The sequence below is a fragment of the Physella acuta genome, unplaced genomic scaffold (assembly GCF_028476545.2).
Source record: "Physella acuta isolate Inbredline_101_S28 unplaced genomic scaffold, ASM2847654v3 ptg000768l, whole genome shotgun sequence".
Taxonomy (NCBI): domain Eukaryota; kingdom Metazoa; phylum Mollusca; class Gastropoda; family Physidae; genus Physella; species Physella acuta.
In genome coordinates this window covers 1,022-109,469 of record NW_026732286.1, presented here as the reverse complement: position 1 = coordinate 109,469, position 108,448 = coordinate 1,022, and the positions used below count along the sequence as shown (strand labels likewise).

Here is a 108,448-nt window from a genome sequence, read left to right as displayed (position 1 = left end):
ATGTTCTTTTTAATGCATAATCATCCTTTCCTTTTCGTGCCTAAGACATACGGCAGATGAAGTAGAGACCATCTGTTCCAGAGACCTCAGCATATGAAGGGATAGTGTGGTCATCACTATGCCCAGTGGTCTTTGCTTTCCCCAATGTGAGCTAGATACCCATCAGAGCTGGGTGGACTCAGGACTTTTCTGCTGACTTGTACCCGTATTCGATTGAGGTTTTCGTGTTAGCAGTCTAATGCAGTTTTAATGCATACTTTTAGTATACTAAAAAAGTTTGATCTAAGAAGTGAGTGAAGAAGTAAGCCTAGCTCTTTCGTTTTTATTTCTTTTTAAAATTACGTTTTTAAATTGCCAGATTGAACAGCTGATGCCCCATTTTATTTTCTAAAACTAAATTTTATACTAGCAGAGGCGTAGCGAGGGGGTGCGGGGGGGGGGTGCGGACCGCACCAGGTGACACCATTTAGGGGGGTGACACCAAGGCAAAAAATAGCAAAATATATAGAGAAAAATGATAATTCCACTTAAGTGATTAATTCGAGTGTTAAATAGTGTTTTAAGAGGTTCAAATCGAAAGTTTGAGGGGTGGGGGGGGGGGGGGGGAGGTGGGTGCAAATCGAAAATTGAAAGTTTGTCCCCGGGAAGGATCGCTACGCAACTGGGGGGGGGGGGGTGACACCATTAAGTGCCGCACCGGGTGACACCCAACCTTGCTACGCCACTGTATGCTAGATCAATCTTTTTTAATTTCAACTGAACAATTGGGTCCTTACTTCAAGGATGGTCGTGGATTAGGTTTTAGTTAATTAACTTTGCTTACCTACTTATTTGCCTATGGGGTATTTTAATTTTTTTTCATAGCCTCGCGGCAATCGCGTAACGCCTTTGATACATATCTTTACATCTTCCTATGTCTTTCCCTGTTGATTTACTTAGTTAATTAAATCACGTGGTGATGTTGATTACTAAGCCAATCAGCAAAACAAAATTCATCAAAGAATAGGAAAGGGGGAGAAAAAAAGATTAGCAGATGTTGAATAATTTACATAAACACCTTAGGCGATTTGTTTAAATCACAGGTGTAAAAAATAAGAATTTTACAACACAGCTCAGTACAACGGCCTACCTGTTCAATTTAACAAAATCTGACAAAATGACAGCTACCCTACTTCCCCTCTTGTTATATAATATGTGTATGATCCCTAACCATTGCCAGTGTTCTAAATTAGAGCTTATTTAAATGGTTACCCTAACAACAGCTGTTTCTTCCAGGCATCTCTTCGGGATTTATATAGGAAATATATACTTTTATCGGTGTCCGCCCCCCCCCCTCCGAAAACATCAAGCCCCCCCCCCCACCCGGATAGAAAAGTCTGGAAGAAACACTGACCAACAGCTGTACACAACAAGTGCGTAAGCGCAGTAACCCAGCCCTTTTTTCTAGGCACAATAAAGACGACATCATGCTATTTTAACCAATTTTACCCCCCCCCCCCTTACTAAAGGTCGTCGTATGGCATCATACACAAATCCAGACCTCCTTTCACAAAACGCCACTGCCTCCACAAAAAATGTCCCACGTGACATAACGAAAGACCCCCCCCCTCCCTTCTACTAATTTCCCCAGGTCACGTCACATTAAAAAAAAACCCACCTTGACTGAAGTTGATTGTCTCACCTGTCCATAACCAGACGACCAGTGAACGAACGTGTGTGGATGATTGGTGCAGGGTTTAACGTTAGCTTAGTCAAGTGTGTGAAAAAAATGTGATTTTTTTTTTGGTTACACATAGCTACACCGCATTGCCGTTCATTTATTGGCGGGAAAACACATCTGCTAAAAATTAGTCAGTATTGCTATGCATAATTTTGTTTGTATTGTAAAAAAAAAACCCCATCAAATAATATACTAACTTATTTATATTATAATATTAATAACGAATAATTTTACATCGGTTGGTCCATAAATGATGCCACACCCCAGTGGCGTTTTTTACCCGGGGTCAAACTTTCGATTTGCACCCCCCACTCAAACTTTTGATTTGCACCCCCCTCAAACTTTTGATTTGCACCCCCCCTCAAACTTTTGATTTGCACCCCCCTCAAACTTTCGATTTGCACCCCCCTCATACTTTTTATATATATACCGAGGGGTCTATGGGGTCTATGCCTACGCCACTGCCACACCCTGAGAGGGCACGGTGTACTTTGGTTGGTATGAGTGGGGGGGGGGGGGGGGGGGGGGGAAGGAAATTTGTAGGTAACCTGTAACTTGGTGACCGAGCGGTGGAGCGCTAGACTGCTAACGCGGGCTCGAGTCTGCAGTAGGACATCCCCGAGTCGTCCCCCCCCCCCTCCAAATTACTACAGTTACCGATATTAAATTATATCTTTAAGAAATAATTATAAAAAAATTTTAATACAAAAATCGGGTTACAATTTTTCAGAATTATTTTAACTATTTCAATGCCTTGGGGGACACCGGGGTTTGTTTAGAAAAGTTGTTTACACTATGACGAGTTCATAGGGTCAAGGCCATGTCATAGAGTACTTGTCGCTTGATTCAAACACCCCCCCCCCCCCGTCCATTAGGCTTAATGCCTCTGTCGTACCATTTTGATTTTCTTGTAATCTATCGAAGCCTATTGACTATAAATTAAATTTTTGTTTAATGTTTTAGTCAAATTTTATATAAGAAAAAAAATTAACTCTTTCCGGTTCGCAGCGAAGGCTCTACCAAACGTGTAAACAAAAAAAAAAAACTGACCATCGGCAGACGAAACCAGCCACCCGAAATTAACTGAGTTAAAAGCAGCTGAGGACAAAAAAAAATTCTCTGAAACCCGCGGACAACACATTTCCCCCCTCACGGCACGCCTCGCGAGACGGCGCGAGCCAGCTGACGTTGAGTCGAACATCCCTAACACGCAGCCGAGAACCAGGACGAGGGCGAAATTTTTGAATGAGTTGTTTTGGAAGGGAGGCTACTGCTGTTGTAAAAAAGTAATAGTAAAAAGTCCGGCGCGAACAGAAACGTCGGATGTGTGATTTACTTTGCTGTGTTGGATTTTCTTATTTCATCTCGGGTTTCTTTACTTTCCAAAACTTAGGTGAGTTCGTTTTGAAATCTCATTTCTACAAGATTTAGATCTAGAATCTAGATCTAGATATTCTATAAACTATATTATATTAATAATTTATTGCCAGGAGATGTAATAAAAAAAAACAACGCCGAATATCTCAATGTTAAACTGTGTGTGTTAACTGTTAACTCAATGAACTGTTAACTAGATTCTATAACTATAGATAATAGTATGACTGTTATGATGGAAAACCCTGTTTATTTATTTTAAGATTTTAGACAAAATTTAGATATAGATCTTTAGGTCTAGATAAATCTAGTCTAGATAGATCTAAATGTAGGGTAATCTATCGTTTTGGGTACGTAAAATCGCCCGCGACTAGTAATGTGAAAAACAGGTGACTCCTTAAATTTTAATAATTATTTCACATTTTGAGGAGGATTTATGTTTTTTAAAATACAAAAATGTTTCCTTGTTTCATTTATGTACCCGTTTTTAAACAATTGCATTAAAACTTTTCCGTAATAAATGAAGACTAACGATGTTTCCAACAGATGCAACCATGCTCATTTACTATAGCAGCCATCTTGTTTAAGTTTTATTTTTATATGCTTATAGCGCAGATTCAGGGGGAAGCCACTCTATTTTACAAATGGCTGCTGTTTATATAGCAAATCTTGCTCTCAGACACTGCTGTTTAAAGTTAATTTCTGGCCTATATCGATATATTTAGCCATTGATTTAGGTTTATTATTCATTTATCTATAATATTTGACACAAATATATGACAATCAACTTCTATTAAAGCCTTGACAATGAGGTAACGTTTTCGTACATTAATAGCCGCGGGCGATTTTACGTACCCAAAACGATAGATTACCAAATGTAGCTACTACACTAGCTAGAACTGTTAAAGTCTAGATTCTAGATTTAGTTAGTTTTGTGGTCCTAAATCTCTATTATTATTGTCAATGGAACAGCAGGTGGGGGACTCCCCACTCCCCCCCCCCCATTCGGATCGGTATGTGATTTCTGCCCTGTAAATGCTGGTGTACTGAATAAAATAAATATGATGGATAGTGTAGGTAAACATCTTAGTATATCATCTTCTTCTTATGACGCAGCCACTTAATAACTTTACTAAAGATGAAGGGCGTGTGGGACGTTAGCATAATTTACGAGTCATTGACTTAATTATTATATAATTAACATACACACAAGGTTAAAGACTGTAACCAGTACACAAAGTACTAGACTCTAGTCAGTTCATGTCGATCAGTGTAGACTGGGTGTATAGGGTATACCATACCCCCCCCCCTTGGTTGGTTTTTCATTCAATGATATAGGCCTAGGGCTTTTTTCAAGTTGTTGGCCATTTCAAATAAGACTCCATTATACAGGTAATTAACTCTCACTAATTAATAACTCAAGGGAAGACCGGTGATCACAACTGGACAGAACATAACCCTGGCTGTGGGCTATTGGTCAGGGCTATCACTTGAGGAACTTTACTTTTTCTTCGGGGGGGACGGACACTGTTAAAAGTATAAATTTTCTATATAAATTATATAAATTTCATTTCGTTCGGGGGGGGGGGGGTGGGGGGGGCGCGAAGAGATGCCTGGAAGAAACTCTGAAGATTACCCCCGTCAAAAGGTTACCCCCGCCACCAAAACCCTACCCAACCCTAACTTTTTTGCATGGGGGGGGGGGGGGGGGGCTTATCAGGACAAGATCCTTGAAAGTTTTAACCATTTTTTAAAAACTGTTTTACGTACGCAATTTGATAGATTCTGCTTTGTTTCTGTATAACAATTGAATACATGTGTGATATGTTGAACTGTATAGCCTACATAAAATGCTTAATACATAATACAATACACACACACATACACAGAACACACATCCCATATCCCATACGCCTATTGGTAGTTATGCTTTCACAGAAGCCACAAAACTTTCAACTTCTGATAGAAGCTGTTTCAAGTGAACACAGTTCACTTGTTTATTAATGCAACTAAACAGAATCCAAACCACAATGGTGCGCATATCCGTGTGACTAAAAATAGCACTAAATGGAACGACACACCGTGTGTCATTGTTTAGTAGTAGACCCACAAAAACGGGAGAGCATTCACAGATCTGTAGAAATATTGTCAACAAACCTCTTAGCGAGCCTTGTTCAAATAATCGAGGGGGACAAACCAAGATAAATGTTTAGAGTGTGCTGGTGAGTTGAGGAATTCTCTTCGGTGACCGGTTAACGGTGAGGTTAACTGGTCGGATTATCACTGGTTAAGTTTATTAGTTTAACGTTTGGGGTCACTATTTATATCAATAACGCTTAACTATTATAATGTCACGATGCTGAATTCAAATCTAACCCTTGCCTTAAACTTGACTAGTCTTCCTACCAGCGAGAAGCATAATGGATCTAGATCTAGTACACATATTTTAATAACAATTTATTGTTCTTTTTCGTTACTGTACCTTAGTAAAAATGTTGTAACGTCTCAGGCTGGTAAGTAATCCGTACATGTCGGTCAATACGGAAACCGGACAGGCTGGTCAGCAGAGTTTCCTCCAGGCATCTCTTCGGGGAGGGGGGGGGGGGGAGAGGGGGCAGAGCCCCCTCCGAAGAAAATCTACCCCCCCCCCCCGAACGAGATGGATTTTATATAGTAAACATACACTTTTACTAGTGTCCGCCCCCCCCCCCCCGTAAAATGTTGACCCCCCCCCCCGAAAATTTCAAGTGCTCCCCCCCCCCCGGAGAAAAAAAGTCTGGAAGAAACACTGCTGGTCAGTACGGAAACCGGTCAGGCTGGTCAGTACGGTAATTTGCACAGGTCGGTTAGTACCAAAGCAGAGTTGCTAGTCGTTAGCAGGGCGTACCGTCCCCCTCCCGAGCAGAATCCCAGCGAGTCAAAACAAAGCCTGTTACACTGCTAGCATTACTAACACTTTAGACCTAGCTCTCGTTTCATTCAGCCTTTTCTATCTCCTTATTGTGTTGTTTAAATTTAATTAGCTAAATGAATATTACCTGATGATTACAACGGCTGTAACAAAACATTTATTCAAACAACAATACCTTTGGCCTAGTGATCTACCTCGTACACACATTTTTTTAAGAATCTCGTGAACTCACTAATAAAATCTCCTCCCCCTCCCACCCTAAGTCAAAACTTACCTGAGCGTATCCCACCCCTCGCCTCAGCCTCGAGAGGTGATCTACCTCTCGCGGTACGAGCCTGGTACAGATGCGAGATTAGCCGTACCTTGACGGTTAACGATTCCAGTCAGAAGCCAGACGACTGGTGCCGACATTTTGTCTGCTTGTTTTTCTTGGTTACACGAGTTTGAGAGAGTTATTCGGACTTTAAATTGTGCTGGATTTACTGTCTACTATTTTAGCACAGCGATCCTAAAGCTTATTTGTGGGTTTAAGGACAATAATGTAGATGTGAGATGGGAGTGGTTTCATCTCTAGAGGTAGGTGCTAACTCATTTCTTACAGCGCAGTAGTTATTTTAGTAAACATTGTACTTTTTTCCCCACCACGGTGATTACTTTCTATTCATGTGAACTATTTTGGTGGCCCGAATGAGTAGATGTAGAATTCAGATATATTTTATGGGGGAACAGTGTGAGAACCCTTGGTCCATATTATGGGCCACTCTACCGTCTAAATGTACATAAAGGCGTTAAAAAAGTTCTTTAGACAGACCCTATTTTCTTTAATGACAATCGTTTGTTATTCCATTCCAAGACTTAATGACCGTCTTTGTTTTAGTAATCAACGTATTCAAATTCTCGCTCTGTCATTTAAGATAAAATTTTGTGGACAGCTGCGAAATTTTAGAACATTTTCCAGTATCTGCATATAAATGTTACATGAATGTCCGACTGTTTTGTGGAGTTCTTTGTATTTTAACCCGAGGACACACACGTAGACACCTGTCGTGTCTCCTAGAGGGTAAGTTCTGTTTGTTTACATGCTGCAGCTGCGAAAATTTAGACCATTTTCTAGTGGCAGCATATACATCTTATAATGTGCTTCTATGCTCTTCGAGAGGGTAGTATCGAAATTAGATTCTCCCCCCCCCCCCGATAACACAACTCTAACCTTACCCCTAACTTTACCCATATATGGTGCGGCGTGGCCTAGCGGTAGAGCGCCACAACCGCTAACCCGAAAGTTTCAAGTTCGAATCCGGGTTCTGATGGGTACCTAACTGTAACCTAACTCAAGTCATGGAAAGTAAAGGCTGCTGGGCATAGTGCTGACTACCTTCACATGCCGAGGTCCCAGAAACAGTTGAACTTGCCCCACGGACCGTCAGGTTCGAAAAGGGAGTATATACTTTATACACATATATGTGACTAGACGTGCTATAAACAAAAAAAAAAAACTCGATTTTTTACGGTTCTGTCTTAATGTCTTAAGTGAGCACACATTTGTAGCTTTTAAGCTGTGAGTAAATAACAAATCCCTTGGTTCGCCGTAAGTTTACGTGCAGCTCATGATTTTAGAGCAGGGGTCTCCAAACTTTTCAGACCGAGGGCCGCATTAACTATGAAATTTCAGTTCGGGGGCCAGTTTATTCCAGGCATGTCCTTGATTTTTCTGGGCAAAGTTCCTCAGCCAGCACCAACAAACGATTTTTCCTTGGACAAAAAGATCTCAGCGGGCCGGATGAGAGGGCTTCGCGGGCCGCATCGGGCCCGCGGGCCGTAGTTTGGAGACCCCTGCTTTAGAGTTATGCCTCTTCGCCGATGACAATTTACATCCCCCCTTCCCCTCATAGAAGCGCACAGATACACTGACATAGAAAGTGCCGACTTCCGTACACCAACAGCAGACGCCATCACGTGACGTCATCATTTTTTGTCATACTCGTGATTGTCCATTTTAATAGTTTTACGTCGCGGTTTTGTTTTAGGGTATTCCCCAAAGGTTTTTTTCAATGGCTCAACATTAAAAAAAATCTCAACATTTCTAAAGGGATCATATGTATACAACGTCACGCATTTTAAACAATCTTTACCCCCCCCCCATCCCCCCCCTCCACATCATCACACCTCTAAAAATTGCAGTTTTTATTTTTTAAAACATCGTTTTCTTTCTCAAAAATATTTACTGAGCTCGGCCAACAATGGGTATATAAATCAATTTCTATTACAATTTCAATTTAAAAAAAAAACTTTTCTATTAAAAACGCGAAATAACGGTTAAAACTCTGTTCAGAACATTACTTGTTTAAAATGCTAAAGTGTGTCTGACCCACGTCCCCTTCGTCACACATCGTACAAAATTCCGACCCCCTCACCTCCCCTTAGGAGTGTGACCTCGTTTATGGACGACCCCCTAACCATAAAAGGCTGGCAACTGTTTTGTAAATAAATAAAAAAAAAAACCATTTTATTAATCGCTTCAACTAAACAGTTCTAGCGATATGTTCTAAGAATTAACACATTAAAATTTATTTTCTTATTTTGAATGACTTGTCTCACTTTAAGCTTCGCCAGACATCGACACAAAAATCCAATTCCCTTGCGTGAGACATAATTTATAACTGACCCCCCCACTCCCCTACCCCCACTTCAGAAGAGGACGTCTGGTCCCCCATATCGAAAAATTACTTACACATTAAAGTACACCTCCAGTAAACAGCTAATAGTAAATTAACTAACACAATTTTTAAAACTCTCATCTTTATTGTAAGAGGATATTGACACGTAGTCCCAATCAAGTTCAGAAATAATTTATGAATGAATTTTCAAGCCTGTGTTTGTACGTGCGTATGTGTGCGTTATTTATGTTTAAGTGTGGTTTTGTGTGTGTGTGTGTGTGTTTGATTGGCGTTTTAATGTGACCACCCTCCGGCGCTATACGTGTGTGTGTGTGTGTTTGTGATGGCGAAACAAAATGGTACGTGAATGATGTCTGGTAATTTATCCGAAATGTCACCCACAGTCGGCTGCCCCGTGCAGTTTTGGCGGTTTATTTATAAAAATGAGCATGCGCGCTGGGTATTAGCCTAGGCGAATATTTTCAAATCCAGTCCCGCATCCGTATCTCACGTCTGATATTCTAACCAGGGTGCCAGATTTTTGCATCTGGTGCTTCAATTAAATTTTTATTTTCAATTCGTTTTTGATGATTTGAATTCTATAAATATCTTATTTATAAAATAAAAGACGAAAAAAAAAGTCGAAGAATGTCATGGAAATTTTGATACATCTTTTCACACCCAAGGGAAACAGAACTTGGGAGGGATGAAAAAAAAAACGTATGTAAACTGTCAACATTTTTTTAACGGCTTTCGTGACGTGTGTGAAAGGGGGGAGGGTGATTTAGTTAGATGAACACAGGTAAGGATTGCACCGGATGACCAACATTTTTAGGTCCATCAAAAGAAGTTTGAGCGGGATTTGAACTGTGATTAAAAAAATATAAACACTTAAAATAAAAAAAAAAAACGACGAACAAGCAAGGCAGTCGTGCTAGCAGTAATAAAATTTTGATGGAGTGAACAGATTTGAGCTTTCTATTTCTTAGCCCATAAATACATTCCGAGTTTTGTTGGCAAGTTTATAAATATTTTGTTTGTTGATATATCTGTCGACTTCAAAAGCGGAGATAGGAACTATTAACACACCCATTTAAAACAACTTTAAAAGAATTATTTTAGTACAAAGGCGCGAGTTACAATTTCCAACAGACATTCTATTTAAAAAAAAAACAGTTTATTATTCTACTTTTTTTTGGTTTATTTGAAAGTTTTCATTTTCGCCGGATAAAGATGTTTATAGAAATGTACGTAAACATCCGCAAAGATTATTTTTGTAAATATTTGAATTGATATTTTTATGTGGTTTAAAAAACAAACTTATTTCCTATCAGTCGTGAAACAAAAAGTTATTGAAAACATCTGGCGTAGAAGTGTTTTTGTGTTTAAACTTTCAGCCTTTGTACAGGGTGGATATTAGACTCATTAACATCTTTTTGAGATCTTAGACACATTGACATATTGAGATCCTAGACACATTAACATCTCTTAATCTGAGACACATTAACATCTTTAGATCCTAGACACATTAACATCTTTTTGAGATCTTAGACACATTAACCTCTCTTAATCTGAGACACATTGAAAACTTCAGATCTTAAGACACATTAACATCTCGAGAACTTAGACACATCTTGTTGGGCTATACACATTTTGTGTGTGTAGCGTAGCTTCTGTCAGCAAGAAAAACCACCTATCCGTAATGCCATTCAATGACATTCCAATATCCAAAGCCTCAGGGATTTTGTGTCATTAACTAACCTCTGTAACATGAATGTACGGCTGTTTTGTGGAGTTCTCGTTGTTACATGAATGTACGGCTGTTTTGTGGAGTTCTCGTTGTTACATGAATGTACGGCTGTTTTGTGGAGTTCTCGTTGTTACATGAATGTACGGCTGTTTTGTGGAGTTCTCGTTGTTACATGAATGTACGGCTGTTTTGTGGAGTTCTCGTTGTTACATGAATATACGGCTGTTTTGTGGAGTTCTCGTTGTTACATGAATGTACGGCTGTTTTGTGGAGTTCTCGTTGTTACATGAATGTACGGCTGTTTTGTGGAGTTCTCGTTGTTACATGAATGTACGGCTGTTTTGTGGAGTTCTCGTTGTTACATATATGTACGGCTGTTTTGTGGAGTTCTCGTTGTTACATGAATGCCCGGCTGTTTTGTGGAGTTCTCGTTGTTACATGAATGTACGGCTGTTTTGTGGAGTTCTCGTTGTTACATGAATGTACGGCTGTTTTGTGGAGTTCTCGTTGTTACATGAATGTACGGCTGTTTTGTGGAGTTCTTCTTGTTTGAACCTGAAGATACACACACGTATACACCTGTCCTATCTCATCGATAGTGAGTTCTGTTTGATTACATGCTGCAACTGGTGGTAAGTTCATAGAAACATGTTTTTTTTTAGAGTTAGCTATCGTGTGTCGGTGTTGTGTAGTTTCCAAAATGTCTCTCCTTGTATTGTTAGTATGAGTTAATGTACGTGTGTATGTGTATTGTGTGCTTTGTCTATGTATATATAGGTACATTCGTATGTTGCGTGTATATAGTATATGTTTAAAATACTTGTATCTCGCCTGTGATTTTTTTCTATCACCCCCTCCCCTCATCGAACTACCGATTCCGTGATTCGGTAATTTACACCTGAACCCTAGTCATGAACCCACAAACAGACCCACCATATAGCTCCGCCCCTGGTAATCTTTCGCCCAGAAAACAAGCCATAAAATCCCCGTTCATCATCTGCTTTAAAACGTTATTTAGAAAAATAATTTTTTTAAGAGTATTGATATTTCATCATTCTAGCCTGTGGAGTGGACGTGATGTTCTATATTTTGACCTTTGAGCTAAAAGCTGTTTAATTAATTTAATATCTCGGCTTTTCAAAACTGATGGATGCCGCTTCAGTTCCATTATTCGTCTTGGTTAATGCAATTAATTGCAAGTGCTATTGGCAATATATCATCCATTCATATTGCCATCGAAATTTATCTCTTTTTGCTTTTTGTTTTTATCGTTAAAAATATTAGAACGCAACCACGTATAACATGTTCAGGATTTATTTGACGCAAAGATTGCGAAGGTTATTTGCATCAGCGGTTCTTAAACCGGTTGACACGACACCGGCTCTCTAAAATAGCGTGATGATGGCAAAAGTAGAACAAAATTAGATCTGTAACCATAAGCTCACGTTGTCGTACACTAACAATACTAAATTTTCAACTTTTGTATTAGGATTTTAAATTAGGGACTTTCTCTTGGTATTTTACATTGCGGACATTTCTGTTGTAATTTTACATTGGGGACTTTTCTGTTGGGATTTTATATTGGGGACATTTCTGTTTGTATTTTACACTGAGGACCATTCTGTTGGGATTTTTATTGGGGACATTTCTGTTAGGATTGTACATTGTGACATATTAAAATAACGGGATCCCAAGGTTAACATCTGAGAACCGCTGGACTACAATTAAAAATAATTTAAACCGACACGTCGCGCTCCGATTTTTTAAAATATTCCAATCACACCGGCAGTTGAATGAGATCGATATCGACTATTGATCTAGCCCCGCACGTTCTGAATTGGTGTATTGTAAACAGATATGTAAATACCGGGGGTGGGGGGGGGGGGTATTTAAAGACAACCCAGAGACAGGGAAAGGTCGGGGGAAGAGACGATCCGCCCCGGCATTACGTAGTGTTATTTTACTTAAAGATCCATTGGTATGCGGCCATGGTGGTGCTGACATGTTCAAGTCAAGGCTATAGAACCACAAGAGTTGTCCGATGTAGCATATTTAGAAAAAAAAAGTAAAAAATAGTAAAAAAACAACCAAAGTGAGATGCCATTTCCAACCTGACAGATAAATACATAAATGAGCGGTAAAGTAGAGTTCATCTGTTTTCAGTGACCTCGGCAAATGAAGGGATTGTGTGGTCATCATTATATGCAGACGATTTTACTTTCCCTACCGCGAGTCAGGTACCCAACAGAGCTGGGTGGACTCGTGTAAAGTCCGGGATCTGATCTCGCGACTTTCGGGCAAGCAGGCGTCCGCTCTATCATCTGACCACGCTGTCCCTTTATTTTGCGAATTTTAGCGCAGATAAAAGTTTGAGAAAAAAATCCAACGTGATTATTTTAGAATTAGTATGGGAACTCGTGTTTACATACTATACCGCTGAAAAGCGAATAAAACAGAGTTACTTTTATTTGAAGTAGCAATATAAAAATGCCGTAAAGGAATCGAATGGGTCGTGAATGTAGCAGTATACCTATGATATTGAACTGTGAAGCAATATAAGTTGTAGAATTGAAGTGTATTGAGATCGTACCAAAGTGGATTCAAATTTTAGAGCTGTTTTTTTTTTCAAATTGCTGTAATACACAGTTAGGACTGAACTGGCCCACAGGTCTATCGGGAAAAATCCTGGTGGGCCTAAAGGAAAAAAATCTCTGTGAGCCCCCACCCCCCACCCCCCAGGAAAAAAAAATCACGGTGGGCCCCCATGAACAGTGCTGTAGTAGTCCTATTAGAGTTTTGAGTTTTAAAAATTACATTGTTAGTATTTTACCATTCCTTCATAACAAGGCGTAGAATTCAGGCTTTGATAGAGAAAAATAACGCAATGAAAATTTCAGTCTGGGGTTGGGGGCCCCTTGTAACATTTTCTGGGCCACTTTCGAACAGCCAGTCCACTAATTAACACAGTGCATCTTTAGCAGCTACCAAACACCGTGAGGTCTGCTCACACTAATGATGAAATAAAAACGTCTTCATTACTTTCGTTTAATACCTGTCCGTTGAGATATAATATTAGACAGATGTATTCAATCAAATTAAATCTTTTATTAATAACACGTGCAGTTAATGAATGCGTTGTAGATCATTGCCCAAAGCCAAGCCACGCCCCGTTATCAAAGAAATGAAATTCTTTCTCGATGCCGTGCTATTGAGTCGTACATTTAGAGTCCAGGAGTTAATGATAGCCTACGTTTAGCGCTACGGAATAGAGGGTTACATTTAGAAATAGTGACCAATGTTATGAGACTTGAAATGGAGTCTTACGGATAGAGGTATGAAATAGTGACCTACATTTAGAGTTGAGAGGTTTCAAATGGCTGCCTACGTTTAAAGGCTTGCAATGTCTGCCTACGTTTAGATATTTAAAAAGGCATGAGCACAATGAAAAAGTTAGTTACACGTGCAACTCATACAGCCCGCTAGATGAAGTCCAGGCATTGCTAATTAGGGCATTCAAAATGGCACGCTCAGAAGAGCAGCTTAGTCAGATTCTGTGGCAGATTTGCCTTTGCCGTAGTATATATATATATATATATATATATATATATATATATATATATATATAAAGTAGGCCTACATATGTACAGACATTTAGCTATACGTATGCAAGATATATGCGTAGTGCTTATATATGTGTAAAATTTCAATACAGCTATAAGTAATTATATCACTATAAAGATTTAAAATAATATCTTTGGGAAAAACACACACACACACACCATGTATATATAGGCCTACACATGTACAGACATTTAGCTATATATATATATATATATATATATATATATATATATATATATATATATATATATATATATATACAAGATATGTGCGTAAAACTTCAATATAACAATAACTGGTCAAGATTTAAATCAAGATTTAAAATTATGGCTGTGTTGAAAAGCTACAAAAAAAAATCCTGTTATTTTGGCGGAACCTGGAAGTGCTGGGGTTTTTGACCTGACACGCCAGCAGGCCAGGTAAACAGTTCACACGTGTAGACTCGTGAGTTCCTGCCTGCCCTCACCACCAGCTCGTCACGTGAGATAATACAATTTAACTAAAAATAAACAAAACAATACAAGTCTTATATTTGAACTAATGTTATCTTTCGGAGTTTCTGTCAAGAATCTCTCGGGAACTCGTCTGGACGAAATAGAATTAAAAAAAATGTTACCTTTGTTATGTAAGCTACAATGGGATGTTACCTTTGTTACGTGGGCAGAGATTTTTCTCATCCTCCTCACAATACCCCCGAGAACTCATTACTTACCTTCCCCCACCCCCACACTTGAACCGTGTTTACTTCCGGTTTGTGGTTTCAAAAAAAATCAAATCGAAACTGCTGTTTAATAATTAAGTAAAAACTGGCACGGGAATAAGAAAGAGACAGCCCCCCCCCACCCTACCCTTTCACCGAAGTTTTAAAAAGCTGGAGTAATTTACTCTTAGTTGTCTATCCTAAATGGAAAATTTTAAACCTGACGGGCAAGGAAAGTAGCGTTCACCTGTTTCAGTGACCTCTGCATATGAAAGGATAGTGTGGTCAGCACTATGCCCAGCTGTCCTTACTTTCCCTAACCGATGTATATCGACGGAGAAATTGCCACGTTACTACAAGATATCTGTATTAGCAAGATCTTGCATGTACTTGAAAATCATCGTCGCTTTCGAATTGGTTTTTTTTTTTACTTCCCCGTTATGTCATACACGACAAGTGATGCCATTGTTGTTGATTAAATTACACCGTCCTACCGCATACTTTCCTCCCCCGTCACACTATACCACGCTCTCTCCATCTACACACATCATTTAAATCTACCCCTCCCCTACTCACTAACCTTATTCCCTCATCCCTCTCATACCCCACTCCCCCTACCCCCATATACCACAACTTCATCGGATAATTAAAACCATCGGTGTGATTATTTCCCCTTCCACCAAACTCTCTCACACAAATTACCTCCCCATTTTTTTTGTGTACCCGGTTAGACTGAAATCTATTTGTAACAGTGCAAGGCTCAACGCTATCTATCTACTGGTTAAAGATCGTCTAACGGCTAAATGACTAATTTTCCCTTTTCCCCACAAGATAACTAACTCGACAGTACCATGTTATTCCCATGCCCCCCTCCACCCCTCACTTTTTTCGTTTCTTTACTTTTCCCCTTATCACTTCAGCGCCAAGAAAACTGATGGTTTAAATATGGATACTTGTATATTACAATCGTAAGGTGAAGACGAGTATGCTAATGCTTTATCTGCTGCCTATCGTCTGCTGTTAGGTAGATCTATCTTTGCTTTCTGTACAAGCTTCATTTCGTTCTTCTGCCTTGGTTGTAGATGTTCGTTATAGTGGTAGCCGTATTCATGGCCTTGCGGTAAAGTGCTAGGCTGCTTGCTCGAAAGTCTCGAGTTTGAATCCGGGTTCAAGGCAGTAGAACGTGCCTGAGTCCACCCAGCTCTACCTGAATAGAATAGACCCATATAAAACAACATTGGGCCCACCAAAAGACCACTATAAATCACACGGTAGTCTAAGAACGTGATACTATACTATGTAGGGTACCGTATACTTTCCCTTAATACAGAATCCCATTAGCTCTCGTTTGATTTAACTATGTAGAGTATCGTATACTTTTTTCCTATACAGAACCCCGTTAGCTTTCGTTTGACTTATTTGTGTAGAGTAGTTTATACTTTTTTCCTATGTAGAACCCCATTAGCTTTCGTTTGATTGCTGTTGTAGAAAGCGTCTATCTAATGATGTTTACCAAACAAAACCTCCATTTGTCTATTAGCACCCACACCGTACGATACATACAAGTCGTAATGAGATAAACGTAGATGAGGTGTGAATATCAACACATTTTAGCCCTCTCGAAAGATTTATGTTGTTTTATTCGAACAATTAGTGATATAATTTATTATGTCTATTTTGTTCAGTATGCGTACTTTAAAAAAAATAACAAGTGACCTAATTTTATAAAATTACAGTTGGCCTACTTGTTATTACCGTGACTTACTTATTTAAAAAAACCGTACAAAATGTTTTGTTCATTTTTAAAGTAATTCTATCAACACCATGCAACAGAACAAAGTTTATTTTTAAAACTGTAGTACTAACCTAACTCTAACCCTAGCTTTGCCGGACACAAAACTTCTACTTTTCTCTGTATGTGAACCAGCATACCTACCATGTTCATAGATTTGATGGTAGTATGGGTGGTTCACATGCTCATACAGGGCTGTAAATTACTTTGAAATAACAGATGAGGCTCATTAGCTGGGGACAGCCACTTTTCTAGGAGAGACAACTCCAAAATCAAACAGCTGCTGCCTTGTAGTTTGTTCTTGGTTGGACAAAGGCTATGGAAGCAAATCCAAAAAGAAAAGCAGGCTGAAATCGGAGTCAATTGTGCATAACCAGTTGACACGTGTACTTAATTGTGTTGGAGGGGATCCCTTCCAACACTAATGTACGAAGAAGTCTTGGGTTGGCTTAGTATGGCGGTCAATGTAGAGTTACTACTAGCAGGGTAGGTACTGTGGGACGGCGTGGTCGGGTGGTGGAGCTCTTGACTTTTAACCTGAAAGTTTCGAGTTCGGATCTCGAAATCAATGAGTCCACTCAGCTCTGATGAGTACTTGACTAACGTTAGGGAAAATATAAGCGGCTGGGCATAGTGCTGACCACACAATCTCTTCATATGCTGTGGTCACAGAAACAAATGAACTCTTTATTTCATCTGCCCTTTAGATTACTGTAAGGGTATGTTTGTTTTTATCTAAATGTAGGTAATTATTTTTTTGGCTGTTTTATTTAGTGTTACTAACGTGTTTGTGTGCCGTGTTATATTTAAACATAATTTAGCGATATAAACCACCTGACACAACACTAATGAGGTAAGACTAATTACAAACCACCACAGTTCGCGGCGCGGGCGATCGTGCCACTGGTGAGAACCTGGGACTTTTCACTGGCATGGGTGCTTTTCGGTGCAAACTTAGGTGCGCAAATCACGGTCTGTTCTTCAGATTGTCACGTTCATTAGTGGTGCGCAATGTTCATTCATTAGTACGCGGGTTGGGTACTAATGAGTGTAGTAGATTATTTTTCCACCCCTTCGTATTAAAACACCAGCTTGAGCTAATTTGAAGTGTTTTAGATTATTTTTTTAAACATTTTAAATTTTTGGGGTTAAATTTAAAAAAAAACCCTGTTGTATTGATACTCATTCAACGTAAATTTACGGAAATGTTTCAATCTCTAACAGTTTAAAACCATACACGCTTCGTCAAAGTGGTATTCGTCAGATTAAAAAAAAGGAGGCCCTACGTTAATTATCTTCGAACATTTTTAATGTGTTTTATCTCATTGTTTGGTTACCACTTACATTATTTGTATTGTAATTTTATATTAGGTCAAATTTTCGGTCGTATTCGGGCTCAAACTACTAAGTTGTTAATGGACCCTTTTTGTGTGTGTTGTTGTCTTAAGGCAAGCCGTAATTGTTAAAAAGTCTGGTTAAAAAATGACGTCACGCAGTTTGAGGTGATGTTCTATCGTAAAAAAACACATGCCAAAATCCAAATGATGTCAAACATAGTAACATCGTGCTATTTAAATAAAACCAAAGGACGTCAAACCTCTGGAACTTCTAGCGACGTCACAACTATGAGAATATCTCATGGCGTAATAGTCATGTTAAGGACGAACCCTAAGCAAAAACCCATATTTTTATAGCAGCTTCTTAGGGCCAAAACAGCAATTGTTTACTGTTACTTAGATTAAGTAAATCCTTTATATCATTTCGCGTGTTATTACAAATAAAAATATTTTAAAAATATGTATATGCTAGTTATTACACTGTTTTAGATGAAGAAAAATTCTTTTTACGTTTTTCTTTTCCCGTCCCTCCATCACACGCCCTACAGTAGAATGTATCAGTGTATATTTTGACAATACCGCTCCGGCATTCTTTAGGAGCTGTTGGGGTCTGCTGAGGCGTCGGTATGTCTGTTCGTTATCACCGTTACAGTAGCACTGGAATAGTAGCAACGGTAGATAAACATCTGTACAGTAGCACCGACAGAGTATCACCGTTACAGTAGCACATTTTCAGTATTACAATTACAGTAACAACCGTACAGCTAGCACTTGAACAGTAGCACCGACACCATAACAACCGAACAGTGGCACATAAAAGTAGCACCGTTAGAATAGCACCGTACAGTAGCACCGACACAGTAGCAGCGGAAGTGAAATATCGATACAGTAATACTGTTACAGTAGCACGGACACTGTAGCACTTTGTTACTTTAACACCGTTTCATTAGCATCGTTACAGTAGCACCGTTACATTAGCACCGTAACAGCAACACCGTTTCATTAGCATCGTTACAGTAGCATCGTTACAGTAGCACCGTTACATTAGCACCGTTACATTAGCACCGTTACATTAGCACCGTAACAGCAACACCGTTACATTAGCACCGTTACATTAGCACCGTTACATTAGCACCGTAACAGCAACACCGTTACATTAGCACCGTTACATTAGCACCGTAACAGCAACACCGTTACAGTAGCACCGTTACATTAGCACCGTAACAGCAACACCGTTACAGTAGCACCGTTACATTAGCACCGTAACAGCAACACCGTTACATTAGCACCGTTACATTAGCACCGTAACAGCAACACCGTTACATTAGCACCGTTACATTAGCACCGTTACATTAGCACCGTTACATTAGCACCGTAACAGCAACACCGTTACATTAGCACCGTTACATTAGCACCGTTACATTAGCACCGTAACAGCAACACCGTTACATTAGCACCGTTACATTAGCACCGTAACAGCAACACCGTTACATTAGCACCGTTACATTAGCACCGTAACAGCAACACCGTTACATTAGCACCGTTACATTAGCACCGTAACAGCAACACCGTTACATTAGCACCGTTACATTAGCACCGTAACAGCAACACCGTTACAGTAGCACCGTTACAGTAGCACCAACTCAGTAGGACTTGTAAAGCGACATCTGTGCACTAACATTGGTACACCTTGCGTCTTGCCCCTGTATTGTTTTTATAGCCACCAAAAAGATAACAATCCTAAACGCGAGGTAACTCTGGCATCTGGGCGCCATCTTTATTTAAAAAAAAAGAAACCTCTGTCTTTCTTTTTACCTTTTCTTGTGTGTGATGAGGGAAACGTCGTGATTGGTTACTGGTGGTGTCGTGTTTCGGGATCCGGTTACCTGACAATTACCTGCTCGCGTACCTGTACGGTGGGGGGAGACTGCTCGCACGGTCGTTAAAAGTCTAGGTCACGTGGTCGTTTACAGAACAAAGACAGGGGTTGTCTTCAAGTCAAGACTTTTTATAGGTCTATGGTCTAATACACCCCATGACTTTTATAGGTCTAGTCTAGTACACCCCATGACTTTTATAGGTCTACAGTATAATACACCCCATGACTTTTATAGGTCTAGTCTAGTACACCCCATGACTTTTATAGGTCTACAGTATAATTAACGCATGACTTTTATAGGTCTACAGTATAATTAACCTCATGACTTTTATAGGTCTACAGTATAATACACCCCATGACTTTTATAGGTCTACAGTATAATACATCCCACGACTTTTATAGGTCTACAGTATAATTCACCCCACGACTTTTATAGGTCTAGTCTAATACACCCCATGACTTTTATAAATCTACAAATATACTACATGACTTTTGTAGGTCTATAGTCTAATACACCCCATGACTTTAGTACGGGGATCTAGCATATGACTTTGCATCCGGATGATGACCGCAACTGTCACCAAATCTACCGTGTGGTCAATGAGTTAATGCTCACCTCACATACTACTGGCCTCTGTTCGAACCTCTGCTGGAACAAACAGCAAACATTTGAAATTCTCCTTAGAAAAAAAAAACATCATCTAACTTAGTGTAACCATCCCAAACAAATGTAATACAAAGTCAAATAACAAATCCGTTAAACCATTTCACTGCTGAACGTTTACCCCTAAACTGCGAAATTTGATTTTTTTTGTTGTAACTATTATTTTTTTTGCCCGCGAGAGTCGTAAAGTAATCTTCCACCGAGGCGTTACCGAGAGGTGAAAATGACGCGGTAAGTGATGACGCGAAGAGTCATGGTGCTTACAGTACAGGTGATAGAGTTATCAGAACTTTCTCTCACCTGGCTTTCCCCGCTCTAATCCCCAGCTTTGGTGGAACTTGTTCAATGTTACATCGTCAGAACTTGTTGGTGGAACTTGTTCAATGTTCTGAAGTTAGAACATGTATAACAATGATCTGTTGGTGGAATTTGTTCAATGTTCTGAGGTTAGCAGATGTATAACAAAGTTCTGTTGGTAGAACTTGTTCAATGTTCTGAGGTTAGAACATGTAAAACAAAGTTCTGTTGGTGGAGCTTCTTTAATGTTCTGAGGTTAGAAGATGTATAACAAAGTTCTGTTGGTTAAACTTGTACTATACAGTTGTATAGATGGAACATATATGAAAGCTGTACATTACAGTTCTATAATTGGAACTTGTACAATACAGTTCTATAGTTGGAACTTGTACAATACAGTTCTATAGTTCGAACTTGTACACTACAGTTCTATAGTTGGAACTTGTACAATACAGTTCTATAGTTCTAACTTGTACACTACAGTTCTATAGTTGGAACTTGTACAATACAGTTCTATAGTTGGAACTTGTACAATACAGTTCCATAGTTGGAACTTGTACCATACAGTTCTATAGTTGGAACTTGTACAATACAGTTCTATAGTTGGAACTTGTACAATACAGTTCTATAGTTGGAACTTGTACCATACAGTTCTATAGTTGGAACTTGTACCATACAGTTCTATAGTTGGAACTTGTACAATACAGTTCTATAGTTGGAACATGTACAATACAGTTCTATAGTTGGCACTTGTACAATAAAGTTCTTTATTTACAGTTCCATAGTTGTACAACGCAGTTGTTCACATAACACTACTATACAATATACGATAAAAAGATCTGTTTGTATTAAAACACAAGAGAAAGAAATAACAAAGAATGTTTCGACCACATGAATTCATCAGTGACAAGAAAAACAAACGCAAACGGAAATAACCTTAAAATAATTTCTACCGTCTTATGTAACATTTATTTAATTATACGGGCGTTTTTATGTGTGTAGGAATTTCTAACAGATAAAAAGTTCAATGTGAACCTTCACTCACAAGAAAAATATAATGGATTTAGCCGACAGTAGATTGTATTAGGGTGATGGATAGCTCGTAGGAGTCTTCCAAGTTGTTTACTTCTTAATGGGACGTGACGTAGGGCGTAGAGATTATAGGAGGCTGGTGGAACGTGGGGGGAAATCCTGAGGGATAAAAATAGATACCAAACTCTATTGTTTAAGGCGTGAATCTCGCGAGATGTTGTGTGTGTGCGGGAAGAATGAGAAAGTGACTATTTGATCCCGCAGGCAAAGCATGAGGTTATTTTATCATACATCATCGTAGTGGTGAAATACGTTGTAAATGTGGAACAGTTGAGAATATACTTCCAATATTTTTCTCTGGTGTGTGTGTGGGGGAGGGGGGTGGGGGGAAGCTTTTAAATTTCCGAGGGAGAAGCGGACACTGGTTACAGAATATATTTTCCTATTTAAATTATATTTTTTTCGGGGTGGGTGTGTGGAGGGGGGGGGGGGGGGAGGGGGGGGGGGCAGTGCCCCTCGAAGAGATGCTTGAAAGAAAACTGACCTACAAAGAAGATCAATTTTTTTTAATCCCATTTATTCTTTCAAATCTTTCAAACTTTACTCATGTAAGCGACACAATTTGAAGTCTATTGTGGTAGCCGACTGTGAGAATATCACAACCCCCAATTATTTCTGATCGATACAAAACAAAACTCAACATACAGTATATGATTGGTTAATTTATTTAAAAAAATAAGTAGATATCTGTAAAAGATTTAGCCCCTCACCTGGCACCAGTTCGACTCCCGCCCTAGGGAAGCATCCCTCACTTTTTGTAAACTGCTGTGCTAAATATTTAGCAACAAAATTTGAAGACTACTGTGTACTTAGCCCTACCAAGCAATGATTGGAGAGATCTTCCAAGCAATGATTGTAGATCTCAGAGCCATACCAAGCAATGATTGGAGAGATCTTCCAAGCAATGATTGTAGATCTCAGAGCCATACCAAGCAATGATTGGAGAGATCTTCCAAGCAATGATTGTAGATCTCAGAGCCATACCAAGCAATGATTGGAGAGATCTTCCAAGCAATGATTGTAGATCTCAGAGCCATACCAAGCAATGATTGGAGAGATCTTCCAAGCAATGATTGTAGATCTCAGAGCCATACCAAGCAATGATTGGAGAGATCTTCCAAGCAATGATTGTAGATCTCAGAGCCATACCAAGCAATGATTGGAGAGATCTTCCAAGCAATGATTGTAGATCTCAGAGCCATACCAAGCAATGATTGGAGAGATCTTCCAAGCAATGATTGTAGATCTCAGAGCCATACCAAGCAATGATTGGAGAGATCTTCCAAGCAATGATTGTGGATAGCAAAACCTACCAAGCAATGATTGTAGATCTCAGAGCCATACCAAGCAACGATTGGAGAGATCTTCCAAGCAATGATTGTAGATCTCAGAGCCATACCAAGCAATGATTGGAGAGATCTTCCAAGCAATGATTGTAGATCTCAGAGCCATACCAAGCAATGATTGGAGAGATCTTCCAAGCAATGATTGTAGATCTCAGAGCCATACCAAGCAATGATTGGAGAGATCTTCCAAGCAATGATTGTAGATCTCAGAGCCATACCAAGCAATGATTGGAGAGATCTTCCAAGCAATGATTGTAGATCTCAGAGCCATACCAAGCAATGATTGGAGAGATCTTCCAAGCAATGATTGTAGATCTCAGAGCCATACCAAGCAATGATTGGAGAGATCTTCCAAGCAATGATTGTAGATCTCAGAGCCATACCAAGCAATGATTGGAGAGATCTTCCAAGCAATGATTGTAGATCTCAGAGCCATACCAAGCAATGATTGGAGAGATCTTCCAAGCAATGATTGTAGATCTCAGAGCCATACCAAGCAATGATTGGAGAGATCTTCCAAGCAATGATTGTAGATCTCAGAGCCATACCAAGCAATGATTGGAGAGATCTTCCAAGCAATGATTGTAGATCTCAGAGCCATACCAAGCAATGATTGGAGAGATCTTCCAAGCAATGATTGTAGATCTCAGAGCCATACCAAGCAATGATTGGAGAGATCTTCCAAGCAATGATTGTAGATCTCAGAGCCATACCAAGCAATGATTGGAGAGATCTTCCAAGCAATGATTGTAGATCTCAGAGCCATACCAAGCAATGATTGGAGAGATCTTCCAAGCAATGATTGTAGATCTCAGAGCCATACCAAGCAATGATTGGAGAGATCTTCCAAGCAATGATTGTGGATAGCAAAACCTACCAAGCAATGATTGTAGATCTCAGAGCCATACCAAGCAATGATTGGAGAGATCTTCCAAGCAATGATTGTGGATAGCAAAACCTACCAAGCAATGATTGTAGATCTCAGAGCCATACCAAGCAATGATTGGAGAGATCTTCCAAGCAATGATTGTGGATAGCAAAACCTACCAAGCAATGATTGTAGATATCAGAGCCCCATCATGCAGTGACTGCAGTTATAGCCCCAGCAAAATTTGATCGCAGATAGAATTTTAGGACAATTAAAAAATCACAGTAAAAATCAGGTATTGATCGAAAGATGGAATTTTAGGACAGTTAAAAATCACAGCTTTGATATAGTTGCAGTACGGTAACATGAATGCAGCTATATTTTCCGCTTAACTACACTCAAAAGGCAGGCTGAATAATTTGGTCGGTCAAGCGAGCTCAATTAATTTTCATGGTATTTTTTTTCCTCTTTGTATGCATCTCTCGGTTTGAAGATTTTGTGATCGATGTATTTAAGTGGGGGTTTTTCGTTTAAGGGGAGGCTACACATGTTGTTTGGTTATTTATATCGTTGTGTATTGTGTAATTTTATCTTTATCACCAGAAGGCTGAAGTTATGCTGGTGTTTGGAGTTTTAGTAGGTGTGTTGATATGTTGGTTATATGTTTAGTTGTGATGTCTTGTGATGTTGTGTAGGGGACGGCGTGGCCTAGAAGTAGAGCGCTAGACAGTTAAATGATAGTCTCGAGTTCGAATCCGAGTCAGTAGAACTTCCCTGAGTCCACCCAGCTCTGATGGGGAAAGTGAAGGTGGATGGGCATAGTGCTGGCCACATTATTCCTTTATAGGCACCGGTCACAGAAACAGCTGAACTTTACATCACTTGCCCCATGGACCGTCTGGTTCGAAAGGGAATTTGACTTGTTGTATGGTTGAGGTGTGGTTTTAGGATTCTCCTGATGTGTGAGTTGAGTAATGTACTCTGTGCTTGATTTAATGTATTATGATTAGGGTACTGTTTAATGTTGTGTGAGTGAATGTGTGTGTGTATTTAGTGTATATTTTGCCCTGTGTTTGTCACTATTTGCGCTACGTCACAGCATATTAATCCAACGTCACTATATCCACTTCACCACAATGTCACTGCTCCACTACACATTGATCCACTGACAATGTCACTATCGTTACTACTCCACTCCATCAAAGATCATCCCCCTTTCTCTCTTGAGATATAAATAGAATCGGTAATTCAAATTTCTAACATAGCGCTAGACGTCCTCCCCCCCCCTTCTACCCCACCAAATACCATGCACATTCAAAGCAAGGACTGTATATAATACCAGGTGTCCTTCCGATATGGACAAACAATCCCACCTGTGAATTTGGCTTTATCCCGGCGTACCTGAAGATTTCCGTCTTAACAATAGACACATTGACCGGTTGTGTTGGCTGTCTGTGAGCCGCTGTTAAAACACGCTCATATATATGCTATCGCTTTATATATTTCTATCACTGTATATATGCTATCACTGTATATATATATTACCGCTGTATATATGCTACCACTGTATATAATATATGCTACCGCTGTATATATTTCTACTACTGTATATATGCTACCGCTGTATGTATGCTACCACTCTCTCTATATATATACTACCGCTCGATATATGCTATCGCTGTATGCTATCATAGTATATATGCTACCAATGTATATATGAAACCACTGTAGATATACTACAACGGTAGATATGCTACCACTGTATATAAGCTACCGTTTATGCTACCACTGTAGATATGCTACCACTGTATATATGCTATCACTGTATATAAGCTACCAATGTAGAGATGCTACCACTGTATATAAGCTACTACTGTAGATATGCAACCACCGTAGCTATGCTACCAGTGTATATAAGCTACCACTGTATGCTACCACTGTATATATGCAACCACTGTATATATGCAACCACTGTATATATGCAACCACTGTATATATGCAATCACTGTAGATATGCAACCACCATAGATATGCTACCACTGTATATATGCAACCACTGTAGATATGCTACCACTGTAGATATGCTACCACCGTAGATATGCTACCACTGTAGATATGCTACCACCATAGATATGCTACCACTGTATATATGCTACCACTGTATATATGCTACCACTGTAGATATGCTACCACCATAGATATGCTACCACTGTATATATGCTACCACTGTATATATGCTACCACTGTAGATATGCTACCACTGTAGATATGCTACCACTGTATATATGCTACCACTGTATATATGCTACCACTGTATATATGCTACCACTGTACTCGTTTTAGCCATTAACATACACACATATACACATACAAACATGCACATACACAAGCGCACACACACAGCCACGCACACACACGCGCACTCACATAAAGACACTCATATTTTAATGTACAAGTGCATGCCCACGCCATGTATGTGCAGAATATAGATGTCGATGATAGAAGCCCCTAGAGCCTCCTGTCGTTTTAAACATCTCTAGTATAAGCCACAGATATAAATAGAATCGAGTTGAAATAGCCAGCTAAAACTAGGCTTTTATTACCCTACTGTGTTTTTTGTTTGCTTTGTATTTGTTTGTTTTGTTTTGCTAATTTAATTCCTCTTTCGTTGACCTGTCGCGATCTCATTAAGTTAATTATAGGACAACTTGGCTCATCTCTCATTGAATCTCTAGAACACACGATATCGCAATTAATGGGGGTGGGGGTGGAGTGGTGGAGGTTCGTCAGCAAATGACGTCACGCAAAAAAGGTTGCTACATTACTATTCTTACGCTCCCTCCCTTATTTTCTCTTCTTTTAAAAATAAAACACATCTCACCAAAATTCAGAACCCTAATCTCAACCGAAAAAAAAAAAAAAATACAAGCCGTATTGTATTGACCACACACAAACTAGTGTTAAGGACACTTTAGAGCCTACCAATTGACATTTCTAACCCCCCCCCCCCACACACACACACCGTCCCAGTAAAAGGTAAACTGAACATCTTCTTTCAAAAAATGGGGGTGATACATATAACAAAAAAAAATATAATGTGAGATCCGCTGTTATCTGTTGATATCTACTGGATGCAGACGTCGTGACGTCATGCGGTGTGCTGTGAGTGAGCACGCCTGCAGGTATCGTCTGCTAGTGTGTAGCTACACCGAAGCGCACGGTGACCTTTACGGTTTATTTTTTTTTACTGTCTAAAGCGGCGGAGTTAATTTTTTTTTACCTATCCGGAAATGACGTAGCATAACATTTTTGTACTTTAATAGATGTCACAACATATGCTGGCTTTCATATGTTCATTGTATGAAGCACTGGTATTTTTCTCATGGTATTTTTGGTTTCTTTAAGCCCTGGTTTCTCTAGCTCACAAAGCCCTAGTTACTTTAGCTCACAACTCTGGTTTTCTTTAGTTCACAGATCTGGTATCTTTAACTCACATCTCCGGTATCTTTAGCTCACAGATCTGGTATCTTAAGCTCACAGCCTTTGAGACTTGAGCTCACAGCCTTTTTACTTAAGCTCACAGCTCCGGTATCTTTAGCTCTCACACCCCTGGTTTCTTTAACTCACAGCCCTGGTATCTTAAGCTCACAGCTCTGGTATTTTTAGCTCACAGCTCTGGTTACTTTAGCTCACAGCTCTGGTTACTTTAGCTCACAGCTCTGGTTACTTTAGCTCACAGCTCTGGTATCTTTAGCTCACTGTTCTGGTATCTTTAGCTCACTGTTCTGGTATCTTTAGCTCACAGCTGTGGTATCTTTAGCTCACAGCTGTGGTATCTTTAACTCATACTATAAAGGTCTGGTTTTCCTGCGCTACATTTGACTCTCTCATTTAGTAAAACCACTTCAAATGCCCCTCCTCCCTCCACCCCAAATGTAACCCCCCCCCCCCCAATAAAAACAAAGTAAATATTATTTTGTCTACACACACAATCATATCCCCATCATCAGTGTTCTCCCCTTACCTGAGTTGTCTCCATTTACATTCACCAAATGATTTAACACGTTAAACCCGATGCGAGTTGATTGATTTGAAAATAAAACATTTTAAGGAAATTAGTCTCGTCAATTTTTAATCCAATTTTGTTAAGCCTCTTTATCGTTTCGTGGTGCAGTTCATTCTGAAAGGTTTATGTATGTGTAAATTGGCTTTCTTCGACGTGTAGAATAAAAGCATTTAAAATGTTTATAACTGAAAAATTCTGTGCACATAATTGTTTCGGTGGTAATTTAATTTGGACTGGAAATTATAATTGGCCAGATTTCTAAGCGCTTTTTATTATCTTTGTATTAGTTATAAACTGTCGTCTCATTATGACTTGGTCGAGTCGGTAAAGCTTATGGTTACTATACCGAAAAGTCTCTAGTTCGAACCCTCAGGCAGATGAGGCTCGTTAGCTGAGGACAGCCACTTTTCTAGGAGAGACAACTCCAAAATCAAACCACTGCTGCCTTGTAGTTTTTTCTTGGTTGGACAAAGGCTATGGAAGCAAATCCAAAAAAAAAAAAAATGGCGCATAACCAGTTTACAGTCGTATACTTAATTGCGTTGGAGGGGATCCCTTCCAACACTAAAATAAAGAACGAAGAATAAGTCCCATTATGATTTAGGCCGCCGACAAAACTCATTGAGGCAACTCGATATTGGGCTAGTTTCTCCAACTGTCCCCTAGTGGTAACCCATCTTTCTTGTGGTAAGAAATCCCTTCCTAACACATACCAACATATCCTAACAAATCACAACTTAACTAATACCCAACCTATCCTAACAAATCACAACTTAACAAATACCAACCTATCCTAACAAATCACAACTTGACAAATACCAACCTATCCTAATAAATAGCAACCTATCCTAACAACTCCCTACCTAACCTAACAAATCCCTACATAACTTAGGAAATCCTAACTTAACAAAACCAAATCCAACCTAACAAATACCAATCTAACCCAACAAATAACTATCCATTTACTCGAGTGAGTCTACTAAAAGCCCGCCCCTAACCACATCCCGTCCCTGACTGCCACACTAACGAGGACTCGCTACAGCACACGACAAACCTCGGTTGACTTAGTTTTTATTGCATGCGCGTCACGAAGCGTTTCGTGCGCGGAAATGTCAACACGGCAATTTGCAGAAGTTAATCTGGATCCCTTCATTTGTTCACCCGGTCTCCTATTGAAATAAAAATATACTTTAAGGAGGGGGGAATGATTGTGGTTGCGCAAGGGATTAAGGTTTTCGATTATGCACCAAAGGATAGAGATTGCGCGCACTGGATGTCTTTAAAATGGGAGCAGGCAGATGAAGATGTTTGCACACCATGGCGTGAGATAGATTGTGCCCAGTCGGAGTGAATTTGTAGCACATTTATACCGCGTTTACACTTGCGACTTGTATACTTTACACGTCCAGAAAAAAGTCAGCAAGTTAGTATACATGTTCCACGGGAGATATGTTTTCCAATAACATTAATTTGCTCTTGCTGCAAGTGAAGAGTTTATTTTCAAAACGCGATAAGGGCCATTTTTGAAAAAAAAAAAGAGATAACGTAACCATATTGTAAAGCTACTCAATTACTATTAGGAAAACATAATTTTAATCTTCACGGCGCAAAATTTTCATTTTATTTCTATTTTTGAAAAACAGTTTTAGCATATTGTACGATGGCTTTGTGTAGGAGAAAAGTGCGATTTTCTCAAAACCCAAATTTTGGATATATTGCATTTTGAAAATAAACTCTTCAAGTGTAAACGCGGTGTTAAAAATAGCACTAGTGTCTAGGTCGAATGCGTTTGCCTAAAAAACAAAGTATGGCTGTATGGAGCTCATTTTATACGCGATTTCACTTTTATTTTTACAATACTTAAATTTTTTTGACCACATGCAAGTAATAATTTGACCTCTCAATCTATAATTACTTAATCTCCAAACTGTGATCAATTTACAATTCTAATACGTCGATCTTTGTTACCTTTATTCAAACACAAACCTAGCGACGCTTAATTATATATTAAGTTATGATTAAGTTAACCTTTTTCCATGACCCCGACTTTTTTTTATATCTTTGACCCCATATTCTCTCTCTCCCCCTCCAAGTTGACCCCTTTTTCCTATCTCTCCATGACCCCACTCTCTTACCTTAACCCTAACATCTTACCTCTAACTACTGTCACAATCTAGTGCAACTCTGTCACTTCTTTAAAAACTAATTACAACAATTAACCTTGAGGTAGTGTAATCAGTACCGCCATATGACCTCGCTCAAGGTTATCAAAAAACTATTGGCAATTATCGTTTTTAATTAAAAATCCCCCCCCCCCCCCCACTGTTTTCCCTATTTCCCCCACACCGACTGACTAAATTGGAAACTAAATTTAGGTCCGTATTCCAAAACACCAGAACACTATACCGCCCCCCCCCCCACCCCAGCCCAACGGCAGGAAATAAGAAGTATCAGCTTAAAAAAAAACTGACCGCTGCTAGAATTAAAAAAAAAAGTTACTGTGTTTCTGCGTTGAGATACTTGGTCAGCAAGTCGCCATTGTCTTTGACTGTTTCCATCACAGAAGGAGGGGGGGGGGTGGTGGTGGTGATGGTGTTAGGGGGGGGGTGGGATAACGTTGAAATACATTGTATGTGTGTGAAAGAGCAAGTGTGTGGGTGTGAAAGTGTGTTCGTATGTTTGTGAAAAATGCGCAGATACAAACTAATCATACTAATACACTTTAATTTTATCATATATCGTGGAAAAGTGTTTTATTATGCTACAAACAATGTACATGTCATTCTTTGTTAATATCTATAAATGCTCAATTAAAAAACAAACAAAATGCCGTTGCGCAGTTTTTTGTGTTCGCAGTTTTTAGTTTCGTATCTTTCCGGTTACCGTTAAAGTTACATTCCATTGTATATCTTCGATCTCTGTATTCTAACTTTGTGTTGAGCTGCCATACTATCTAGGCCTATTCCATTGTTAATTATTCCATATCTCCGCTCCATAGAATCTAACCCTAACCCTTTACTTAACCTTGCAGCTAATCCTACCGTACCAAAGTAACTAAATTTAAAACACTTAACCGCCAACTGGCAGTATTTTATTTACCTGTCTTGTTCAAAACGTAATTGCCCTAATCCCGGTGGCATACCTGTGCCATTCTTTACCTGGCGTTATCGAAGCGTGTTACAGTAGGTATTATCCCCCTTATTGACTGCCCCTCGCTTCTATAGGCAAATACCGCACCGGAAGATAAGGATCCCATTGGTCGGGATAACCTACTTGTTCTGCCACAAGAAAAAAAGTCGATAGTTCTTTCCCCTTGCGAAGGACTACACAAAAAATAGGCCTTTAATCTCTAAACGTGTTTCGTTTCTTAACTTTTATCCAAATAAACTTTTTATGTGGTGATTTCATTTTAAAGTGGAAAAAAAATTCCTTTATGGATATAGTTATAGTGGAGGATTGTTTAAAATTGGGTTGTGTGTAAATAATGTGTGGTGTATAAAAATGTGTGGTGTATAAATAAAGTCACGTCATTTGTATTAGTCTGTACCTGTCGTGAATTCGATTGACAAGCCAGGTATGCAGTTACATATATAGAGGTATAGGTGGACTGTTTGTGTAATAATTGTCTAGCTGGGTTGCGTTTAAGTAGATTTTTTAAAGAACAGCTTGTTCTAATTAGTGTGAATTAATGAACGAAAACTCGTTATTGTTAACTATTCTCAATGCTGCATTAATTCTCATTGTGTGTAGGATAAATTATTCTCAATGCTGCATTATTACTCATTGTGTATAGGATAAATAAAGCTGGATTATGGATGAGGATTCCGATGTGGATAAAGACATGGATAATTCCCTCGTGGATTTACACCTCGGATTAGACTCGAGTTATGACGAGAACGGAGGCGACACTTTGAGGAATGACACACTCACCGACGAGGGTGAGTGGCTGGTGTGTCGTGTTCTGTGTGTGTTGTGTTCTGTGTGTGTCGTGTTCTGTGTGTGTCGTGTTCTGTGTGTGTCGTGTTCTGTGTGTGTCTTGTTCTGTGTGTGTCGTGTTCTGTGTGTGTCGTGTTCTGTGTGTGTCGTGTTCTGTGTGTGTCGTGTTCTGTGTGTGTCCGTGTTCTGTGTGTGTCGTGTTCTGTGTGTGTCGTGTTCTGTGTGTGTCGTGTTCTGTGTGTGTCGTGTTCTGTGTGTGTCGTGTTCTGTGTGTGTCGTGTTCTGTGTGTGTCGTGTTCTGTGTGTGTCCGTGTTCTGTGTGTGTGTCGTGTTCTGTGTGTGTCGTGTTCTGTGTGTGTCGTGTTCTGTGTGTGTCGTGTTCTGTGTGTGTCGTGTTCTGTGTGTGTCGTGTTCTGTGTGTGTCGTGTTCTGTGTGTGTCGTGTTCTGTGTGTGTCGTGTTCTGTGTGTGTCGTGTTCTGTGTGTGTCGTGTTCTGTGTGTGTCGTGTTCTGTGTGTGTCCATGTTCTGTGTGTGTCGTGTTCTGTGTGTGTCGTGTTCTGTGTGTGTCCATGTTCTGTGTGTGTCGTGTTCTGTGTGTGTCGTGTTCTGTGTGTGTCCATGTTCTGTGTGTGTCGTGTTCTGTGTGTGTCCATGTTCTGTGTGTGTCGTGTTCTGTGTGTGTCGTGTTCTGTGTGTGTCGTGTTCTGTGTGTGTCGTGTTCTGTGTGTGTCCATGTTCTGTGTGTGTCGTGTTCTGTGTGTGTCCATGTTCTGTGTGTGTCGTGTTCTGTGTGTGTCGTGTTCTGTGTGTGTCGTGTTCTGTGTGTGTCGTGTTCTGTGTGTGTCCATGCTCTGTGTGTGTCGTGTTCTGTGTGTGTCGTGTTCTGTGTGTGTCCATGTTCTGTGTGTGTCGTGTTCTGTGTGTGTCGTGTTCTGTGTGTGTCGTGTTCTGTGTGTGTCGTGTTCTGTGTGTGTTGTGTTCTGTGTGTGTCGTGTTCTGTGTGTGTCCGTGTTCTGTGTGTGTCGTGTTCTGTGTGTGTCGTGTTCTGTGTGTGTCGTGTTCTGTGTGTGTCGTGTTCTGTGTGTGTCGTGTTCTGTGTGTGTCCGTGTTCTGTGTGTGTCCGTGTTCTGTGTGTGTCGTGTTCTGTGTGTGTCGTGTTCTGTGTGTGTCGTGTTCTGTGTGTGTCCGTGTTCTGTGTGTGTCGTGTTCTGTGTGTGTCCGTGTTCTGTGTGTTTCGTGTTCTGTGTGTGTCGTGTTCTGTGTGTGTCGTGTTCTGTGTGTGTCCATGTTCTGTGTGTGTCGTGTTCTGTGTGTGTCGTGTTCTGTGTGTGTCCATGTTCTGTGTGTGTCGTGTTCTGTGTGTGTCGTGTTCTGTGTGTGTCGTGTTCTGTGTGTGTCGTGTTCTGTGTGTGTCGTGTTCTGTGTGTGTCGTGTTCTGTGTGTGTCGTGTTCTGTGTGTGTCGTGTTCTGTGTGTGTCCGTGTTCCATGTGTCATGTCCATGTTCCATGTGTCGTGTTCTGTGTGTCCGTGTTCTGTGTGTGTCGTGTTCTGTGTGTGTCCATGTTCTATGTGTGTCGTGTTCTGTGTGTGTCGTGTTCTGTGTGTGTCCGTGTTCCATGTGTCATGTCCATGTTCCATGTGTCGTGTTCTGTGTGTGTCGTGTTCTGTGTGTGTCGTGTTCCATGTGTCATGTCCATGCTCCATGTATCATGTCCATGTGTCGTGTTTAAGATCTGTGTTTCGTGTGTCCATGCTCTTTGAATTGTGTCCATGTTCTGTATCGTGTGTCCATATTCTGTGAATTGTGTCCGTGTTTTTTGTGTCGGTTGTCCATGTATTTTGTCTGTCTGTCTGTTTAATACCTTCACTTTTACCCCACCGTTTCCACAATGACCTTTCAATGGATGTCCGCGTTAAGTTCAATTGGTGACCCCGCTTTAAGTCCTACAGTCCAATTGGTGACCCCGCTTTAAGTCAGACAGGCCAATTGGTGACCCCGCTTTAAGTCCTACAGTCCAATTGGTGACCCCGCTTTAAGTCAGACAGTCCAATTGGTGACCCCGCTTTAAGTCCTACAGTCCAATTGGTGACCCCGCTTTAAGTCCTACAGTCCAATTGGTGACCCCGCTTTAAGTCAGACAGTCCAATTGGTGACCCCGCTTTAAGTCAGACAGGCCAATTGGTGACCCCGCTTTAAGTCAGACAGGCCAATTGGTGACCCCGCTTTAAGTCAGACAGTCCAATTGGTGACCCCGCTTTAAGTCCGACAGGCCAATTGGTGACCCCGCTTTAAGTCCTACAGTCCAATTGGTGACCCCGCTTTAAGTCAGACAGTCCAATTGGTGACCCCGCTTTAAGTCCTACAGTCCAATTGGTGACCCCGATTTAAGTCCTACAGTCCAATTGGTGACCCCGCTTTAAGTCAGACAGTCCAATTGGTGACCCTGCTTTAAGTCAGACAGACCAATTGGTGACCCCGCTTTAAGTCAGACAGACCAATTGGTGACCCCGCTTTAAGTCAGACAGACCAATTGGTGACCCCGCTTTAAGTCAGACAGACAAATTGGTGACCCCGCTTTAAGTCAGACAGTCCAATTGGTGACCCCGCTTTAAGTCCGACAGGCCAATTGGTGACCCCGCTTTAAGTCCTACAGTCCAATTGGTGACCCCGCTTTAAGTCAGACAGTCCAATTGGTGACCCCGCTTTAAGTCCTACAGTCCAATTGGTGACCCCGATTTAAGTCCTACAGTCCAATTGGTGACCCCGCTTTAAGTCAGACAGTCCAATTGGTGACCCTGCTTTAAGTCAGACAGACCAATTGGTGACCCCGCTTTAAGTCAGACAGACCAATTGGTGACCCCGCTTTAAGTCAGACAGACCAATTGGTGACCCCGCTTTAAGTCAGACAGACAAATTGGTGACCCCGCTTTAAGTCAGACAGACAAATTGGTGACTACCAAAAGTGTTGACAGCCTCACGACGTCAAGTCTATTAACATGATAAACGACGTTTCGAACCAAGGCCTTCATCAGCACGCCAAAATCGATCAATAATCTGTCAAGTTCGTGTCTCTATAATTCAATGGGAACATAGCTATATGGTAAACTAGGTAGTGTATCGTATAGGTGTGCTACAGGTGTATTAGATATATGTGTTAGGTAAGCTAAATGTATATTTAAGATATTCGCTGCGTATACCATACGTATATTACAGGGACACTTCATAAGTACATGTTAATCAATTAGTATACATAATTACATATTACTCCATTAGTACATAAGTACATGTTACTCCATTAGTACATAAGTTCATGTTACTCCATTAGTACATAAGTACATGTTACTCCATTAGTACATATAAGTACATGTTACTCCATTAGTACATAAGTACATGTTACTCCATTAGTACATAAGTACATATTACTCCATTAGTACATAAGTACATGTTACTCCATTAGTACATAAGTACATGTTACTCCATTAGTACATAAGTACATGTTACTCCATTAGTACACATAAGTACATGTTACTCCATTAGTACATAAGTACATGTTACTCCATTAGTACACATAAGTACAGGTTACTCCATTAGTACATAAGTACATGTTACTCCATTAGTACATATAAGTACATGTTACTCCATTAGTACATATAAGTACATGTTAATCCATTAGTACATATAAGTACATGTTAATCCATTAGTACACACACGTACATGTACACTCCATTAGTACACATCAAGCCGTAAAAGTACACCATACTAAATGCATACCTCATGTTCAGTGCACGTATACTTTAGGTATAGATCGTATCACGTGATCACACAGACAGGGAGATACTTGGTAAAACATGGTGAAAGTAGTATAGAAAGAAGGGGGGAAATGATGCAAGGATCAAAGATATAATTTTATAAGCTATTCACCTGCATCCAGTCTCCATAAAATAGTTATATATATATATATATATATATATATATATATATATATATATATATATATATATATATATATATATATATATATATATATATATGTGTGTGTGTATGATTAACGAAAGAAGACAATCTTTCCAAAACCCACCCCCAAGACACCATGTGCAGACCTATATGGATCTGTGTTGAAGCAGAGACGAGAAGATCTTCCTGTAAAACCTTGATGTTATCGTGTCGTGTATTGAACACACACTTGACCAGATGTGTCGCATAAGATATTGTACAGGGACACACTATGTCATGTGTGTTATATAGGATATTGTACAGGATACACTTGGCCATGTGTGTCGCATAGGATACTGTATACGACACACTTGGCCATATGTGTCATAGGATATTGTAGACGACGCACACTGTAATGTGTCATATAGGATATTGTATACGACACATTAGGCTATATGTCACATATTGTACACAAAACACTAGGTTATGTGTCACATAGGATATTGTAAATGACACACTAGGCCATACGTGTTATATAGGATATTGTATATAACACATTAGGTCATATGCGTCTTCTAATAATGTACACTACACGCTCTCCTATGTGTCGCATAGCACGTTGACACAACACCTTAGGTCATATGTATCGCATAAAAATTGTGTCAGACACCTTGTCACGTTACTGTACTACAACAACACTCAACACACCACAAATTTAAACACTGATACATACTAAACCAAGTGCATACTTGTCCCCATATATCTAAAATACATGCATAACCATACACTAGCAACATATATCACCAGTCTACGTATAACCATACACTTGTGCCCATATATCTCAAATACACGTATACAGTGGCGTAGCCTGGATCGTCTCAAGGGGGGGTTCCAATTTTTACCCGGGGACAAACTTTCGATTTGCACCCCCCCTCAAACTTTCGATTTGCACCCCCCTCAAACTTTCGATTTGCACCCCCCCCTCAAACTTTCGATTTGCACCACCCCCCCCCCCCTCAAACTTTTTCTATATACCGAGGGGTCTATGGGGGGGGGGGGGGTTATGACCCCCTAGCCCCCCCCCCCCCCCCGCCTACGCCACTGCACGTATAACCATACACTAGCATACATATATCACCAGTCTATGTATAGCCATACACTTGCCCCCCATATATCTCAAATATACGCATAACCATACACTAGCATCACATATCACCAGTCTATGTATAACATGCACTTACCCCCCCATATATCTTAAATTATACACGCATAACCACACATATCACAAGTCTACATGTAACTGTACACTAGCAACACATATCACCAGTCTGCGTATAACCATACACTTGCACCCCCCCATAAATGGTCAAATACATGCATAACCATACACTAGCAACACATATCACCAGTCCATGTATACCCATACACTTGTCCCGATATGTCGTTTCATTGAGCGTCCACAACAGACCTTGACCTTGGTGCCAGTGTGGGAATTCAATCGATCGCAGACGACAGACAGGGGAGAGAACCAAACATTTCCTCAGCTGAGCGCCTGCTATGTCGTGGAAGATTAGCTTCTTCTGTCTCCTGCAACTGATGAGTGGGGTTTAGTTGATATGGATAACGATATAACGAGTTGTTAAAGCGGGGTAAGTTGGGGGGGGGGGGGGGGTAGAATCGTGGACGGTTATGGTTTAGTTGATATAGATAAGGATATAACGTTGTGGTCTATGTGTTTTAGTTAGTTATAGACAGCGTATTGACTTGTGTCGGAAAGAAATAGTTTAACTGTGTGTGTTTGTGTGTGTGTTTGTGTGTGTGTTAGGGAGGGAGGGAGGGAGAGAGGTTGGGGGGGGGGTGATGGACGGGGCAGTAGAAGGACAATTAGATTTTACAGTTCAAAAGGTTATATGACAAAATATCTAAGTCCTGAGATACTCGTCTGTGAGATATTTGTCTGAGATATTTATCTGAGATATTTATCTGAGATATTTATCTGAGATATTTATCTGAGATATTTATCTGAGATATTTATCTGAGATATTTATCTGAGATATTTATCTGAGATATTTATCTGAGATATTTGTCTGAGATATTTGTCTGAGATATTTGTCTGAGATATTTGTCTGAGATATTTATCTGAGATATTTGTCTGAGATATTTATCTGAGATATTTGTCTGAGGTATTTGTCTGAGATATTTGTCTGAGATATTTGTCTGAGATATTTATCTGAGATATTTGTCTGAGATATTTGTCTGAGATATTTGTCTGAGATATTTGTCTGAGATATTTGTCTGAGATATTTGTCTGAGATATTTGTCTGAGATATTTGTCTGAGATATTTGTCTGAGATATTTGTCTGAGATATTTGTCTGAGATATTTATCTGAGATATTTGTCTGAGATATTTGTCTGAGATATTTGTCTGAGATATTTGTCTGAGATATTTGTCTGAGATATTTGTCTGAGATATTTATCTGAGATATTTGTCTGAGGTATTTTGTCTTAAGATATTTTGTCTAAGATAATTGATCTTTAGATAATTTATATGTGGTATTTTGTCTTGAGATATGTTGTGGCAACCTATCTTTCTTTTGTCTGCCTTTTTTCTTGATAAATGTTTGTATACATATGTATAGAAGAAAATGCAAACATTTATAAAACAATAACAACAAATTGTAATCAATTGTTTAACAGTGACTTCATTTATGTTCCTTCCAAGGGGGGGGGGGGGGAAGATCGTGTGCAACGCGTATTTTGTGTGCGCAGTGTTCTAAAAGTCTTATGTGTTTTATACTACTACTGCGCAGCTTAGAGAGAACATAGGACATCATACAGGAGCGCTGAATATGAGAAACTCATTTAAAATACAATCACATATGGCTTCCGGTGATACAATGTCTCTATCGGTCTGAGTTGAATGAAAAAAAAAACATATTCGTTTTAAAATATTCAAACCAAAAGATACGAAACAATTACTCCCTGGGGAAATAGGTTTTATGAATTGAACATTGAGGCTGGATGGAGAACGATTTTAAATTGAAATTGTGTTATTTTTTCCTAGATCCTTTGTTTTTATGTAAAGGGTCGTCCATGGGGCGCAGGGGGGTGGGTGGGGGGGGGGGGGTAAGATTTTTCTGACCGTATGCTACTATAATGTGTAGGGGAGGTCGGGGGGGGGGGGGGTTAAAATTGAGGGCATATTTGAAGAAAACTGATTAAAAATGTGCTACCTTTTACGTTGGGTTATTGATAACTTATATACTTATATATAACTTATATACACCCTTTTTAGGTGTCTCTCTGTATGTGTGAAGGGAGGGGGGTCTGTTATATGTGGATGATTTGTGGGCATTTAGGTGTTATTGCGACTTTCAGTAGTTATGAGATCCCAACGAAATTACAATTAATAATATCACGCTATATTTTAAGCGATTCTGTCACATCATACATTTTAAATCTTATATATCCAATCACATTCCAACCACTTATCACACCACATTTTAATTAATAACCATCCTACCACATTGTTATTAATAGCTATCGTACCGCATTTTAATTAATAAAATATCACCATATTTTAATCAATAATAATCAACCATATTTTAATCAATAATATATCACCTTATTTAAATCAATACTATCCCATTATATTTCAATCAATAACATCCTACCATGTTTTAATCAATAACATTTCATTTAAGGTAATTGTTACCAGTCAGTGTCCTCTGGCCGGTAAAAGGTGACATGTCACAACTGACCACTCACCGACCACACGTGATCGCATTATGGACACTACGTGGCTGCCTTTAAGGTACCAAACGCTCCGACATGAGAACCGCTTCAATCGATCAAGCCAGTAACTTGTCAGTCATAAAATATACACGTGAAAACAAATACCACCCCCTGACTTTTCCAATGCCACCCCACCCCCCTGACTTTTCCAATATCACCCCACCCCCCTGACTTTTCCAATACCACCCCCACCCTCTTGACTTTGAACTCATCTTGAAGGTGAATGTTTGTCCAACGTTTGTATCAGACGGTGGCCCAACTTTCTCGTGTCACGTGGTCTGGGAGGGGTTATTGTTCTTGGTGGTGACGTCACGCAACACTTGGTAAAACAGTGTAGAGTAGCTTCCCTTTGAGCTGTTTTCTCTCCCTTTTTTTTCTTGTATTAGAAAAACATTTTGTCGCTCCGTCTTTATAAATAGGACAATAGTCTTGAGGTAGTTGTAGGAAAGTGTGTTGTAATGGTGGTCGCTTCATCCACCCGTCTGAATGTGAGGGTAGGGGCTCTAGAGGGGGATGGGGCGTTTAGAGAGCCAGACGTCACACTTTTGCATTTAAAAAAAATAAAAATTTAAACTGAGTTCAAGCATTTGTGTAGCATTCAATATACTTATTTTTTTTTACCCCAGCTCAATTAGTAGTGTAGAAAAAAAATATCTGTTTTAGTAAAGAAAAATCTCCATTAGGGTTGGGGGCGGGGGGGGGGGGGTATGGATATGCTAAAGTTTGACGTTATTTTGAATGTGATATTTTGTGAAGAGGTGGGGGGGGGGGGGGGTTAAAGAAAAGTGTAACGTCGTTGATGGATCCACATGAAAAGTTTTAAAGGTGTTTTAATGTCACATGTATAAATAATGTCACCCTTACCCAGTTAAGCATTACCTGTCATTTGAACCAAGTTCATGCCATATAAACCCCACACTTTGAACCCAGTTCATGTCATATAAACCCCACTCGTTTGAACCCGGTTAATGTCATATAAACCCCACTCGTTTGAACCCGGTTAATGTCATATAAACCCCACTCGTTTGAACCCGGTTATTGTCATATAAACCCCACTAATTTGAAACCAGTTCTTGTCATATAACCCCACTCAATTGAACCTAGTTTTTATCATATACACCCTACTCATTTGAACCCAGTTCATGTCATATATACCCCACTTTTTTGAACCCAGTTCATGTCATATAAACCTCACACTTTGAACCCAGTTCATGTCATATAAACCCCACTCGTTTGAACCCGGTTAATGTCATATAAACCCCACTCGTTTGAACCCGGTTAATGTCATATAAACCCCACTCGTTTGAACCCGGTTAATGTCATATAAACCCCACTCGTTTGAACCCGGTTAATGTCATATAAACCCCACTCGTTTGAACCCAGTTCTTGTCATATAAACCCCACTCGTTTGAACCCAGTTCTTGTCTTATAAACCTCACTCGTTTGAACCCAGTTCGAAAGTTACGTGAGATACTTCAAAATCTCACCAAACCCAGCTCCCAATCTATCAGCGGTCAAATCAAATTCCAGCTCATATGTCACGAAAACCCAGCCCCTGTCATTCGTCATCCGATCCCAGATGACATACAAGGGAGACTACCCACAACTCCACTTGCTCGCGTCCTCACTTACTTCCCCTCTCACGCGCGAAGCCTCGGTTTTCCCCAACTTTTTGACCCGTGCTATCTGACCGCTGGCTACACCGGCCGTGTGTCCAGACACACATTTCACTCCCTCCACTCCCCTCGGGAGCCATCCTCCCCTGGCCAATTTCCTGCCCGTTCGAGCAAGTGGACCAAAACTTCCCGTCCCTGCGACTGGGTGTCCCATCACGCCTTTAAAATGTGTGACGTAAGGTTGAACAGTTCACTTCCGGTATATGGCGTACAGTTTACGCCGGCCTGATCTCCTCCTTTGTACAATCGATACTGGTCAGAGATGCGCCCCCCCCCCCTCACCCTCCCCACATCCTGGTGATAAAATTAACCGGTATGAGGGTCAAGGTAATATTTAACTAAATGGTGTATATGATGTTGGGGAAGTGGAGTTTGTTGACAAGTAATTAACTCCCCCTCCCCCCCCGGGATAAATTATTCATGGACTACCGTGTATATAATTAAAGAGCAAACAGCAGCAATTTTTTACTGTTGGTGTAGGGAAACACATTAAAACGGCAAATTCAGGGGTTCTAAATTTAATGTACACAAGGGGCCCTACCATGATGAAAGTTACGTAGTTAATGGGATCGGGTGGCTTTTTGATTAAAATGTGTGCCGGGGGGGGGGGGGGGGGAGGTTTGTTGTCTATTCATCACAAAACAAGATGCGCGGTCTTGCGTTAAAATAATGGACTCGTCTTTGAACACCCCTGCTGGTATATTAGTTTCTTCCAAACAGCAGATGCAAAGATAAATTTTTATTTGTCCCATGAAGGAAATTTTTTATTCTTCTCCTGACTTTGTCCCTATACCTTGATGTTTCTGTTCCATAGATGTCCCTGTTCCCTGGACGTCACTGTTCCCTTGACGTCCCTGTTCCCTGGACGTCACTGTTCTCTTGATGTCCCTGTTCCCTGGACGTCACTGCTCCCTTGATGTCACTGTTCCTTAGAGTTCCATTTTCCCCAGATGTCCCTGTTCCCTAGAATTCCCTATTCTCTAGATGTCCATGTTCCCTGTATGCCCATGTTCCCTAGATGTCCATGTTCCCTGTATGCCCATGTTCCCTAGATGTCCCTGTTCCTTAGACGTCCATGTTCCCTAGACATCCCTGTTCCCTAGACATCCCTGTTCCCTAGACATCCATGTTCCCTAGACATCCCTGTTCCCTGGACGTCCATGTTCCCTAGACATCCCTAGTACCTAGACGTCCCTGTTCCCTGGACGCCCATGTGCCCTAGACGTCCATGTTCCCTGAATGTCCATGTTCCCTAGACGTCACTGTTCCCTAGACGTCCGTGTTCCCTAGACGTCCTGTTCCCTAGACGTCCATGTTCCCTAGACATCCATGTTCCCTGAATGTCCATGTTCCCTAGACGTCACTGTTCCCTAGACGTCCATGTTCCCTAGACGTCCTGTTCCCTAGACGTCCATGTTCCCTAGACATCCATGTTCCCTGAATGTCCATGTGCCCTAGACGTCACTGTTCCCTAGACGTCCATGTTCCCTAGACGTCCTGTTCCCTAGACGTCCATGTTCCCTAGATGCCTCTATACTCACGACGACTCTTCCCTTTCCGCTCCTACACTCCGTGTCTATTCCCCCGCTTCTCCACCTTCCCCTCCCCTTACTTTTACCTTGACATTTATCAATGAACGCCTGAGTTCCATTCGCTGCTCTTGCTGTCTCTACACTCTTAATTATCTAATTCCCCTGTGGCTTCTATTCACAAGAGGCCGGCCATTTTTGACGTGTCTATTTCTCATACGTCAATATCTTCCAGACGTCCATATCTCCATCTATATCTCACTGACGTCCATATCTCCCTAACGTCCATATCACCCTAACGTCCATATCTCCCCAACGTCCATATCTCCCCAACGTCCATATCTCCCCAACGTCCATATCTCCCCAACGTCCATATCTCCCCTAACGTCCATATCTCCCCTAACGTCCATATCTCCCCTAACGTCCATATCTCCCCTAACGTCCATATCTCCCCTAACGTCCATATCTCCCCTAACGTCCATATCTCCCCTAACGTCCATATCTCCCCTAACGTCCATATCTCCCCTAACGTCCATATCTCACTGACGTCCATATCTCCCTAACGTCCATATCTCCCTCTATATCTCACTGACGTCCATATCTCCCTAACGTCCATATCTCCCTAACGTCAAGTCTCCCTGACGTCCATATCTCCCTGACGTCCATATCTCCCTGATGTCCATATCTCCCTGACGTCCATATCTCCATGACGTCCATATCTCCCTGACGTCCATATCTCCCTAACGTCCATATCTCCCTGACGCCCACATCTCCCTAACGTCCATATCTCCCTAACGTCCATATCTCCCTAACGTCCATATCTCCCTGACGTCGATATTTTTTTGACGCCAGCGTCCCTTGATTTCACAACCCCGACAACAAACCCAACACCCTGCTCACCCCTCCTCCATAGAGCACATAGATGTCCCTTTTCCTTAGACGTCCCTGTTCCCTAGACGTCCCTGTTCCCTAGATGTCCCTGTTCCCTAGACGTCCCTGTTCCCTAGATGTCCCTGTTCCCTAGATGTCCCTGTTCCATAGATGTCCATGTTCCCTAAATGTCCTTGTTCTCTAGATGTCCCTGTTCCCTAAATGTCCCTGTTCCCTAAATGTCCCTGTTCCCTAAATGTCCCTGTTCCCTAAATGTCCATGTTCCCTAAATGTCCCTGTTCCCTAAATGTCCCTGTTCCCTAGACATCCCTGTTCCCTGGACGTCCATGTTCCCTAGACATCCCTAGTACCTAGACGTCCCTGTTCCCTGGACGCCCATGTGCCCTAGACGTCCATGTTCCCTGAATGTCCATGTTCCCTAGACGTCACTGTTCCCTAGACGTCCATGTTCCCTAGACGTCCTGTTCCCTAGACGTCCATGTTCCCTAGACATCCATGTTCCCTGAATGTCCATGTTCCCTAGACGTCACTGTTCCCTAGACGTCCATGTTCCCTAGACGTCCTGTTCCCTAGACGTCCATGTTCCCTAGATGCCTCTATACTCACGACGACTCTTCCCTTTCCGCTCCTACACTCCGTGTCTATTCCCCCGCTTCTCCACCTTCCCCTCCCCTTACTTTTACCTTGACATTTATCAATGAACGTCTGAGTTCCATTCGCTGCTCTTGCTGTCTCTACACTCTTAATTATCTAATTCCCCTGTGGCTTCTATTCACAAGAGGCCGGCCATTTTTGACGTGTCTATTTCTCATACGTCAATATTTTCCAGACGTCTCTATGTCCCTAACGTCCATATCTCCCTAACGTCCATATCTCCCTGACGTCCATATCTCCCTCCATATCTCCCCAACGTCCATATCTTTCAACGTCCATATCTCCCCAACGTCCATATCTCCCCAGTCCATATCTCCCTAATGTCCATATCTCCCCAACGTCCATATCTCCCCAACGCTCATATCTCCCTAACGTCCATATCTCCCTGAAGTCCATATCTCCCCAAAATCCAAATCTCTCTGACGTCCATATATCCCTAACGTCTATATCTCCCTAACGTCCATATCTCCCTAACGTCCATATCTCCCCAAAGTCCGTATCTCCCTCCATATCTCCCCAACGTCCATATCTCCCCAACGTCCATATCTCCCTAACGTCCATATCTCCCCAACGTCCGTATCTCCCTCCATATCTCCTTAACGTCCATATCTCCCTAACGTCCATATCTCCCTGACGTCCATTTCTCCCTGACGTCCATATCTACCTAACGTCCATATCTCCCTGACGTCCATATCTCCTAACGTCCATATCTCCCTAACGTCCATATCTCCCTGATGTCTCTATTTTTGTGTCGCCCGTGTCCCTTAATTTCACAACTCCGACAACACCCTGCTCACCCCTCCTCCATAGAGCACGGTGACACATGCACGCGGAATGTCACATCAGAAGGACACTCCATATCTCCCTAACGTCTCTATAATCCTGACTTCCATATCTCCCTCTATATCTCCCTAACGTCCCTATCTCCCTGACGTCCATATATCCCTCACGTCTATATCTCCCTGACGTCCATATCTCCCTGACGTCCTTATCTCCCTAACGTCCATATCTCCCTAACGTCTATTTCTCCCTAACGTCCATATCTCCCTAACGTCCATATCTCCCTGATGTCCATATCTCCTTGACGTCCATATCTCCCTACGTCCATATCTCCCCAGCGTTCATATCTCCCCAACGTTCATATCTCCCCGACGTCTATATCTCCCTAACGTCCATATCTCCCTAACGTCCATATCTCCTAACGCCCATTTCTCCCTAATGTCCATATCCCCCCAACGTTCAAATCTCCCCAACGTCCATATCTCCCTAATGCCTCCATCTTTCTAATGCATCTATCTTTTTGACGTCCATATCTCCCTCCATATCTCCCTGACGTTCATATCTCCCTAACGTCTCTATTTTTTTGACGCCAGTGTCCCCTGCTTATACAACTCCGACAATAAACCCCATACCCTGCTCACCCCTCCTCCCATAGAGCACGGTGACACATGCACGCGGAATGTCACATCAGAAGGACACTCGCCTAATCCCGTTCCTTGTACAGCCGGCACGAGGCTCACCTCCATCTTACACGAGCTTCACGTCAGTCACGTCATCGATCTCGCCGTATTGACGAGATCTCGTAAAGCAAGCTGGAGAGACCGGCCCGCAATAACAATTTTAAGCCCCTCTTAGAAATAAGTTAGTCAATGAAATAAGAAACTGTTTTATGTTTTTGTAATGTATAATAAACATACACGGCTTTTTATTGATGTATAGATCTAATGCATACACGGGGAAAACCTTTATAGGAATAAAAGTGTGCTTTATATATTTATAGTTGGTAACTTTTACTGCAAGATTTACACACTGCTATTTACACAACTGAGGCAAGTTTAAACCAAAGGATCTGCTTTTTCCTTTGCATAGACACAGCAAGTCGCCGCTTCAAATATTTAAAAAAAAAAGTGCCCTTTATCGATCCTAACGGTCCACTGGGTAAATGAAGTAGAGTTCACCGTTTTTGTGACATGGTCATATGACTGGGAAATTGTGGTCAGCACTATGTCCAGCCGCCTTTTCTTTCCTTAACATGAGTCAGGTACTTATCAGAGCTGGGTGGACTCATGGACGTTCTACTGACTTGAACCCGGATTCAAACTCGAGACTTTCGGGTTAGCAGTCTAGCGCTCTCCTTGCATAGACACAGAAAGTCGTTGCTTCATATATTACTTATACCTTAATCAAGATAATATTGCCCCAAACTCCTAACCCAGCCTGTCCTATTTTTGAGGCAGGACCAAATACCGTCACACATGTCTTATACCGAAAATGTTTTAGAGAACGGAAATGATGCCGCTACATGCTGTAAAGCCCCCCCCCCCCCATCCCTTCTATTATTTTCTACATACAACAAGATTTAACTAACATCAAATGAAAGGAAAGAATCTCATCTATTTGTACAAAGACCGCAAAGGGCTCTAAACCAAACGCTCCAAGCCATTGAGTTAATGTGTAAATTTCTTTCCAGTGTTATGTAAACAGACGTCTAGTATTTCAGGTAGACCCCCAAAGATACCTGACCCCCAAGGAAAGGACCCTTGTCCAAATTTGTAATGGGTAGAAAGGAGCGTCGGTATGGCAGTACAATATCAACCACCCAGCGTGTATTGTTCAAATGTTATCGATGTTTGGTTTAAATTTATGATTCGGGTTAGGGTCTAGTGGAGGGTTTAGGAAAAATAACTTTTATAAGGTAGTACAGTAAGTAAAGTTCCATTTTCAAACCTGACGGTCCATGTGGCAAGTGAAGTAGAGTTCTGACCTCGGCATATGGAAGGTTAGTGTGGTCAGCAGTATGAACAGCCGCCTTTACTTTCCCTAACGTGAGTTATGTCCCATCAGGTTCCCATCAGAGCTGGATGGGCTCAGGGACGTTTACGAATTTAACCCGGATTCGAACTCGAGGCTTTCCGGGCAAGCAGTCGTATGCTCTACCATTTGACCACGCCCTCTGGGAAGGGGGTGGGGACAGGACGGGACGGGACGGACATCAGTATTGCAGATGCGGTCAGCAAATCTTACCACACAAAAAAAAAGCTACATTTCCCCCCTCAAAGCTTAAAAACCCACAATGACGCTTGTTGGAATTACGACTCAACACGATTCATATTTCAAATTAGATTTTTTTTCTTCTAATTAGCTCTAATTAGAAGAACATGTGACGAAACGCTCATTGATCAGTGTATAGTTTGATAGATGATTGTCAAAAAATATATGTTGAGCTCTATTTAAAAAGAAATAACCTTTAAAAAAAAAAGCAAAGTTAAATAACTTATAAATAACATGACCGAATTATTTTTCAACTTTTTAGCAGGACTTTTTTTGAAACCAAGTATAAGTGCACCGCAGCAAGTAAAAATAATTCCGGCGGCCAAGCAAAACAAACACCGGTGTCATGGCTAACCTATGGACTGTTGAACCATCAAACACATTGATCCTGTCTACATCTAGGTTCTAATCGCACCGTCGGTAAACCACAGGCCACACGCAGTCAGGTGTCAGGGAGGGTGGGTGGGGGAGGGGGGGCTGGGGCTGGGGGGGAGAGAGGTTGGGTAACGGGGTGGGGGTAGTCAAGGGTAGAGATGGTAACGGGGTGGGGATGGTAATATGATGGGAGTACTAAAGGGGTGGGGGTAGTAATATGATGGGGGGGGGGGGGGGGTAACGGGGTGGGGGTGGTAACGGGGTGGGGTAGTAATATGATGGGAGTGCTAAAGGGGTGGGTGGTAGTGGGGGGTAGTAATATGATGGGGGTGCTAACGGGGTGGGGTGGTAACGGTGTTTGGGAAGTAACGGGGTGGGGGTGGTAATGGGGTAGGGATTTGACACCAATCATGGAAATTTAAGAAAGATTGGTGGGGGGAGGGAATTAACAGGGATGGAAATGGAACAACCCTAGGATGGCATTTCGCTCTGTCGTCCCACGGTGCAACATGACTGGTTTAGTAGCTGAGGGGGTGGGCGTACACTAGAAGATGTACTGACAACCTTCTCCAGTACCTCGGCTCAGTGAACTACGTCAGCTTCATTCTACCTGCTGTATGCGTTGTTATTGATTGTCTTCTCGGGTCACGTGAGGGATATAAATACTTGGAACAGTGTTGGGAGCAGAAAAATGCGCGAACGGAAAACTGCGCAACTGTAAACTGCGCGAACATAAAAATGCGCAAATACAAAATATTTATATTCATACACTTTAACTGTCCCTTTTTTGTGCCCAACGAAATCCCCATCAAAATGCCCACCACGATATATCAACTATAAATTACCTTTGGGTAGTTTAAAACGTTTTTCGTTAATTTATTCACATTTTACATCACGAATTTAAACACACACAAATCATGTAATTAAATAATCATTAATGATGCAAATCAAGTCAAACTTGCAATCAATCGATGTTGTTTAACACATTATATCCTCAACACTAAATCGTTAGCCCCTCCCAAACAACAATTAAAAGAAAGAAATGTGTCCCATGTATCACTATCCGCCACACATCATAGCAGTCTAAAATTCTCCTGTTGAAATCGATACACCCTCTTGTAACCTGTTAAAAAAGACGGCAAGGTGAAGGTCGTATGTGAATGAACAGCACTGATTTGGTTTCTTTTGACGAAGAGTATGAATATTTAATAGACAGGTGTTTGAGAAAAATGAAACGTGTCATTTTTTTTTCTTCTCTTCTTTACATGGTTAAAACAGTAGCAGGTTTTATTTGTTTTGCAATAAAGGTGCTGAATGAGCTTTTATTAATGAAAGGTAGAAAAAACTTAGACAAGATGCCGAAAATAAGTTATTTTTAGTTTTACGTAGTTTTCGTATAAAGCAAGGTAGGAGTGTATAGATCGGACCTAGGAAAGGGGTGGGGGGTAAGGAGGTGGGGGGGGGGGGGAAGGGGGGCATATTTTATCTTTAAAATAAAGACTTGAACCCTAAGGGGTCTGTTAAAATATTTAGGGAGCTAACTAAAACATGCACATGTGTTCTGATTGTTTAAAGACAACCAAATAATGTTGAAGATATCCCCCCGTCGTTGTCTTGGTTACAAGGGTACACTTAATTAAAAGAAACAGCAGTTATTGATTCAGTGTGCCGCAGGTTGTCCCCCCCCTAGCAATTAAAAACAACTGACGTTTCGAACACTTTACTCCATCAGATAAAATGGACCAATCAATTTCCGGTACCGCCGTGGTTTCCTACGTTTCTACACATAAGCAGCGTACACATATCTTTCGTTTGTTGTGTCGCCGGCGACCATCTTTGGTCGTGACGTCACTTATTTTGTTAGTAGGGAGATTTTTTTTGTTCTTTCTTCTTGTAGCTATTTTTGTTTGATGGAAAAGGGGAAATTGAGTCTTGGCGGAAGAGAAGAAAACGGGGTTTCCCCAAAAAAAAAAAATTTGCCAAATGTTGGAAATGTTCGTTAAAGAAATTTTGTTAGAGTTTTTTATAATGTTTATTACATTTTAAATATAGTAGAATATAGTAGAATGTTGTTTTGCATAGTGGTATGATAAGTGAATTTATATACCTTAAGCGCTGTTGTTGAATCTGACGAAGACTTTTTTTAAACACTTTCCTTGTGAACTATAATACCTTAAAGGCTTAATATGTAGGCCTATGCATTTAGGAAACATTGGTATTAAAACTTTAAGAAACATCTGCTTTTTTATAATGTCGTATTTAGGTTGGGGATGTTGGTAGGGTTGGGGATGTTGGTAGGGTTGGGGATGTTGGTAGGGTTAGGGATGTATGTTGGTAGGGTTGGGGATGTTGGTAGGGTTGGGTGTGTTGGGGATGTTGGTAGGGTTGGGGATGTTGGTAGGGTTGGGGATGTTGGTAGGGTTGGGTGTGTTGGGGATGTTGGTAGGGTTGGGGATGTTGGTAGGGTTGGGGATGTTGGTAGGGTTGGGGATGTTGGTAGGGTTGGGGATGTTGGTAGGGTTGGGGATGTTGGTAGGGTTGGGGATGTTGGTAGGGTTGGGGATGTTGGTAGGGTTGGGGATGTTGGTAGGGTTGGGGATGTTGGTAGGGTTGGGGGTGTTGGTAGGGTTGGGGATGTTGGTAGGGTTGGGGATGTTGGTAGGGTTGGTAGGGTTGGGGATGTTGGTAGGGTTGGGGATGTTGGTATAGCTGGGGATGTTGGTAGGGTTGGGGATGTTGGTAGGGTTGGGGATGTTGGTATAGCTGGGGATGTTGGTAGGGTTGGGGATGTTGGTAGGGTTGGGGATGTTGGTAGGGTTGGTGATGTTGGTATAGCTGGGGATGTTGGTAGGGTTGGGGATGTTGGTAGGGTTGGGGGTGTTGGTAGGGTTGGGGATGTTGGTAGGGTTGGGGATGTTGGTAGGGTTGGGGATGTTGGTAGCTGGGTAGGTTGGTAGGGTTGGTAGGGTTGGGGGTGTTGGTAGGGTTGGTAGGGTTGGGGGTGTTGGTAGGGTTGGGGATGTTGGTAGGGTTGGGGATGTTGGTAGGGTTTGGGATGTTGGTAGCTGGGTAGGTTGGTAGGGTTGGTAGGGTTGGGGATGTTGGTAGGGTTGGTAGGGTTGGGGGTGTTGGTAGGGTTGGGGATGTTGGTAGGGTTGGGGATGTTGGTAGGGTTGGGGATGTTGGTAGGGTTGGTAGGGTTGGGGGTGTTGGTAGGGTTGGGGATGTTGGTAGGGTTGGGGATGTTGGTAGGGTTGGTAGGGTTGGGGGTGTTGGTAGGGTTGGGGATGTTGGTAGGGTTGGGGATGTTGGTAGGGTTGGGGATGTTGGTAGGGTTGGTAGGGTTGGGGGTGTTGGTAGGGTTGGGGATGTTGGTAGGGTTGGGGATGTTGGTAGGGTTGGGGATGTTGGTAGGGTTGGGGATGTTGGTAGGGTTGGTAGGGTTGGGGGTGTTGGTAGGGTTGGGGATGTTGGTAGGGTTGGTAGGGTTGGGGATGTTGGTAGGGTTGGGGATGTTGGTAGGGTTGGGGGATGTTGGTAGGGTTGGGGATGTTGGTAGGGTTGGTAGGGTTGGGGGTGTTGGTAGGGTTGGGGATGTTGGTAGGGTTGGTAGGGTTGTGGATGTTGGTATAGCTGGGGATGTTGGTAGGGTTGGGGATGTTGGTAGGGTTGGGGATGTTGGTAGGGTTGGGGATGTTGGTAGGGTTGGGGATGTTGGTAGGGTTGGGGATGTTGGTAGGGTTGGGGATGTTGGTAGGGTTGGTAGGGTTGGGGTGTTGGTAGGGTTGGGGATGTTGGTAGGGTTGGGGATGTTGGTAGGGTTGGGGATGTTGGTAGGGTTGGTAGGGTTGGGGGTGTTGGTAGGGTTGGGGATGTTGGTAGGGTTGGGGATGTTGGTAGGGTTGGGGGTGTTGGTAGGGTTGGGGATGTTGGTAGGGTTGGGGATGTTTGTAGGGTTGGGGATGTTGGTAGGGTTGGGGATGTTGGTAGGGTTGGTAGGGTTGGGGATGTTGGTAGGGTTGGGATGTTGGTAGGGTTGGGGATGTTGGTAGGGTTGGGGATGTTGGTAGGGTTGGGGATGTTGGTAGGGTTGGGGATGTTGGTAGGGTTGGGGGATGTTGGTAGGGTTGGGGGATGTTGGTAGGGTTGGGGGTGTTGGTAGGGTTGGGGATGTTGGTAGGGTTGGGGATGTTGGGTAGGGTTGGGGATGTTGGTAGGGTGGGGATGTTGGTAGGGTTGGGGATGTTGGTAGGGTTGGGGATGTTGGTAGGGTTGGTAGGGTTGGGGGTGTTGGTAGGGTTGGGGATGTTGGTAGGGTTGGTAGGGTTGGGGATGTTGGTAGGGTTGGGGATGTTGGTAGGGTTGGGGGATGTTGGTAGGGTTGGGGATGTTGGTAGGGTTGGGGATGTTGGTAGGGTTGGGGATGTTGGTAGGGTTGGGGGATGTTGGTAGCTGGGTAGGTTGGTAGGGTTGGGATGTTGTAGGGTTGGGGATGTGGTAGCTGGGGATGTTGGTAGGGTTGGGGATGTTGGTAGGGTTGGGATGTTGGTAGCTGGGGATGTTGGTAGGGTTGGGGATGTTGGTAGGGTTGGGGATGTTGGTAGGGTTGGTAGGGTTGGGGGTGTTGGTAGGGTTGGGGATGTTGGTAGGGTTGGTAGGGTTGGGGGATGTTGGTAGGGTTGGGGATGTTGGTAGGGTTGGGGATGTTGGTAGGGTTGGGGATGTTGGTAGGGTTGGGGATGTTGGTAGGGTTGGGGATGTTGGTAGGGTTGGGGATGTTGGTAGGTTTGGGGATGTTAGTAGGGTTGGGGATGTTGGTAGGTTTTGGGGATGTTAGTAGGGTTGGTGATGTTGGTAGGGTTGGGGATGTTGGTAGGGTTGGGATGTTGGTAGGGTTGGGGATGTTGGTAGGGTTGGGATGTTGGTAGGGTTGGTAGGGTTGGGGATGTTGGTAGGGTTGGGGATGTTGGTAGGGTTGGGGATGTTGGTAGGGTTGGGGATGTTGGTAGGGTTGGGGATGTTGGTAGGGTTGGGGGATGTTGGTAGGGTTGGTAGGGTTGGGATGTTGGTAGGGTTGGGGATGTTGGTAGGGTTGGGGATGTTGGTAGGGTTGGTAGGGTTGGGGGTGTTGGTATGGTTGGTGATGTTGGTAGGGTTGGGGATGTTGGTAGGGGTTGGGATGTTGGTAGGGTTGGGGATGTGGTAGGGTTGGGGATGTTGGTAGGGTGGGTAGGGTTGGGGATGTTGGTAGGGTTGGGGATGTTGGTAGGGTTGGGGATGTTGGTAGGGTTGGTAGGGTTGGGGGTGTTGGTATGGTTGGTGATGTTGGTAGGGTTGGGGATGTTGGTAGGGTTGGGATGTTGGTAGGGTTGGGGATGTTGGTAGGGTTGGGGATGTTGGTAGGGTTGGGTCCAGAGGTTGGGGATGTTGGTAGGGTAGGGATGTTGGTAGGGCTGGGGATGTTGGTAGGGTTGGGGATGTTGGTAGGGTTGGGGATGTTGGGTAGGTTTGGGGATGTTAGTAGGGTTGGTGATGTTGGTAGGGTTGGGGATGTTGGTAGGGTTGGGATGTTGGTAGGGTTGGGGATGTTGGTAGGGTTGGGATGTTGGTAGGGTTGGGATGTTGGTAGGGTTGGGGATGTTGGTAGGGTTGGGGATGTTGGTAGGGTTGGGGGATGTTGGTAGGGTTGGTAGGGTTGGGGATGTTGGTAGGGTTGGGGATGTTGGTAGGGTTGGGGATGTTGGTAGGGTTGGTAGGGTTGGGGGTGTTGGTATGGTTGGTGATGTTGGTAGGGTTGGGGATGTTGGTAGGGTTGGGGATGTTGGTAGGGGTTGGGGATGTTGGTAGGGTTGGGGATGTTGGTAGGGTTGGGTCCAGAGGTTGGGGATGTTGGTAGGGTTAGGGATGTTGGTAGGGCTGGGGATGTTGGTAGGGTTGGGGATGTTGGTAGGGTTGGGGATGTTGGTAGGTTTGGGGATGTTAGTAGGGTTGGTGATGTTGGTAGGGTTGGGGATGTTGGTAGGGTTGGGATGTTGGTAGGGTTGGGGATGTTGGTAGGGTTGGGATGTTGGTAGGGTTGGGGGATGTTGGTAGGGTTGGGGATGTTGGTAGGGTTGGGATGTTGGTAGGGTTGGGGATGTTGGTAGGGTTGGGGATGTTGGTAGGGTTGGTAGGGTTGGGGGTGTTGGTAGGGTTGGGGATGTTGGTAGGGTTGGGGATGTTGGTAGGGTTGGGGATGTTGGTAGGGTTGGGGATGTTGGTAGGGTTGGGGATGTTGGTAGGGTTGGGGATGTTGGTAGGGTTGGGGGATGTTGGTAGCTGGGTAGGTTGGTAGGGTTGGGGATGTTGGTAGGGTTGGGGATGTTGGTAGGGTTGGGGATGTTGGTAGGGTTGGGGATGTTGGTAGGGTTGGGGATGTTGGTAGGGTTGGGGATGTTGGTAGGGTTGGTAGGGTTGGGGATGTTGGTAGGGTTGGGGATGTTGGTAGGGTTGGGGATGTTGGTAGGGTTGGGGATGTTGGTAGGGTTGGGGATGTTGGTAGGGTTGGGGATGTTGGTAGGGTTGGGGATGTTGGTAGGGTTGGGATGTTGGTAGGGTTGGGATGTTTGGTAGGGTTGGGGATGTTGGTAGCTGGGTAGGTTGGTAGGGTTGGGGATGTTGGTAGGGTTGGGGATTGTTGGTAGGGTTGGGGGATGTTGGTAGCTGGGTAGGTTGGTAGGGTTGGGGATGTTGGTAGGGTTGGGGATGTTGGTAGGGTTGGGGATGTTGGTAGGGTTGGGGATGTTGGTAGGGTTGGGGATGTTGGTAGGGTTGGGGATGTTGGTAGGGTTGGTAGGGTTGGGGATGTTGGTAGGGTTGGGGATGTTGGTAGGGTTGGGGATGTTGGTAGGGGTTGGGGGATGTTGGTAGGGTTGGGGATGTTGGTTGGGGTAGGGTTGGGGATGTTGGTAGGGTTGGGGATGGTGGTAGGGTTGGGGATGTTGGTAGGGTTGGGGATGTTGGTAGGGTTGGGGATGTTGGTAGGGTTGGGGATGTTGGTAGGGTTGGGATGTTGGTAGGGTGGGATGTTGGTAGGGTTGGGGATGTTGGTAGGGTTGGGGATGTTGGTAGGGTTGGGGATGTTGGTAGGGTTGGGGATGTTGGTAGGGTTGGGGATGTTGGTAGGGTTGGGGATGTTGGTAGGGTTGGGATGTTGGTAGGGTTGGGGATGTTGGTAGGGTTGGGGATGTTGGTAGGGTTGGGGATGTTGGTAGGGTTGGGGATGTTGGTAGGGTTGGGGATGTTGGTAGGGTTGGGGATGTTGGTAGGGTTGGGGATGTTGGTAGGGTTGGGGATGTTGGTAGGTTGGGGATGTTGGTAGGGTTGGGGATGTTGGTAGGGTTGGGGATGTTGGTAGGGTTGGGGGATGTTGGTAGGTGGGAGGTTGGTAGGGTTGGGGATGTTGGTAGGGTTGGGGATGTTGGTAGGGTTGGGGATGTTGGTAGGGTTGGGGATGTTGGTAGGGTTGGGGGATGTTGGTAGCTGGGTAGGTTGGTAGGGTTGGGGATGTTGGTAGGGTTGGGGATGTTGGTAGGGTTGGGGATGTTGGTAGGGTTGGGGATGTTGGTAGGGTTGGGGATGTTGGTAGGGTTGGGGATGTTGGTAGGGTTGGGGATGTTGGTAGGGTTGGGGATGTTGGTTGGGGAGGTGGTAGGTTGGGGATGGTTGGTAGGGTTGGGGATGTTGGTAGGGTTGGGGATGTTGGTCGGGTTGGGGATGTTGGTAGGGTTGGGGATGTTGGTAGGGTTGGGGATGTTGGTAGGGTTGGGGAGGTTGGTAGGGTTGGGGATGTTGGGTAGGGTTGGGGATGTTGGTAGGGTTGGGGATGTTGGTAGGGTTGGGGTGTTGGTAGGGTTGGGGATGTTGGTAGGGTTGGGGATGTTGGTAGGGGTTGGGGATGTTGGTAGGGTTGGGGATGTTGGTAGCTGGGGTAGGTTGGTAGGGGTTGGGGATGTTGGTAGGGTTGGGGATGTTGGTAGGGTGGGGATGTTGGTAGGGTTGGGGATGTTGGTAGGGTTGGGGATGTTGGTAGGGTTGGGGGATGTTGGTAGCTGGGTAGGTTGGTAGGGTTGGGGATGTTGGTAGGGTTGGGGATGTTGGTAGGGTTGGGGATGTTGGTAGGGTTGGTAGGGTTGGGGGTGTTGGTAGGGTTGGGGATGTGGTAGGGTTGGGGATGTTGGTAGGGTTGGGGATGTTGGTAGGGTTGGGGATGTTGGTAGGGTTGGGGATGTTGGTAGGGTTGGTAGGGTTGGGGGTGTTGGTAGGGTTGGGGATGTTGGTAGGGTTGGGGGATGTTGGTAGGGTTGGGTGTTTGGTAGGGTTGGGGATGTTGGTAGGGTTGGGTGTGTTGGGGATGTTGGTAGGGTTGGGGATGTTGGTAGGGTTGGGGATGTTGGTAGGGTTGGGGATGTTGGTGATGTTGGTAGGGTTGGGGATGTTGGTAGGGTTGGGTGTGTTGGGGATGTTGGTAGGGTTGGTGATGTTGGTAGGGTTGGGGATGTTGGTAGGGTTGGGGATGTTGGTAGGGTTAGGGATGTTGGTAGGGCTGGGGATGTTGGTAGGGTTGGGGGTGTTGGTAGGGTTGGTATAGCTGGGGATGTTGGTAGGGTTGGGGATGTTGGTAGGGTTGGGGATGTTGGTAGGGTTGGTGATGTTGGTAGGGTTGGCGATGTTGGTAGGGTTGGGGATGTTGTTATGGTTGGTGATGGTGATAGGGTTGGGTTGATGACTGACGACCAGGGGTGTAATTCGCACCATTCCTGACCCGAAAGGCACGAGTTTGGATCTCGTCTAAAGCCCGTGGATTCCAGCCAGTTCTGGCATCAGGTCGTACCTGACTAGGATGGCGGGTAAGCAAAGGCGGCTGTAAATGGGGCTGGCCATACCATCACAGTATAACATATTTAAAAAAATAGGTTGTAAATCTTGCCTACTATAGTAACTTGACGGCGTTTGTTTCCGTCGTGTCGCCCCCTCGTTTGTCACCCCCTCATTTGTCGCCCTCGCTTGCTGACCGGACATGAGCAGATCTCTAACACTTAGCACAATATTTTGTTGCCTTAAACAGCTCGAGGTAAACATCGCGCCCCGCCGTTACGGCGCGAAGAATGCCCTCCGTCGACCGAACAACTGCCATTTTCGGGAAAAAAACTATTTCTCACCCCCTCCCCCTTTTTTCTTGGGGAGGTTTTTACGTGGGAAGTGATTGACAATTATAGGCGAAGAATGTAGCAATGTGGCTACAGGCTACATTTAAGGATGTCTTCACAAGCTATTTTAGACATGGGAAGCGTCGTGGGAGGTAAGAGTACAAAATGGTACATTTCCGTTTAGGGGTACCAATTTGCTCTGCTCAGCTTAATTATAATCACATGAAGCTTTGAGGGAGACTGAACTAAAATGGAAACAAGGTGTTCTTAGTACAATTCCGTTTGAAGGTACCAGATGGTGTCCATTAGTAGTAGCGGAGTAGACCAGTATAGATATTTTTAAGTTGAACCAGTTTGGGTTAGGATTAAATAAAAACGGCTTGACACGACTAGTAATTTTTCGTGCCCAGCAGCTTCAGAGGTGGTCAAGGGGTAGTTTAAAAATTCGTAAATCTGGTTCGAGTCGGGTCAAAATCTGAGTTTTGGGACCGGTCATTGACCGCTTGGTGTGAATCTCTTTCACTGGTTAGTCGTTATCTTCTCATAACGAGCTTTTAAAAGCGGTAGAGAGCTAGACTGCTAACCCATAAGTCTCAGGCTCGAATCTGGGTTCAAGTCAGTAGACCGTCACTGAGTCCACCCGGCTCTGATGGGTACCCAAGTGCTTACCACACTATCTCTTCATATGCCGAAGTCACAAAAAACAGGGGAATTCTACTTCACTTGCCTCATAGAATATCAGGTTTGGAAAGGGGAACTCTACTTTTTAACTTTTTACATGTTTTAAAATATTTTAAAACCACTTTAAAAAATTTGGATTTGATTACAGTGGCGAGTCCTGTTGAAGTTATTTTTGTGTGTACTGGTATTGCCACCCTAACCCTGATCCTAACTCTATACATAAACACTAACTCTGACCCTAATCGTATTCTTACGGGAAAATAAAAGTTCAATTTATATTATATTGCTCAGCCAGAGAATTGTTTGCTGTTATTAAAATATTAAACACAATCTTTTGTACACGTTTTTGAATTGTACCTAATTTTATGTTGTGTTTGAAAGGTTTTTTTTTTTGGTGTCAACCCATCTCTAATTTTGTTGGTTTTGTTTCCCAATCCAATTCTAATTTTGTTGGTTTTATTTTCCCAATCATTCTATAATTTTTGTTGGTTTCGTTTTCCCAATCCATCTCTAATTTTGTTGGTTTTGTTTTCCCAATCCATCTCTAATTTTTTTTTTCTATTTTGAAATCCAGATGCGGCTAATCTGGCAGGAGACAAAGAAACTCTGGCTGACGAACAACTAATTATGGTAGGCTAGTTTTGAACATCATAGTTATCCTGTAGTTAACGAGAATAAAAATATTCTGCTTAACCCGAAAGTCACAAGTTCGAATCCGGGTCCAAGTCAGTAAAACGTCGCTATTCCACCCAGCTCTGATGGGTACCAAACACATGTTTGTGAAAATAAATGCGCCTGGGCAAAATGCTGACCACACCTTCCCTTCATATGCCGAGGTCTTGAAACATGAACTCTACTTCATCTGCCCAATGGTCTACTATGTCTAAAAAGGAATCTTTACTATGCGTCCAGACGTTTCGCGTTTTTGACAATTTTTTCCTTCGAAAATATTTTAAATAGAAAAAATAGAACGTGGGGTGGTGTTGGCAATTGTATTCCAAATAGTAACTGCCCAATGTTTTATCCCGTGTTGACTTAATAACTTATTCTTTGTACCCGACTCGTATAGCTGATGAAACTGCAACAAGGCATCTAGTAAACATATCTATTGGGAGCGTTCGGCTGAAAATCTCGAGTTCGGATCCCGTAGCACGTCCTTGAGTCCACCCAGCTCTGATGAGTACCTAACTCACATTAGGGAAAGTAAAGGCGGCTGGGCACAGTGCTGACCTCACTATCCCTTTATATGCCGAGGTCACTAAATCAGGTGAATTCTACTTCACTTGCCCCATGGACTGTAAGGGTACTTTGCGTAAACTTACCAATTGCAGAATTTCCCAACCCATCCCTCCACCCCTATACTTAATTATCATTGCTCTCTGCTTATTGAATGCCTTAACTTTGATGAGGGTCACTCAAAGACATTAATTATGTACCGTCCACCGACAAATATTTTGCAATTAGTCGCTGATGAATATTTGAGCCACTCTCTTGGCTCCACACTTGACCTATTGTTAGTAATTCGCCATCTGTAATATTTCACAAAAAACAAACAACAAAGCGTTGAATGTCGGGTATTTAAAACTTGAATCTCCAGCCTTCAAAAAACCCTCGCTACGCCGCTCACTCTAAGATTTCATTCACTCCGGCACTCGAGGCATTTCATCCTTCACCCATTAAAAAATTACCTCACTGTTTTTCAAAGATAAACCCCCCATGGCGAAAAAAATCGATGTCCTTTCTTCTCTCCTTTCACTCTCTCTCTTTCAGGTTTTTCTCGCCCCCCCCCCCTCGCCCCCCCCCCCCCCCCCCCTCGCCCCCTCCCATTCAACGTTACGCAATGTTTTCAATAAAGCATCTCAGGATTATGAAAGGGGAACACAGCATTCCACGTGAGCTTTCGATAAATAGCTGCGCCATCTGCGGCCCGGCGCCATCTTGTGTACTGACGGGCGGACAATTTGCTTGCGAGGATACGCATAGCGAGAACTGCGCATGTCTCCTGAACAGGTGGTCATGTTGGAATACTTCAAATGTACTTTTTTGGAGGTTTTTTTTTTGGAGTTTAGAAAAAGATGTCAAGCAGAGTTTCTTCCAGGAATCTCTCTGGGATAGGGTGGGGAGGGGGGGGGGGGGTGGGTGGTGAAGAGAGTCTACCGCCCCCCCCCCCCACCCCGAACGAAAATGAAATTTATATAGAAAACATACTTTGATCAGTGTCGACTCCCCCCCCCCCCTCCCTCCCGGAAAATTTAGTCCGCCTCCCCAAAAATATTAAGTGCGCATGATGATTAGGAAACTCTTTGGGGGGGGGGGGGGGTGAAGAAAGTCTACCGCCCCCCCCCCCGCACCCCCCAAAAGAGATGGAATTTATATAGAAAAAATACTTTTACCAGTGTCCGTCCGTCCCCCCCCCCCCCCTCCGAAAAATTTAGTCCGCGTCCCCGAAAATATCAAACGCGCATGATGTTTAGAAAAAAGAAATCAGTGAATTTGAACACAACCTTAAGGCCAACTCAACACATGGATTGCAACCAAACTTAAATTGTAATGTAACACTTAGCTGTTTGCGACCTCAAATGTTCGCGCCAACGTCACAGTAAACTTGACTGTCTGCGACCGTTAATCCGAACCCAAAATACTTTCCCGAATTGTAACTGTGGGAAGTTCATAGCCTCAAAACTGTATGGTCGTTGTCAAATACAGAATAACGGTAATGCGGAAGAGATGGGGAGGGGGGGGGGGGGGGTCACAGATTAAATTCTTGTCCAGTTTAATTTCAGACACACCCATGTTTTTTTTTTTCAATTCCAATACTAAAAACCCGCTTTTGTTATTTCAACAAGAATTTTTACAATAGCGTTTTTTGTGTCCACATGTCCAATGGCGTTAGCGCTGGCATTTCTGAGAAGGGTGAGGTGAGGGCTAGACAAGTCATGAACGCCTCTTTACAGATTCGAGTTCAGTTCTATCGCTCGACCACGCTTTTAAGTCGATACCATGATACCGTCTACGCCGGCCCCTAGTTCTCTATTATATTACTTTAACCTTTACGGTGTGGTCCTAAACTATAACGTCCGGTCTGTGGTGGTCAGTTGCAGGACATGGTCCTGGAGATGAAGAAAAGCTTCCAGGCTGCCCTGCAGGAGCTGGGCAAGATCCAGGACAAGGAGGAGGGCGAGGCGAGCAACAGCAAACAGCTGCAGCAGCAACAGCAGAAACAGCTGGACGATCTGACGGCCAGTATACATTACATAAAGGTGGGTGTATGGGAGCCCGCTTGTGTCAGATTTTTGTTATTTTTTTTTTAAAAGTGGGTGTATGGTACATCGTTTGTGTCAGTTATTTTTTTAGTTTAAAAAACAAAAACAAAAAAAAACAGGTGGGTGTATGAGAGTCCGCTTGTGTCAGTTATTTTGTCATAGTCGACAATGTATGGTATATCGTTTATGTCAGATATATTCTCATTTGGGGGTAAAATATGGGTGCATGATTGGCCATTAGGGTTATAAAGTGTGTCACATACAATTGTAGCTTAGATGGACGATCAAACTGGCAGCATACATCACATAAAGGTGTGTGTATGGTAAGCCATTCAGGTCAGAAATTTATTGCATGGTAGGGCATTTTAACTTATACATGAGGCGGGGCCTACTAGATGCCAAGATGGTTTCAATGATAAAACATTTAAAAATGCATTTCTGTTTAAAATAATACTTTAAATATAACACCATTTACAAAAAAAAAAAAAAAAAAAAGAAAAAAAAAACAAAAAAAAAACAAAAACAAAAACAAAAAAACAACCAAAAATTTAAAAACGGAAAAACGGTTTCAAGAAAAAATATTAAGATCAATATAATTAAAAACAAAACAACTTAACCCTTTCAGGACCAACTGAGTTCATTAGCACAGAATGTTGAACAAATCCAAGTCCAGCAGCGCGTCATCCAGGACGAGCTTGAGGTGGTTAAATCAACGAGGGCCAGCTCACAAGACACGAAATCTCGCAGTGATTCTGAGAGGTGTGTAACCATTTTCATATATTTTTAGTGGCTCAATTTTTTTCACATCTTTTTAATGGCCCAACATTTTTATATCTTTTTAGTGGCTCAAGATTTTCACATCTTTTTAGTGGCTCAACATTTTCACATCTTTTTAGTGGCTCAGTATTTTCACATCTTTTTCAGAGTTTCTTTCATGCATCTCTTCGGTGGGGAGGGGGGGGGATTTTATATAATAAACATACACTTTTACTAGTGTCCACCCCCCCCCCCCCCCCGAAAAGTTCATGTGCCCCCCCCCCCCCCCGGAGAAAAAAGTCTGGAAAAAACACAGATTCTTTTTAGTGGCTCACATTTTCACATCTTTTAGTGGCTCAACATTTTCACATATTTTGTCCATCCTCATTTTTACAATTCTTTTTTTTTAATGACACGTTTTACACCTTTTATTAAGCGGATTTCTTTTTAGCAATTTTTGTTCGATATTTCTTGAGATGTCCTCAGTCCTCAGTTGTTCTGTGTTATTTCAGTTTCTATATCTAGAAAGCTTGTATAATAAACCGTGAGTGATCTCCCCTAAACTTTCTCCAATATTCTTATATAAAAAACAGGGGATGGGAACTCGGGCTATAGACATGATTTTTAATCCATTTTAAATACTTAAAGTTTTAAAAATAGAATAAAATCTCGTAGATAAAAGAATTTCACACCAAGTGAACGCCAAATAAAAAAAAAAGTGCATAATAGCGCGCAATATTATTAGTACTTTAAAAATTTACATTAGTTTTTTTAGAAATCGGAAGTAGCGTAAATTACTACTTCCGGTCAACGGAAATTACTCAAAATTTAACAGAATGTAGAGAATTAGATCTTATACTTACATGTGAAATTTCATTTATCTATCTAAAATAGTACTCAAGTTATAGGCTTTTGAAAAATTCAAAGTAGAAAAAATACCACTTCCGGTTATCGGAAATCGCTCAAAAGTTGATACGGATTTACGATTTTGATAAAATACTTATATATGAAATTTCATCAACCTAGCTGTAACGGTACTCAAGTTATCGTGTTTACACACACACACACAGACACACAGACAGACAGACAGACAGACAGACATACGGGCAGAATTGCAAAGCCCAGTTTTTCAGACTGGATTACGCATAAAACCTCTTAATTTTGATAAATCTGGATTGATATTTTTTACCTGATTAAAATAAGTCCTCTATACTTCGGATGTGATGAAGGACTGAGGTGTAATACGGTGAAAATTGTTAAAATTTCAAGTGATTTTTGTGCACGATTACAATACTTTCTCTATACTTCGTATTTTCTTTTTTCTTTTTTTTTTTTTTTAATACTTTTATTTGCAATTAAAAAAAGTACATCAACATCAAATTGTTTAACATAATTTTGAACACCAAATGAAAACGAAAGGTTTTGCAAATGTACATAGTGAATATTTACATGATGTCATGTATTTGATTATAAAAAAAAAAAAAAAAAAAAAAAAAAAAAAAAAATTGCAAAGGATGACAGTAAAAGGGGTGAAGGTCAAATGAAAGTGTCAGAAGTCTGGGTGGGGAGAGGAAAGGACATTTTTCAGAGAGGGTCAATGGGACAGTGAAGCATTTTCTATGTAGGGAAACAACTGAAGTTGACTAGTTGAAAGGGTGTTGTAGTGGTCGCATTGAGTTTTCAAAAGGTTGCAGTGTGAAAGATGAGGGGAAAGAGACAAGCTCTATACTTCGTATATACGAGAAAGTAATAACAGAGACAATCTATTAATTACTAAATTTTACGTATCCACCACTTCTATCAACATTAAGGACATTATTTCCATACTGTACATCATTTACAATCTTCTTATGCCAAAATCTATTTTACAATATATTTTTTTCCTGCTGATAAAAATAATCTGAACAAGAATTTCCAATGTTTGGGTTAGAATTTTACATCACTCTCTAATACCATTTATCTTCGTTCATCATTTTGTCTCCAAATTGAAGAGATTTGTTTCATTTTACATTGGTTATTTCCCTTTAATATCCTCGTTGGTATCAAAACCAAACATGGTCAAAGGGAGAAAACCCATCTTTTACTATATTTCACATATTCACTAATAACCGAAACAAATCAATTAAAATCAATTGAAATTAATTTACTATTCACCATATATTCTATTTAAACACACACTTTCGTTTATTTTTTCCCTTTTCTGTTTATAATTCTGTTTTTTTTTTGACAGACGAGAATTGCTGGAAGACCTACCTGCCCCACCAGAAGAGTGGAACAACAAACTCTCAGATTTATCTTCACCTGACGAATACAATATAACAGATGCTGTTCCCAATGGTATGAATTCAGTCTTCTAACAGATGGTATATTTGATAAATTCTAATTAAATAATCGATTTATGTAAGGAAAAGTAATAAATAGGAATGTAACCAGTGCATTGAAATTTGTTTGCAGTTGGGGAAGGGAACAAATTATGGAAGTAAAGTTTTAGTCTACTGTTAGCCATTAAATTTAAACAGATGAATAGAGTTCATGTCTCTGTTGCTATGCTAAACATAGAGGTTCTGCATTGAACTCAAGTTTTACCGATTCAATATAGGTTCACACAAAGGATGTAGTTGTAATAGAGATATGACCCAGGGAAAAGACTTATATTAACATGTGATGCTTCACCAGATGGTGTAGGAGCAGTCTTGTCCCACATAGATGAGAAGGGTGACAGACCCATTGCTTTTGCCAGTAGATCTTTGAACCAGGCTGAGAAAAATTATTCTCAGTTAGATAGGGAAGGCTTAGGCATCATTTTTGGTGTTAAGAAATTTCATAAGTTTCTGTTTGGTAGGAAGTTCACCATCTTTACAGATCATAAACCATTGCTAGGTTTATTTGGAGAAAACAAAACCCTACCTGAGCATGCCTCACCAGGAATTCAAAGATGGGCTATCACACTAACTGCATACAATTATGAATTGAAATACAAACCTGGATCTGAGAATAGTGCAGATAGTCTTAGTAGATTACCTTTAAAAAACCAAAGCCTGAGCTATGTACCAGAAGATGTATTTGTTCTCTTCACTATCATGGATAACTCCAATATAAATGTGAATGATGTTAATGTGAATGATGTTAAAAGAGAAACACAAAAGATGAGTGCTTAATAAAAGTATATGAGTACTGTAAGAATGGTTGGCCTGAAGAGTCTGTGAATGATGACTTAAGGCCATATTAAATAAGAAATAAAAACCTTTATGAAGATAATATAAAAGATGGAGAAGATGCAGTCCATTATCAGTCAGAGTTGCCTAAACAAAGTATTTGTAATTTAATAAATGATTATGGTGATATGGCAATTTCAAATGCTTTAAATAAGAAGGAATGTGATCATCAAACAACTTTGCTAACATCATTAGCACTTACAGAAACTAAAAGGGTAACATCAAAAGAAGAAAAAGATTTTTGCCATTTAATACACCCACTTCAAATACTGGATCACAGTTGCAAAGTGATATGGTCCAGGATATTACTTTTAAACAGTATTTTTGGTTACCAAAAAGCACTATCAGATTACCTGAGGAAAATTGATCAATCAAAGAAATCTATGTCAGTCAAGGATCTGAATAACAGCATAATACTTCCAGATGCCAATTCAAAAATAGTTCCATTAAATCATGACAAAACATGCATTGAAAGAGAATTTGGTGTTAATGATAATGTGTATCTAAGAAATTATGGGAGAAAGGAAAAATGGATACCAGGTCAAATTGTTCAATGTACAGGACCTGTGTCTTATAAAGTTAAAAATAACTTGTGCAGATAATAAGTGTGAATCTGTCAATCCCACCAAATCTGAACAGTTCACACCAACTCAGTTTGTTCCACAACCAAGTTCTGTTGATATGAGTGAACCAAGTTGTCTAGAGTCAGAAAATGTAAATGCTGGAGTTAATGATTTAAATCCTAGACCTCCTGAGATAGAGAATCCAAATGGTCAGAATATTGAGTCACCAAATCAAAAGCTACTGAGAAGGTCAAACAGGACAATCAAAGTCCCAAATAAGTTAGACCTATGATTTTAAAGGTCAAAAGGACTTTGACATCATTGTTTGTATTTTAATTGTGTTGTAACATATTATGCATTGTTTGTAAGGATGTAATCTACCATAGTGTTCATGTTACAATATAATTGGTGATTTTAGGATACTATCAATTGTTCTATTGAGAGATGTGTTATTGTGTTCTAAGGGTAAAGGGATGTAATAGATTGAGATAATTGTGAGGTCAAGGGAACTCACTCTTCTGTATTAGTATTATATTTATATTGTTATCTTGAGTGATGTCCCTTGTATATCGTACTTCCTCTTCCTCTTTCCTTCATGGCTGTAAATTAAAGACTGTTAACAACCAAGGTGGCTCCTCGTCAGTGATTACAATCTATCGCAGTAGTGAACCCAGAGATAACTTTAGTGGTCAAATTAAGAAAATATTAATTATCTTAATTAAACTACTGAAAGTTTAGCGATTTTATCATGTGTTGCGCAGCTCAAGTCGTGGAACATCTTCAAGAATAATTCCAAAACATTGAAGATTTACCTTGTCTACATTTTTTGTGTAATATTTAATTCAAGAAATCATAGACTGTTATTCATAATTTTTTTTTTAACTTATAAGTTTGTTATCAATACTAAAATCAAAGTTTCAATAATTAAACATTTTCTATGTCATAGGTCTACTTTATTCTATCAATTTTTAGAAATTAATAAAAATAAATCTGATACTAGACAGGTACAATGTTCTTCTCCCCACTTGATTAAGAATGGCACCTATTTCAGACAATGACGTCACTGCCGTGGCGTGTATGATTAAAGATGGCACCTATTTCAGACAATGATCCTAAATAGAGTAGACAGGTACCATGTTCTTCTACCCACTTGATTAAGAATGACTCCTATTTCAGACAATGACGTCACTGCCGTGGCCTGTAAAAGCTTAAGCCTGACCCAGGCCCTGGGAGAGAAATGTCTCAAGTTGAACCAAGCCGTATCCAGCGACGACGACGTCGACCTGGCGGTCACCAGCAGACGCGTGTCCCACTACACGCCCAAGTCAGGCCTGCTGGTGGGAGATGACGCCGCTAGCAGACGTCACAGCATGCCTGGGTCCACGCCTCAGAGTAGACAGAGGGACGTTGTTAATGCTGGTAGTCCAACATTTTCCTAGAGTTTATAACTGTTATGGATGAGGTGGAATAAATCATTTGTTTTCATTTTACTTGAGGATTTTTATAATATACCTACTTATCTTTTTTTAAAATATATTTTAAATTACTTGGCTTGAGTATAAGGCCTTTTAGAATGGTAAACAATAAAACAATTTTTTTTTTTGTAAATATTTTTAGAATACCAACATCAATCACTCTGTTTCATTGGCTTTTTCTAAAATATTCTGGTCCTGAATGTAATTGTAAGAACCAAATTTTTAAACAATCTTTACTACTATGGGAATGGTTTTTTTTTTAGAGTAATCATTATTTTCAGAGGAATTTTTATTTTGAAAGAGGTCTTTATTTTTTGAAGAGCCTTTATTTTAAGAAGAATTTTAATTTTTTTTAAGGGATCTTCATTTTAGAAAAATCTTTACTTTTAAAGCAATCTTTATTTTACGGGTAATATTTATTTTTAGAGAAACCTTTATTTTTAGAGGAATCTTTGTTTTTCGAGAAGTCTTGTTTTTTTTCCACAGGAATCATTATTATTAGATACATCTTTATTTTTAGAGGAATTTATTAAAAAAACATTTATTTTTAGAGAAACCTTTATTTTAAGTCAATTCTTTATTTCAATTAAATACTCAGAATATTATTGAATGATATTTACCTTTGCAGCCAAACGCCAGAAAGCTGTGCAGGAGCTGGCCGACTCTGAACGTGACTATTGCTCCAAACTGTGGTCCCTGCTCCACACGTACTTCACCCCCCTGCAGTCTGGTGGGTTTTTCAGCAACAGGGAGCTGGACGTACTGTTTCCCCCGTACCTGGAGCAGCTGTACGCAGAGCACTGTCACATCTGCACCGGTCTGCAGGAGAGGCTGGTGCACTGGACGTACATGGGGACCATAGCGGATCTGTTGGCGAGGGTGACGGACTCGTATAGTGCTGTAAGTCTTCTCTAGTGGTGTAAATCTTGTCTTATACAGTGCTTTAGTCCTTAATTGAATACTTGAAGTAGAGATAAGATTTGATATAGTATGGGACCTTAGCGGATCTGTTGGCTAGGGTGACGGACTCGTATAGTGCTGTAAGTCTTGTCTCAAACATCGACTTAACTTTTTAATAAAGAAAAGTTTTAAGTTTACAGATCTAAGAAAAACTAAAGGGAGATAATATATAAAAAGGAATTAAAATAAAGGGGAATAGCTCCGTAAAACATAATACCCTACATTATTGTATAGCCAACAGTTCAGTAAGATTTTTAAAATAATTGTCATGACAAAACATTTATGGACATTATAGCGGAGAAATATTTATTTTAAATTTTTAAATATCATGGCAAGTAGTTTACAGTACATCAGAATTTAGTTCTAGATGAATTTTTCTAATCTCTAACAATGTAAGTGACACTTTGTTTTACAATCTAACTTGAAATCTGAACTATTATTCTTTCACCTTGGTTAGGATTCGTTCCTACAACTGTACCAAGAGTACGCTGAAGACTTGCCCACAGCAGTCACCTGTCTGAGGAGAGCCTTGATACAGTCAGCTGAGTTCAAAGATTTTCTCAAGGTATGCTTACCTGTGGTCTTGGGGTGTGGTCATATGGTCATTTGTGTGGTCATTTAGTGTGGTCATTTGTGTGGTTATGTGGTGTGGTCATTTAGTGTGGTTATGTGGTGTGGTCATTTAGTGTGGTTATGTGGTGTGGTCATTTAGTGTGGTTATGTGGTGTGGTCATTTAGTGTGGTTATGTGGTGTGGTCATTTAGTGTGGTTATGTGGTGTGGTCATTTAGTGTGGTTATGTGGTGTGGTCATTTAGTGTGGTTATGTGGTGTGGTCATTTAGTGTGGTTATGTGGTGTGGTCATTTAGTGTGGTTATGTGGTGTGGTCATTTAGTGTGGTTATGTGATGTGGTCATTTAGTGTGGTTATGTGGTGTGGTCATTTAGTGTGGTTATGTGGTGTGGTCATTTAGTGTGGTTATGTGGTGTGGTCATTTAGTGTGGTTATGTGGTGTGGTCATTTAGTGTGGTTATGTGGTGTGGTCATTTAGTGTGGTTATGTGGTGTGGTCATTTAGTGTGGTTATGTGGTGTGGTCATTTAGTGTGGTTATGTGGTGTGGTCATTTAGTGTGGTTATGGGGTGTGGTCAAGGAGGTAAAGTGTGGTAATGTATGGGTGGTGTGGTCGTTTAGCCAATGATATAAATACAAGTACATAAGTATTTGTCCGAGTACATAACATTGTTCTTTTTAAAATTTAGGCAATTAAGCACAGCAGTTGCCAAAGTGAAGAACTAATGTCTCTAATCATGGCGCCAGTTCAACATGTGCCCAGATTTCTTCTCCAACTTCAGGTGAAATATATTTATGATTTATTTTATGATAATCCTGTTTTTTATAATAGTTGAATAAAGAGTTGTAGAAGAATTTTTTTTAGGATGTTTAACAAATTGGAAAAGCATTATACCATTTTTTAAAATTGTGAATCGTATTGTTGGTAAAAATTTTTGAATTAACATTTAATGTCTTAACATAATTTTTAAACAAGTTAGATCTTGCAAAATTTTAAAACTGCTAACACAACATCCACAGCAAGTTGTGCGCCACACACCACCAGCACACCCAGACTACCCGCTGCTACAAACCTCACTACAACGGCTGCGGGGGTTTGTTGACCAGTTGAACAAAGACGTGTCCAGTGCCATGCAGACCTTGTCCCAGGACCACATACTCAGGTAAGGGATGGTGTGGTTGGATGGTAGAGCTTACGGCTACTAACTTAAAAGTTAACGAATACTAACTTAAAAGTTAACGAATACTAACTTAAAAGTTAACGAATACTAACCTTAAAGTCTCAAGTCTGTAAGAAATCACAGAGGCCCCCCCCCCCCCCCCCACTCTGAAGAGTACTTTGGTAACAAAGGCAACTGGGCATAGTGCTGAGTATACTATCCTCCATATGCAGAGATAATTGAAACAGATAAAATCTACTTCCCCATGTGTCTTGGGAGCTAACTTTATCAAAGTCAATATTTGTCTTGTTTTCACCTTATATTAAAGTACAAATGGTGTTTAATAATTATTATAGGCTCACCACTATTAAAGTGGTACAATTTAAAAAAAAAAAAAAAGTACCAATTTAAACAGTAATGTTCACTTTCAAGATATGGTACCCACTAGAGTAGTGGAGGTAGAGTCAAGCTGTCACTCTAGAAAATGAGAGGAATGGGTGGTCAGTACAATCCTGAGCCAACTCCACTTTGGTTGGGTACTGCACACTGCTGAGTTAACAATGGAGTGACCTCCAGACATGAGTCCCACTCAAACCAGTCTTTGTCATGGGGGGGGGGGGGGGAAGGAAGAATGACCAGTATGGTAAAAATATCCTGCTCCCTTCTGGACAGTACTGTTTGATGTTTTAATTTAGTTGTAGCAATGGCTACAATATTTTGTGTAGTGTCAAAAACATACAATATTTTCTACATAGTATCAAAGATACACAATACTTTGTGTCTAGTGTTAGAGATGTACAATATTTTGTGTGTAAAGACATACAATATTCTGTACATATTGTCAAAGACATACAACAATATTCTGTACATATTGTCAAAGACATACAATATTCTGTACATATTGTCAAAGACATACAATATTCTGTACATATTGTCAAAGACATACACCATTCTGTACATATTGTCAAAGACATACAATATTCTGTACATATTGTCAAAGACATACAATATTCTGTACATATTGTCAAAGACATACAATATTCTGTACATATTGTCAAAGACATACAATATTCTGTACATATTGTCAAAGACATACAATATTCTGTACATATTGTCAAAGACATACAATATTCTGTACATATTGTCAAAGACGTACAATATTCTGTACATATTGTCAAAGACATACAATATTCTGTACATATTGTCAAAGACATACAATATTCTGTACATATTGTCAAAGATGTATAATATTTTGTGTGTTATACCATGAAGCTTACAACAATTTCCGTAGGGTGAACATTGACAGCGGTCAGATGCTGAGCACAAGGGACAGTGGGGTCCATTCAAACTCCACAGAAGAGGACAACATAACATCGGCCAGAGCTTTCTCTAAAACTGACCACAGGTTTGTTGCTCATTATTTTAATGAGGTCAGAGGTTAGGGAAAAAAGAGCTTTTCACCTGTGTCTCAAATATCTGACAAAAATAAAAACTAAACTTCTTGTTAGCTATTTTGAAAATTATGTTACTTTAGGTGACCTTCACGTGTAGCCTATATTTGACACATTTTTTAAAATAATATTTTTTTCTTCTTAGTATTTAAGAAATCTCTTGTAAGAATTATGACATTTAATTGGATGAAAGAATGATTGAGTTATTAAACATTTTTTTTTGTAAACAATATATGGTGATGTTAAAGGAAACAAATGTATACTATTACTGTTTGTAATTAGAATCCTTTGATGCATAACTATCTCATGGTCATGGCTGCTTTAAACCTGTTATAAGAAAATAAATGGCCAGACATCCTAAAGTTAAAGAGTACACCTTAAAATTTTTAATGAGTTTACTAATTAATGACAGAATTTTCCCTGTTTTTTTTAAACTTTCAGTCAAGTCTTGCCTGAATGGTTGGACAGACCTTACGGCAGTCACCTCCATCAGTCAGATGACTTTGGGAGACATGATCTTGTCAGGCCGCTGACCACCCGCCAGAGTGCCCTGAGTCAGCCTGACCTGACCACCATGAATGGTTTCTCTCCAGAGTCCCAGCTGGCCAGTTATTTGCCACGGAGCCAGTCCACACTTCCTACCAATGGAAGCGAGGGGATTCTCAGAGAAAGATCATACAAGCATTTTAAAGTAAATTTTTTTACTCAACGTTACGACAAAATTAGAAGTATAAAAAGAACAGAAATAAACAAAGAGTAGGGTATGGTGTAGTTGGGCTTATTCCAGAAGACTGGAGATCAAACCTCAGGCAGATGAGGCTAGTTAGCTGGGAGCAGTAACCCATCTAGGGGAGAAAACTCCAAACTCAAACAACTGCTGCCTTGTAGTTTGTTCTTAGATGTACAAAAGCTATAGAGGCAAACTCAGAGATAAAAGCAGGATGACAATTGATTCAACAAGCCATATGAAACATAATATGCTGACACGTAATACATAATTGTATTGGAGGAAATGCTGTCCAACATAACAATACAAAATAAAATAAAAAAACCAACCAAAGAAAATAATTTAGTTTAATTTGGATTCAAACTTAAAAGAAAAATTCCATTTTCTCAATTTATAGCAATTCAAAATTTTGATATTGAATTACCACATGAATAACCAATGAAGAACTCTAGATGGTTTTTGAATCAAAGACTGCAAAAAAAATAATTAAGGAAGAAATTTAATACAGCTTAATGAAACTAAGTAATTTGAAGATTCCCTTGCAAAATAATTTAGCTAATCATTATTACTAAATGAATATATGTAGAACTCACAACTGTATTTTATTTTTTATTACAAGTGGCTTTGATACATTTACAATTCGATCTAAAAATGAGCATTTATGTTAATACAGTTGTATTCCAGTTGTAGCAGTTGTATTTATATTATTCCTTTACTCTATTCTTTCCCTCCTCTCCCACAGGTCAAGAAAAGACACCTGTCCCCCGCCGGCCGCACCCAGTCCCAGGACTACCTCCTCGGCTCCCACTCCCCGCGCATGCGCCCGTCTTCAGCCATCGACTTCATCACCCACTCCCAGCAGCAGCAGCAGTACCTCCACCACAGGGAGCTACAACAGCGGCCGTACCAGTACCCCGGTCCACTGCCACGTCCACACTCAGCTTTTGGGCCAAACGCGCTGGAAGCCCAGCACAGGCCAACCATCATCAGTAGGAAGCATCTCAGGAGGTCACAGCCTCTTATGTATGTAGTAGATCAGATGTTGGGCTTAGAGAAAAACTTGTGTACTAGATTAGATGTTGGGCTTAGAGAAAAACTTGTGTAGTAGACTAGATGTTGGGCTTAGAGAAACTTGTTTTGTGTAGCAGACCAGATATTGGGCTTGTAGAAAAACTTGTGTACTAGACTAGATTTTGGGCTTAGAGGAAAACTTGTTTTGTGTAGCAGACTGGACATTGGACTTAAAGAGAAACTTGAGCTTTGCTTCAAGCTTATGTTTCTTTTAGGATTAGGGTTAAGTTTAGGCTTTTGTTCAGTTTGACATTATTATTGGCAATACTGAATCAAAATATAAAATTGCTTTAGTTATTACTATTTCACTGGCCTAACAGGAAATACCCAAATATTTGTTGAAATTATAATATATTTAAATATTTTAAGCAGAAAAAAACAATTTGATTTTTTTAACAGTTTGAATAATTTAATTTTAAGCCCACATACATTTTCATATAAAAAAAAACTATAAAAAATATGCCAGTTTGATTTTAACCATCTCAAGTTTTTCATATAATTGTCTTGAAAGAATAATTGATCAACATGTTATTTTATAACATTTGATCACTTAAGGAATTTCTACATCCTGAATTGATAATTATGTAATACTACATAAAATATAAATAATTGTGTTGTTTGATTTTATAAATGAATGGCTTCACTTTATAATATACTGAGTATAAACAAATTTACATGATAAATATCAAGGAAATAATTAATGAAATAGACTGAATACTGTGATAAAATTTAGTTACCCAATCACATTGTAGTGTCTAGTGTAGTTAAAAATGTTGGTAGTTGAAAGTTAAACTCAATAAGGTCTAAACTATTTTTCAGATCTGGAAATAAATCTTTCTGGCCTGAGTCAGCAATGCAATCCCGAACTGGGCACGCCAGGGGACCACTCTCTGCCCACGACTTGCTGCCCACGCGTCCTTCCATGTACCCTTCATCTGCCCTCATCGATGATGCAGACGACGAGGAAGATGACACCCGCACCAGTGACACACATTCTCTGGGCACCAGCGGCTCGCACCAGCACAGCAGCAGCCGCTGTTCTAACGATGGTCAGGACCTTGACCTTGATATCATTCAAGCCAGCTTCGACAGTCACGGGTTGCGAATCCACAGGCACTCGCAGGATATAAACAGGCCGGTAGAATTCAGCGCTGCCGACGTCACTGCCAGTCTGGCTAAAAAACTGTACACATCAAATCAAGGGAACGGCATGCTGAAACCTATTCCTTTAGGGGAAAATTTACCCCAGGATGTGCCGAAGCCGTTAAGTCCACTAGACGAGGACCCGAGTTCCAGTTCACAGCTGATGGTATCAAGTAATTCAACAACATGCGACTTGCTAGTCATGAATGAGCAGGTAACTCAGCCAGACCAGAGTGGAGTTGTCGTCCACAACACTCCTGAAATATTAGCGGCAATCAGTGACGTCACTAACACTGACGGAAACTGTAATGTTGTCCAGATGGCTGCTAAACCACAAGAATCTAATCTGTCGGGTCCAAAAGTTTTTCAGATCGACAAGGCCAAGATTAATTTTGTCCAGCCGTCGTCGTCTGATGCAACGAGAAATGAGAAGGAAGTTGTTTCACAGCAAGACTCGAGACACGAAGGCCAGGACTTGTCTGAGAAAAACAGGCAGTTCTTGTTGTCTTTGGCCTCGGTGGCGCCCGGGGAGAACAGCGCTAGGAACAGCATGAGGAAAAGTGCCTCGGATGTCAACACAAACCCCGAAACAAACAGAAATTCTCCCAGCATTAAAACAGCACCACTGCCTCCTCCCCGCACAACAAAAACATTAAGTGGGTTTCTGGAATCTTCGGTTCATTTAAACGGCACAGGAACACCCAAAAGTAGCGTGGCGCCATCTTCCTACGCTGCAAACAGATTGTCACAGCCGCTTCCGTTAAGGTTAAGTAAAACTGACAGCTCGTCTACTGCAGCTGATGCACCCAAGGTCTCACCAGCTAACAAGTATCAAAGAGCCATCTCGCACTCAGCAACGGTGCACGGCTTAAGCCAGCCAAAGTCCCCAGTCTACTCTCAAGACAGTGTGACCAGGAGCATCAGCACCTTCTCCGCCCCCGCTGACAACTCCCATTTCAACAGCAGAAACAATCCTTTTTTCTCATCATCCAACCTGGCAGCTCACACTAAAATGCCAGGGGACTCTGGCCATTCTGAGGCCAAACAAAGCCAAAATAGTGATCGCATTGACACTTACACGGATAAGAATGATTTCCCAGTGTATTACGATGATGGGAAAAGAGACGAGAGGAAAAAGTCTAAAGATGGCGGGAGATTTAACCCATCACATGACCTTCCTAAAGCTAGCGACGACCCAGTTGGTGCAAGGAAGAAAATGCATTTAAAAGCATCTATAAAAAACCTTTTCACCAAAAAGAAGTAAGTCGAAAAAATTATATTTAAGTACTTATATAATCTATAGGCCTATTTCTAGAGCTCCACATTTCTATTTTTCTTTTATATCAATAAAAATCATTCTAGACTACTTTGCAGAAAGTTTCAAATTTAGCTACACCAACTTGGTATGGTATGTTGCCAGCATCCATTTTTAAATTTGTGACCAAATCCAAAGTTTAAGCTTTGCTTTTTAAAGCTTTCTGTTTTTATTGTCATCTTTTTTGTGATGGTAAAACAAGCTGTCATTTTGCAGGAGTTTATCTTCAATAAATTTAAAAAATAAATAATTCAAAATGTACCCAACTGTCTATTTCATGGGTTCCCAACCTGGGGGTCGCGACCCCCTTGGGGGTCGCGAAGGGCTTTCTGGGGGGTCGCCAACTGGTAGACTAAACTCTAGCAATGAATAAAAAAAAAAAATATTTAGAAAAATATTTGAAAGTCGGCACTACTAACATCACTTAAAATGGAATAGAGAATAAACAATTTGTACTGTGCAAAGTTGTTCTTAGTCAGGAGTCTATGAAAACTTCCAAACGTCAATTTGAGACGAGTCATTCGGAACACACCAAAAAAGATATGTAGTTCTTTCGTCGGCATGAAGCTAGTTGCAAACGTCAGAGACTTGATTGAACAGAACGTTTTCACCAAGAAAGCACAGCATTACTGCAAGCATCGTATGAAGTAGTATTAGAAATTGCCAAGCAAAAAACCTCTCACACAAAGGAGAAAATCTCATCAAACCATGTATGCTGAAGATGGTAAAATTAATTCTTGGGGATTCCAGTGCAGTAAAGATGCAACAAATATCTCTGTCTAATAATACTATGCAGCGGCTTATGTTAAAAGACAAATTTAGAATGAAATCAAGCTTTCACCATTGTTTGATTTTCAAGTTGACGAATCGACAGACGTGAGTTCGTGTTCGCAGTTGCTTGTCTTTGTGAAATATATTCATTCAGATGTTAGCAAATAAGAGTTGATGTTTTGTGAAGATATAATGGAGAAAATAAATACGTTTTTTTTAAACTGGAGGATTAAAATGGGAAAACGGCTGTGGGGTTTGTACGGATGGTGCTTCATATTTGGGTCAAAATGGGGGTTTCAGAAAAAAGTAAAAGGTAAAAGATTTAGCTCCCTAATGAAAGGGAATCCACTGCATAATTCACATATGCTCTCGCCAGCAACACTTATCCGACTTTATTGCTAATAAAAGTCGCAAATCATATTAAATCTGGAGCCCTAAACACCTGTCTGTTTCAAGAACTGTGCAAAGACATAAATAAAGATCACGAGATTCTACACTTCAGTACGCAGACTGTCAATAGGAAATGTCAATCGTGTTTTTGAACTGAAAGATGAAATCAAGATGTTCTTGGAAGTGCAAGGAAACAAGACCTTTTGATATACTTTAACGACATGGTGTGGTTGGAGAGAGTATCAAAACTAGCAGATATATTCGAACATCAACATAAGCTCAACTTGATAAAGGAACGAATATTATCTCTTTTCATGATAATCTCTTGGCATTTTTATCAAAGCTGCAAAATTGGCAAGGACAAATAAATATTTTAAATACTGTCATGTTTGAGAAACTCTGCAGTGTGGTGTGATAGATAAAATTTCGAAAGGATTCTGGACATCTTGAATCTCTTGACAACGAACTGCGGCGTTATTTTCCCCGAGCTGAAAGAAGAAGAATCTGCATTGTCACCTATTCTCTGTTTTCCTTGATGTTATCAGCATTGCCGATGAATAACAAGATGAATTCTTAAATTTGCGAAATTTAATTGTTAATGCTAGTTAATGCTTGTGTAAATGTAATTTTGCTCATCGTATTAAAACAGTTATCAAGAATAATCCATATTGAAAGTCTACTAGAAAATATTAATTTAGTGCTTATTATTTTCTTTACTAATTTCAACTTGTTAATTATATGGGGGTCGCGGGTCACTTAAGTTTTATGAAAGGGGGTCGCCAGTCGAAAAAGGTTGGGAACCACTGGTCTATTTGGTCCTAAAATATTGTCTGGTGTACTAGAATTCATTACATCTATTGTTGCCCTTAGTCTGTGCTGTTCATTTTAAAAATTTATTGTTTTGTAACACATTTACATTTTATGTTTTATATTGCTTTTATTGATGCATGTTGCAAAATGGCATATTTGAGAGCATTTTAGATTTAAAAGACATAATTATATATTGAACATTATGTAAATATTGCACCTGTTACTTTGCTTTCTCTGTGGCGTTCTTTTCTAAAGCTATACATTCGCTAATAAAATGATACTTTTTTTTTTCAAATGATTTGAAACAGCTGATCAACAAGCAGTGTAAGATTCTAAAACATAATTCAGACTTCTCTTGTGTTCAAAGTTTCAGTAAATCGTCACTATGTGTTTTAGATTATATAAATAAATAATTGTCGCTTTTAACACCTCCACCCCCTGTTCAATGAATTGAATATGCTGTGATGATTAAAAAACATATTTCAGTAATACAAGAGAAGTCAGGACCCAAAACTTGAATAACAACTGTATAATTCTCTTTATTTACTCTCATTCAGTAAACACTAAATGCTTTTGGTACCAGGTAACAAAAAAAAAATACTTAATCTGAAGACATATCTCCTTACTTTTACAAATTTAGAGTAAAAACACCCAAGAAGGATGAATATGAAAATTCCTTCTCAATTCTAGCACTTATAGCTTTATTCCTTGTGTTGTTTTCCTTTTACCATTATACTAAACCATTTACTGGCATATGTTTTTGGTTTGTTTTGGGGTGTTGTTCATAAATGATGTCATGTTTTTTAAAAGCTATTTTTACCATCACTTATTTTCACAAAAAGGGAAAAAATCTCACTTCCTAAAAGGACATCACACTTTAACCTACTCTACTCTATGAGATTTTCAATTTCCTTTTTAAAACAGGAAATTCTGTTTAAAATATTAACTTGGGGGGGGGGGGGGGGGGGGGGGGGGGGGGGTTGGGTGTCAGAATTAGGTGTAGTTATAACAATTTACAAAAAAAATGAAAAATAACAGTGAAATTCAGTTCTAAAATTATTTTTAAAATGCAAGAGTGTGACATCACATGTTCTGACCCTAACCCCCTCCCCCCTTTTTTTTTTCTCAATTGCGATCATACAATCACAAAAATCTGAACCCTCACCCACACTCAGAAGTGTGATGCCATCTATGGACAACCCCTTTTATGGAAACCAAACAACCATTTTGACATAACCTTCCACCAATTTATTAAAACATATTTACTTAACATTATAATCTGTAACCATGTACCATATTGGAATATTTATGATTGCTAACTAAGTTATTTAAAATAATTGTGCTTATTTATTTTTCTAAGAGATTTAAAACATCCTGATATTCCTGTTAGTACAGTACAGTAATTAAAAAAATTAATAAAGTAAAGATAACTAATGCTGATAAGTTTAAGAGAAGAAAATGCCATAATTTTTGTGAATAAATGACATAACATACACTTAGCACTACCTAATATTCTATTGTTACTCTCTCAAATTTGATAAATATAAACATAAAATCAAGATACTAAAATTACTACATTGGCTTTCAAGTATACAGTGTTGTCACCAACTTTTATGAGTTGCATGATTTGCATGAGTTCTGGTTCTTGTTTTTCTCTTCCATATTTATTCAACTCATCAATTGATAAATTCAAATTAATAAAAGAAAAGAAAGCTGTTACTCATTTTGATTTAATGATGAAATTGAATTATTTTAACTTAGAAATAATTCTACATTCTAGCCTGCTGTATGAAAAAGTTTGTTGTGCTTAAAAAATAATTTATGTCTTAAACATCTTCAGTTTAAAAGCATACAAATTATTTAAAATTTTTTTTTTTACTGATTTTTCAAGCACTTTGCATTTGTAGGTCAATGGTGTATTTGCTTTTAAAATATTTATGAATATCACTGATTATTAATAATTTTAGTTAGTATTCAAATTATGTGAATTTATATTTGTTAAAGATCTATTTTCTTTACCTAGTTAAAAAAAAATGAGCCCTAATAATGATACATGTTCTCTCTGCCTTAACAACCTACCCTGAAAAGAATGTCAGTCGACAAGCATTTATTTATGATAGTCTCTCTAACCGCCTGCATAAAACTATAGCAGCATGGAGTCATGTTTTAACCTTCTACTTCCCAGACTTACAGAATCTGATGTATGAGCATCGTGTGTGTGGTATCACCTAGGTAATGTTTGGCAATATATTTACTTACTAAATTTCTTCTTAAAACATTATTTTGTTTTAATTTGTGAATTAGCAATATTTATATATGATTGACATGTCACATATTGTGTTTCTTTAACTACAAAAACTCATCCTAATACCAAGCCCTGACCATATTTTTTTTTCATAATCTGAAACTTAGCCTTGAATCCAAGGGTTAAAGATTAGTATTGTACACACACAGCTAGATTATAATAAATTAATATGGCCAATGAACAGAAACATTTTGTTCACAAATGAAGTCAGAAATTTTAATTTGTTTCTTAGATTAACTAATTTTACTAATTATTTAAATAAAAGTTATTTGGCATGAACATTTCTGTTTTAACTGGCATGGTACAACTGAAGTACATTCCAGATAGCATGGTTTTCAGAATGACCAATTTTCCTTGTATACTAATTTAAATCTTCATCCCACAAAAAATAAAAAAAAAACTCCAAAAAAAAAAAAGAATCCATTTTTAGATTTTGTAATCAATAAAAAATAAAGTTTGGCTTGCTAAGTAACAACAAAATTAGTGTGTAAATCATGGAAATCAATCACGCTTTGACCATAATTTGTATTACTGGCAAAAAAAGTTTCTTTTCAAATTTCTGAAGTCAATAATAAATAAACAAAACCAAATTATTTGAACTCTTATTTCTTGTGCATATTTGAAACTTTAGGCAGTCTCTTCTTTCTCATAGGCTTCTTAAATACCTTCTTTTATCAGGTGCTCAATCTGGCAATGTTGTGTTGGGTATTTACATCTCCCAGGTTTTTTGGGTCTATCTGGTTTAAAAATAATTATAACTGGCAGCTGAATGATACACTGCTTCAACAAAGATTAAATAAAATGTACCTCATCAAGATTTCTTTGCTTAGCATTCAAAATTTAACTTAATAAAGTTTCAAGGTTGTTTAGATTCTCAATAAATAATTTCTCTTGAAATTCTTAAACATAAAAATGTTAGATTTAATCTAATGTAGTTTTTAAACTAATTTTCTGTGTTTTTGTCTTGAATTAAAAAAAACAACTGATTTTCTGTATTTGATGACCAGCTAAGAAATAGAGAGCTGGGTTCTGCTTGTCTTGTTAGTCAGGATTAATTGCCAGCTTTAGAATACATATCTACTAATACATATTTAATTTTCCCTGTCCGTTAACATTAACAACCAAAACTCATGATAGTCCTAAGTAAGCACAGTAATAATTACGTAATTTGAAAGTATTGGAATGCTTTAGGATAAACTATAAATGATAATCAATGATGGTCTGGTGCCCCATAATAAAAAAGTAGGCTCTACATAAGAAAATGACTAGTTTTTGGTTGTCAACAGTTTAAGGATCAGGTTATGGCCAGTGTTACAGACAATATGGTAATGTGGTAATAATAAGCATACAGCACATAAGTTTTGCTTTTATTTGTAAAGGAGTAGTAGTTTATTTACTAATTAAAAAAATGTGTTTTTTTCAGAGGGAGAGTCATCTTGGCTGATGTAGAGAGAGAAGTTGTGATGGAGATGGCAGCCGCAGCCACCACCGCCGCATCCACCACAACACTGTCCACCATGACAGCTTCATCATCACCACCAGCCAACATGCCCCGCAACCTCAAAGGTAACGATGGCTGTCCTAAAGACGATGTTACAGACGGCCTCGCTTTTGAAATCAAGACACGCCGGGACCAAGGCAACAGCACCTACAGCCCTGTTAAAGTCTCGAAGCTGTTTCACAGACAGATGAAGAATAAAGCAAGGCAGGTATCACATAGTAAGGACTGCCGTGAGCTGAGTAGTGAAGAATTTCAACATTTCCAGGACAGCCTGGAGAAGTCTTCAACTTCAGGGATGGAGATTAAACCTGTGGATCACAGCAACAAAAATGGTGAACATTCAACTTCTAACAGTAATGGTCTAGCTTCAGCAGCTAGTTTGGATATTTTGAACACTTCAAATCAGAAGAGCTTCTTAGAGAAAAATGGCAGGGGAACTCATTCACCAGGAGTGGAGAACAAAGAAATCGATAAAAAACTGGAGACGCGTTCAGGAAATGTTGTAAATAACTGCAGGTCTGATTTGAGTAAAGTCAATATTTCTATGAAAGAGAATGAACGCTTTCTTACAAATTCACAACCGTTATTCAAACAAGTGATGAGCAAATCAGAAAATGATAGTTTTAGTAATGGGAGTCTTGAAGAATCGTCAACTTTATTTGTGAGGAAGTTCATGAAGGATAAGTTATGCCACCATCGTCACAGTGTGGGGGAGCCCAATCAACACCCGCCCCATACAACTAAACCTTTGGCTTTGTGTTACAAGTGTCAGATGTGCAGGAAAGAAACCCTCAAATCAGGCTGCGCCAGTGACAGTGAGGTCGCTGTGGGTTTGCGGACCAGCCTTGACCTTGGCAACTGGAGGGTTGTGGGATGTCGCTGCGGTGAGTTGTGTAAGGAGGAGTGCGAGGGGGAGGTGGTGTTGTCTAAAGGAGAATCCCAACACAAGGCCATCCTACAGAACCTGGACGACGACCAGAAGAAAGCCCTACTGACAGAGAAAGTCATCCCATGCCCCAACACAGACCCAGACGGCTACAACGTTTTGGATTCTCTAAAACCCTGTTCAGATGCTATATTTCTGTTTGAGTCCAACAGTAAAAAATCCTCACCCAGCTCTCCCGCTGATGGAAATAAAAAACTAGACAAACAGTCCCAGTTGCGAGGAAGTCTGATGAACTTTGACCAAAACCATCCTTATAAACAGCAGCATAATTTTATTTCCCACAAGAAAAATTGTAAGAAAAGTATGAAGTCGTCACCACCGACAGACCATCACAGTTCATCAAGTCAAGTAAATAAGAGTTATAATGATGTACTAAAAACACACGCAAATTCAGAAAATAAACTTTCTAAAAGTTTTTTAAAGCTTTTCCCATCAGCTTCCAACAAAAGGCCTGACCCTAACCAAGCCAGTGACCAATCTAAATATGATGGTAAACAAACTGCAAGCAGTCCCAGCAGTCAAATTTTGAACATCTCCCAAACCTCTTGTTCTTCAGATCAGAGCTCTGATTCTTGTAAAGATAAAAATAAAAGTTTTACTTCTTGGGATAACTCCGGCATTTTGTATACTGGGGAGAATTTTGACATGCCTGTAAGAAAAGAAAAGACCAAAGCTAACAGATTTTTTATCAAGCCAAGAAACCAAATTGTGCTTGAAAACAAAGATATGGATAAAATGGCATCTGCATCACCAGCTTATGTTCTAGAAGACAAAGACTTTGAGCACCGTTACAGGTTGTATTATGATGATGAGGCTAAAGTCAGCCTCAATCTGAAGAGGTCTGAACCAGAACGAGGCAACTGCCTGCTGTCTATGAGAACACCGTCGTGTGACAGCGTGGATGGCAACCAACCCTACCTCATGATGCAACCCAACATGGCCGTTATAACACTGTCTTCAAAAGACGACTCGGACAAGAGGAGACAATTTCCACAGAGTAACACAGTCGCCCAGTGTTTCATCTCTGGTGTGGGATCTAAACCAAGCCAGGCATCAGGCGATAGAGGACATTTAAATTCATTCGGCACACATTTTGGTGAAGCAAAATCTGGGTTTTTAAAAAGTGGCGCCCAATCTGGTCAAGCAATGTTTACTGGTGCGCAGTCAGAAAACAAAAGTAGGGACAACTGTGAAAGAAATATCCCAGAATGCACTAGAAGAAATGATTTTAGACAGCAATCCGTGTCATCACCCAGCCCGTGTGATGTTCAAAATTTAACATCCAGCTACGTCAACAGCCAGGGAAATTCTCCAACTAATTCAGCAAGTCAAGGTAGGGTGAGCAGCACAGCCATGAAGTTAGATAGTTTGAAGCACCAGGAGACCTCAGTCAAATGCCCAGCATCTTCTTCTTCTTGCAACGATGGGGCTTATGATGAGAGCAGCAGCTACAAGCCTAAGAAGTCTTACATGCCTGGATGCAACGTGGGGTCAAGTTCTGGGGAGACTCAGCTCAAGGCCACCTCCCTGGAAGGTGAAAGGTCACAGAAAAACATGACCACTTTCCATCAAGTTCAACCTAATCAGCTGACCAGCAAAAACACACAAAGCACTGAAATTTCTTGTACTCCAATGCTTAACATACACAAAAACTGCAATTTTCCAACAGTGAATGGTCACAGTTTTAACGGACAACAGATGCGACCAGGATCATACCCAAGTAGAACTAGCAATGACATGTTGGCCGAGCCAGCAAGACACAAAGACCCCAGAACAAGTTCCCCCATGGACTTTTTCTCCATCCTCCCATACAACGATTACACCTTAGCTAACAAAAGCTCAGACAGTGGAACTTTGGTGCCCTCGGAATCAGATAGCCAAGGGACTCTAAAGAACGAACAGGTTGTGTTGAGAGCTGCCCCGGAGAAGAGAAGCCGGAACAAGGTCCTGGTGAACATCAACAAGCCAAGGAAGGCGGACTGCAGGGAGAGCCCGACCTCCACGACCATCATTGAAACCTTCAATGGAGCTGAGCCCTATCCGAACAAGCACAGCAGGAAATCCAAGCAGGATGGAGTTATTTTGAGAACCCCTGACCACAAGACGTTTCAGCCGCAGTGCACTAGGAATGAGGACGAGGCTGCAGTGGGTGGTACTTTTGATCCGGCGTATGTGCCGTACTTTCCAAGCCGGCCGCTGTCGCATCCGCATGTGGATAATAATCACCGGCACCACGGTAGAAAGGAATCCAGGCACATGTCGTACCATGAGCATATCCGAAAATCCCCTAATCCGTTAGGGATTGATTCGACTTTTATTCCCGGATCCCACAGAAGAAGCGAACTGCATCCAGCTAGAAACAGCTGTGATGCTAGCTCAACCCGCCAGTCTCCTTCATCCATTAGCTTAAGCTCCAATGGGTGTCGCTATGGTAACTCGCCAAGCTGCTCTGAATCACCGCATGACCAAGTCCCCCACCCCACTCCAGACTTACTTCCCCTGACCACCAGCAAGGAGAGTCCGCCATCAGCAAGCAAAGAGCCATCGGTCAAGAAAGGTCAATCTTTCCTGTCTAGACTAACCCACTCACCCATGTCTTTTTTTACCAGGGACTCCAAATCCTCCACCTCGCCAAAGTAAACAGTTCACATTCTGACTTTAGTTCATCACAATACATTCTCTTTCAAGTTGAAGAAAATAATTCACATTCTGTGTTGAATTCATAAAGACTAAATCACCCGCCTCATCAAAGTATACAATATTATTCTGTCTTTTTAATTCATCAAGGTAAATAACTCGATAATCTCAAAACCTGAAGAGCACAATTCCAGGTACATTTAAAATTATCTTACCACACTTTTTTTTTTTTTTTTTTTTTTTTTTTTTTTTTTTTTTTTTTTTTTTTAACCACACCAATATATTTGGAACATTATTCAGGACAAAAGATCTCCAACACTGTTATAAAACAAACAATTATATATGGTCACATCTATATTTTTATGGTGTTATGAACTTGAATTATCACTTTAAATGTATTCTGCGTTATATTAAAAAAACATGGCATTTTGAAATGTTTACAATTTTTTTTTCCTCATTGTTTTTTTTTAAAGTTCAAAGCTTTTTCTCAGAGAAATTCGGGTGTAAACAGTTTGATATAATTTACAGGTTCTTCATCCATTTTTTTAAGGTACACCAACTTGGGTTATAAAAAGAGAGATAACTCTGGTTACTAAAGCATTAACATGTAAAAAAAAAATTGTAAATAATTAACATTTACTAACAGTATTACAAATATTTCTTACATTAACTTTCCAGTTGTCAATTTTTAAATAATGGAAACTATTTTCACCTATTAAATTAGATTCTTAGGTATTTATTTTTTAATAAAATATTTAATTATGTTGATTATTTGCACATATGTCCATATTTCAGTAAAATTGGTCAGCAATATTTTTTTATAGTTCAGTCTGGCAAGTATGCATATAAATATTAACATGGCATTATTGAAAGCAACAGTTGCTGGCCATGACATGACTTGTAAATAATGAGCTAATTTAAACCATTAAATAGCATCATTTTTTTGGGTGTGTTTTATAGAGTTCATGTACTGATAACCCAGTCACTGATAAATTGAAGAACAAAATGTAGGCCTAATTAAGTTTTGCATGAATTTTGTGCCAAATTGAAAAAAAAAACTTTTTAATAATCCTTTATTGACAAATGGGAACATGTATGTCTCTGAATATAATTGAGTTTGTTGGTAAAACTATGCTAGTTAAAGAAATATTTCAGAAAATATTGTTCTCACTTTTGCTGAAATAATTTAATTTGTTCCGTCATCATTACAAATTTAAAATTTTACATTGGGCATTTCAAATGTTTTACTATTTATAAAGGGTTAATTTTCTATTCATTAGATTTGAGTGTGTTGGACTTTGTATGATTTTTGTTACATGAGTGGGGGTCTAATTAATTACAATTAGATGTGGGGTCTAATTAAATCCCATGGTGTGGGGGTCTAATTAGATCCAATGGTGTGGGGGTCTAATTAGATCCAATGGTGTGGGGGTCTAATTAGATCCAATGGTGTGGGGTCTAATTAGATCCAATGTGTTCATTTTTCCCAGTTCATTTTTACAATGACCACAGCTTTGTAGATAAAATATATTGCTACAGTGCAGGTTCTCAAACTTTCGAAATGGTGTGAAATTCAAACACATTGTGGTAACGGTCATGGTGGTAAAGGTCATGGTTAAGGTCATGGTGGTAACAGTAATCTAACCCAGGCTGGTGGGTAGATTCGTTCACCTGAGTTCAGTTTTTATTTAACTAGATCAATGTTACCAATCATCTGTTGAGCTTTTAATTGTCCTTGTGCAGTGCTGAACAAGGAACTTGCAGTGAGACTGATTAAAAAGTTTAATGAGCACATTGTAAAGGTACAAATCAAAAGGTCTAGTGAGGACCTTGTAAAGAGACAAATTAACAAGTCAAATGAGGACCTTGCGTAGTGCTGAGCAAGGGGCTTGCAAAAAGTACAAATAAATTTAAAGAGTTAAATGATGAACTTTTAATGAACCACATAAGGACCTTATGACTAACTGAAACTGAGTCTTGAAACACACATTGAGAATCTGACACTGTTTTAGCTTTGATTCAATATATATAATATGTAAATACACCCTTTTACTAAATTAATTTAAAGCTTATAATAATTTATTGTAAAAACTTTCATACATTTTTATTAGTAAATGTACATACAATTTATTTATCTGATTTGTGTTTTTTTCAGTTTGCCTTTTTTTTTTTAAAAAAACAGGAATTATTATATTAAAATTAAATTACATTTAAAGATATTTTTTTTCCCTTTTTGTTAATAGTGTGTGGTATGAATCCAGTTTTTGAGTTTGTCGCTACAGAAACTGATCACAGAGATACAAACTCCAGACAAGGAATTTACATGAAGTTGTGTTTGATTGAAAGATGACTTTAAAATTTAGAATGAAAGAAATTCTTTTGACTCGAGGAACTGGTAGCCATGGAGTTTTAGCCTTAGTCAAGGTCAGTTCCCAAAGCGTTTGGTAAAAGGGGGGGGGGTGTAATGTGTAATTAAACACCAGCTGATTGAAACAATTGTTTGGTGTAGCTCTGTTAGAGGTCTTTGTAGAGTTCACCAGTTTCCTTGACCTCGTCATATAAAGGGATAGTGTGGTCAGCACTATGCCCAGCCGCTTTTGCTTTCCCTAACGTGAGTCAGGTATCGATATCCCGACTCTAGACTTTTGGGATAGCAGTCGATTGCTCTACCATTCGATCACGCCATCACTACAGTTATTTGTGTCATAAGTTTCACGTGCATGGGCAACTTCAGCAGATGAGATAAAAAAATATAAAATCATTTATCTGAATGACTGGGATGCAGAGGCGTAGCGCCCGGGGCGAACTATCAAACTTGCGCCCCTTTTCCATTCCTATATTATAAAGTGTATCAAACTGGTGAAAACACGCCACTCACCCTCATTTTGAAAGATTGTTGGTACTTTTTACAAGTCTCTAACTTTCTTAACTTTGACTGTGTATAATTCAATATCTAGCTTAAAATGAGATTTTTTTTCTACCCCTCTTTGCGCCCCCTTATGGTCGGAGCCAGGGTGCAGCCGCCCCACCCGCCTTCTCCTAGCTACGCCACTGCTGGGATGATATATATCATTCCCGAGATCTCAGCAAACGTGACTTGCGCTTCCAGTGGACATAAGCTAACGGGGTGTTGGTTAATTGCGAAACGCGAAATGGCGAGGCGGTAAATTGCGAGAAGGGTGCGAAAACCACCGGTCACGTGAGATTTTTGTCTCGCATTTGTTTACATCTGGTCACTTAATCGGTACACAGAAGTAAAGTATAGACCCCCCCCCCCCCCTTTACGATAGTCACAACCAATCTAAGATTTCTTGCGAGATTATTTGAAATTCGTGACAACTTAGTTTATAGTTACAGGACATAGAACATTGCAGAGGCGTAGCGACTGGGGGGGGGGGGATACATATGTCCCCGGGCAAGTTGGAAAAAAATTAAAAGCTCATTTTAGTTGCAGTTTTGAATTATAAACATAAAAAATATATGGGGGGGGGGGGGGCGCCAAATTCAAAGTTGTTCCCGGACGCCGGGAGGGGTCGCTACGCCTCTGGAACAGTGTAGTTTAAGTTTACAGCTACATGAATTGGCTTGAAACATCGATAGCTATGGACGTTGTACGCGTCAAAGCTTCCGGAAATTAGTTCTTCAGTTCTTTAGGGTAATCGACCTTCTAAAAAATCGAACTTTTGAAAATCGAAATTCTGAGAATCGACTTTCTGAAAACAGCGTTCTGACAGACGGCTTTTCGTGGAACTAGATTGTATGTATCGATGTCGCTAGTTAAAAATACAGCATTCACACATCTTAAAAAAAGACAATACAACAGAAAAAGTAAAATACAGGTGTTTTTATTATTCATCCTGTTTGTGTTGTTGCGTATCTTAATAAAATATTTCGGTTTTAACAGTACCGAAATTAAATAAAAAAAACAAAAAAAAAATAATTAAAACAAAACAAAACTATATGCAGTGTGAACTTCCATTTGAGGAATCGATTTAAACTTACAAAAGTGAAAATAGCATTGCATGTAAGTGAACATGATCCAACTACAAAAAGGGTTGTTGCTGATTAGCCGTACCCACATATCTTCATACACTGTTTTTTTTCCCAGACTTTTTTCTCAGGAGGGGGGGGGGGGGGGGGGGTGGCGGACATTCGTTAAATTTATATATTTCTATATAAATTACTTTTCGTTCAATGGGGGGGGGGGGAAGAGAAGAGGGAAGGGTTGCACTGTCTGTATATTATGTATCATCGTTGACGATGCCCGTAGACCTCCATCAGAATTGAATTTTGAAGTTAAATTTAGAGGTAGTCTTTAGTTAGGGCGTCACCACATTTAGATAAGGTTTGGTGTTGGGGCTAGCATAGGTTTGATGACAGCATTATACGGTGACGTCGATTCTAGTTTTACGAAAATATGTAGGTACGGCTAATGGAAATGTAACCCCCGAAAAATTGCACATCTAATTTACATTGACAAAAAAAGTATTTACAAAAACAAGTTGCTGTCAATAAATAGTCGTAAGGAAGCAGATTCATTTGTGTACAAACACAAAGTCATTGTTTACATACATACATACAAAATTTACATGGTTTCATTGATACACGATATGTTGTTTTGTACAATTTTTTCAATTTGGGAGGGACACATTTTGTCAAACAAAAACACATCTAACTGATAATAGCTTGATGTAATTTGTGACATAAAGGGTCAGTAATATGTATTTTTTAATGACAAATTTATATAAAAAAACACTTGAACATTTGTGTTGGGATTTTGGGGGTTAGGAGTAGTAGACTGTAACTTTATGACGTTATTTTAAGGGGTTGTGGTATGTTTTAGTTAAGACGCCGTGACTATAGGGGGGTTGGTGAAAATTAATTTTAAATGCGTGACGTCATTTGCTAGCTGTTGATAAATACCGAAGCATGTGTTTATTTAATAGGATTCATGGTTTTAATTTGTAAAATAAAAATGACACAAGACTGGCGACAATTTCTGTATATGTTATCAACACTGAACGGACACACCCCTCCACGTAACTAACATAATAAAAAAATGTATGCGTGTTAGCTCACAAAACAACCCCGCTCACCCCATATTCCTCCCTCATAAGCTTGTATATAATTACAATATGTTTCCCATTGGTCCTGATAAGATGATATGAAATGAAGTACATGATGCGATGTGTAATGCATCACCTGGTAATACCAGGGCTATAATCTAAATTAGAACTATTTAGGTAACCAGAATAAAATGCGCAACGGAAAATTGAACACGAAAAATGTGCGCAAGGAAGTTAAAAATAAAATCTGTCATTTATAGACGTAAGCAAAGAACGACCACGCATAAGCCTACACAATAGCATAACATTTTTCCACAAAATAATTCATAAAAAACGTTTTAATAACAAGCTTTTATGTAATAATGCACTAAAAAGTAGAAAATAAATTATAGACTACTATTTAAATTACTATAAAGAAAAGCGTGGGTCACTTTAGTACCGATTGGATACCTTTACTTATATTTGAGAAGAGACCCACGCTTTTCTTTATAGTAATTTAAATAGTAGTCTATAATTTATTTTCTACTTTTTAGTGCATTATTACATAAAAGCTTGTTATTAAAACGTTTTTTATGAATTATTTTTCAGTACTTTACATGTTTTATTTACAATAGAGTTACATGACTAAAAACCATTGCGCGCCTACTGAACGTGATGGCGCAGCTATTGAACGTACCGTGATGGCGCAGCAATTGAACGTGATGACGCGTGTGGTGTGGTTGGCTAGACATGCCTACTAATTCGGTCCAAATTTTTATTAATTCATAAAAAATTAATTAGGCATCCAATTAAGTCAAATTTAATTTCAGATTGCATTGTCTTCATGTCTTGACCCACGTGCCAAGTGTGAATCGTATCGGTCAAGTAGAAGATTCCGAATTTTCACTCCTGCATTTCGGTCTAGACTGACGACAGAGGAAGCAAGTTAAATAAAAGCTTGTAAAAATTTCATAAAAAACGTTTTAATAACAAGCTTTTATGTAATGATGCACTAAAAAGTAGAAAATAAATTATACACTATTTAAATTACTATAAAGAAAAGCGTGGGTCACTTTAGTACTTTAGTACCTATTGGATACCTTTACTAATATTTGAGAAGAGACCCACGCTTTTCTTTATAGTAATTTAAATAGTGTATAATTTATTTTCTACTTTTTAGTGCATCATTACATAAAAGCTTGTTATTAAAACGTTTTTTATGAGATTTTTTTTTAGTACTTTACATGTTTAATTTACAATAGAGTTACATGACTAAAAACCATTGCGCGCCTACTGAACATCACGTTCAGTAGGCGCGCAATGGTTTTTGAACACAGCCATTACGTGATGGCGCAGCTATTGAAGGTGATGACGCGTGTGGTGTGGTTGGCTAGACATGCCTACTAATTCGGTCCAAATTTTTATTAATTCATAAAAAATTAATTAGGCATCCAATTAAGTCAAATTTAGTTTCAGATTGCATTGTCTTCATGTCTTGACCCACGTGTCAAATGTGAATCGTATCGGTCAAGTAGAAGTTTCCGAATTTTCACTCCTGCGTTTCGGTCTAGACTGACGACAGACTGACGACTGGCGACTGACGACTGACGAGGAAGTGAGTTAAATAAAAGCTTGTAAAAATATCACAAAATGAAAATTTGGATTTGCGCATTTTTCCGCTTGTGCATTTTCCCGATTGCGCAATTTTTTCGTTTGCGCATTTTTCTGGGAACCCGCTAGTTCTGGCAATAAAATCACAACTCCTGTTATTTTTTTCATGGGAGATCACTATTTCAGCCATAAGGGGACTTAGTCGATACTATAGCAAATTTTGTAACTAAACATTGTTTGATATTTTGATACCAAACATTGTTTTAGTTGTATCAGTTGAGAATTTATTTTATCAAGAGTATATCAATCACATTCAGAACCAGACCCGATATCCATGTTTTTTTTAAAAACCACACTCTGCACAGTTCGCGTTAAGATCAAATAAATATGGCAGCACAAAAGAGTAAATTCGACTATTTTTAAATGACATAAGCCATATGGTAGTACAAACAGTAAATTTAAACATATTTTATTGTGTACATGCCCTAAATATTCCATCACAAATTGTAAAAAAAAATGAGATTCAGTAAAAAAAAAATAATACTAATAAAAAGCCACATAAAACGCAGCTGTTATGAAAGAAAAATGGGATGGATGTGGTCGGACGATAGGACTTGCAATTATTTATTTAGAACCTGTGGGTTCGAACACTGATCCCTTACAGTTCAAGATCATCTTAATCGTGTTAATAGTAATAGATGAATCATCGTATTCATCGGCTAAAAAAACAACAGGTGAACCATTTTATTCTTAGACTAAATAACAGATTTCCATTGCATTCGTCCCCTATAAAATACAGACTGACCCATGTATTCGTCCACTATAAAATACAGATTGACCATTGCATTCGTCCACTATAAAATATAGATGGACCATTGCATTCGTCCACTATAAAATACAGATGGACCATTGCATACGTCCACTATAAAATACAAATGGACCATTGTATTCGTCCACTATAAAATACAGATGGACCATTGCATTCGTCCACTATAAAATACAGATGGACCATTGCATACGTCCACTATAAAATACAGATGGACCATTGCATTCGTCCACTATAAAATACAGATGGCACATTGCATTCGTCCACTATAAAATACAGATGGACCATTGTATTCGTCCACTATAAAATACAGACTGACCCATGTATTCGTTCACTATTAAATACAGACTGACCATTGTATACGTCCACTATAAAATACAGACTGACCCATGTATTCGTCCACTATAAAATACAGATGGACCATTGTATTCGTCCACTATAAAATACAGATGGACCATTGCATTCGTCCACTATATAATACAGATGCACCATTGCCAATAAGACATGAAAAAACCATTTACCAGGAAGAAATGTTGAACTCGTCAGCTAATAATGATAACAAATAGCAATGATTATAAAGGTTGTGAGTGTAAAATGTGCCTAAAACAATAGTAACAGTCGCACTACAGGGGTGAGGGCGGGGTTAAGGGGTGAGGGCGGGGTTAAGGGGTGAGGGTGGGGTTAAGAGATGGGGGTGAAGGTTAAGGGGTGGGGGTAGCGTTATAGGGTTGGGGCAGTTGAACAAAATATATGTTTTCACAGTGAATAAAAAAGATAATTGTGAAATCTTTATTTTTTAACATCTGTTATTAAACAATTGTGTTGGGGTGGTGGTGGGGGAAAGGGGGGCATCACCCCTGCAGGCTTCATATTTACATGTGCGTGTGCTCAAGGTGAATACTACACATATCATACATAAGCTATTACGTTAGATGCCAGTTCCACTGACAGTTACACATATCATACATAAGCTATTACATTAGATGCCAGTTCCAGTAATCATCGACACTAGCAGACGTGAATTATCCACGCGATTATGTAAACCAACCCCAACAAATCTAATGGAATATATACACCGTGACAAAGTGTTCAAACAAATTGCTTTTAAAAAAAACCATACTTTGTCAAATTACAAAAGTGCATGAGTATAGTTTTTAATATACGTCAACAAATACAAGGTCATTTGACTACTTGTTACAAGTAATGATAACAATGTTGATAAAAATAAAAAATAAAATTTCTGACCGTAAGTACTAGAAAAATCTGGCAGGTATAATACAATCAGAATTTAAGTAGGCCTATTGGCCTACACTAGTTAAAGATTAAATTGAAATAAAAAAGCACTTCCGGTTAGCGTTTCCGGAATTTGACAATTAAAAAAAATCGCAAGAGGTGCACAAAATTGATTGCTTTTAATTTGATATCAACGTGCATTGAGATACTGTAAAGAACCGTAACTGTGATATTTCGTTGCTTGAGTTTACACGTAAGAGTGCTCTTATATTTTACAATGAATTTGTTAAAATGTTTACTAAATTCTGTCACATAGGATAACAGCCACACTCAATCAGAGAGGGGAAAAAAAGGTGTTAGGGTTGCATCCTGTTTTAAAAAAAAGGAATTGAAAAAGAAAACCCAATTATCCACGTTCTCAATTTTTAATTAGAAATTTAAGGGTGCTAATTAAATTGCTGGTCGGGTTTATTTACAGCGACGTGTCTGCTGTAAACATAATAATGGCGATTTTAATTAAAGTTGAATTGTTTCGAATAATTGGTTAAATTTTTAAAAAAATGTGCCGTAGTTACACATTTTGACACCTGGGTCAAGCATTTAGATCTTTGACTTTTTATTGGATTTGAAAACTATGATCTTCCACTCATTTGGATACACCAGCTGATGTATAGTTTTACCTGTCTTGGTCTGTATTTAAATATGGCATCCTGATATAGAAGTGCTTATGGAGAACCGACGTTTCTCGCGTAGGATAATGTATAAAGGATAACTGAAATTGCGATCTTCGCTATTAACCTCGGGTTACCTAGCGCCAAAAGAATGAATAAAAAAGACATTTTTATTTTGCAAAAAAAAAAAAAAAAAAAAAAACCCCAAAAAAAAACCCAACAACCAACAAAACCCTAAATTTTAGCGAAAAGGACAGATTCTACGAATAATTAAAAATTGATTGAGGGCGACATGTAAACAATGCAAGCAAGATATGTTCTCAGGTGTACTCAAGTGTGCTAATGTACAGACGCGGTTTGTGCCGGATAAAGCGCAGGGCTGAACAGGTAGCACCCAAGGGCCCCGAATGTTTAGGGGCCTTTAAATGTCGTTTATATATCTATTATAAGATAATAAATAGTCTTATTAGTATTTGTGATAAAAGAGTCAGGATTATTTTTTAAACAAGTTACACTTTCCACTAAAGCTGGAAGCAATACTGCATGTGATGTCTTTACAAAGACTTTGGAATGTGTAGACAGATTGGGGTATAAACTAATGTTTGTTCGAGATATCGCGGTTCTAAATCTGTATCATCAGAGACCCTATAATTGATAGAAAATAATAAACATTCACAATTATATTTTGCTTTTTAAAAGATCAATATTTACCTAACAACATAATTTGTTGTAGATACTAAAAGAAGGGAGACAATGAATTAAACTCAGCTGAAGAGTAACACAAGGGGAAATACCCATGGTAGAATTGCTGAAAACAGAATAGGTTTTCTAATTATAGTTAGAGCTTTAATGAACCGATGTAATTTAAAATCTGTGATATTTGCGAACTTTAATGAAAAGATAAACTTGTTATGTGCATTATCTTGCTAATTTTTTTTAAAAAAAGCCCTTTTGTACGGCTTAATTCTTTCAGAATGTCGTTACGAATGACGAAAAACTTGACATTTTTTTGGACCAACATCAAATGAGATTCAATTTAAAATATCTAAAGGTTTGTAATTATTCATTTAAAAAATATCACTACAAAGCTGAGTGTATTTGTATATATTAATAACAGCACACATACGCATGTGTAATATATACATACGAGCCGACCCGCTGCGTATCATACGCCGCTATTTAGTTTTTTTTTTTTTCTACTTTTCAGTAATTTATAATTTGTGAATTCGACAGTACCAATACTGCCACTGAAAATATTTGCTTAAAAACACTACCCCCCCCCCACGTGAAAGCAGCCTCCTCTTAGTTACCTCCTCTAAGTTTAAAATCGTTTCAAACTAAATTATCTGCCCCTAATAGCCGTCACCAAACCCGTCTCTATGATTGTAAAATGTAAACAGCGTGACCACAGCTCACCAGACAATGGTGGGGTGGGGGTGGTAGTGATAGTGATAGAGAGAAAGAGAGGGGACTGCAAGGAGGCGCTTGCAGCTTGTTTTCTAACGGCTCCCAGAAGAGAATTATATATATAGATACTGATGTAAAATGGAAGCGACGTATTAAATGATTTATCTCCCCTCAATTGTCTCCCCTGTATCCCACAACTCTGTATAAGCAATGGATTGGACGGGATCATCTCGGATTGCCCACGTCACATCCTCGTTCTCTGAACGGTGAGGATTTGATCTTCTCGCCCCATCTATTCACGTTCTTTTTTTTTTTTAATTCGTGTATTTATACTGTCTTAAGTTGTGACTGGGTAGAGGAAGGGAAGGGGGGGGGGGGGGGGGGTCGAGGATACCAGACGGGGTCGGGATTGAGGAGACTGGGGTTGGGGGAAGCAAGCAAATTTCTACCCCCATCCACCCTACACCTTCCTGCCTACGCAAATGTACCCTGGTATTTCGTTAAAGAGAAGAGTGGCCAGATTAATTTTCCGCCTAAAATAGCAGCCGATTTTATGAGTTTTTATACTTAAAAGCTAAGAATGCGTAAATTTTAGAATTTTCTACCACGCGAGAGATGACGAAACGTCCGCCAAGTTTTTCAGAGCGGTTTTTTCCCGCTCCTGATAGTTCGTTATCTAGAGTAAACCCAGATTTTAACACTTTTTTTTTTATAATAACACAGATTATATTGATTACGAATTATGGTTTGATAATCAGAAATAATTTTCTATACAAGCCAATTATAAATTATATAGAAAGCATATCGTAATTTTGTTTAAAAATATAAATAAATCCCATTATACTTAAAACACAAACAAACAATGAAACATGTATAATTACTTTCAAATTAAAGTATTAGGGGAACCATTTGCTGATCAGGGGAGATAACGTTTCGCCATCAATGTTTTATTTTATTTTTTCGTGTGAAATAGCTATAAAGATGTACGACTTGTATATTTTCCACATCGAAATGGATGTTTTTAAATATTAAAAAAAAAACTTTTTCTTCTCTAAACTTAAGGCTATGTTAAATTATTTGTCGTGAGCTTACAATTCCGTTTAAGGGTACAGGTCCTAAAATTGTAGTAAGTCTATTGGCTAGGCATACGATATTTTTGTTTTTAACAAACAGGGATTAGATCAGTATGGATAGGAGTGATACACATCAATGGCTTGCTGGTGCTCCGTAGTAAAAGTGCACACACATTTGTGATACGCTCTCGGCTTCAATTGGAAATGATATAAATTCTTGTAGAACGGAAGTACCAACACATTAATAATTCCGTTGACCTTTGTTTACCAGGCCAACATGGTGACACTGTTCGTCACGTGACTCACAGGAAGTGTCTGCTATTCCAAGATGGCGGCCCATGAGTGGCCTCCAATCAGAAAAAACAAGCGTCATAAAATAGATAAGTATCGCGTGCCAGTGAAATCGAGTAATCGACTCGGGGATTTTTTTCTACAACGATACGAGGGCCCAAAGATCAGTGTTTCTTCCAGACTTTTTTTCCGGGGGGGGGGCACTTGAAATCTTCGGGGGGGGGGGGGGGCGGTAAACTTTCTTCGGGGGGGCGGACACTGTTAAAAGTATATATTTTCTATATAAATTACATAAATTTCATTTCGTTCGGGGGGGGGGGGGGGGGGCGGTAAAAAATTTTCGGGGCTGGAAGAAACTCTGCCAAAGATTGTTTGATCTAGATATTTATCTTGGCTGGAATCGATTATTTAAGTCCCACTTCCAGAGCCGAGTGGGTGTCGAGTCTTTGCGCATGTTCCGTCTGCACCCCCTCCCCCTGTACTAGGGGGAGGGTAAAAGAGAAAAAAAAACACGACCAGGAAGAAACCTCACTTTCTTGGCCACAGAGCTTCCACGGAGAAGAGAATGTCCGCGATATTTCCGTCCAGTAGTGCGTCGTCTAAAAACACCGGAACATCCGGCGGTTTTCCGGCGACCGTTTCCGGCGGTGTCGTAAAAATGGGCGGCACGACTACCGTGACCGGCACCGGGGGAGTGGTCGGGATGAGATCCGGCTGCAGGGAAGTCTGTCTTTCAAATTTAGCCGGTTTCCGGCTCGAGGAAACCGGTCTCGGGTTCATCTTCCGGCGTTGTCTCTTCAGCTCCATCCGCGGGGTCAGCTCGTACATGTCGTCGTCTTCTTTGGTGAAGACGAGCTTGGGTATATTCTCCCCGGGGAGGATCGACACGGGAGGGGACAGGTTCAGCAAGCTGACGCTCCGACGCTTCAGCACGTCGTTGGTCCCGCACGTCTCATCAGAAGCGTCGCCGCTCTCGTATAAATCCAGATTTCCGGTGCTGGAGCTGCAGTTCCGGCTGCCGAAAAGTTTCCGCCCGCAGCAGAATCGCTTGGCGAGGGATGTTCTAAAAATAGGCGAGCACGTCATCGCGTTCGGGTTTTCCCCGTCGCGTTTGGCGTCGTAGGCGGACATGCTGCCCAGCTCACTGTCTCGGTCCGTGCTGCTGTACAGCGACTCCATGGACGCGTTCTTCACCTCGGAGTCTTCCTCCTCAAGGTCATCGCTGAAGGTCGTCTGCCGAGAGTTGACCCCCGACCTCCAAGCCGATTTCGGATCTAAAAAATCCTCCGATCTCGTAGACCCGCGAGGTCTCGTGAGATCCGAACTGGCGTGGCTGTCACAGGAAGTGGAATTCTGCCGGAGGTTGGGCGGGCGCCGGCTCCCGCAAACTAAGGAACTCCCTGGGGTGGGGACGACGCCCCCGTTGCTGGTGGACACGCCCAGGTACTTGTTCTGCGTGGCGCCCCCGCAGACGCGGTTGAGCTGGGAGACGAAGACGGAGGTGTCGAGCTCGACGTTGTCGCTCTCGGCCATCTCGGCCAGCCAGGCGATGAGCTTGTCGTACGAGTCGACGGACGGCCCTCGCAGCTCCTCCACTCGGTTCAGGACGTTCGCTGCGGACGGGAGAGGAAACACGTCAGGATGGTAATCAAGTGTTTTAATTAATTAAAACAAAATGTACGACAAAAACCACGGAACTACAACAAATATCATGATTAGGATGATAATGTTAATGATGATGATAATGGTAATGTTAACGTTAATGATAATGTTACTGGTAATGATAATGGTAATGATACTAGTAAAGATACTGGTTTTAAAAATTGTAATAGTAATAATAATGCAATAAACGACAATAATAATAAAAAGTACTAATAATACTAATAATATAAAAATGATAATGTCAAAATAATTATAATATTTGCAATACAAAATCTCAATGGCAAAACATCACCATGCAGGCGAAAATATTAAAAGGCGCTTGGAAGCTTAAAAACAAGCCAAAAATATTTTTAAAACGTGTGATCTAAGCTCAAAGATCATAAATACTAACGATCTAAAACTTTTACGGATCTACCTCCGGCCAATGATGTCTGTCATTGTCTATATAATTTCATATGTTGTATGTCATATACTACATGTCTGTCACTGTCTACACCTTGCCATATGCTGCATGTCATGTACTACATGTCTGCTATTTCTGTATGCCATTTGCTGTATGTCATGTACTACATGTCTATTATTGTCCGTATGTCATATACTAAATGTCTGCATTTCTAAATGTCAGTGTCTAGGCATACCACTAGATACCCCGTCACATAAAGCTTATAATCTTAGCCCACAGTATCAAACCCTAACTCAAACCACAGCCGCCGCTAACCCGAGGTTGTACTCTAAGTCCACTCCGATGTCCGGAGTTTAGCAGACGTGACTAGATACCCTATCGTCTGCAATGGTGGAGATGATGGGGGGAAACCTTTTACATTTCATTCATTATTCACGTGACTTCCGGCTTGGTTGTTGGCTAGACATGACGTCACGCTTTGTACACAGAATGTACACAAGGCTTTGATAGACGGCGGAAATATTTCGATGGGTGGCCGAAATATTTTTGATGGATGCCAAAAATATTGTTATGGTTGGCCAAATTTTTTTGGATAGATGCCAAAAATATTGTTATGAATGGCAAAATTATTAAACTTTTTAACTTGGTCATCTATATATTTAAAATATCCGAATTTTACTCCACATATCATCAACATTTCTCTGTCTTTTAATATTTTTATCTTTAAAAAAATAACATATCTATCTTATCTAAATATCACATTTTCTTTAAAATATCAAATTTTCTTTATCTAAAATATGCAAAATGTTCTCTTTAAAATACAGTCGTTGTCTTTGTAAAGCATAGTTATTCCCCCTTTGGAGATTTAAAAAACAACAACAACAACACCTCAATGCCTCTCTCTAAAACACCACCCTCTCTCTCTCTGAGAGATTCACTGTTCTCTCTACACCTTTCATAAAACATCAAACATCCTATCTTTATCTTTGCACTCTTCAGATTTTTTTTGTATCATCAAATAATTGATCAAACATTTGATCAATTCATTGGATGGCGCCAGTATTTGCCTGAAGCTGTTTTATTGATAAAAAAAATGATATTCAATCCCCGGATCGATAATTCTATAATTTATATTCCATTTAAGATAGAAAAAACAGACTCGCTCAAAAGAAACGAAATTAAACATCAGTCGTAAAAAATCGAACTCTTCGATATGAAAACTACACAAGTAAAAGACGAACATGAAATGTTTCACAAGGCTAGAATATCGATTCTACCACATGACAGAAAATCGAACACGAATCCGGCTACGAGTACGAATACAAACAAAACTATTCAAATACAGAGTATACAATTGTTTCAGCCGTTACTTTAAATATCAAATTATTCCGTAGCATTCATGTTTATCCTTGATATTGATTTTTAAGTAATCCAATTTTAAGGAAAGGAAATATACAAATTCCAAAGTAATTTCGGCAGCTTAAAGTTAGTTTTAGACGAAAATTACACGTCGGGTGTCTTTGCATGTAAGAAAATTTCTGGGCTTTAAGGGCGTTTTTATCTTTAAAAAAAAAATGTACTGGGTTATTGAATGACGTCTTTGTAATGTGTTTAAAGGACGTTATTGCCCTAAAAAAAGTAGGCTTAAAGGACGTCTTTGCTTTTCAGAATGGTAATGGAGTTACATACAAGACGTCTAGGCCTTTCATAAAAATACTTTATTTAATTAAACAACCGTCATTTCTTTTCAAGACAAGTATGGGGCTCAGAAAAGTAATGCGTCTAAAATTAAAAAAAAGTCTTTTACTCTTGATGAAAAGTACTGGGTTCAATTAAAAGACGTCTTTGCCTTTCAGAAAAGTACTGGATCTAATTAAGAAAAAACGTCTTTTTCTCTTGAAGAAAATTACTGGGCTCAATTAAAAGACGTCTTACCCCCACGAAAAGAACTAGGCTAAAGACGTAATAATAAGACGTCTCTCTGGCAATTACTTCCTGCGCATGCGCAGATGTAAGCGGGCTCCAGACTTTGAATAAACCACACCGAAAGGTGGGAAACACCTGTAGGACAGGTACGTCGAGTGCAAACCGTTGTATAACTGTTACAGGTGTGAAGTGCTGGATGGCACTTATGAGCGGGGTGGTGGGCGGTGGTGCCAACGCCAGAGGGGGGTGGAGGGTGTGTTTTGATTGGTTTAATTAAGATTTGAAGTACTATACTGGATGAGTGGCCAATACACACATGAACAAAATACGAAGAGATTGTTGATGGACTATGGTTGTGGGAAGTAGTGGATAAATAATCTAGAAGATTGGATACAGCTAGTTCTTACTCTTACGTTGTTTGTAAAAAGTGTATATGAAGTAGTCTTGCGTTTTACGATGGGGAAGGGAAAGTGAATAGGGGCAAATATAGGGCAATTTAATGGTAAATAGTGAACATATAATGGACAAAAAAAAATCGCCGAATAGTGGACAAATAGTAGAAAAGGAAGTGGCGAACAGTGGACATATAATCGACAACTAAATAGTGAATAAAAAGGTAAAGTTCCCTATTCAAACCTGACGGTCTATGGGGCAAGTGAAGTAGGGTTCACCTGTTTCTGTGACCTCGGCATATGAAGGGATAGTGTAGTCAGCACTATGCCCAGCCGGAAACAGGGCATTACCCCCCCCCCCCCCCCCCGTCAATTACCCCCGGACATTTCCCCCCCCCCCGTCATTACACCCCGAAGTAATTACTCCCCTGTCAATTACCCCCCGCCCAGTAGGACATTACCTCCCGGTCATAGCTTAAGGTTCAGCTAGGGTTAGCGATAGGGTTAGGGCTAGGGTTAAGGTTAAGGTTAGAGTTAGGGTTAGGGCTAAGTTTAGGGCTAGGGCTAGGGTTAGTGTTAAGATCAGGGTTAGGCTTAAATGAAAGTCTAGATTTTTGTTTGGTTTTGTGTTTATTTTAGGGTGAGGTGAATTCTTAGGTTTTTCGTCTTTGTCTTAAGGTTACGATTAAGGTAATATATATGTATAGAGTTGGAGTTAGAATCAGGATTCTATCTTGGTAAATGGGGGGAGAGGGGGGCGGGGGGTAATTACACTGGGGGTAATTGACAGGGGGGTAAATACGGGGGGGGGGGGGAAATGTCCGGGGGAAATGTCGGGGGGGGGGCTAATGTCCTGTAGCCGTCTAGCAGTCTATACTTTACCTAACGTGACCCATCAAAGCTGGGTGGACTCAGGGACGGCCTACTGACTTGAACCTGGATTCGAAGTCGAGACTTACGGGTTAGCAGTCTAGTTTAAATGGTGAATAGTGGACTAATAACGGACCAAATGTTGGACTGAAAATGTTTAGAAACTGGTAAACACTAAGCGGAAAAATAGATGGGAACAAGGGATACTAAGAGGATAAATAGTTAATCAATAGACGGACAAATGACTCGTCTCTGATCTAACAAATGCCACATAAAAAAGTAGCCTGCGCTTGATGTAAGAGTTCATCATTAGCATCGGATGACAAAAGGTGGTGGTGTTCGTACTACGTTACCACAATAACAATGAGGTGGCTGTCTCGTGAATTAACAGTGTCCTCACTTGTCAAGACAGTCTCGTGGAGACACCTTGATGTCCCACAAAGACAGTTTCACGAAGACAGAGTCTCGTCCCGTATAGACACTGTCTTGTCGAAGTATGCTTTGATGACCATTAAAAAAGCGTGTTGAAATTGGCTGAACAGATGCTCATAAAAAGTCAGTTAATCGTTTGTAAATAAACACTAGCTCTATGGATTTCATATCCACAAAAAGGTCTTCTGTTTGCTTGTATGTATTTTTTAATCCATTTCATAACGAAAGCTTAAACAAATTTAATTAGAATATTGATTTTTTTTGTACTGCACACATTTAAAAAATTATCTAAACTCTAAGAAATTTTTCTTTCGTCAAGGGAAGTAATTCATTAATTTAGTTTGATAACTGATTACAAGATACAGTTTCAACGAATGCTGAAGATATTAAATAAGTGAAGAAAGAAATGTTTCGTTAATAATTTTCTGATGTTCTAGTGCGGTTGTATTCAGACGAGGGGTTATTTTTGCTGAATATGATGGAGAAATGGTGGGAGCTAGAGGGAGATAATTCAATCTGGGCATAGCTGATTGGATTCCGTCTTGATGTGGGGTTGATGCTCGCGGTGATTCGGCTTTGATTTGTATCGCGTGATGCAGCTGTGTGGTTGTGTGATTGTGTGTGGTTATGTGGGTGTTTGGTGGTGTGTGGTTGCGTGAGTGTGTGTGAGGGTATGGGTGGGTGTTTGTGAGTGTGGGTGGGTGTGGGACTATCTGTGGACGTATTGCAGTGTGGTTGTGTGTGTGTGAGGCTTTGTGGGTGTATGTTTGTGAGTGTGGGTGGGTGTGGGACTATCTGTGGACGTATTGCAGTGTGGTTGTGTGTGTGTGAGGCTTTGTGGGTGTATGTTTGTGAGTGTGGGTGGATGTGGGACTATCTGTGGACGTATTGCAGTGTGGTTGTGTGTGTGTGTGGCTTATTTTTGTGTGGGTGTGTGGTAGCGTGGGGTTGGGCGTGTATGGGTGTGTGGATGTGTAGATGTGTGTTTGATTATGTGGTGGTATGAGTGTGTGTGGTTGTGTGGTAATGTGGATGTGTCGTTGTATTTCAGTGTGGTTGTGTCACAGTGAGACTGTGTGGTTATGTGAGTGTGGTTGTGTGGGTATGCGGTTATGTAGTTGCTTTATAATGTTGTTATGTGGGTGTGTGACAATGTGGTTTCGTGGGTAACACAGCGAGGTTAAAAAAATCCTATAAAAACAAATTAGAAAGGTGTAATTATATTGTTTACTTACAAATAATTTGAATACGAATAAGCCTTTTCTTACAGTTTTGCTAATTCCTTGACCCCCGTTATAATTACCATAAAAAGAACATTGAATATAACGTTTTGTGGTTGGCAGTGTTTCTTTCAGACTTTTTTCTACGGGGGGGGGGGGGGGGGGGAGCCTTCTTGAAATTTTCGGGGGGCGGACTAAAATCTCAGAGTATATATTTTCCATTTCGTAGGGAGGGGGGGTGGTGGGAGCGGTAGACTTTCTTCGGGAGGGGGGGGGGGTGGCGGGCGAAGAGATGCATGGAAGAAACTTAGGTGGTTAGGTGGTAATCTAGTCATTCGTTGATTTTTAAATTTTTATATTTTAAACCTGACACCAGTGCCTGTCTCCGAACCCCCCCCCCCCCCCTTCTTCTAATAAAAAGGGTTAAAAAATCTAGAATTCGTAGAATAGCTATCAAAAAATAAGATTCCACATGATCTAACTTATCCAAAGAACGGATGGCGTGGTCTAGTGTTAGCACACGACAGCTAACACGTAAAAACTGTAATGCAATTCGAAAAGTTCGAGACTACAAAAACACATGCGCACTAAATAAAAAACCCACTATTTTCCCTGTATTTAAAGCTCTAAGCGCCCGATCAACGTCACAGCAGCGAGCGCCACAAGGGGAAACAATTGCTCAATTAGAGTTGTCGTTCGTCATGGGCTAAAGGGGAAGTAATGCGATCCTGTTGGTTTAATGTTGGAGTACTCTGGTAGATCCCGGGGTTTGGATTAGATTAGTGGGGCGAGGAATCCAACGGCGAAATGTGATTAAGTCACACATACCCTATGCAGGGGTTCTAAAAATGTTTAATACTTTGTATCAACAAGTTAATTAACTGGGTACTTATTTCAACTCGAGTAAGCCTATTTGAATTTAACTAATTTAATTCAGATATTTTTTTCTTCTTATTTTTTGAATTGCTGACTAAAGTACGGAGAACATTTCCTTAGCTTATTATTGCAATACGAGAAAAATGGCCCGTTGAGGAAGGATACACCGGGCGCTAGGTTGATAGTGCTGTCTCTTTTCTCTAAACTAAAACCAACCCACCCCCCCCCACACACACCACCCCCACCCCTCCCACCCCCACCCACCCCACACACCACCCCCCACCCCCACCCACCCACCCCCACCCCCAAAAAAACATGTCTACCGTCCCATTCAACGAAATATAATTATATACTTTTTCCAGTGTCCGCCCCCTCCCCGAAAATTCTACCCCCGCCCCCGAAAATTTCAAGTACCCCCACCCCTCTCCGGGGAGGAAAAAGTCTGAAAGAAACACTGGTGTCGCGCTTAGCCACTACGCGAAGAATTGCATTAAAGAAATTGCGAGAAAACCACTTTTTAGATTAGACACATTAATTAGGCGGTAATTTTATTATAGAGTATCGATGAGGAAACCACCCCACCCCACCCCCCTCCCCCCCCACACACACCACCCCCCCCACCCCCCTACCCCCCACCCCCCACTCCCAAAAAAATCATGTCTACCGTCCCATTCAACGAAATATAATTATATACTTTTTCCAGTGTCCGCCCCCCTTCCCGAAAATTCTACCCCCCGCCCCCGAAAATTTCAATTACTCACCCCTCTCCGGGGAGGAAAAAGTCTGAAAGAAACACTGGTGTCGCGCTTAGCCACTACCCGAAGAATTGCATTAAAGAAATTGCAAGAAAACCACTTTTTAGATTAGACACATTAATTAGGCGGTAATTTTATTATAGAGTATCGATGAAGAAATTTCTTTTGAGTTGGGGAGGGGGGGGGGGGGGCTCAGACGTTCTTACGCGTGGGGTGGGGCTTCGCCCCTACCCGAAGAATTGTATGCAAGAAACTCTTCACGCAAACCATTTAGATTAGACAACATTTCCTTTTTATTCAATGTTTACGCGATAATCAATGACGTCATTATATTACTGTGTGCACTTTCCGCCTTGAGATTATTTTCAACTCTATGCTAAATGTGTCGACGTCATACTTCGTTTTTCGAAAAACTGTGCATGTTTTTAATTTCCTTGTGTTTTCTCTATAGCGTTCTTGTCAGATAGAATTTTTGCTTATGTTTTCTCTAGAGCGTTCTTGTCAGACAGAGCGTTCTTGTCAGATACATACATACATACATACACAGACAGCGAAACTATTAGTATTAATTAATTTTTCCATTTTTAACCCCCCCCCCCAGGTGATTCAGTAACATTAAAAAAATGCGAGGGTGTTTAAACAATAGCTACAACATGTAAACAAAATCTGAAATAAACAACCATGACTCTAAAACACCAAAGATCTTAGTTAACCTTGCCCACGCGTGTGTTGTGTATTAATATAATTCTACTGGACTAACATAATACTTTTCTCTTACCCCCCCCCTCCCCCCAAAAAAACACAAACAAACAACAAACAAACAAAACAAAACAAAACAAAACAACAAACAAACAAAACAAAACAAAACAACAACACAAAAGAGAAACGTCATCTAAAAAAGAATTGATATTTAATTAAAATCAATGTCACCAATATCAATACCCTATTCCAGTTTACCTCTAGGCCCGAACCTTACTAAAGAAAAAACCTTCAAGTCGTAACTCATTACAAATATTCCTTTGTCTACTGTAAAATCAAGTGACTTGTTAGTAATCTCAATTACCCCCCCCCCCCCCACCCCGCCTTTAAATGACAAAACACAAGACAAGATTTTGCCTCCCTCCCACCGACACACATCTTGTCTAAAACAACAGCGACAGTATGGGGTCCACGACCGTGGAATACACACATCTGCTTTATATGACAAGATACATTAAGGTTTCCTTTTGAGCTCGGGATCTTCAAAATTTATCTGGCCAAAGAAATCCGATAACTCGACTTTAAACGCTTTACATTTAAAGATCCTGGTTGAAAATGAACGAAACAATAAAAAGGTGAGCTAACAGTCGCAACAACGTTTTTAAAAATGTACAATCTTACTTGTGTGGTCTTTTTAAGAACAGATTTAGAACCTCTTAATTGCACTGAACGAGTGCTGCTTCTTATGACTATCATTTCCTCAGCGCGCGAAGACCTACCCCCTCCCCTTTCGTAATGGATGGTAAAAATATAAATAGAGCAGGGTCAAGGTCGATCAGCGATAGCTCAGCTTTCGTATTGACTTATTCCGTCCGTTGATTTAAATTTAATCTTGGTCGTAACTTCGAGATCGGATGCCAGGGGGTTTAATGTCCGTACGGCGTCCCTGAGTCCACCCAGGTTTAATGGGTACCTGACTCGCGTTAGAAAAAGTAAAAGTGGATATGGATAATGCTGACCACACTATCCCTGCATTACGCCATGATCGCTGAAACAAACTCTACTTCATCTGCCACATGGACTGGAAGATTCGAAAGGGTGCATAACTTTTTGTCGTAACTTATCTCAAGTATGTAGCCGGGGTTCGTGTAACATTGTTATTTATAGCACGCCTGCCGGTGCTTGCATTTTGTAGCCAGTAAAAAAATGTGTGGTCTGTAATGTACCGGCAACGCATTATATATATATATATATATATATATATATATATATATATATATATATATATATATATATATATATATGTATATATCACACACTTAATGAGATCAATGATTTAGAAAGAATCCATCTTAGCCCATGACTAGTTTTCTATTGAGAAAGAAAAAGAAAGGTCGATAATGCTACCCAATACACGTCAGTATACACAGACACACAGACACACAGACACAGACACACACACACACACAGACACACACACATACAGTTACCCACACACATACAGTTACCCACACACGTACAGTTACCCACAGACTCACACACACACTCACATGAGGCTAGGAAGCCACAAACGTCCATCTGTCAGTACCGTAATGAGGTTTTAATGGTGGACTTGGTCGTCCAGTCCTTCAATTACCCACTTCAAGGAGAAACAAGGGGAGAGAATGGCTTCTTTTTTTTTAATAAATAAAATTTAGATCTAGGAAAACGCCCTAACTATCTGCAGCTGTCCATTGGTAATTCAAAGATAGAAGTTTCATTCACAGAAGTTGATGTGTATGCTATCGTCTCTAAACTTTTCGAAGCGAACAAAATCATCATAGCTATGATGTAGACACTTGTGAATTTACAGATTTGATGATAACATCTCTACATTACAGCTTTGATGTTTACATCTCTTTATTACAGTTATGATGCTGACATTTCTTTATTACAACTGTGATGTTGATATCTATTACAGATATGATGTTGACATCTCTACATTACAGTTAAGATGTTGACATCTCTTTATTACAGCTATGATATTGTTTCTGTATTAATCTCCGATATTTCTAAACATCAGATAAGAAACATCTGTACTCCAGATCACGACCGAAACCTTGGCAAAATGCATCAGATAATAATCAAATCACAACAAAATGCATCAGATAATAACCAAATCACAAAAAATGCATCAGATAATGACCAAATCCACAGCTAAATGCATCAGATAATAACCAAATCACAACAAAATGCATCCA

General features: G+C 40.2%; 2 protein-coding genes across 2 annotated transcripts; one reads left to right on the top strand and one right to left on the bottom strand.

Moving 5' to 3' along the window:
- The first annotated feature begins 31,623 nt into the window (after positions 1-31,623).
- On the top strand, positions 31,624-86,690 carry LOC131950489 (uncharacterized). The gene is made up of 17 exons (XM_059312679.1): positions 31,624-31,670; positions 31,868-32,012; positions 58,361-58,416; positions 60,882-61,046; positions 61,675-61,808; positions 64,036-64,142; positions 66,760-67,002; positions 67,687-67,958; positions 68,476-68,583; positions 69,279-69,371; positions 69,610-69,752; positions 71,041-71,154; positions 71,642-71,891; positions 72,670-72,950; positions 73,818-75,401; positions 81,156-84,736; positions 86,560-86,690. Exons 2-17 carry the CDS (start codon positions 31,886-31,888, stop codon positions 86,688-86,690), a joined length of 7,389 nt encoding a protein of 2,462 aa, XP_059168662.1. The 5' UTR covers positions 31,624-31,670; positions 31,868-31,885.
- Positions 86,691-97,501: 10,811 nt separating this feature from the next.
- On the bottom strand, positions 97,502-98,586 carry LOC131950495 (uncharacterized; the record flags this gene model as incomplete). Its single annotated transcript, XM_059312688.1, has 1 exon — positions 97,502-98,586. A coding segment is annotated over one exon (1,085 nt), but the record flags the coding sequence as incomplete, so codon positions are not given.
- Positions 98,587-108,448: the final 9,862 nt, after the last annotated feature.

What these genes read in the sequence shown, in the direction of transcription:
- LOC131950489 (XM_059312679.1), top strand. Translation starts at nt 31,886, where the DNA reads ATGGATGAGGATTCCGATGTGGATAAAGACATGGATAATTCCCTCGTG. An exon ending in TCTCGCAGTGATTCTGAGAG is followed by an intron (nt 61,809 to 64,035) that starts GTGTGTAACCAT and finishes TTTTTTTGACAG; the next exon opens with ACGAGAATTGCTGGAAGACC. An exon ending in GATCATACAAGCATTTTAAA is followed by an intron (nt 71,892 to 72,669) that starts GTAAATTTTTTT and finishes CCTCTCCCACAG; the next exon opens with GTCAAGAAAAGACACCTGTC.